At 47.4% G+C, this 141,612-nt stretch overlaps 3 protein-coding genes and 1 long non-coding RNA gene across 12 annotated transcripts; 3 read left to right on the top strand and 1 right to left on the bottom strand.

Moving 5' to 3' along the window:
• The first annotated feature begins 33,381 nt into the window (after positions 1–33,381).
• FHL2 (four and a half LIM domains 2) lies at positions 33,382–64,908 on the top strand. Of its 3 annotated transcripts, none has more exons than XM_057742502.1 (6): positions 33,382–33,513; positions 44,321–44,498; positions 56,215–56,389; positions 60,818–60,987; positions 61,760–61,946; positions 64,260–64,908. In XM_057742502.1, exons 2-6 carry the CDS (start codon positions 44,343–44,345, stop codon positions 64,409–64,411), a joined length of 840 nt encoding a protein of 279 aa, XP_057598485.1. In that variant the 5' UTR covers positions 33,382–33,513; positions 44,321–44,342; the 3' UTR covers positions 64,412–64,908. The 3 variants fall into 3 exon arrangements, with proteins under 3 accessions (XP_057598485.1, XP_057598487.1, XP_057598486.1); XM_057742503.1 differs by lacking the exon at positions 33,382–33,513 and adding an exon at positions 33,600–33,844 and having other exon boundaries at positions 64,260–64,907; XM_057742504.1 differs by lacking the exon at positions 56,215–56,389.
• Positions 64,909–67,571: 2,663 nt separating this feature from the next.
• C7H2orf49 (chromosome 7 C2orf49 homolog) lies at positions 67,572–78,143 on the bottom strand. Of its 3 annotated transcripts, none has more exons than XM_057743094.1 (5): positions 77,999–78,143; positions 75,901–76,067; positions 72,437–72,812; positions 70,395–70,469; positions 67,572–68,246 (listed from the first exon to the last, which is right to left on the bottom strand). In XM_057743094.1, exons 1-4 carry the CDS (start codon positions 78,095–78,097, stop codon positions 70,413–70,415), a joined length of 699 nt encoding a protein of 232 aa, XP_057599077.1. In that variant the 5' UTR covers positions 78,098–78,143; the 3' UTR covers positions 67,572–68,246; positions 70,395–70,412. The 3 variants fall into 3 exon arrangements, with proteins under 3 accessions (XP_057599077.1, XP_057599076.1, XP_057599075.1); XM_057743093.1 differs by having other exon boundaries at positions 67,572–68,210; XM_057743092.1 differs by having other exon boundaries at positions 67,572–70,469.
• Positions 78,144–78,174: 31 nt separating this feature from the next.
• Positions 78,175–79,768, top strand: LOC130857430 (uncharacterized). The gene is made up of 3 exons (XR_009054824.1): positions 78,175–78,467; positions 78,970–79,020; positions 79,418–79,768. It is a non-coding gene; the product is annotated as an uncharacterized LOC130857430 (long non-coding RNA).
• Positions 79,769–82,151: 2,383 nt separating this feature from the next.
• TGFBRAP1 (transforming growth factor beta receptor associated protein 1) lies at positions 82,152–130,750 on the top strand. 5 transcript variants are annotated; one of them, XR_009054790.1, is made up of 13 exons: positions 82,421–82,527; positions 96,223–96,923; positions 105,120–105,314; positions 107,800–107,954; positions 116,274–116,356; positions 117,473–117,814; positions 119,706–119,763; positions 121,443–121,586; positions 123,501–123,644; positions 124,162–124,321; positions 125,402–125,835; positions 128,234–129,927; positions 130,468–130,750. XR_009054790.1 is itself a non-coding variant. In XM_057742761.1 (12 exons), the coding sequence occupies exons 2-12, from the start codon at positions 96,236–96,238 to the stop codon at positions 128,408–128,410; spliced, it is 2,580 nt and encodes an 859-aa protein (XP_057598744.1). In that variant the 5' UTR covers positions 82,152–82,278; positions 96,223–96,235; the 3' UTR covers positions 128,411–130,750. The 5 variants fall into 5 exon arrangements, 4 of the variants coding, with proteins under 4 accessions (XP_057598744.1, XP_057598745.1, XP_057598742.1 ...); XM_057742761.1 differs by lacking the exon at positions 82,421–82,527 and adding an exon at positions 82,152–82,278 and having other exon boundaries at positions 128,234–130,750; XM_057742762.1 differs by lacking the exon at positions 128,234–129,927.
• The last annotated feature ends 10,862 nt before the right edge of the window (positions 130,751–141,612 follow it).

Genomic DNA, 141,612 nt, shown 5'->3' with positions numbered 1-141,612 from the left:
GGCTTTAAGAACTCGGGCTTCAGTAGTTGCAGCACTCAGGTTCGTTAGTTGTGGCTCATGGGTCCTAGAGTGCAGGCTCACTTGTTGTGGCACACGGGCTTAGTTGCTCCGTGGCATGTGGGATCTTCCTGGACCAGGGATTGAACCCGTGTCCCCTGCATTGGCAGGTGGATTCTTAACCACCGCGCCACCGGTGAAGTCCCTGTGGGTAGCATCTTGTGTGCCTTTGGCGTGTGACTTGAAGCAGAGGGATAGGTTGGATCCAGGGGTTCTTAAATGAGGAACGCTTAGCCCAGTCCTGGGCACACATGAACTTTCTTCCTGCGAATGTAGCTACCAGGACCCCAAGACCCAAGTCATTACTGAGTTAGCTCTCTGACTCAGTACCTTGGTTCATTTCAACACCCAAACTAGCTCAGCCTAAGCCAAGTTCGAAAGAAGAGATGTCTGGATTCTCTCACACCAAGAAACGGTGATGCTGTTTTTCAGGCTGAAACTTTCCAGAGCTCTTCGCAGCCGTATTTACACTATTGGACGTTTATGCAGTCGTTCTTGCCTGTTTATTGTTCTGGGAAGTGCGGAAGGAACGTTTACAGAGAGATCTCTGTCATAGCGCATGGAGCAGACAGGGACACGGCAGCAAAGGCCAGGCTTGTCCTCCTGGCTCTGTGGATGGACAGCCAGCAGGAGACGGGCTTTGTCAGCTTCCCCCGAGGGGCCCCGACGCGCAGGCTTTGCATCCAAGGGCTTCCCAGCGCAGGGGAGCAGGGCTCGATGCTGTTCCCTGCCCCTCCCCCATGAAGTTGCTCTCTGCGGCTTCTGGTCTCATCACTAAGCGCTCCTGCTTCTGCCCTCTGCTTGTCCTTCTCTGGCTGCCTGATCAGCTCCTCTTCTGCTGTCATGGAATCTGCTAATCCAACGAGAGAAAATCCGTCCAGGGCAGAAGAGACTAGCTCCCTCCAGCCAGGGGCAGGTGCACTTACCCCGTGCCTTCTCACTCAGGGACGCCAAGAAGGGAAAAGCCGTCCCAATGGCAGTCAGCCAGATGACAGCCCTGGTGACACCCAGCCTCAGCAGCAGGAGGCTGGGAGAGGCGCTCCCCGCCCCCGCCCAACTTACAAAACTCAGCCCTTTCAGGTTCCAGGAGCAGCAGGGCCAGGTCCACAGAAAGATGAAGCCTGCCCACCCCAGAGCAGGGAGCACTGATGATGGCGATCCCACAGAAAGATGACAGTGGTGGCACAGCAGGAAATGGCATCGACAGTGACCAGGAGAGAAAGATGTATCAGGTTCAAGGTGAGAGGCTCCGGCTGTGACAGCAGCACACATGACATTGTAAGCTCCTTGAGGTGATGTTTTTCATTTTGTTCAGCGCTGAGGCTCCCGGATCTATCACAGTGCTTGACACATGGAAAAAGCACAGTGAATATTTACTTAAAAAAAAAAAGAATGAATAGTACAGATGGATGAACAGGGAGATTTTGTGACCCCATGGACAGAGGGCCTGAGAGCCAAGATGCTGGCAGTGCTGGTGGCCAGGGACAGAGTCCCGGAGGTCCTGGGCCGCTGGGCTCCATCATCTCTCTGTCCTTGTGCCTTCTGGTTCTGGTTCCTAGTGGGGGCTCAGTACACAGGTGCTGGATAAATCAGAATGTTTGTCCCAGACCTAGATGTCCTTCAGTTTTAGTCCCTGAGTTTTTAAAAACTGAACCAAGAAATGTGGGTCAGCCTTTCCTCTGTGATATTGTGGAAGAGAGGCAGTGCCCCAACCGCATTCTCCCTGCACCCCCAATCCTGGCCACACCCCAAAATCCTGGGCCCTGTCTGCTCCAGGGGACACACCCCACCCACCTCCAGGACTGTGTCCCCAGAAGGGGAAGTGAGTTAGCTCGGATGGAGGGAGAATGTCACACAGGGCTGCTTCTGGGCTCTGTCCTGGAATTCGGGGAAGGGCCCTTAAACCAGCTCTTCCAGAGGCCACCCATTCCGTGGGCAACCCTGTTCCCGCCTCAGGTCTGCTTCCTCCAAGAGAAGCCCCCACTTCAACCCAACCCTGCACTGACCTTTTCCCTCCTTTGGGAAATTGGCCTGAGGCTGGAGTCATCCCTTATCACCAGGGCCCCCGGCCACAAGTAAGCACTGAAGTCAGAGGCAGGGGTTATGTAGGCTTTACGGGGACCATACAAGAGGAACTTGGGCTCTGAAAGCTCCAAAGAACAGTCTGGAGGGCTGCTCAGCCTCCAGGCTTTGGCCGTGGGGGGGTGGGGGGTGTCTGTTATGGGGTCCCCTCTTGTAACAGTGACTCAACCCAGCGCTTTGAAACTACACATTCAGTGCCTTAGACCAGGTCCTCCTTGTAGAGGGGGCAGCCCCGCTCTGGCCTCTGCGTCTGGAAGAGAGACAGTAAGAGGAGGAGGCCCCTCTGTACCACAACCCCGGGAGCCCAGTGGGAGGGGAGGCCCCTTCCTGTCTTACACATAGCAGTGAAATGTGTTCGACCACACAGGTTTGGAGGTCACTACTACAGTCAAATACAATAAAAGAGGCCATTGTCATCGGAACATACAAACCCTACAAATAGAAGGTACAGATGTGCATTTGTCATGTCCTGGTCAGAGCGTGAGTGGGGACGTCAGGTCAGATGGGGTGATCCGGGGCTAAGGATATCTCTATTGCCCAAAGTGCACACACTCCCTTATTTTCTACGTCCTCTTTCTCTTAGTGTTTTTTGCTATGTTTTCTTTTCTTTTCTTTTCTTTTCTTTTCTTTTTTTCTTTTCTTTTCTCTCTCTCTCCTCTTGACTTGGCTTGGCCCCAGCGGGGGCTCTTGGGGACCCTGTTGGCCTTACTACATCACATTGTTGGTATTAGCATGAAGAAAGGCTTCTGAGTGCTATAGAGGTCTTTCCAAAGACCGGGGAGACCCTAAGGAATTCTGTAATCCTAAAATAAATGTGGCTTCTGATTCTCAGAAACTTAGATTTTAAATGAAATTAAAGGTCTTATTATAAAAGCAATATGAAATCATTGTAAACAATAGAGATCCTGTACGTGTATAAGCCAAAGAAGAAAATAAAATCAGCCATGATTCAGCCATCCAGTTGTAACCATGTTTTCTCACTGGGGGCACGTCCTTTCAGAGAATGTGGCAGTTGGCGGGGGATGAGGGGGGTGGGGAGGGAGGACTGTGTGCAGTCACTTACTACAAATACCCCATCTTCCCTTAAAGAGGCTTCTTTCTTAGTACCAATTATCATCATAGTGTTTCTAGATCATTAAACCCTCTTCAATGGCATTTAAGGTTGCAGGGTGTTTCCTTTATGGACGTACTTTTCCTCGTGTAACCAGGCCTCTGTTGTTAGCCATTCAGGTTGCTTCCAGCTATTCCCAGTTATGAAGAGAGCTGCAGGAAATGTCCCTGTAGCTGCATCTCTGCCCCCATCCACGGTTCTCTCCTTAGAATAAATTCTCAGACCTAGAATCACGGTAGTGACACAGACAGCGGTCCTCGGATGAAATGCCTTTCAGAAGAAATGTAATGAGTGAGAAATTTAGGGATGAATCAGAAACGGTTGCTGCCCCAAATCCGTCTTCTCCTTTCTCTTCCAGCACATGATCTGAAAAGGCTCTAATAAGATTTCATTTTCTTTGGAGAAGATGACTTGAGGCTCCAGAAACCCTCACCATCAGGCTGGGGCGGGGAAGGAGGGGAGCCAGGACTTTCTGTAAATGCGACCACGCCTACCTTCCCGGAGGCCCAGTGTTGATTAGACCGATCCCTGGTCTTCCCAGAATCTTCGCCCAAACAAATGCCCCTGAAGCTGGGGGGGGGGGGGTGGCGGGGGAGGGGGGGGTTGGGCAGGGGGGAGGTCAGCTGAAAGTCCACTGGGCCCACAGAGAGCTGCAGGTCCTGGGGAAGTTTCCTCTCGCCTCTGTGCCTCCAGGCCAGCCTCCTAACCTGAGGTGCTCGCAGGCAGCTTGGGGCCTCAGAGGTTCTTCCACTTGTCACACAAAGCGAGATCCCTTCCCGGTGCCCTGGCTCTTCTCTTCCCTCCCCTCCTGCCGCAGGAACACGTGCCAGGCCTGGGGTGTCCTTGAGGCCGGCAGGCCAGATGGGTTGCTGGCAGCCCCTTCCCATCTGGGGTCTGAGGCTCCTTTAATTTGCGTACCTTAAAAGGCCTGCAGGAGCTAGGGGCTGGGTTCTTATCTCCTGTGCTCTGCACGGGCCTTATTTATAGCCTAGCTAGCCGCCGGCAGCTGCTTGCTCGTTGGGGTGAACCCACAGGGTGTTTGGCCCCCGGCCGCTGTCCCCTCTGGTCGGGCTGGAGGGCAGAAACCAGGCAGGTAAGGCTCCAGTTTCTCTTCTCCTTCCCCTCCCTTGTCATCCTTCCTCCCGTGTCTGCACAGCTTGTGCCCCAGCTGTGCAGAGGGAGTGTCCAGCCCTGGGAGAGAGCTCTTTGGCACTGTGGCCTGAAGATCCCAAGTGGAACCCAGGTGGCAGGGGCAGCTGGCTCCCCCAGCAGCCAAGCTCCCACCATCCCCAAAGCTGCAGCAGGTACCCACGAGAACATTAAGAACATGGAGGAACTCTAGTTTGTCTTACTCTCTCTCAGTGGGAATCAGGAATTGCACTGAGTTTTGACCACTGGAAAGCTTTTTTTTAAAAAAAAAAAAAGGGAAGGAAAAAGAAAAAAAATGATAAAATCAACACTGGAAGGGGAGAAAAACCACAGTGCCCCTGAGTTGTTTCTCTGGGACAGAATTTCCGGATGGCCTGGGGTAAAAAGGCAAGTTACTGATGAGTCTGATTATGCTGGGGAAGTGTGTTTATACAAGATGACTTGTTACAGCTGATGGTTCGAAAGTACAGATCACTGTTATGTACTTTACAAAGGAAATGCATTAATATTTTACTAATTTCTAGAGCAGGATACACGCAAAAGACACAGTACTGAGTAATGTTCCAACACTCTGCCAGCCACATAGTAATGTTAATACTGATAGAATGACATGTATGTGATAATAGGTACTATAGGTATAATCATCCTCTAGCCAGATCTCAAGCAAGGTGTTTTATCAGGTCCAATCTCAAAAGAAAAAATTGTGAGATCATTTTTTTTGTTATTTATTTATTTATTTACTTGGCCGTGTTGGGTCTTGTTTTTTTGCTGTGCGCGGGCTTTCTTTGGTTGTGGTAAGTGGGGGCTCCTCCGCATTGTGGGGCACGGGCTCCTCATTGCCGTCGCTTCTCTTGTTGTGGAGCACAGGCTCTAGGCACGTGGGCTTCAGTAGTTGCAGCACATGGGCTCAATAGTTGTGGCACACAGGCTTAGTTGCTCGCAGCATGTGGGATCTTCCTGGAGCAGGGATTGAACCCGTGTCCCCTGCGTTGGCAGGCGGATTCTTAACCACTGTGCCACCTAGGAAGCCCCATGAGATCAGTTTTTTAAAAATAACTCTGAGGTCAGAAGATAGATTAATACCTGTGTTATAGGCTAATGTTATTTTGTCACGTATTTGCTCTCTTTAGATTTATTGTTTTGCTTCTTGAGGAGTGTTATTTGAATATTGTTTTATTTCTGGGTTTATAGAAACAAAGTGGGCTTTAATAAAGTCTGCTACATTTGGGGATCCATTCTACTGTAAAACCTTTTTGTTTTTAATGGAGCAGCCAACTGAAATGATGACATTTTTGAGGCTTTTTCTGATATTAAGGGAATATTAATGCATTACTTCCATGAAAAGTTGCATATTTTCCAATGAGGTCTAACTTGACCGCCCATCCCCCATCTCACCTGTCCTCGAGAACATTTTGCACCTTTAGAATTCGTCATCCTGTTAGTGTTTCTGTTGATTTGGGGTCCCTGAGCCTGAGGCTGGGCCACACCGTTCTCTCTGCCTCCTTCAGCTTCGGCGCAGGCAGGTACATACCTCCTACTACGAGCCCCTAAAATACTTCCTATTTAAGGACAGATGGCCAAGACGCACTGATTTTAAATTCTCTTCTCCCCACTGTTAAAAAGGATTCAACTTAGTAAATTTTAAAGATCTTGTTGGCTTTATTCTGTGATTCATGAATTGGGTAGCATCCCATCCAGCAGATAGAGAGGAGCTCTGAGAAACTGGACAAAATGAAAGACTTTTCATTGGCAGAAGGGAAGGCAACAAGGAAGTTATACTTGGCGAAATAGCAGGTTGGTTATTGAAAGATTCCTTTCCTTTAGGGGATGGCAGAGGGCTACCAGGCAGGTGACGTCACCAGTCCTGGTCAAGTGATTCCTGATTGACTGGTTTAAGATGCCATTTCTGGAAGAGCTGAAACTATAATTAAGTCTCAGTTTGGTGACATGGGGCTTACAATAAGTGACTGCATTTGGGGGCCTGTTGTTTCAACACCACAAAAGAAAGAGGTGAAATTATATTCATAGCGTTTATATCTTCTTTTGTTTTTTCTTACTGTGTGAAAATATATTCACCGTAAGAAGTACAAATCAGCAGAGAGAAGAAAATAGAAAATGTTGCACAGTCTCACTACTCAAAGATAACAGCTCTTACCATTTCATTGTGTCTCTTAACTCTTTCTTGATTCTAAGGGGTCCTTGGTTGTGACCCGACCGTTAATTTAGTGCTAGCCTTAAAACGGAGGGAAAAATTTCCCCCTATGTTGTACAGATGAAGATAAATTCAAAAATAATAAATTACGGGGAAAGTATAAATTGTAGTTAAGGAAAACTATATCTACATGTATGATCAGGTTATTTGGTAATCTACTTTTTGTCCAATTTATACTCAGTGTTTTTTCACTGTGCATTCTAGCTCTAATTCTTTGAAAATTGGTTTTCAGTTTTTATGTATATTAAATTACGCCATTTTTCATTTAGCCAGAATATTAAAATATCATAGTTGGATAAGTGGGAAGTAAAAGGTCATGAAATGAGATTTAAATACGTAATATTTACCAAAATATAACTTATTTCAAAGTATGACCTGCTGATTTCTACACTATTCATTCCACCTGCAGAATAAGAGAAACAGCTCACCCGTCTATGGCCTGGGTCTGTATCCCCCCAAATTTTGTTTTCTTGCTTTTCTTTGTTATCATTGACTTGTCAGTCTTTCATACTTTGTCTCTAATACCCCAAAATAAGGTCGAAAAATAGAAAGGAACAGTAGTTCTGAGCAATTTGATATTTAACAGATATACTTTGTAAATATCATTAAACGTTTTTCAGTGTGAGCCTATAAAAATGAAATCACTTTTAACTTTGAGGACATTTTTACAATTTGGGGCTTTGTTTAAATTGAAAAGAATAATTTTAGATAAAAGAGAGAAAAAAATTATTTTAGCAGAAGACTTTGTTGCAGTTAAACAGTTCACACTGAAAAGTTAAACTGAAGTAAAACCCTCTTCAGCCAACAGCATATAAAATATGCTCCGGGTGTTTTATTAAGAAGGCTGCATAATTAGGTTTTAAGGGGAAAGAGCAAGAGTTTCCGTTTGGTTTTTAAGAAGTGAGCCTTTTTCTCTGCCTGGGACCTGTCTGCTCAGCATAGAGGGGACCCCCTGGAGGAGCAGGGAGACCAACTGTCTTCACAGAAGTCGAGGCCACCAGAGCACTTCCTGCCTGGGTTCAGGTCTGTGCTGACAAATCCAGGCCAGGAGTTAGCATGAATGCAAAATAGAAAAAGAAAGGGTGTTGATTATTCTTTTTCTCTCTAATTCGTAGCTTTTGTAGGAAGATAAACTGGATAAAGTGAATGCACAAACCACTATATGACAATGTATTATATGTAATAACTAAAATAGTCAACAGTGAGATTGCTCAAAAGTTGAATACGGTTAAATAAATTGCGATATAGCCAAGGTATGGAAGACGTACAAGCATCAAAAATAAAGTTTGCATAGAATTTTTAATTAAAAAAATCAGAATACAAAGCCATATTCTTATAATTAGTGATCTTAACCTCTATAATGTATAAATGCTGAAAAAATACACCAAAATGTACACAATTATTGTTTCTGAAGAATAAGATTAGCAGTAATTTTATATTTTCTCCATGTTTTTATTGCTACATTTTCTATACGGAGACTAATCATGAAAGTTCTTTATGGCAAAATCCCATGCAAATGTAAAGGATTCTAATTATAGACACCAATTATAAAAACTGGAAATCATCTATCAGAATGATTAGCCTCTTAAAACAGTAGGTGACATTTATTGAATGCTCACTCCGTCCAGAAACTATGTATGGGCTCATCTGACACACAACCACCCTACAGGTGGGTATTATTATTATTATTATTCCTATGTTCAGATAAGGAAACAGGCTTAGAAAAGTGTTACTGCGGAAGGTGCACCCAAGGGAAAGACAGAGCCTGGGGTCCAGCTGGTGTTAGAAGCACAAGAGCCTGGTCTGAACGGCCGGCAGGAATGTTACAGGGGTGGCAGCGGGTATGGCTGCAGGATTGTTACTTAGATTAGGAAGGCAGTACTTGTGGTAAAGGCTGCATAGACAGCAGTGGGGAGGCTGAGGAAGTAAGGAATTCTAAAAGGGGGACAGGTTGTCCTGCCAGGTGAAGGGCGGGGCCCACGGGAAGCAGAGATGCTGTGTGTGTGTGTGTGTGTGTGTGTGTGTGTGTGTGTGTGCGCGCGCGCGCGTGGGTGTTGTGTGTGACTGTGTAGTGTGGGGAGGTGTGGTATGTGTATGTGGGGTGTGTGGGGTGTGTGTTTGTGTGTTGGAGGAAGGGAAAGAAGATGGAGATAATAAATTCTAAACTCTATAAGCTTCCTTTAAAAAAAAAACACTCCAGTTTTGTTCAGAATCTCTCAATTTATTAGGAAACAACAACGTTTTGCTCTCTCCAATATAGTTCAAGAAACAAAAGAGCAGGTGAGAGAGAATGGTCCCCTTATTTCATAACCTCAGTTTTAATTACAGTGAATTATAGACGAGCTATTGTGCCCTTCCAATCCTTAAATCAAGACAGAGGTCCACAAGACTTTCACATCAGTTAGGGTCCATGAAAAAATAATAATGCATGTGCAACACAAAGAAAGCTCAGAGATTTTGAAGGTGTATGAGACAAACTCCTTTTAGGCACCTCTCTCTCTACTCCTGCAAACTGAAAATGCAGGAATCCTATGAACAGATGCAAATTTGGTGGCATCAAATTAAGCAGAGTGAGCAACTGCCCAAGTGAGGGAAGACATATCTGCAACCACAAGTCCACCTCTAAAATGCTGTCGGATGGGAAAACTCTCAGAGCAGCAAGGAAGGTGGAGTCAGCATCTTCTAATTAAAATAGAGTTCTCTACAAGTCGGAATTCAGAGCGGCAAGGTCAACGTCATTTAAATAATGCAGTTTGGACAGAAGAATGATAAGCCCTGCAGCCACCGTTTCTGAGCAGCAGCAGCACGAATCGTCCAGCCCGGAAGGGGATGAGCTCTAGCAGGACCCTGGCACCCACCCTGAGCTGTTTCTACTTTTGCAGCCGGCACCTCTCTGTATCCTGGCAAACCTCAGCCAACCTCAGAAAGGAGAAGTCGGGCAGCTCCAGAGGCCCATGCGAGCTCCATTGAACCACATGTCTCTCTTTAAATTTTGATATTATATTCTAACTTACGTTAGACCAGTCTCTCTTCTGCTGAAAACTCGCCAGTGGCTTCCCAAATAAAGTCCAGTGCTACATGGCCTCCAGAGCCCTACGGGATCCAGGCCCCGGATCCTGCCTTCATCTCCCTCCACCCAGGATGCTCCAGTCACACTGTCCTGCCCCAACCGTGCTGTGCACGGCCCTGCCCCAGGGCCTTTGCACCTACTGGTGCACTAGTCGGGCTCTTCCCCAAGGGAACCACATGTCTCCCTCCCACCTTTATTCACACCACACCTGAGAGCCAGCCCCGAGGGGCGCATCTAAAGTCCCACCCTCTGCTGCTCCCTAGCTCCTTGCCCAGATTTACTTTTTTCTTTCTTTGTTAAAAAATTTTTTATCGGTGTATAGTTGCTTTGCAATGTTGTGTTAGTTTCTGCTGTACAGCAAAGTGAATCAGCTATACATATACATATATCCCCTCTTTTTTGGATTTACTTCCCATTTAGGTCACCACAGAGCACACGACTAGAGTTCCCTGTGCTATACAGTAGATTCTCATTAGTTATCTATTTTATACAAAGTATCAATAGTGCATACATGTCAAACCCAATCTCCCATTTCATCTCACCCCCTATCCTTTCCCCCTTGGTATCCATATGTTTATTCTCTATGTCTGTGTCTCTATTTATGCTTTGTAATTAAGATCATCTATACCAATTTTTTTAGTTTCCATATATACATGTTAGCATATGCTATTTGTTTTTCTCTTTCTGACTTACTTCACTCTGTATAACAGTCTCTAGGTCCATCCATGTCTCTACAAATGACCCAATTCCATTCCTTTTTATGGCTAATATTCCATTCTATATATGTACCACATCTTCTTTATCCATTCCTCTGTTGGTGGACATTTAGGTTGTTTCCATGTCTTGGCTACTGTAAACAGCTCTGCAATGAACATTAGGATGCATGTATCTCTCTGAATTATGGTTTTCCCTGGGTATATGCCCAGTAGTGGGATTTCTGCGTCACATGGAAGTTCTATTTTTAGTTTTTTAAGGAACCTCCATACGGTTCTCCATAGTGGCTGTATCACGTTATATTCCCACCAACAGAGCAGGAGGGCTCCCTTCTCTCTACACCCTCCCCAGCATTTAGTTTTGTACTTTTTTTCAAAACACTTATCATCTCACAAGCATGCACACCCACAAAGGGACGTGCAGGTGCTAAATGAGTACCTGTGAGAGACGAAGTCTCCAACCATCCACTTTCATAGATTTCATTTGAACTCTTAGAAGCTTTTCCAGGCTCATTCATATATCATTACTCGTACAAAGTTTTATTACCAGGGTCCAAGCCTCAGGCTCCCCTGTCCACAACTTGAACCTCATTTCAAAAACATCTGCTACACTTGGAGTTTGTTCAGGGAGAAAAGTGGAAGCTGGGGGGCTCAGGCTGCCTGGGCTTGGACCCCAGCTCTGTCACTTACAACAGGGCAAGATCTTAACCTTCCAGAACCTTGTCTTTAAAATGGGGATAATGAGACTTCCCTGGCAGTCCAGTGGTTAAGACTCCACCTCCCAATGCAGAGGGCACAGGTTCGATCTCTGGTCAGGGAGCTAAGATCCCACATGCCTCAAGGCCAAAAAAACCAAAACATAAAACAGAAGCAATATTGTAACAAATTCAATAAAGACTTTAAAAATATATTTTAAAAATAAATAAAATGAGGATAATAATAAAAAATAACCTCTTAAATATTTGGGAGGATTCAACAAGGCAACAACAACAACAGCAATAATAATAATAATAGCTACCAGTAACTGACAGATGAGGAAACAAACTGAAATCCAGAAAAGCATCTTAACTGAGGGACATAGTTGCTATGTTAGTTTCTTATTGTTTTTGTAACAAATTACCCCAAACCTTATTGCCTGAAAGCAACACAAATGTATTGCCTTATACTTCTGGAGGTCAGAAGTCTGCAGTGGGTCTCAGTGGGCCAAAGTCAAGGTGTGGTCAAGGCTGTGTTCCTGCTGGAGGCTCCAGGAAGGAATCTGTTTCCCTGCCTTTTCCAGCTTCCAAAGGCACCTGTGTTCCTTGGCGTGTGGCCCTTTCCTCCACCTGCAAAGCCATCCCTGTCACATCTTCAAATCTCTCTGTGATTCTGACTCTCCTTGTCTCCTTTTCCCATGTAAGGACCCTTGTGATGACTTTGGGCCACCCGGATAATCTAGGATCATCCCCCCCGTATTAAGACCCTTAATCTAATCCCATCTGCAAAGTCCCTGCACAAGGTCTGGATATTAGGACATGAACAGCGCTGGGAAGCCATTATCCTGCCTACTCACTACTGAGAGACAGAACTGGGGTTTGCATCCAGCTGCTCTCTTGACAGCAGCACTACGGCAGGACACGGAAAGCCCTGGGAGGAACAAAGGGAGGATGGAAAACTTGGGTCTCAGATTCCGGTTTTGTCTTTGATGTTACACAAGACGGTTCATCCTCTCTGTCCAGCTCAACTGCCGTGTAGATGCCAGAGAGGCACAGCTGACCCTAAAAGTCACTTTATCTCATCGAGGTCAGTTTTAAATAATCAGTGTCACTTCAGCCTCAAACATAGTATTGACTTTCAAGAAACCACAGACCCGGTAAAAGTAGGTTGCAAAGTGGAAATGAAAGTCCTGCTTGCAGACAGGCCATGCCACATGGCCCGTAGGGGTGGGGGGTGTCCCACCGCAGGGTGCGGAGCAGCTGCCTGCAGACCTGGAGCCAGGACACCCCCTCCCGTAAGAGGGCAACCAGTAAGAGCCATCACATTAACACCTGGACAGCACCTGGCGGGCTGGAGTGGCCCATGTGAGAGGCTAAGGGGGTGCTTTTCCTAAGTTCCCAGGTCAGCAGTGTACACAGGAAGGTCCGGTACTGCTGCTGGGGAGAGGCTGGACTCCGGGTCTCAGACCTCATTCACGTGCACCGTGACCCCGGGTGGAGCTGCCTTGTCTGGGAACATGATCATTCAGAGGGGTTTTCAAGCCCCTTAAGCCTCTTGCAGCCTCGGACATTTTTGTTCCTTTCACAAGCAAGATAAGAAGCCAGAGGTCAAGTTTCGTACAAGGAACATCTGGGATATGACCCTTACGCTGGCCACCGTGTTAAAGGCAGACGTCCTTTCTCCAACAGACAATTGACATTTGAGAGTTCTGAGACTTTCTTCTGTGACGTTTTCCTGGATCAGGTTCTTTTTTCTCTGCTGTCCCTCCACACATCTGTAAGGGAACCACATGTTCACAAGAAGTTCTCCTGACTCTCCCCCAGACGCAAGCTTTTCAAACTGGGGGTCAGCATCTTAGTTCTTGGCGAGCCACGACATCCATCTAGTGGGCGGAGACATGCATGTTTTGTTTGCTTGTGTATTTGAAATGTGTCTATATTGCAAAATCATTACCACAATAAGTTTAGTTAACATACATCAGCTCACAGTTACAAATTTTTTTGTGTATGATGAGAACTTTTAAGATCTACTCTCTTAGCAACTTTCAATATATAATACAGTATTGTTAACTGTGGTCACCAAGCTGTATATTACATCCCCATGTCTCCTTTACAACTGGAAGTTTGTACATTTTGACCACCTTCACCGTTTCACATTTTTAAAAATAAAATGAGGGGCTTCCTAGGTGGCACAGTGGTTAAGAATCTGCCTGACAATGCAGAGGTCACGGGTTCGATCCCAGCTCCAGGAAGATCCCACATGCCACGGAGCAACTAAGCCCGTGTGCCAAAAAAAAAAAAAAAAAAAAAAAAAAAAAAAAATAAAAATAAAATGAAGAAGTCTAACATAGGGAAAAGATAGAATAAAAAAGAACAGAGGGACTTCTCTGGTGGCGCAGTGGTTAAGAATCCACCTACCAATGCAGGGGACACAGGTTCAATCCCTGGTCCAGGAAGATCCCACACGCCTCAGAGCAGCTAAGCCTGTGTGCCACAACTACTGAGCCTGCGCTCTAGAGCCCGAGAGCCACAACTATTGAGCCTACATGCCACAACTACTGAAGCCCGTGTGCCTAGAGCCCAAGCTCCACAACAAGAGAAGCCACCACGACGAGAAGCCCGCGCACCACAACAAGAAGCCCGCGCACCACAACGAGGAATAGCCCCCGCTCTCTGCAACTAGAGAAAGCCCATGTGCAGCAATGAAGACCCAATGCAGCCAAAATTTTGAAAAATTAAATAAATTGAAAAACAAAACAAAACAGGAAGCATCTCATATGGTAAGGGTAAGAATTCTTTCATGACGATGACTTCCAGCACTGCACATGAGGCTGTGGGAAGCAGTCCAGAGGTTAAAATGTGCTTCCTAGTTTGCATTGCTGTCAAGGACTTGGAGACAGCGCTGTAAACATGTGCCGGTTTCCTTTCTCTTGGATCCACACTGACTCCTATGAGCCCCCCACAGATGCTCTTCTCTCTCTGCAGATGGTTTAGTGCCGTCCTTCAGGCAGGAGCCAATGAAATGCTTTCCCCCTTGATTAGCTCTATACATGTGCATCTTCATGGAACAAGGAAAAGGGAAACAAAAACCAAAACACAGCAGCCTGTGCCGTTCACCCAAAAGGGAGACGGCCGTGTGAGCAGAGCACAGGGAGAAGGCTAGACCCCACCCTTCCCCTGCAGCATCTCCCCCACCCAGCACCACTCGCGCCCACGTATGGAGGTGCATGAAGGTGTGTGCTGCTATAATTCATCTCCCTTCTGTGCCCCAAAATAAGGAAAAACACCACAGCCTGAGGGCCCGGCCCCTTTTGCATTGTTTCAGGGTCTCTGCAGCCGTGCTGGGCTTCCATCTTCTTCCTGTAATTAGGCAGAAGGGCTGGGGGGTGCTGACTGGTTACCCCCGCATCAGAAGCTGCCTTTCATGACTACAGGCCAGGGGAAGGGAGAAGCAGGGCGCCGGTGTGGAGCAGAAGGGAGCAGGATGTCTGGAGGGAGAGAGAAAGCAAACTGGAAAGGTATTTTAATAGACATGCTGTTTCCATTCTTGGCCATGTGTTTTTTATTCTGATTTTGGTTACTTTGACTTGAATCACGGAGCTCTGTATCTTGGTTCAGGTAACTTAGATGCAATTGCTTTTCTACCTCAAAAATGAATACTGACTTTTTCAGGGTGGGGCTGGGGATGGTGTTAAGTGGCTGAGACAGAGAACGCATCACCTTTCAGAAGGCAAGGAATTTCTCTTTTCCCTCTTCCATACAAAGACTAGAGAACGTATGTTTCCAAGAGCCCAGGGGACTTTGACAAATGCAGATGGTAATTGGTAATGCACTGCTATGGAAGGGCCCAATGATGGGATGGTGCAGCCCTTCTGCTGAAGAGGAAGCAGCCCCTTTCCCCAGAGGAGCAGGATGTAGGCATAAACAGCCTTCCCGCTGCAGAGACGTGGTGGACTCATCTCAGAGCTCCAGTAAGCACTTCCTTGCTTCTCCTCTAAGATGCAGATAATTATATTTGTCAAGGGTTGTTGTCATGAAATATGCTTTTGAAATCTTCACATGGCTTCTAAATAATTGAAAGCTGCGCTATAGTTTCCAGTCTTCAAACAGCTGCCCCATAGCCTGTATTGGAGCCCTGTTGCCCTCTCGGCCTTTCCTAATATCTGGGTAATAGGAACTACGTAGTTCGGTGGCAAAATACAGAAGCATCCTCCCTCCTCTGGGGGCAGGGATCAGAGAGGGGGAGGGAGGAGGGGCACCAGGGTCACCACTGCCTGAGTCAGGGTCATCCGAGCTGTGGGAAAAGTCAAGAAGTGACAGAGAAAATTAACGTTCTGATACTGAAGTCCCCACCATGGTTCCCTAGTCATCTGAGGGACACAGTATCTACTGAGTGAAAAAGCCAGAATGAAAAACAGGCACGCTGCAAAGATTTTGGTATCTTGATCAAGGCAACCCATAGTATAATTGATCCAGACAATTGTTTTTCAATCAATCAATCATCAAATAAAGAGGACACAAAAATCACCCTAAAGACATAATTTGGTGGCTGTATTAAACTGCAGACCATATTTAATGTCACTGAGATTTCTTTCATCTGGGGCATTTTGTTGTCAGAGAGAAGTCACATTTGTTTGGACAAAAAAAAATTGGCAGAAAATTTATTTTATTTATTTATTTCTTGCTATCTTTATTATTTATTTATTTATTTGGTTGCACCAGGTCTTAATTGCAGCAGGAGGGCTCCTTAGTTGCGGCTCCAGGGCTCCTAGGTGGCATGCAGACTCTTAGTTGCAGCATGTGGGATCTAGTTCCCTGACCAGGGATCAAACCCAGGCCCCCTACATTGGGAGCGCAGAGTCTTATCCACTGTGCCACCAGGGAAGTCCTAGAAAATTTATTTTAATAGTCTTGATGTTTTTAAGTGGCTGTTGGTTCAGTTTGCGGATTCGTGTCTAATCTAGAGCTATAATCTTGTAATGAAAAAGTAGATCAAACTATGGGAAAACTGTAAATCAAAAAAAAAAAGAAAAGCCTGTCCTTGTCCATGACCCATTGTCCCTGTTACAATTTTGTTTCCTCAGTGCCTTTATCTTCTCTGAGAAGCAACAACTATCTGTCTACACTGGCCTGGGCCACCCCTGCACGTGTCCACACGTGACATTCATCTCCATGTCCATCTTGCCACCCACTTGGGAAAGCCAAGAATTAGTTATAGTTTGTTATTCTTACCAATGACACCAGCATTTTAAAATCCCAAACCAAAAAACAAACGAGTTACAAACATGAGCGAAACAACACGTCTTTAAACTCACCAGCTTTTTCTCACTGTGACTTTTCCTTTCTGATCCTCATGGTGGCCTAGATCCCTGCTGGGCAAACCCCAGCCTAGAGGACCCACTCATGTTTGGGGAGGGTGGCCAGCTGCTGTCATTCTTTCCTGGGCAGGTCCTCCAGGCTGACCCTCCCCTCAGCCACAGGGAGGACCCCAAGGGAGGCAAAGAGCTGATGGGGATGAAAAGACACAATATTGAACCTGCTCTAAATCTGAAAATAGTGTGGTGAGGAACTAGAAAGTTGCTCCTGTTAAATCAAAGGAACAAATCTGGAGAAACAGATCTGAGAAGGCTGAGCCCCCAATGGCAGGACTGTGGTTTTCGAGGTCAGCACAGGGCTGAATGCACTGTGGGAGATGCATTGAGCTCACAGCAAACAGCAAGATCAAGGTCAAGCCAAGGTTCGCATGCGTCTTGCTGCTCAGAAAGGTTTGTTTTCTTACCTCAGGCACTGGGCTTTGTGTGGAGCAGTTGTGAACCCTCCAACCCAATGCCGAGCACCCGGTGACCAGTGCTCAGGTAACTGACCTCCTTCCCCTGCACCCTGGTCGTGACGCCGAGCAGAACAGATCCCTGTGGTGGAGCCCCAGGTCACTAGCGTCCAATCAGGACTCTGTCCCGGGTGCTCTACATGGAGGCTGTGACAAGTGGAGACTCCAGGAAACTGAGACCTGCCAGGGTGAGCTTGGTGGCTCCCAACACAAAAGGGCTTTTCTGACAAGATGCATGGTGATACCAATGGATGTGATTTGGAAGAATGTCAGAACCAGTATTTTCTAAATATTACAAAATAACACACAAGTAAAAGATCCACTTGAAATTAGAGACTGACCGAATGGGTTTTACTGGAAAAGAATATGAAAAGTTTATTAATGTGGTTTCAGATTCCACATTGAAACTAATCTTTAAGAAACTACTGGGGATTTCCTAGGTGGCACAGTGTTTAAGAATCTGCTTACCAATGCAGGGGATATGGTTTCGATTCCTGCTCCAGGAAGATTCCCACATGTCGCAGAGCAGTTAAGCTGGTGCACCACAACTACTGAGCCTGTGCTCTAGAGCCCGTGAGCCACAACTACTGAGCCCATGTGCTGCAACTACTGAAGCCCACTTGCCTAGAGCCCATGCTTGGAACAAGAGAAGCCATGGCAATGAGGAGCCCACGCACCACAATGAAGAGTGGCCCCCCTCGCTGGAACTAGAGAAAGCCCATGTGTAGCAACAAAGACCCAATGCAGCCAGTAAATAAATAAACAAATAAATAAATTTATATAAAAAAAAAAGAAGCTACCACCGGTCAAGCTTTGGTGCAGTAGTAAAATTATATACGTTGACAGTTACCTGAAATGGCTATGAAATACCTCTCTTTTCCAACAACATAGCTGTGTGAAGCTGCATTTACATTTCAAATAAAAACACATACCTCAAAAGACGAAGTGCAGAAGCAGATAGGAGACCCCAGCCTCCTAGATGTCTTCAATTAAGACAGACATTAAAGATATTTGCAAAAAGGAAAAAAAAAAAGCCACCCTTCTCACTATTTGTTTCGTTTTTGGAAAGAGTCATTTTTCATGAAAAGAAATATGTTAACATGTAATGAGTTGATTATTGTGATTTTTAAATGAATTAATTTTTTAGTCTCCCCATTTTAATTTTTTAATTAATTTTTATTGCAGGATAGTTGCTTTACAATGTTGTATTAATTTCTTGCCGCTCAGCAAAGTGAATCAGCCATACGTATACATATATCCCCTCTTTTTTGGATTTCCTTGCCATTTAGGTTACCACAGAGCACTGAGTAGAGTTCCCTGTGCTGTACAGTAGGTTTCCATTAGTGGCCTATTTCATACATAATATCAGTAGTGTATATATGTCAATCCAAATTTCTCAATCCATCCCACCCCCCTCTTCCCACCCTGGTATCCATACATTTTTTCTCTATATCTATGACTCTGTTTCTGCTTTGCAAATATGTTCATTTCTACCATTTTTCTAGATTCCATATATAAGCAATATTATACAGTATACTTTTAATTTTCAATGTAGTAAAAAATCTATAGGTATAACTCATAGAAACAAAAGCCCTTTGGGATCCTGATTAATATTAATGTGAGTCAAGGGGTTCTGAGAACAAAAGGGGTGAGAATACCTGGTTTAATTAAGCTTGAGATTGATGATATGATTTCACACACAGAGTTTCAGTTCCCTTAATGTTCCTCACCTACCCCGTCATATGAAACACTGAGTCACAGATAATTTTTTGGCATAAATAACCTAGATGATTTTACTGCCCGTGCTGTAGCCTTCATTTCCATTGACCCTTACTGCTTAATTTGGGGTTAAGGTCACAGAGAAATCCTTCAGAGGTGCCCAAATCTCTTGTGCTCTAAAGGAATTTGCTTCAGCGACTATTTTTTTTGTTGTTGATCTATTTTAAGAACAAATATTCATTGGACTTATTTTCCCAACAGAGGATAATGTGGTTTCCACAGACACAGTTTTTGTTCTTATAAACGGAGTATCCCACTGTCTGTTGTGAAGCCATTCTCCTTCTCTCTTTAAAAGCATTATTGAATTTTATTATTTAAGACATTATTTAAACTGTCTTTGCTCTGATAAGAGATACCACATTTCAATGTATTATTCTATTTTATTTAGTGGATCATCCACATTTCAATTCATAATTCTATTTTAGTTAGTAGATCATCAATGCACAAGGTGCAAAATTCAAAAAGTACAAAAGGAGAAATAATGGAAAGTGGTCCCCCCCCACCTCCATACAGAGGCCGCTGTGATTGCCAACTAGAGATGCTCTAGATGTGCCTGGTGGGCAGGCGTCCTTTCCTTGTGCACACGTGGTGGTGTGCCCTGCACAGTGACGTGCACTGTGTCTCTTCACCTCACTCTCTACTTGGAGATTGTTCTGAGCACATCTGTTGCATATGCAGGGAGTGGGCCTCCCTCCTTACAGCTGTCGGATTCCACAGTCAGGATGAGTGATTTATTTGAAGCTCCCCTACCTATCAGCATGTATCCCATCTTTTGCTACTGTAAACAATGCTTTAACATCTTTGTACATGTGTGTTTGTGTGTAACAAATATGTACAAGCACAACACAGGGTCTGCCATACGACATCCCTAGACCACAGGGTATCACAGAAAGTGATGTCCTAGGTCCTGAGCGATTGGTAAGGAGCTGCCGTCAGCAGCTCTTAGCTTAGTCGCTGTTAGCACAGCTCCAGGGACAGGAGGTGGTCTTCCCTTTAAAAACTCGGTGGAAAGGAGAGGAAAAAAAATAGAATGCAAAGTTTCCTTCTTCTGACTAGGAAAAAAAATCAGGTTTTATGCTTCTCGATCTCGGAAAGTTTCTGTCCATTTTGCCAGGAGGGTGAAGGGAGAGAGGAGCCTGGAGAGAAAAGTGATGGGAGGGGCTTTGCCTTTCTCACGGAGAGTTTATTCCTATGCTTGTTGAGAAGCAGGAGCTGTGAGGAGACAAGCGTCCGGACACTGGTGCCCTCGGCTGAGCTGTCTAGGAGGCAGCGCAACCCGAGGGGAGGACCCACAGGCCGTGGAGTCAGTGGTCCTGGTCCGGGTCCTGTCTACACCGTGACTTCTGACATTGAGCACATCATTGACCCTTGGGCCTTGGGAACCTACCTGGGTGACCACTTCTGCTGCTTCCGTTTATTCCCATTGATACCAGCCAGGGTTCTTGGCCTCTCCAAGCAATAGAAATTGACTAGAGCCCAGACAAGAAATTCAGGCAAGGTTTTACTGGGGCCCCTGCTGCAGCAGGGGGGAGCGAGAACAAACAACAGGTCCCCTTCAAAGGCCTCCAGTCTCCTAGCTGCACCCTCTGGACATTGGCTTCCTTTCCCATCTTAATAGGAATCAGAAGTAGACAAGGGGAGGGGTCCATGTTAAAATCCAACATCCTCTCCTGAAGATCTGTGCTGCACACCAGCTCATTAAAGGCTCTGAAAAATCCTGCAGTAAAGAAACCTATGAATTTGTTTAACCCGGGAATGACCCACCCTCTCTGACCTCAGCCTTGCAGGCTCTCTCACTGGTGTCTTGTGTGAGGCCCTGTTACACACTGCTATCTGCAGACATGCCTGGGAGATGCTAGCCTACAGGATAAAGCTCCCTGACAGGGCACATGAGGTTCTCCATGGCCCGGCTGCACCCCCCACCCTCATCCCTGGCTCTGCTAATGCTTGACGTGCCACGGGGGCCTCGGTGCCCCATTCATGTCAGCCAGCTGGCCACCTCGTGGCTGTCTGGCAAGGCTCTGATCCAATGACATCCTTTCCAGAATCCTTCCCAGCACCCTGTCTCAGTCAGTCAGTCAGTTTTCTCTGGAAATAAATCTCCAGGGATTTATTATAAAAAATTGGCCCGTGTGATTATGGAGACAGAGAAGTCCCAAGCTTGGCAAGCTAGACCCCCAGGAGAGGCCATCTTTCAGTTCTAGTCCAAAAGCAGGAAAAATACTGATGTCCCAGCTTGAAGGTCATCACGCAGAAAGAATTCTCTCTTATGCAGGGCAGGGTCAACCTTTTTGTTCTCTACAGACCTTCAGTGGATTGGATGGGCTCTACCTCCATTAAGGAGGGCCATCTGCTTTACTTTACAGATTCACATGCTAAGCGCACCCAAAAACACCCTCACAAAAGTCCCCAGAACAATGTTTAACCAAACATCTGGGTACCTCGCGGCCCCGCCAACTTGACACACAAAATTGACCATCACAGACCCTCGGGTTGGGCTAAGTGCTTTTCTTGTGGTTCCATCACCTTCTACGCATGTACTTTTCTGTAATTTTTTTAACCATCTTTGTTTATAAACGTACAGTTCAGTGGTGTTATGTATATTCACTGTTGTACAATAGCTCTGCAGAACAGTTTCTTCTTGCAAAACTGAAACTCTATACAGCAACTCCCTGCTCCCTTTTCTTCCCACCCCGTGGCCCTCACCTTTCTACTTTCTGTCTCTATAAATCTGACCTCTCTAGATTCCTCATATAGTTGGAATCATGCATTTTGTGACTGGCTTATTTCACTCAGCATAATATCCTCAAGGTTCATCTGTGTCGGAGCCTGTGATGACCAGGATTCCCTTCCTTTTTAAGACTGAATAGTCTTCCACCATTTGTGTAGACCCTATTTTGTTTATCTGTTCATCTGCTGATGAATACTTGCTCTGCTTCCACCTCTTGGCTGTGGTGAATTACACTGCTATAAACATGCAGATGCAAATGTTTCTCTGAGACTCTGTTTTCAACTCTTTTGAATATATAACCAGGGATGGGATACACTTTCTACATCTTAGCCCTGAGCGGATGGTATTGGGATTTCATCTTTACCAAGCTGGCAACCTCCCTTCCGGTTGCACTGGACTTTAAGCTCTGGGAGCCCTGGCCTGAGATGTATTCATCTTAGTGGCTTGGCGAGGGTGACTCACTCAGCACACAGCAAGTTCCTGCCCGAAAACTTCCTCTTGTCCACCCTCCTTAGTCCAATCGCTCTGAGAAGGATGTCATCTGAGCTTTTAATATCAGAACAGCGCCAAGTTCCAGGATCGTTCACAACTTTTTCATTTCCAAGATTAGAATTCTGCGTGAGCAGGGGGGAAAAGATTCTAACTCAAGCCAGGAAGAAGAGACAAGGGCTATTAAGGTGTGCTCAGGACGAATTATGGAGAAAGAAATGTTGCACGCGATGCTTCGTTTTCTTTAAAAACTTGCTCTAAATGTGACGGCATTGATCTTTGATGATACTCTTTCTAGACTGATAATTTGTGTTTATTTTTAAAAGTTACACTTTTAAAGTTTAACTTACAGGTAACACCAGGAAATTATGCTAACACCCTTTAATTTTGTCTACGGTTTAAGATACATTGGGTGTCGGACTGCCTTCACTTCAGGCTCAGTCTTGTTGACGGAAGCGAATGAATTTAAGAATCTGCAGTGACGATGCTGACGTGCACGCGTGTGCCCCTAGAAGCTCATCTGGAATTCCTTCATGTTGGTTCACATTACTGCTTGTCCCCCCCCCCACCCCGCCTTGCCCTTTATGTTTCATGAGGACTTGATAAACAAGCCATAGGTCCAAGGCCAAAATGGTGAACGTTGTGTAAATGATGAAGTGGAACTTGGACATATTAAAATAAAACCCTTCTACGTACTGGTCACATGACATCTTACCTGAGATTGATTTAACGTGCAGTGTGTCGCTTCCTGAAATAATCAAGCGTGTTTCTATCACCTCCTATGAATGCTTGCCTCCTGCCTTCAGTTTTGTAGCACTGTGAACTTCTATCTGAAAGGATCACTCATTTCACTGCTCCTCACCTGAGCCTCTCAGCATTTCTTTCTAACTATGTGGATGCCAGCGTCACGGAAACACAAGTCGACACAAGAAGATGTGCATCCCACACTCGTGCCTCCGGGTTCCGGTGCCAAGAAAGCCTCCTGGTCTGAGTAAGACCATCCAAAGTGTTGGTTTCAGACACCAGCATGAACTTGCAGAGTAATACATGACATCTCCCAGAGATTAGCAGTTAGAACACACTTCAAAAGGCTTTGCCCTCACACATCTGCTGGCAGGTAGTTTACCGAAGTTGAGAACAGCGTCTGCTGGGGACTGGCCTACCAGAGACGCTCACTTAATGTGCCCGTGGCCCAGCCGTGGACTCATGCAGACGAACATTCGGCTTAACCCTGTCCTCTCCATCTGCTGAGACCGGCCCTGGACCCTCCAGATACTGAGAGGAGAAAATCATTCATTCTGTAGTTATTCGGGGTTATTTTCCTTACTGGGGCAGATGCCCACTTGCCGTAAGTACCCCGTGAAAGGAGGCAGATAGGCTGGGATGCTAGAAGGTGAAGGATTTGCCCTAAAGCTACCCTGGGTCTCCTTCCAGCTGGCAAGTTGCTTCCACAGTGGGGACAAAACTCTCCTGCCGCCCTCCTGCTCTCCTGCCCTCGGTAGTCCGGCCTCCCCCCAAATCACAGACTCTGCTTCCAGCTCCACTGGGGGCAGAGGGTAGTCCGGGATCCCCACCCCAGCCGGGTAACCACTGGGTGTTCCTCCTCACCGTGGAATGTCCCTTCCCCCAGGGTTAACTTGGCCTCAGCCCGAGACAGGAACCCGGCAGGAGTCGGCTTGTCCTCCAGTCAGAGCCTCTGGGGAGGACCCGCGAGCCGCGCTGTGTTACCTGCTCCGGGGAAAAGCACGGCCCGGGCTCTTCCAGGCGGCTCCAGACTCCAGGGGAGGCCAGAACGGAGCTGAGATACTGCAGAGTGAAATTTTTATCCCCTCTCTGCATCCTCTTTCTGGAACAAAGAGCCTTGATAGGCATTTAGACACTAATATCACATGATTTATTAGCATCCTAAACAGGTCTACGAAAGAGCAGACCTAGTGTGATCTAATCTGGTTAGTCTTGCGCACAGCTGCATTCACCACTCCATGCAACAAAGATGTAAAATTCACCAGGACTTGCCCAACCCAAGCTGGCAGGTCGCCTTCCCCTTCCCTTGGCTGCTGTCTTGCTGGGCTTACAGTGCCCTGGTCTCGCTTGGGATGGCTGGAGCTAAGTGTGAAGCTAGGGTGTGGGGAGATTTGGGGGTAACTTCAGCATCGTCTGCAGAAACCAGCCCTACTTCCAGGCATCTCTGGTGAACCTTATTTGGCCGCGTCAATTAAGCAGCCAAAGTAGCCTCCTCCAGCTTCCCCAGCCGAAGCGCCCTCTCACCTGCTCTCACCTGCTCTCACCAACTTCCTTCCTACCTTCCCTCACTTCCATCTGTCTGTCTTTCCTGCCGACAGCGCCCCTTTGTGCATCCTTCCCAGGAGGTCTCTGCGGCCCCTTCACTATGTCCCAAAGCCTTTCCTGCCACCACCTCCAGCTGTTTTCTGGCCCCACCGGAGGGGCCCCACCGTCACGGCATCTGCTGCGGGCTCCCACCCGCGCTCTGCTCCCCCTGCACCACCGTGGATGCAGGGCCTGCCTCACACTGCCTCTCCTCCTGGGGTTCCAAGCAGAAAGGGGAAGACAGGACTCTCCCCAGACCCTAAGTCTAACTCAGCGCCCACCTCACCTTCCTCTGCAAGATATGCCACCACATCAGCAGTCAAAAAAAAGGAAGGAAGGAAGGAAGGAAGGAAGGAAGGAAGGAAGGAAGGAAGGAAAGAAGGAGGGAAGACAAGAAGGAAGGAAGAAAGGAAGGAAGGAAGACAAGAAGGAAGGAAGGAAGGAAAGAAGGAAGGAAGACAAGAAGGAAGGAAGAAAGGAAAGAAGGAAGGAAGAAAAGAAGGAAGAAAGAAAGGAAGGAAGAAAGAGGAAAGAAAGAGAAAGGGAGAAAGGAAGAAAGAAAAGAAAACGTGTCGAACAGTGATGATGGATCAGGGATGTCAAGCTGATGTCCACGGACACTCCGCCCAATTAGTTCTGCTCGAGCAAGGAGACCTGTCCTCTGTCTGTGTATGCCATTTGCCCGTGAGCAAGAGAGACCTGTCCGGAATAAGTCAATTCTCTCTGCGGCCCCAGCTGGCTGTAGAGGGTGTCCGTCTCGTAAACGCAGGCTGTCACTCTGCCAGTGAATGGTGCTGGTCCCAGTCCCAGTCGGGAAAGGCTCTCAGACCGCCTGCTGAGCCCCCGTGGTCGCCTCTGTGGGTGTGGCTGTCCACGGTCAAGGAGAGTCCCAGTTTATCACTCTGGTCCACCTTTGGGAGTGTTTATACATCAACGAGATGAGTGAATGAAGAAAATACAGAGGTTTTCTTTCTGAGTGATTCCGCCTGAAAACAGGCCGCTGGCTGGAAGTGAACTGCATGGTCCTCTCTGGGCCCGAGTCCCCAGCCTGTTCATCAAAGGCGCTCTTCCAGGGTGGGGGCCCTGCTCCAAAGCTCCAGCAGAGGCCTTGTCGCTAAATAGGCCACCCGTTGCAAGATGTTCCCACAGACAGCCTGCAACCCAGGCTTGTACAGTTAGAGGAGGGGACCTGGCTGATTTCTGTGGGAGGGAGAATTTGTTTTGTGTGTTCCCGTTTGTATAAATGGAATTTGCTGAAAGTATTTGATAGGAAATCAAAATGCCCCAAGGATTATTTCAAGAAACAGATAAGGCCAATGGGGGAGAGGGGGCAGGAGCAGGTCAGGAGGGACAGCCCTCCCTCCCCAGGGAAGAGCAGTACCAACCCCAGAGCAGACACACTGACCCCTGTAGCCTCCTTTTCAGTGTCCTCCTGTACCTCCAGATGCTACACCCCTGGGCTTCCTCTAGGTAACTCAGGAAGAGCAATTATGGGTCCCCGCGTGGCCATCTGGAAGGCTGGGCCCTTCTGCTTTGCTTAATTCAAGTTGTCTGCAAGGTGTATCTCACACTAAATCCTGAAAATTGAGCTGCCCAAAGGGACCATGGCCCTGATTTGTTTGCTGCAAAGAGGCCCATAGGAGGCTGTGTGTGGCAGCCCTTTGTTATTTTGGGCATTTTCAGGAAAACTGAAGTGAATTCAGCAAATATTGAAATATAGAAATGAATGTTCCCATCCAGGCCCATAATAAGCTCACAGTCTCTCCTTTGTTGTTATAAATGAAGAAAAGATGAGGCCGTGTGGAATGATGAAAATGAGGCTACCAATGGCACCCCACACATCCTCAGTAGGCCAGATACTTTATCTGGGTTTTAAAGGATACACAGGAGTTTGCCAGACAGAGCAGGGTGAGGAGAAGACTTCCAGGAGTCCTCCCAGGCTGCAGGGGGACCTGTGGGTGGGATCTCAGAGACCTCCTCGCAGAGGGTCTCAGTCCCATGCTCCTGACCTGATAACTTTCCAAACATGTGCTTAGAAAAAGGAAGCCTCTCAAGTGTTTCCTTCAACTGCTTTTAGCAAGCCCTGGGGACTCAAGGGAGCAACATCGATGTAGGGAAATAGACATGCCACGAAAAAGGGGGGAAGGGAGAGCTGAGTCCACAGAAGGTTAACAAGATCAGGGGGCCGGGTTATGGTGACACCACCTGCCAGGTGAAAAGAAAATTGCAAACTGTTGAAAAGAAGGGGAAAGAAAGAAAAGAAGGAAGGAAGAAGGAAAGGAAGGGAGAAAGGGAGGAAGGGAGGGAGGGAGGGAGGGAGGGAGGGAAGGAGGGGAAAGCACCTTGAATCCCAGGACAGAGAGATGAACATTTGGACATCTGACAGTAACTTGCCCCTGTGGGAGGCACGTGAATAATCCATTGTGATTAGAGAGTAATTGCTCAGCATCTAACTGTGCAGAAGTTTCCAAAAATATGTGTGCAGTGAGGACGGCCCAGAATTTTAAAAGAAGTTTTGGGGGACAAAGAGTACTGCCAGGAGAGGCTGAAGATCAGACATTTTAGAGAAGCTCTTCCTGGTTTTTGAACAGTCTGCTGTTGCAATGATGTAGAAAGACGCTTGCCTGTTCCAGGAAGCTCTGCCACGACTCTTGGGTCCAGTGTCAAAGCACTTTCTGAAATAAGTGGAAGACAGTCCTTCACCTGTTTTTTAGAGGAACATAGATCAACTTAAAATACAGTTCTTCATCCCACAGAAATCTGCACCATAGTGAAGAACTACCCCCAGGAGACATTCCAGAGAGCTTTCAATTATTGATTAGCCATAAAAATGAGCTGAAGAAAAACTAGATAATTAGCCCTTGAAGGTCAGAAGTCAGGTGGTACATCCTTTGTCTCACAGGTCAGGTGAGGTTGAGGGTGTCTGTTACCTGTGGCCACACTGCTCCATCAGAGCTCCTGACCTGGAGCCCTGCCCCGTCCCCCTCCTAAGGCCTGGCACCCAGGCTCTTCCTGGCTGGACCACCAGGATTTTTGTTAATGACCCTGATCTAGGCAGACATAGTACAAAAGGACTTTGGTGGCCGGGAAGAGAGATGTTGGCATGTTAAAGTTGCAGCACTGACTCATAAAGTAACTTCACAAAGAGTAACTGCGATTTCAGTGTGGGTTAGAATCAACATTCTGAGAAACAAGTGAGGCATGCAAAACTCCCCTATGGGATGCCAGGAAGGATTGTCAGAGGCTGCAAGTAGAGGTGCTTCAGGTGTTTAAGGGACCCAAAAAAGATTCCTTTAAAACTAGATTTTGCGAGGTTTGCACAGACCTGGGACATTATATGTCCTTTAAATGGATTTTGGGGACTTCCCTGGTGGTCCAGTGGTTAAGAATCCACGCTTCCAATGCATGGGGTGTGGACTCGATCCCTGGTGGGGGAACTAAGATTCCACATGCTGTGCGGTGTGGCCAAAAAATAAAACAGAATAGAATAAAGTAAAATAAAATAAATTAAATAATGGACTTTGGACTAACTCACAGTGGAAAAAAAATTATAAACCAACTACTGGCAAGCGGAGAAGAGAATGGATTGCTACAGAAAAGGACTAGCATCAGACACCAAATGATCCCAAAGAAAAAGCAAGAAGCAGGGTTTTTCTGGGCCCACAGTAGAATTAGTTTCATCTGAAATAGCTCAGCATTTCCTGATCTGAAACAGATCCAAAGGAGCTGCGGTGGGAACAGCTGCCTTTCATTGGACGTTAAGCCGCTGGACAGAACCTTTCCTACTGAGTTAGCAAAGGCACCCTGGAAATTTGTGTCAGATGCTCAGATACGCAGGAACCAACCAACAATGGCAAAGTCCGGGATCCTGGAGCTGCTTGTGGATTTGGCTCCAAGTCAGACGTGTTTGGAGCCTTTACATACTGACTGTTCACACCCAATAAGTCAGTGTATGGAAAAGGGAGCACGAAGAAATGGGATGTGGAAACTCTTCATCTAAAGGAGGAGCGAAGCATCTTCCCCCCCTAACCAGAGCGTGCGGCAGGGGGAGAGGAGGGAAGGGCAGGGGCAGGGCTTGTCTTCTGTGAGGGCTGAGCTTTTCCTGAATGTCTGCAGGCACAGAAACAACATTTGGGTCTTTCATGAGCCAGCGAGCGATCGAGCCTTTGTAACCAAACCAAGTTTTTTCTGTTTGCTCCCCTAAACACCCTGCCTGCGGGCCAGCTCCCATAGAGGGTCTCCTGTGCTTTCAGGAAAAGGGAGCACAGGAATCCTGAGCCCCCTTCCCTCCCCTCCCCTCCTGGGAGCACCGCCAGCCTTTATGATCTGAGACACTCCCTCCCTCTCCAAGCACGAGGCAATTACGGATGATTACCTCTGAATCAGGGGCAAATCATCCACCAGCTTCCTGCCCAGGGTTGGAGTGGGCTGAACTAACTGCCAGTGAGAAATCCTCTCTTCAATGGGAGAAAAGTGTTCTGAAGATCTCCGTTGAGATAGTGGGTTAGGGTAACCAATCCTCTCCTCCTGGTGGTGGTGAGGGGCCCTGGTACCCATGGGGGGGGCCCCCACCCCCACACACAGGCCTGTGTCAGGCTCATACTCCTGGAAGTTGGCCCTCCTCTCAGGGCTGGGAGGAGAGAGTTCAGTTTCAGCATCTGTATCACTGAGATATGTCTGGAACTTCTTGCCCTGTAAGGTTTCGACCCTGTGCCTCCCTCACGAGACGTGCCCGATGGCCTAAGTGACACTTGCAGTGGGATCTGAGTCCCTGGGCCTGATCTGTGATTAGTCTACTCTGTTCCCGCCCCCATAGAAGTTTCTGGTAAATTACAGAGTTCAGAGATGGAGTGTCTGGAGGGTGTTTCACCTCTAAGCACTATCAGTCATCAGCATTACCTGGAGGGCTTGTTCAAACGCAGAGCCGGCCTGAGAACGTTTTCTTCTGCCACATTTCCAGTGATCCTATGCTTCTGATTCCGGGTCACTTGGAGGACCACTGGCCTAGCCCATGAAGCCTTCCCTTTCTTTCCTGTTCCTTGCTGAGCCTCTCCCTGAAACCACCAAGGAGAGGGGAAGGAGGTATTAGGGCGGTGTGGGCTGCTGCAGGAATTTCAGAATTGAAAGAAACCAGAGAAGAACTTGGATAACCTATCAGCATTGCCATTGGATCCCTCTCCCAGGAAATACCATGTCTTAATTTTTTTCCTTTGATGAACTAGACTTTTATCTATAGCAGAGAATTTTTCTCTCAAAAAGACAATCTTTCATCTTTAGAGTAGGATCTAAACCATAATCCTTCCTTCTCGTGAGAATTGTCTGTTTCCTGCTTTTTCTTTGTTGAGGTATGACATATAACATTATGTGACTTTCAGGTATGCAGCATGATTTGAGATATGTATATATTGTGAAGTGATGACCACAACAAGTTTAGTTAACATCCATCACTCACATTTTTTCTTGTAAATGGAACTTTTTTTTTAAAGATTTTTTTTGATGTGGACCATATTGAAAGTCTACTGAGATTGTTACAATATTGCTTCTGTTTTATGTTTTGGGTTTTTGGCCTCGAGGCATGTGGGATCTTGGCTCCCCAACCAGGGATCAAACCCGTCCCCTACACTGGAAGGTGAAGTCCTAACCACTGGACTCTTAGGGAAGTCCCTAAACAGAACTTTTAAGATCTCTTTTAGCAACTTTCAAGTATATCATACAGTACTGTTAACTATTGTCACCATGCTGTATATTACAGTTCCAGGACTTATTTATCTTATAATTAAAAACAAGTTTTTACCATTTAAACATCTTCACATTTCCTTCTTATGCTGGATTACTCTCTCCTTTACCCACGGAATAAAAGCTAATATTTACTGAGGGCCTCCTAGGTGCCAAGTGTGTACTAGTGGTAAAGTGGTTTATATGCATCATGTCAAAGGATCTTCCCAACAATTTTGCAAATGATATGTCATCAGCCTGTTTTACGTATGAGCAAACTGAGGGTTGGGGAGGTTTTGTGGTTGCCCCAGGGCCACGGAGCTAGTCACAGTTAGGACAGGGATTCAAATCCAGACCTGCTTCCAGAGATCAGCTATATTGCTGCAGATAGAGTTCCATTTTCTGTACTATTCCATTTCCTATACTATGAAATAATCAATTATGAAATGAGAGTCGTCACATATTAAGCAATTCTTATGTGATTTATCCATTCATTTCAGTTCTATATTTAATAAGCACATACTATGTGCCACGCACTATAGTTAGGTCCTGAGAATATAGTTGACTCTCTATATCAGCAGGTTTAGCATCTGAAAATTCAACCAACCTCGCATGGAAAATATTAAAAAAAAAAAAAATTCTAGAAAGTTCCCCAAAGCGAAACTTGAATTTGCCAGGCTGGCAACTATTTACATAGTATTTAAAACTATTTACGTAGTTTATGTATTATAAGTAATCTAGAGATAATTTAAAATATACAGAAAAGTTATATACAAATACTACACCCTTTTATGTAAGGCACTTTATTTAGCATCCTTGGATTTTGGTATACTCAGGGGTCCCAGAACCAATCCCCCTCGCATACAAAGAGACAACTATACAATGATGTACAAGATAGAACTTTACAAAATGTATTTTCCCAGAATGCCTAGTGAAAATTTTTCTTAGTAGTTTGTTCTTTGGTTAAAATTGTTCAGAAAAGTACAAATGTTATTAAGTTCAGAATGCATCTCTCCTTCTATTTGTTTTCTAGCAAACCACCTTGACTTTCTAAAAACTCAGTTTAACAAATTTTTTCCCATTTTTCTTAAAGAAGGAACAGGTGTGGTTTTAACTTTTAAAACTTTTATTTTTGAAGGAACTATATGTATAGCACAAAATTTCAAAAAAACCCAAAGGATTTATAGTAAAAATCAGTCTCCCTTCTACTCCTGACCCCCAGCCACCCAGATCTCCCCAGAGGCAACCACTATTATCTGTATATATCGTCTTCCCCCTTCCTTTCCTTATTAACACGAATGGTTGGTTACTATTTACGAAGTGCCAAATCAATAACTATAGTTCCCTGTTCTTTCTAACAGCTTCATATAGAAATAATTCTAAAATGTACCATGTGATGTTTAATTAGGCCCTGTGGATGAACACAGAACATGGTCCAATATTTTGCTATTACAAACAATTCTACAATGACTACTCTTGTATGTATATGAATTTACACATGAGCAAGTCCACCTGTAAGATAATTTCCTTTAAGGGGAAATGCTGGGTTAAGGGCAAATGATATGTGCATCTATAATTAAAATTTTCGTCATTACTGAATATTTCAAGCATTCAGTAAAGAGACCAGTATAATGAACTTCTACACACACACACCCCCCCACCACCTTTCAACGGTTGCTATTAATCTATGGTTGATACTACTTCATATATATATTCCCTTCAGCCCAAATTATTTTGAAACAACCCCAGACATAATGTTTTTCCATTGGTAAATTTTTGGTATTATTTCTGAAAAGTGTTTTAAAAATATGTGTATGTGTGTGTAATTTCATACTTAAAATAAACGTTAATTTATTTACATTTACAAATTATAATTAATTTATAACATCATCATTTGTTAGTGTCACCTTTCCCAAGATTGTCTCATGAAAACTTATTTTTCCAATAGTTTGTTCTTTGATCAGAATCTAAGTAAGGTCCATCCATTCATGGCAGTTGGTTAAGTCTTTTTTAATCTACTGATTTCTTCCACCATCTCTCCTTTCTTTCTTTCTTCTTCTCTTTTTCTTTTTCCTGAGTGATATTACTGTAGAAACTGAGTGAATTTGCTTCTAGAGCCTGGATTTTGCTGATTGCATCTCCATAGGGTCATTTAATATGTTCCTCTATCCTTTAGGTCAAAGGAAATATACACAATTAAATTGCAGAATTTCTTAAAATAATAATCAAGAAACTACAACATATCAGAATCTGTGTGGCATAACTAAAGTAGTTATTAGAAGAAAATTTATAGAACTAAATACCTATATCAATTAAAAAGGACATTTAAAAAAATTAATTAAACATCCAACGGAGAGAGCTAAAAAATAAAATAAAAAAAAATCAAGTAAGCCATGAGAAAGCGGAAAAAAGATAAATGCAGAAATTGTTTCAAAAAAAAAGAGAAATTAATGTTTCATTATTTTTTCAACTTGCTTTTACAAACCAAAGCTTTAGGCTCATCATTTGAGACCTAGGAGATCATTTTGCAATTTGCAATTAAAAAGACAACATACCTAGGTAACTGTCAGAAGGAAAGGATTTTCTATACAGTTTGCTCTGGATGTCAAGATAGGGCCTGCTTTGACTGTCAGTGGGAAATCAGTAGGTCCAGAGCCCACTTCCGTTCTTGGTGAGAAGCTGGGAGGTTCAGGGAGGAAGCAGGGGGAGGGAGAGTTCTGGGGGCTCAGGTCTGGGGCGAGTCTCAGTCCCCCGGTGGCCCTGGAGTGACTGATGGGACGACAGGGCATCTCCTCTGCTGTGAGATACAGGGCTTTGCCTTGATAGACTCCAAGTCAGATCGCAGCTGCCATAATTATTGCTCAGGAGGCCTTGAGCAAACCTCTTTCAGCTGAAATTTCTTCACCATGAAACGGGGTATTAACCCTTACCTTAAGGGGGCAAGGATCAAATGAGGTGCCCTGTAGAACTACATCTCAGTATGTGGTAGCTAATAGGATGGCACTCAGGTCCTGTGATTCCGTGATGGAGGCCCTGGGGAGCCGCTAACACATCACGAGACACAGAGCATCAAACAAGGGAAAGCCATCTCCCTTCTCCGAGGCCCACTGATGCTAAACGCAACACGCCTGCCCACGGTCCCTCTGCTTTGCCTTTGCCTCCATCTGCCCACCTTGCGCCCCGACTGCACGCGGAGAACGTTTCCATCCCAACGCGCCCTGTCCCCGGCTGGGCCGCCGCGCCCTCTCCGCGGCGGGCGGTGCCTCTGTCCCCCTGGGCCGGGCTCGGGGCCCTGGGCTCTGGTGTGGGAGGTGCTTTCTCCACCTTAACTGGGTCCTCCTGGCTCGGAGGGGACCTCGGAAGGTCCAAGGAGCCCTCCGGCCTGGAGTGTGGGGGACTGGTCCTTCCCCTCCCCTCCCCAGCGGGACAAAGACCCGGCCTTCCCCATTCTTCCTACCACCGGCCGGCTCACTTGGTGGCAGAGGGGCCGCAGGGGCCGCGGAGAGAAGCCCCCCCACCCCGGTCCCCGGCGCGCCTCCCGCTCCTCCGGACCCGGTAAGTGGCCGCCCCTCCGCCGCGCGCCCCCCCCCCCTCCCCCGCCAGGCCGCCGCGCGCCCGGGACCCGGCGAGAGCCGCGGGACCCGCACCCGCGACGCCGGAGGACGGAAGAAACGCCCGCGGCAGACAAAGGGCCGGGGTCCCCAGCGCCGCCCCGCAGTCCAGGGGCGCCCGCCCGCGCGGCCGCGCCGCCCGCGCCTCCCAGCGAGCGTCTCCTTATTTGGTCAAATGACACGCGGGGTTCTCCGGGCGGGGCGCGCCTCGCCCCGGGCCCAGCCGCCCGGACCTCCGCTGCCATCCGCGTCCGCCGCCCGCGAGCCGCCGCGCGGTGAGTGCGCTCCAGCCCGGCCAGGGACAAGGGGCCGGCGGTGGGGGACGGGGGACAGGGGGGCCGGGGGCGGAGGAAGACCTGGGGACAAGGGGGCCGGGGGCGGAGGAAGACCTGAGGACAGGGGAGCCTGGGTGGAGGGCTACCTGGGGACAAGGGGGCTGGGGATGGAGGAAGGGGACAAGGGGGCCGGGGGCAGTGGGGGACCCGGGGACAGGGAAGCTGGGCGGGGGGAGACTCGGGGACAGGGGAACCGGGGGGCCGTGGGGAGGGGGGCGGGCAGTGGGGGGACATGGGAACAGGGGAGCTGGGCCACGGGGACATCCCGGTGGTACCCTAGGTGCGAGGGACCCCGCCCCCGCCTCATCCCGGAGGGAGGAGGGTCACCAAGCCGGTGGTCCCGGTGCGCTGGACGCCCAGGCTTTTTCCTGCAGTAGGAAGGAGTGGAGCTTGCCCGTGGCCTCGGGCATGGACCTGTGGGGAAATTAAACTGAACCACCAGGGTTAAAAAAAAATGGGCTTGTTTTAAAGGAAAACAGTAGTAATCTTAAACTGCACTGGTGTGATACCTTAGCATACCTGAAACTGAAGGAAGAGAGTGTTAAATGTTTCGATTTATTGATAAATGAAGAATCAGTTGTCTTAACTTTCAGATCTCCGTTTGGGTTTCTGTTGGGACTAGTCTAACGGGGTTAAATGAGCTGCACTAGGGCACTTAAATCACAATAAAACATAGCTGGGGCTCATAACCGGGAAAACTGTGTTCAGAACCAAGTCAAATACTTCCCACCCCTTTGGCACTAACCCCGCTTGTGTGTGTTTTGTAAAAATACATTAGAGGGAGGAGGCTTTGGTATCCTGAAGGTGATCTCCACTAAAAAACATTTGAGGTGAGTCTGAGAAGTACAGGAATTCCTAGGCTGTTAAACTCCTATAAAAGCAAACAATGAAGAACATTTCATTGTGCGTCTATATGAATTTTCTCACAGTATTTTTCGCCCTGAGTCTTTAAGGGTTATCAGTTCACGTATAGAATGGGGTTTCCACAGTGTTTATTATCCTGGTGTGCTTCAGTGCCTCTGCACAGCTTCATGTTCAGAGGGCTGTGTTGGCTTCCCACCCACCAGGCCGTGCCAGGCATGGCGGGGTAGGCTCAGGTACAAATGTGCCACGAGGCAGGTGTGGCAGGTAGCCCATGTGCTTGGACTGGAGCTAGGCTGCCTGAGCTCACATTCCTGTCCATCAGCCCTGAGCTCTGCAGCCTTGGCCAGGTCACCTAATCTCTGGGTGCCTCAGTTTCTACGGCTGGAAAACACAGATAGGATGGTGGCTTATTTTCAGGGCTGTCATAAAGCCTGCACGTCAGAAGCAGTGTATACAAATTGGATATTACCCTCGTTTTTACAGATACACTGAAGCACAGAGATCGAGGTAACTTTTCTCAAGGTTTCCCAGCTTAGAAAATGGTGGCCCTGAGAACTGACCCCAGACAGCTTAACTTGAAAGCCTGAGTTCTAACCACTAAGCTATGGGGCATGGGGGGGTGGGGTGGGGGCGTGGGGGTGATGTTGCCACCTGAACATTTCAGTGAGGCCTTAGGCTACATACTTTCACCCAAGGTTGTTGTTAAACCACTTCCAGTGCTGAAAAGAATCTAAATTGCAGACAAAAGGGCCCAGCAGGATATTGAAAAAAATCAGACTGGGCTCAGGAGGCCTGGGTTCTCTTCCTGTCCGGTCCCCAGGGCCGGTTCCCCAGCCTCTTATCAGCAGGGGCTGGAGCAGGCAGGTAGCTTGCCTACGCTGCTCTGACTCAGCGCCAGGAGATAACTCGGTTCTCTGAGCTCCCCTGAGCAGAAAGAGACATTGGATACTTCCTGGGTGGTTTTTTTATGCCAGTTTTATCAGAGGCACATTGGTCATGTGGCCTTATACTGAGCGGTCACTTCCTGAAGATGACCACCTTGAACTAAAAGCACGGCCCTTCTCTAGTAACCGAGAGCCCGGTCTTCCAGGGACTGAGCTGGCATCGTGACTTTGGGGTGAGTTAAGTGAACAGCCTCTCTTGTCCTGACTGGTGGATTTCAGTGTTAGCTCTTGTTACTTTTGTGTCAACCTCACTGGGCTACCGGGTGCCCATAAATGTAATTTCTGGGTGTGTCCGTGAGGCTGTTTTTCAGTGCAATTAACATTTTAATCAGTAGCCTGAGTGCCCTTCCCAGCCTGGGGCCTCATCCAGTAACCTGGAGACCTGAATAGAATAAAAGCCTAAGCAGGAGGGGGCCCCCACCTGCCCAACCGTGGAGTTGGGACGCAGTCCTTTCCAGGCTCTGGTCTCAGACGGAACCATCTGCTCATTGTGGGTCTTGAGCCTGCTGGCTTTTGAACTAGAACTTACACCTGTGGCCCCCTGCTTCTCAGGCCTTCAGACTCAGACTAGAACTGCCCAGTAGCTCTGCTTGGTCTCCAGCTCTCTGGCCGCTTGGGACTTCCAGCCTCCATAATAATGTAAGCCAGTTCCTAATATCAGTAATAAACCTCTTCATAGACTATATCTATATCCTTTCGGTTCTGTCTCTTTGGAGAACCCTGACAACTACCGTTCCCCTGTAACTTTGCTTCGCGATTCTCCACATAAACTCTCAGTCTTGTCTTCTTTTTTAAGATTCCATCACCCCTTTGCTGCTGGTGGTCCTCACTTTCTTTTGTCTGTAAAATGTGCTTGCCCTCCCTCTTGGGTCTCTGATGAGAGGTTCAGGGCAGCCTCTGGCCTGTCCATCTTTAGTTCACTTCTCATGGGTGACTCTCACGCCCCACCTGAGCTTGGACATCACATGTCACCCTACTCGTCCGTGGCCTTTGTAAGCCACACCTTTCCTGCACTGACTTAGTCTGTGACTTAAAGATCTCCTTTAGGTGTTTCTAAGTGTCTGAGCTCACAGGAGAAGCAGCTACCCTGTTTTTGTGGGTAAATAAAACCAGCGTCAAAGGGCATCCTTGAAGCTTGTAAACATTTAGGTTTCAGGAAAATAGGTCTGTCTATATTTGGTGGTACAACTTTTGGAACAAATAAGAATTAGCCAATTTAGGCAGTGAAGGGAGCGGCAGGAGGTGTACATGCCTGTCGTGACAGGGTTCTGATGGTTGTGCTAGAGAAACACTAGGGGAGCAGGGTTTCGGGGACAGTGAGGGGCCGGCCTTTCATGGAAGTTGGGGTCATTGCGGATGGAAGCCCAGGCAGAGGAGAATAAACTGCGAGCTGCCTTTTGGAGATGGGAGGAGACACATGAAGGGCAGTGAGGGTTTTTCCTTTTGTTCTCGTGGATAACTGGACCACATGTTCCCAGGAAGCAGAAGGAGAGAGGGTGGGTTCCCCTGCCCCCTGTCCCCCCCCCCCCCACACACACACATTGGTGCCAGTTACGGCCCTGAGGCTGCCCACGGTCCTGGCCTGCCTAAAGATGCTTGTGCTGCATATACAGAACTGACACATTTCGAGATTAAATTACCAGATAGTATCTTAAAGGTGATTTAAACTCTTTGGAGCTAGAGCTAAACTCTTCCGCAGACTGTATGTTTTATCTCAGTCTCCCAGGGCCTAAGACAAGTACCTAGAAGATAAAGGTTACTTAATACATCCTTGTTGACGTTGACTTGATTTTAAGAGTCAGCAGGACATCAAAACAAGTGTCACTATGCTTATTTTATGGTCTTAAGGTCAGACATCTGACATTTATTATTTTCCGTTTCTTTTCATTATTCAGTATCCAAAAGGTAATGCCGAAGACAGCCATTCACCTTATTCAAGCCTTGTCTCTCACACAAAACAATTTCTTAACACAATCGTAGACAAGTCAAGCTTTTTAAATGTTTTTGAAAGTTGCCAATTTATATACCAAGTTATAATACCTCCCTGACCCCTGCCTGTATACTCAGAAAAGGCTCAGTAAATTAACCCATAAATATACAGCAATAGACATAGTCATTCTCACCAAGAAACCAAAATGGATTTCAAGTGAATTTTAAATACATTATAATGTTTTTTAAAGTAGCAACATCCCTTGAGCTGGTGTCCCTCTCCCTTTCACCAGGATTTGTATTTAAGAGAAACAGTTCATCAGAACTAATGGAAAGCGCTTCGGGGTAGCAGAGCTGGTTTGTGTGTCGAATCCGTGAGCCTTCTGTCAGAAAAATAAACTAGTGCAGAGTGTTCTCTGGCTTCCCTTCCAGTGTGAGAGCCCCTGCCTTTGGACAGAGGGTCTCTGATTTATAGGCTGCTACCTCCGCATAGGACACCAGGGCCCCCTGGTACCTGGAGCCTGGGTCAGGGGAGCTGGCAGTCTGCACAGGGATCTCGGGAGCATCTTGTGCTTCTTGGCCTGACCAGGCCTCATCCGGGGCTGTGCAGCTGTATGTTCACATGGGTTTGGATCCAAACACAATAAGAACAATTCCACCCGCTGTGGAAGCAGCAGTTTATCTGGAAGGGGAAAGAGGCCAGAGGCGGAGAAGAAAGAATGCAGCTCAGGATCTGTTGCATTAGAAATTATACGGGCATCGGATGCCGAACCCTATCACGTCTGGGGTTTGCTGTACAAAAGGGGTTGTTCACATAAAACGTTCCTCATTTCCACTCAGGACGTTGCGTACATGTTTGTGCTCTGGGATATTTGTGTTCACCCGCGGCCCATCTGTGTGTCCGTTCATTCATTCTCCAGGTGTTTTATGAAGCGCCTGACCCGTGTTTGTCACCTGGCGTGGCCGCAGCGATCCTAGGGCCCACCTCTGCAGGGCTTATGGTTGGTGGTGTGGGGTACACAGGTAGTCATGAAAACATTGCATTTTCAAATACATTTTTTTAAAAGAGCCCACGTGCAACAGGCCAATTTTCTTAATTCGCTCTGAAAAGCCGTGGGTGTTGGTAAGCGGTGGCGTTTCCCACCTGGGACTCGGGTGGCACTGAAAGCTGGGCGTGGCTTGGTGGGGACTGACTGATGGAGGCTGCTTCCCAGGTTGTGGGAACGCTTTGGCAATGTTCACAGATTTCTCTGGAAGAACTGAGGATGTGAGAGCAGTCTCACATGGAGCAGCGTGGATAGAGAAAGACGTGCGGGTTTCGAGGGGCAGGAGGCAAATGGCATCTTTGGGCTCAGATTAAAGTACGTGGTTGAGAAAAGGGAGCATTGAAGACGGTGCTCCACAGACGCTCGTGTGGCTCCAAGGGCCTCCTGTTCAGGAAACACCTGAAACTCTGCCCCTCCCCTGATTCCCAAGAAATGTTTCTGGTTAAAAAAAACTGCATGTGCTTCCTGCCTCTAAAAGCCCTCCTCCCGGGCTACCTCCTCCTTCCTTTCCCCACCTCGCCACTTCCTCTCCTCCTCCCTTTTCTTCTTGTTTGTTTGCTCCCCTCCCTGCAACTCCAGACACTGACAGCTCTTAAACCTGAGAAAATACAAATCGCCCACGTGTATAAACCCATGGACCTTGCAAAGAGTCACTCTTTTCCGTGGTGGAGCCCTGTGCATTGCTGCCCACCGTGCTCCAAACTTGTATCCTTGCATCTGACTCAAAGCAGGCGGAAGCAGGTGGAGAGACTTGGAGATCTCGGCTCTCCCTCCCGCCACCCCCCACCCTGGACTTTCCTCTCCCAGCACCATCAGGCAGGTGGCCACACCTGTAAACCTGCCCCCTAATATCCGGCTTGTTCAGAGCCAAAGGGGGATGACATCAGAGGATGACTTAGCCCCAGGGGAGGGGTAAGAACTCCCAGACGCTGGGATTTGGGTTTGGCTCGTGAATAAGTCAGCAGTCACTCCTGCGGTCCAGGTGTCTCCTCACCTGCTGCTGCTGCATGCTCTCATCACCTGTGCACCAGGTGATGGGCAGGAGTGACAGGTAACCTGAGGGAGGGACACAGCGCTTCAGAGAGGGTAAGCAGATGGTGCACAATTAGGCTAAAAAAACCAAAACAGCCAAGGTGTTCTGTTTTTATTTGAAGACATGGTTCAGAATTGGTCTTGGACACTGAAAACATTTTGAAAGAGTCATTGCCTCTGGGTTTTGCCTCTCCCAACCCCACAGATCGGAAGTCAGGCTTCCATGCAGTAAATCTTCATGGCAGGCTTCATCACGTGCTACAACTCACTGCCTGCTGGACTAATCCGCATTCAGGGTCACAGCCACAGGCATTCCTTCCCTTGGCCTCTATCTTTCAGCTTCATCTTCACTGCTCTTTCTTTTGGGGGGTGTGGGGGGGTTGGGGTGCGGCCGCACCGCACGGCATATGATAGGATCTTAGTTCCCCAACCACAGATCGAACCTTTGCCCCCTGCATAGGAAGCGCAGATTCTCAACCATTGGACTGCCAGGGAAGTCCCTTTACTACTCTTTTTTTATAAAATAAATAAATAAATAAATAAACTTATTTATTTATTTATTTATTTATTTATATATTGGCTGCATTGGATCTTCGTTGCCGCACATGGGCTTTCTCTAGTTGCGGGGAGCAGGGACTACTCTTCATTGTGGTGCACAGGCTCCTCATCGCAGTGGCCTCTCTTGTTGCAGACCATGGGCTCTAGGGTGGGCTTCAATAGTTGCAGCACATGGGCTCAATAGTTGTGGCTCACGGGCTTAGTTGCTCCGAGGTATGTGGGATCTACCTGAAGCAGGGATCGAACCCGTGTTGGCAGGCAGATTCTTAACCACTGTGCCCCCTTAGGAAGTCCCCACCCTTTACTACTCTTGAAATGACCTGAGTCACTCCCATCTTCCTGGGGTGTGTGCTTTCCCCACCCTGTTTCCTGTCTCTGCTCTCTGCCTACAGTATCACCTGCATAACTCTTTGCCAGCACAGATAACATCTCCCCAGGAAGCTGCTCCTCGGGGTCCCCTGGTACCCTGCGGGTCTCTCCGTCACTGTGGTGAGCGTGGAAATGAGAGTCTGATATATAGTGTGCATCAGTTTTCTCACTAGATGACAAGTTCCTTCCGGGAAGACCTGCATCTTATTCATCTTTGTATCTCCAGCATTTTGCATAACATCCAACACAGTTCCAGCTCAGCTGATGCCTCTGGAATGAATGACTAATCAGGCATTTTATAAGGTTAAAAAAAAATGGAGTTGTAGGGGCATCTAATGCAAGGCTGTAGCTAAATATTTCCCATTAAACAGAGGCTTAATATTGGTACTGTAACTTTAAATACACAATTTTGTAAAAGAATTTTCTATGTGGTAGCATTTGATTGAAGAATTGCTTTTAAAACCCCTTGTGGTAGAATGGAAGCTCTTAGGTTTCTCAGTACCTCTTGGGCTATTTATTCTAATGCTCGGGGTATGTGCTTCTTGTATTTCACTGGAAGTGCATTCAGATTTGTGTCCATGTGCTCTGCTCCTAATTATTGATGGTCTCACTTTATTCCCCAACCTGTTGATTTAAGCAGAAGTGCTGTCCTAATCAATGAAACTGTAGTAACTTCTTAGAAAAGATAAGGAACAAGGTGGGAAAGAGATCCACCAGCGTCAGAAACAAGTCTGCAGAAATGGGAGTCGTTGGACCCCCCGGGCAGGTGGCAGCCACACTGATCCTGCTTGGAGTTGGTTTCAGTGATGGGGATGTTGTCTCGGTCCTCTTCGGCCAGTGTGGAGCCCTGCGTATTCTCACAGTTTATTCTCTTAAATGTTTTCTGTCCTGGTCCAGTGGAGTCGGAGGAGGTAGAAAGCACATCCAGGTCTATGAGCATCACCAGGGCATTACCTTGGAGGGAAACAATCCCCCCTCTTTCATGGCTCCAGAGCACAGGAATGGTGCTCGGTGGGGTTGGTGCAGCCTGTGTTCTGTCTCCTTTGCCCCGCAGGGCCTGTGCTCATCCAAACCCATGTGGAACCACCTTTCCATTTTTAGAAAAAATTTTAATTAATTAATTTATTTATTGGCTGTGTTGGGTCTTTGTTGCTGCACCCGGGCTTTCTCTAATTGCTGTGAGTGGGGGCTACTCATCACTGTGGTGTGCAGTCTCCTCATTATGGTGGCTTCTCTTGTTGTGGAGCACTGGCTCTAGGCATGTGGGCTTCAGTAGTTGTGGCACATGGGCTCAATAGTTGTGGCTCACGGGCTCCAGAGCTCAGGCTCAATAGTTGTGGCGCATGGGCTTAATTGCTCCGTGGCATGTGGGATCTTCCTGGGTCAGGGCTCGAACCCATGTCCCCTGCATTGGCAGGCGGATTCTTAACCGCTGTGCCACCTAGGAAGTCCCACCTTTCCATTTAGATCAGGGGTTTCTTTTGTCTAAGTGAGTGGGCTATTTGGGAACAAACCATCATATGAATCTTCTGTTTCCATTAATATTCTTGGCCTCCAGTTTCTCTGTCCATAAAAAGAGGTAGCCATAGATAATCTCACGAGTTGTTTCCAGATTTAAAATTTTTATGATTTATAGCCCTATCTCCTTTCCTTTTTCTTATTTCAAATCCTCAAGTTATTATTCTTAAATTTGTGTGACCAGAATAGGCAAGAAGATTCCACAAGTAAGTGGCAACCTTTGTTGGAAAAATCTATATGTTGGAAGGACAGTGCCTAATTGCGACTTACTAAACAGTAGCCACTTTCAAGGCCAGTGACTGAGGAATTACAGGAAAGCATTGCATCTTCTGCCAACACAGCCGCTGCAACCTGAGATGGCCTGAGGACAAAGGATATTTATATGTTGGGTTTCAGAACAAAAATTCAAATGCTTAAGAGCCTCATCTTGTGATGTTATCACAAGAATGTCCAGACAGTGTTTTCTTTAACTCCAGGAAGAGCGATTCAGAGGGCTGGATCTCACCACATGTGTCCAGCTGCATGTTTCATACTTTCGGGAAAAAATTGTCCTATAAACACAGACGTAACCAAGTATGAATGCTAGCAAATTCTCCATGTCTTTGCTTACAGTTGTCAGGACCTTGCATACCCAAGAGCACAAAGTTAATAAACACTGTCAAATCTGCTATTATCATAAACCAGGCAGCAATATTTTTTTATTTGCATCCTAGGGTATTATTTTGAAATTTCACTCTCAAGTGGGTGGAAATGACTGAGAATGGAATCAGGTTTAATCAGAGTTTGTGAAACAATGCTCAGCTACACAGTCAGCCTGTCTCCATATTTAATAATTTATGGAGCTTTTCACTTTTAACAAATTAGGTATCACCACTTGAGAAGATATTTCTGAAGAGGTTGGACTGTGTTTCTAACCATGCAGAGGCATTTCTCCACACCTGGTCTTCCTGGGGTAGATGGGCTCTTTCTGGGGTAATTCTGACATGTTTGTGCAGGAGCCACACAGGAGGAGGCGGAGGGAACCTCCTGCCTCCCTCTATACCCCGCCCCGCGCCCCCATCCCACACTCATGCTGGAAAAATGCAGCTCGAGGTGTCACTTGGAGAGACCGCTGACTTCAGTCACTGTGTTTCCCACCAGGATAATCCCCGTCTTTGGAAGCCAGCCTTTCCCTTTCTCCTGCTCCCTGGATGCCTGGGCTGCAGGAAGATAGCCTTGTCATCTGGGAGGAATGAGGCCCCAGGGGCAGCTCCTCCTGGGCAGGGGCGGGGTGTGCTTCCCAGTGAAGCCAGGTTGAAGAGGTGCTCCCCTGGCCTCAAGTGTGATACCCTTCCCTTGGCTTCTGTGGTTTCTTCTTATTCAAATTCATAAAGGGGAGCTCATGGAAAGTCTTTTTTATAGCTGTGAGCATACTGTTTCTATCCCTGCCGTGCTATTTTGGGGACAGGGAGAGCGGGAAGATGGGAGGTTGCATCCCATGTTTGAAGCAGGCACTCCTTCCAGGGGATGAGGGCTCTGATGCCAGCTCTTTCTTGTGTCCAAAACTGAGATCACTTTTTCTGACATGGCCACCAAGAATTGAGACTTTTTCTCTTTTTTTTAAATGGTATTTTGGTTATGTTTTTTATTTAATTTAATTAAATTAATTAATTGGCTGCATTGAGCCTTGGTTGCTGTGCACGGGCTTTTCTCTAGTTGCCGCAAGTAGGGGCTGCTCTTCGTTGTGGTGCTCGGGCTTCTCTTGTTGCGGAGCACAGGCTCTAGGTGCTCAGGCACGTGGGCTCAGTAGTTGTGGCTCACGGGCTTAGTTGCTCCGCGGCATGTGGGATCTTCCTGGACCAGGGATTGAACCCGTGTCCCCTGCGTTGGCAGGCGGATTCTTAACCACTGCACCACCAGGGAAGTCCAAGAATTGGGACTTTTAAAGAAGTGGAAAGCAATCGAATGCAGAACTGCCCCCAACTCAGTTTTAAAAAGTATCGTTTGAAAATTATGACCTTTTTAAGGGTGAATGTCGATTGCTCGTGCAGAGGGTGCAGCCACCGATGGGAAAGGTGATGGGAAAGGGGACCCTAAAGGAGCAGGACGGTCACTGCCGTGTGCACGTGGCATGGAGCACGCTCACTGGAACCTGTCCTTTCTCTCTTCCCTGGTAGGTGGCAGAAATCTGGTGCCAAGATGACCGAGCGCTTCGACTGCCACCACTGCGAGGACTCCCTCTTCGGCAGGAAGTACGTCCTGCGGGAGGAGCAGCCCTACTGCGTGGCCTGCTTCGAGGCCCTCTTCGCCAGCACGTGCGAGGAGTGCGGGAAGCTGATTGGCTGCGACTGCAAGGTATCCTGGCCGCTCGGCCCCCCCCCACTGTGCTCCCTAGACCCCCCACCGCCTCCCTCGGGTCTCCCAATGCCCCCCCCCCACCCGCCAATCTCCCCAAGAACCACATGCATCTCAGCATGGTTTGTGCTCAAGTCCCAGTCCTCATCACCCTGGACACTCTTGAGCCCCCTCTGCTGGGCTTGGATCCTCCACAGGCCCTCCCCAGCCTCCTCCCTGAGAGCTTGGGCTCTGCCTGTCCCAGTCCCGCTGCACCTGGTCAGTCTTTTCTAGGACGTGTGCCTAGCGTCCCCAGTACACTTCTGATGGCGCCATGGTCAGCATCCTTATCTAACCAGATACCTGCCGCCCAATCGTGCACTCCCCTGAGGGCAGCACTGTCCCTCCTGGGCTGACTCACCGGGCAGGTGTGCGCCATCAATATTTGCAGAGTGAGTGTGCGTGCAGGTGGCCCGGCACCCACCCAGGGTGGAGGGCTCAGAGGCTCTGGCTGCACTGGGGCGTCAGGGGAGCTCCTCTTCTTCGTGGGGAGGGTCAGGATGTGAGGCTGCCGGCTGAGCGGTTGGGGCTGTGTTTGGCGGGGGCGATCCGGACTGGTCCAGTGTGTGTCCACCCTATTTCTGTCTTGCATCTATCCTTCTGAGGACAGGCAGTAAGCAGCCGGCCGCACCACGAGCTTCTGTTGCTAGGTGTTCAGTGACACTCAAGGGATCATTTCTATCTTGTGGGGAAGAAGCCTTTGCCCTGAGCAGAGACAAGGGGTATGGGATGCCCCACTTGAGTGCGAGCTGCAGCCACGTGTCACAGCTCCAAAACCGGTGGATACCGCGAGGAAGGGAACTGGGGCTCAGCACTTGTCCCGTAGAAGCCTTTAAACATCCAGAGCTTTGGCTAGAATAGTAGCTGGTCTTGCTGGTTTGAAAGCTGCCTGCCCTCTGACCTCCAGCTCTGTGTGACGTGTGTCTGAGTCCGTCTGCTTTCATCTCCAGGCCAAGCAAAGCGCTCAGACACCAAGCTGCCCCATTGCATCCTGGCTCTGGGTCTTACTGGCTGTGTGATCTTGGGCCGATGGCTTGACCCCTCTGTGGCCATCTGCACATTTATAAAATGGAGCTGCAACAAGGAAGCCTGCGTCATGGGTTCTCGTGGTGTGTAGCTAGCATGCACTCAGTGGTCTAGAGAGCAGCTGATGGTGTGGAAAACTCCAACCCCCTCTTCTCTTCCAACTGCTTCCCTGTTCTTTCTGCAGCTCCCTCCCTCCCCATGCCTCTCAAAGCTTCGCCCTCTCTCCTTATTAGTTTTCTTTTTTTAAAATTTATTTTATGGAAGTATAGTAGATTTACGTGTTCATTTCTGCTGTACAGCATTGTGATTCAGTTATACATCTATATGCGTTCTTTTTCATATTCTTTCCTATTATGGTTTATCCCAGGATAGTGAATGTAGTTCCCTGTGCTCTACAGTAGGACCTTGTTGTTTATCCATCCTATATATAATAGTTTGCATCTGCTAACCCCAAACTCCCAGTCCATCCCTCCCCCACCTCCCTCCCTTTTGGCAACCACAAGTCTGTTCTCTATGTCTGTGAGTCTGTCTTCTTATCAGTTTTCATTAGAAAAACATCAATAAAAATGTCTGCTTTGAGGAAGAAGTAGGAGGCCAAGAAAACAATTATTATTTTATAAAGGCTTTAGCTGGAAAAGATTTAAGTAGGTGAGAGGTTCAGATATCATTCTGACAAAGAACAACTCTGGTTTAAATGAGTTGTTTGGAGATGTGGGGTTAGTCATCCATGCCTGGGGGCTAAAGTAAAAACAAAAGTAAGTCACTGATTATTTCTTCAGCATGATTTAGTGGACGGACCCCTGAAACTAGTTATCCTTCAGGACATGCTTTATGAGCAAGTAAACAAGAATCCCCCAAATGGGGCCAAAATCAACAAGACTGCTGCAAAGTCAGGCGTCAATCACGCTGAACTTTTCAACCCAGATAACGGTTCACTGTCTGTGGAATTATGTCATGTGATATTGTGCATTTGGGAAGGAAAAAAAGACATGAACTTGCAGTTAGACCTCGCCATTTGGGGCTTTTGGACATTTGGAACGGTTTCCTTGGCTTTCAGAAGTAATCATGCAGTCGGTTTTGTGGAAGAAGCAATGGCAGGAAAAATGTGCCTGCATTTCACAAAGTGAACCCCAAGCCTGGCAGGCAGGGCACTAGGCAGAGCAGCTGAGCCGGAGGGTCTGGTGGCTGTTCTCTTGTCTGAAAATAGCAAGGGCACCACAAGCCCCCCTTGGGTCTCCCTCTGAAGGACGTGTGTACAATTTAAAATACTGGCAAATCTCTGGGGATTAGGCTGATTTTTATGGGTATTGACTGGCTTTCAGATGAGGTGGGCAGGACTTCAGGACCACTTGCTTCCATAGGTAACTTACCTGTATTTGAGCATCATTTTTACTCAGACTCTCTTTCCATTCTTTCTTTCTGTTTAGTTAACTCTGAGGAAATGCTGTGATCTCCAGGGGTAAAAATCATTCATTTTTATGGCCAGTGGAATAGTTGACAACAGGTAAAATTTCATGATCCTCTGACCTTATGGTGTTCTGGAAATTTTTCTTAGGCACCTGTGGATACTAGCAAACTATATATTTTTTTTTCCTTAAGCTCTTTATTGTAATATAATTGCTTTACACTTTTGTACCAGCTTTTGAGGTACACCAAAGTGAATCAGCTGTATTTATACATATATCCCCATATCCCCTTCCTCCCGCAGCTCCCTCCCACCCTCCCTGTCCTGGCCCTTCAAGGCATCACCCATCATCAAGTTGATCTCCCTTTGCTATACAGCAACTTCCCACTAGCTATCTATTTTACAGTTGGTAGTGTATATATGTCTATGCTACTCTCTCACTTCGTCCCAGCTTCGCCTTCACCCCCGACCCCCCAAACCCGTGTCCTCAAGTCCATTCTCTGCATCTGCATCCTTATTCTTGCCCTGTCACTGGGTTCATCAGTACCATTTTTTTTTCTTTAGATTCCGTATATATGAGTTAGCATACAGTATTTGTTTTCCTCTTTGTGGCTTACTTCACTCTGTATGACAGTCTCTAGGTCTATCCACCTCATTACATATAGCTCCATTTCATTCCTTTTTATGGCTGAGTAATATTCCATTGTATACATGTGCCACATCTTCTTTATCCATTCATCTGTTGATGGACATTTAGGTTGCTTCCATGCCCTGGCTATTGTAAATAGTGGTGCAGTGAACATTATGGTACATGTTTCTTTTTGGATTATGGTTTTCTTTGGGTATATGCCCAGGAGTGGGATTACTGGATCATATGATAGCTCTATTTTTAGTTTTTTAAGGAACCTCCAAACTGTTTTCCATAGTGGCTGTACCAACTTACATTCCCACCAACAGTGCAGGAGAGTTCCCTTTTCTCCACACCCTCTCCAACATTTATTGTTTCTAGATGTTTTGATGATGGCCATTCTGAGTGGTGTGAGGTGATACCTCATTGTGGCTTTGACTTGCATTTCTCTAATGATTAGTGATGTTGAGCATCTTCTCATGTGTTTGTTGGCCATCTGTATGTCTTCTTTGGAGAAATGTCTATTTAGGTCTTCCACCCATTTGTGGGTTCGATTATTTGCTTTTTTGGTATTAAGCTGCATGAACTGCTTGTATATTTTGGAGATTAATCCTTTGTCCATTGCTTCGTTCGCTAGTATTTTCTCCCATTCTGAGTGTTGTCTTCTTGTCTTGTTTATGGTTTCTTTCGCTGTGCAAAAGCTTTTAAGTTTCATGAGGTCCCATTTGTTTATTCTTGATTTTATTTCTTTTATTCTAGGAGGTGGGTCAAAAAAGGATCTTGCTTTGATGCACATCATAGAGTGTTCTGCCTGTGTTTTCCTCTAGGAGTTTTATAGTGTCTGGCCTTACATTTAGGTCTTTAATCCATTTTGGGTTTATTTTTGTGTATGGTGTTAGGAAGTGTTCTAATTTCATTCTTTTACATATTGCTGTCCAATTTTCCCAGCACCAGTTATTGAAGAGACTGTCTTTTTTCCATTGTATATTCTTGCCTCTTTTGTCAAAGATAAGGTGCCCATATGTGCTTGGGTTTACCTCTGGGTTCTCTTTTCTGTTCCATTGATCTTCCTTTCTGTTTTTGTGCCAGTACCATACTGTCTTGATCACTGTGGCCTTGAAGTATAGTTTGAAGTCAGGAAGCCTAATTCCACCAACTCCATCTTTCCTTCTCAAGATTGCTTTGGCTATTTGGGGTCTTTTGCGTTTCCATACAAATCGTAAGATTTCTTGTTCTAGCTCTATGAAAAATGCCATTGGTAATTTGATAGGGATTGCATTGAATCTGTAAATTGTTTTAGATAGTATAGTCATTTTTACAATGTTAATTCTTCCAATCCAAGAGCATGGTATGTCTCTCCATCTGTTTGTATCATCTTTGATTTCTTTCATCAGTGTCTTATAGTTTTCTGCATACAGATCTTTTGCCTCCTTAGGCAGGTGTATTCTTAGGTATTTTATTCTTTTTGTTGCAGTGGTAAATGGGAGAGTTTCCTTAATTTCTCTTTCTGCTTTTTTGTTGTTAGTATATAGGAATGCAAGAGATTTCTGCACATTAATTTTGTATCCTGCTACTTTACTAAATTCATTGATTAGTGCTAGCAGTTTTCTGGTAGAATCTTCAGGGTTTTCTATATATAATATCATGTCATCTGCAAAGAGTGACAATTTTACTTCTTTTCCAATTTGGATTCCTTTTATTTCACTTTCTTCTCTGATTGCTGTGGCTAAAACTTCCAAAACTATGTTGAATAATAATGGTGAGAGTGGACACCCTTGTCTTGTTCCTGTTCTTAGAAGGAATTCTTTCAGTTTTTCACCATTTAGAATAATGTTGGCTTCTGGTTTCTTATATATGGCTTTTATTATGTTGAGGTAATTTCCTTCCATGCCCATTTTCTGGAGAGTTTTTATCATAAATGGATGTTGAATTTTGTCAAAAGCTTTTTCTGTATCTATTGAGATTATCATATGGTTTTGATCCTTCATTTGTTGATATGATGTATCACGTTGATTTGTGTATATTGAAGAATCCTTGCATTCCAGGGATAAACCCCACTTGATCATGGTGTATGATCTTTTTAATATGCTGTTGGATTCTGTTAGCTAGTACTTTGTTGAGGATTTTTGCATCTATATTCATCAGTGATATTGGCCTGTAATTTTCTTTTTTTGTAACATCTTTGTCTGGTTTTGGTATCAGGGTGATGGTGGCCACGTAGAAAGAGTTTGGGAGTGTTCCTCCTTCTGCTATATTTTGAAAGAGTTTGAGAATTATAGGTGTTCGCTCTTCTCTAAATGTTTAATAGAATTTGCCTGTGAAGCCATCTGACCCTGGGCTTTTGTTTGTTGGGAGGTTTTTAATCACAGTCTCAATTTCCATACTTGTGATTGGTCTGTTCATATTTTCTATTTCTTCCTGGTTCAGTCTTGGAAGATTGTACTTTTCTAAGAATTTATCCATTTCTTCCAGGTTATCCAAGCAAAATGTATTTTTTTGAGCCTGATTATAGATGTTTTTGGGGGGATGGGTCTACCTAAGTCCTGGGCTTCAAAAAGTCAAGAAACCAAAGAAAAGATAAGCTGGGCCAGTACTCAGAGACGGCTGCTGGTCCCTTGCGTCAGCAAATCATTGCCTTTAGCAAACCCTGGGCCAAGTACCTGGCTCAGACTTTAGGTTTTCCGTGTCTCTGCTAGCAGTGCCGTAAAGTCAGGTGGGCTGCCAGACCCACCCACCTGAGTGCCTGGAGTGGGCTGCGAAGAGGAAGACATGGTAATGGTTGAAGGACCATCTGCAGGTCTAAAACCAGCACTGGGGCTTGGCTTCCTCTAGTAGCCACAAAAGCTGCCACACACCAGCAATTGCTACTGTGTTCCAGGGCCTGTGAAAGTGCCTCGATGGCATGACCTGACTTCCTTGTGACACCCTATGGAGAGGAGCTTTCTTCATCCCATTTTACAGAGCAGCCCCTGATCTTCCTGGGGTTACAGGGTCAGGAGGCGGGAGATCCGGGGGTTCCTAACCGCCCCCCACGCCGAAGCCTGGGGCAGACACCAGCCAGGGCTGTCAGGGCAGACGTGGATCCGAGTAGTGGTTGGTCCGGGGAGTAAGAGGCATCTGTCTTCTGCTTCTCTCAGGCCCCTGAGGATGGTGAGACTGTGCCCAGAAAAGCCACTCCCTTTGTTTCTTAACACTCTTTCCAGTGGGAACATCGAATCCACGATCAGTTTGGCACAAGTCCATCCATCAAACTATGACAGCTTCTCAGCCAACGCTTGAAAAGTTCTCATAGGACAGAAAAGTGCTGGAGCCTTGAGGCAGAAAGCAGCTGGGGGACTCTGAACTACACAACCAGGCAAGGCTGTGTTGCCCTACGACACTTTCAGAGGCTCCCGGCAAGGCTGGTCTAGGAGACATGAGGTCAGGTGGGAAAACCCGTTCTTCCTGCCTTTAAGCAGGACACAGGCCTCTGCTGCTACCCTTTCTGGGCCCTTCGGGGAAGAGCTGCTGTTCCAGACACTTTCTCACAGGCCAGCTCACCAACCTGGCACTTTTATTATTAGTTCAGGAGATTTTTAAGTGTTTAATGAGTGAATCACCTTTTTAGAGTCTCCATGTAATTTGTCCACAGAGTTTGTCATGGGCACTGAAAATACATGTATTTACTTAGACATCTTCCTAATAGCAGAAAATCTGTTTCTGAAGGGAATTGAATAAAGCAAGGTTCTTAGGACTGAGAACGAAGCTGACCAGAAGGAAAAACCTCAGTGCACAAGACCATGGAGTCACCTGCAGGCAGGTGTGCCCCAAAGGCACACAGCGTCCAGCAGTGACACTGCACCTGCCCAGGAGGGGCTCAGCGGGGTGGCCTGCGTCCACCTTCCACCAGCCGTGTGACGCGGCCAAGTTATGCCCCCTGCCAGGCTTGGTTCCCACGTCTGAATTCAGGGCTGCCACCCCACAGGACTGTGGTGGGAATTAAACGGGCCCTCTTGAGGGGACACCTGGGACAGGGCTGCACAGAATAAGTATGAGCATTTCTGCCAGCATCATTCTTCAAGGATTTGAAAGAATGTGCAGTTGGGGACAGGGTAGCCTGACAATCGCAAAGCACAGGACATCTTTTCAAAGAGCTGAGCGTGAATGACACGGCAGAACCACTGATAAGGTGAAATCCTGTGGATCTGAGGACTGGCTGGTTTGGGACTCAGCAGCTGAGCTTCTCCCAGCCTGGGAGGAATGGACCAGGTGGAGGATGGACCCAGGAGGGTAAGGGGCCCCACTGGTGGAGATGCCCTCATTAACTGGGGGGCCAGGGGTCCCTCCAGGCTGCTGACTCCCCGCCGTGGCTCAGCTGGGGTCTCAACAAGGGCACATTCGGAGCAAAGCCACAAGCACTTCCCCTATTAGAAATATTTCTGAAATGGAAAAATATAAAATCTGAAAGGAAGTGTTTGGACCTAATCTTACATTGTTTATCAAACATTTTACTGCAATTTATGACATTTTGTGTGCACAAGATTAGCCTTGGTATTTTTTCTGGAACTTGTCAAAGAGTTTTTTTCTTCCTTTCTTTCTTTTTTCTCCACTTCACTCTCGAGAGAGAGCCTTAAAACCGGGGTATTTCTAGGACATTTCCAAGTTCTTGAAAGTCAGTCAATGCATCCATACTTCTTAGCCTTGAACCTCCAGCATCTAAATGGTACTTTGGGGATCACATAGTGTGCTCAATACATAACACAATTAAGCGAGACGAGACTAACTGAGTACCAAAAAAACCCAAACTAAAACTCTGTTTGGAGCCATGAGCACCAGAGGTGGAGAGAGCCGCTAGGAACCCGGTTTTAGACAAGCGTTCAGAGCAGCCGTGCAGCTCAGTTCAGGCACTGGCACCTGAATCAGCCTAACCTGGTGCCTTGGCCTTTTTGTGCCGTTTTCCAGTCCATCCCCACGAGCCCCGAGCCCCCAGAGCCAGAGGTGTTTCCCACCTCCGCACCCATGGAACGTGGACTTTCCGCAGAAGTGCGTCCAGGAGTAGGTGGTGGTGTGAATTATCAGCCTGACTCAGCCTTCTTAGGAGCCCACCAGAGAAAGAGGATCACCAGGAGACCCGACAGCACAGCGTCACATAAGGCTTTCCACGTGTGGTCATGAATGAGCTGCATGATGTGGGCTTCTCTGGGGGTGCCCGCGGGGTGGCACACGGTCCTGCAGGGCCAGCATCACTCACGGCCGCACAGGTGTCACCGAGCGGCTGGTGTCCAAGCCAGGCCTCACAGCTGAGGTGGGAGGACCCTCCCGAGGCCAGGACGGGGTGGGGAGGGCAAGGGCACGGGGTGAGAGAGGAGACGGGGGCAGAGGGTGCGGCTGGGCGAGCATGCTGGACCCGCTTGTAGAGATGCTGCTGGGCCAGGTAAAGATCTGAGCCCTGCCGGATGCTTGCGGGCTGCAGGCCAGCAAGAGGGATGCAGGGAACGGGGTTCATGGCATCTCAGCATTGTTTTATTTTTTCGATATAAAAAAATCAGTTGTATTTCCATACAACTAATATGGAAATACATATTCCACATACCAGTAATGAATACTTAAAAATTAAGATAAGAAAACAACTCCATTTATAATAGCATCAAAAAGAATAAAATTATCAGTAAGAAATGTTGAAAAGGAAGTACAAGACTTATACACTGTCGGCATTGTTATGTTAAACTTGCTCACCTATAACATAGGAATAAACCTTATTCCGTGGGGTTACTGTGTGGCTCAAAACAAGTAAGAGGGGGCTGAGAGAGTTTTAGAACCAGAAGGGCTGCGGAGGCTGAAAGCGCTGGACAGAGTAGAGAGACTGAGTTGGGAACTCTTAGGTGAGCGAGTGGAATCTGTCCCCACCTCCACCAGTAAATGTGACCTCAGCAGGTGACCCTTCGGGGCACTGCTGTCACCACGAGCTGGAGAGCTGGCGTCTGAGACCGACGTTAATTGAGCCGTGACAGTGTACCAGGATCTGTGTCAGTGTTCTCCGTCAGCCCTGTTTCCCCGGGCGGGTCTGAGGCTGGGAGAGGTCAGGTGACTCAGCCCCAGCCCCTCAGCAGGTACAGGTACGCGGCACAGCCAGGCTTTGAGTCTGGAGCCCTCGAAGTTAACTGCTGGGTGAAGTCCGTCGGGCCTTTTAGACGCGTGCTCCCAGGTCCCCAGCGGCACTGGTGGCACAGCGGGTGTGCAGGGTGGTGACCCAGGGGCAGTCCCCGCCGGCTGCAGCTGGAACAGGGGTGGGTCAGCTCTAAGCCCCTGGCGGCCCCACCACCGATGGTGATGCTAGCTTGTTCAGAGACTGTCTGAGTCACGGTGGCTTCTGAGAGCATGGGCGTGGATTGGTGTTTACTTTAGGAAAAACATTTCGTCCGACGGTTTGAGAATTATCAAGCGTCCTTGAATGAACAGGGCTGTTTCATGTTAATGCAGAAACGTGTGTGTATGTGTGTGCGTGTGCAAGAGGGGGCTGACGGAGGGAGCCGCTGCGTGGGGGTCACGATGCCCCCGGGCAGGGACGGCCGGTGACGCAGCTGAACTGGCATCCGGGAACGTCGGGGACCAGTTCCCCCGGGTGAGGCTGGGATGGGGGGGGCTGTCCAGGCAGCTGCTGTCACTAGCCTGGAGGGCCAGGCAGAAGCCACGCTGTGACCAGTCCTTCCCTCGAATATGGGACGTGGAACATGGGACAGCGAGAGACCGCGTAACCAGCAGCCTCGGGAGGGTGGAGGCCGGGAAGTGGGCCTCCAGAGGGTCTAGAAGTCCTGCCTGGTTGCTTCTGGTCTAGTCAGGACAGGGCAGTGGTACCCAGATTTAGGGGGAGCTTTCTAGCGTCAAATGTCTGTCAACAAAACAGCTGTTGTCAACTTAGCTATTATGTTTTCATGCCAGAAATGTTAACCATCGAAAAGTGGATTTCTGCAGTGCTCTTGACCCACAGGATCATTTGAAGTGAGCTTTCCCATGACCGTGCAGTCTCCCAGTGCAGAAGGCTCCGCCCTCCACTGGGACTCACTAACCCAGGGTGCTGGTGACAGCTGGTGCCTTCGCTCTCGCGGTCTCATCTGTGGAGGGTCTCCCCTCGGTTGTGTTGAAGGTCAGGCCCCAAAGGCAGATGTCCTTGGACTCAGCTTCCTTCCTGCCCGGTTCACACGCAGCTGCAGCCCCCACGTGTGCGGTCCTGACCCTCCTGCGGGAAGCAGGCCTTGACGTCCCCTCCCCGGGCTCGCAGCTCAGCCAGGGGGGCTCACAGAGGGGATCCACCTAACTTCTGCAATAGTGTTTTTCACCTGCCACGTGGTCATCAAAACTTTTTTTTCAAGTGTGATGAAACACACATAGCATAAAATGTGCCGTCTTAACCATTTTTAAGTGTACAGTTCAGTGGCACTAAGTACGTACGCTCTGTCGTGCGACCATCCACGTCCAGACCATTTCATCGTGTGAAACTGAAGCTCTGTCCCCACTGAACACTCACTCCCCACCCCCTCCCCAGCCCAGGGCACCTACCCTTCTACTTCCTGTCTCTGTGAATCTGTCTCCTCCTGTAAGTGGAATAATTCAGTGCTTGTTGTCTCTTTGTGGCTGACATTTCACTCAGCATGTCCTCAGAATTCATCCATGTTGTACCGTGTGTCAGAATTTCTTCCCTCTTTGAGGTTAAATAATAGTTCATGTTTATCCATCATCTGTGGACGGACACTCAGGTGGTTTCCACCTTTTGCTACTGTGAATGCAGTTCTGCAGGTTACTGCTTTGGGTTCTTTGGGGAGTACACCTGGGAGTGGAATTGCTGGATCATATGGTAATTGTTTTTTTAATTTCTGGAGGCATTGCCATACTGCTTTCCATACAAAAACTTGTTAAATGCATTTATTCCATAATAAGCCTTATAACAGTGATCACTCGATCAAAAACACCAGCTCTTCTTAAATTAGGCTGATTACCGTTCTCGGTGGACAGGACTTTAAATGGTTTGTTTGACTTTATTCAGAGTCTTACAACGACAACTGAATTGCATTCACTTGGCTACATTCATTTGGCCTCCTGGACCAGCCTGGCGGGTACTCTCCCAGCCGGCGCCCTGGAGCCTGGGCACAGTTCTGCCCGGCGCCGCTCTGACTCGCCCTCCTGGTCTGTGGTCTTCTCTGCCCAGCTCATCGCATCCTTGGGTCTTCAACGCTCAGCTGGGGGCACCTACCAGAAGTCTGTCCTGACCTGCTTTCCACCAGGTTGCCCAGGGCCCTGTCCTCAGGCTCCTTCTCTGAGCTTCCCCGCAGCTCAGCCTCCCTCAAGCTGGGATCACAGCCCCCGCGGGCGCGGTTGGGTTTGCCCCTAGTCCAGAGGACTCCCGGGCTCTGTGCGTCCCACAGAAGCGCTGATGAGTTTCATGTGCTGTTTCTCTTTCTTATAGACAGTCCTCTAGGGAAAACTACTCATTTTTTCAGACGCATCTCTCACACACCCCTGTCTAAACAGTGGCCCCAAGAGCAGCATCCCACCCTGACGTGTTCCAGCCCCGTGCTGCCCGTATGCCCCCCGTACTGTGGGTCCCCGGCCCCTCTCACGTCTCGTGTGCTCTGGGCCTGCAGGACTTGTCCTATAAGGACCGGCACTGGCACGAGGCCTGTTTCCACTGCTCCCGGTGCAGGGGCTCCCTCGTGGACAAGCCGTTCGCTGCCAAGGAAGAGCAGCTGCTCTGCACCGACTGCTACTCACAGGAGTACTCATCCCGCTGCCAGGAGTGCAAGAAGAGCATCATGCCAGGTGGGCCCCGTGCCGCTGCCCCCCCCACAGAGCATGCTTCACCCCTCCCCCCCCACCCCTCTGCCGTTACTACGCCCCTCGCCCCTCGGTTACTACAGCAAATAGGCACTGGGCCTGGAGCTGGTGCTGCGCCCTCGTGCAGGTTGTAGTCCAGGCAGACTTGGCCACAGGTGGGTCCAGAGCCTGTCTGCTGATGGGGGAGGATGGGACTGTGTCCCTTGCTTTTTGGGGGGACTTTGATTTATGGGATAGAGAAATATTTTAAAGAACAGAGTGGACAAAAACACTCTGGAATTTTTCAATACAGAATTTTAAAAAATGAATCTTCTTAGACACATACAGAGTGAGGGCGAGAAGAGCGTAAGATCTGGACCCTGGGTGGTTCATCGGCACTTAGGGCCAGTGACATCCTCTGTGTGACCAGTAAGCTGTGGCTGGACGGTATAGCCTTGCGAGGTTTAGCAAATAAAATACAGGACTCCCAGGCAAATCGACATTTCAGCTAATTTTTTTAGTGTCTGTCCCACCTGGGACCTCCTTAATCTGGCATCCCTACCAGAGAGCCACCTAAAACCAGGAGAGGACTTCGTCCACTGACCCTCTTTGGGAGTGTGGCCCCCAGGGGGCGCAGGCCAGGCCCCCCAGCTCTTAGGAAGCTCAATGCGGCTGCGCAGGGAGCCCCCAGATGGCTGGGAGGGTGTCTGTCCTCAAGTTGGCTTCTTTGGTAGATTTGCTTCTTTTAGTCCTGGGAATGTTTAGAATTAAGGACACACATATTGAGAGTCCAACCCAGAGCAATAATATTGTGCTAAGTAATCTGATAAAGCATGGGTGAAATTTAGAAAAAATTTGGTCTAAATTGTAAATTAACTTTATGATTCTGACCGAAAGTGGCAGTTGAGTAAGTGATTTAGGCTTGTGGTTTTACATTGGAATTTTCTTAATTTGTAGATGGTTTTGACACTTAAGATATCTTAGGATTCATCATATTTATAAATTTAATTCACTTCGAAAACAATTACTTAAGAATTTGAGGTCCAGTTTGTTAGTTGATGTTCTTAAAAGGCATGTCAAATACATTAAATTTTCAAGGGTCCTTTTAAAGGAGATCAGTTCACTACATTGGTGAATGGAACTGAACACAAAGAAATGCCCTTTAAAAGTGATTTTTAAATTTGCTGTATTCATGAATGCATTGATAAGATGTGCAGGATGAACTTCAGTTGAGGGTTTTGAATTTTCAACTTCAATAGAGTGAATGTCAGTTTGTAGAACTCAAGGTACCTGCTGAGTCCTCCTAGTCCACACAGCGGCTGGGGTCATGCTGAAACATGGAGAGTCTCAAGGCTACAGCGATCATTCAGAGTCAGACTTCTGACTCCACGGGGAGACTGACCCGCGCCCACGAGGATGCCCAGTTGCCCAGACCCGAGGGCCATGTGTGTGGGGAAAGGCACAGCTTCCCAGGGCAACAGCCTGCAAATTCCAGATTGGGAAGAAAAACGTTAACTGCCGTTTTGACAAAGAGGACTATATCTGAGAGTAGGATGTGGATTTTTTCTAAAATTCTTGAGACCACCAAGACGATTCCTCGATTCTGGCAGGCTGGTCTCTGAAGATCCCCTCCTCCTCCCCAGAGATGTGCATCTCACCGTCTCTGCTGTTGAGGTTTTTAGATAGAAATGGAGAAGCTTGGCTGGTCCCTGCTGTGATGGAGGCACAGGGCAGCCAGGAAAGGGACCCTCGGGGATGTCACCTGTGAGCAGTCTGGAAGGGCGAGCTGATTTCAAGAGATGGAGAAGTCAGGAGAGGAAATGGACTGGCCACCAGAGGCAGGGTGTTCAGAAAAGGCCTGGTATGTGGGGGAAAAAAATGCAAGCACTAGATACTTCTTTAAAAACAAAAACCAACCAACCAACCAGCCAACCTAGACCAGAGTGGTTTGATTTTCGCAAATGTTACTGTTGCAGAAATCAATCCCAGGAGAAGCCAAGCACCACCCTGGGAGGGCTGGAGAACTGAGGTTTATTGAGCCGGCGGACCCAGACGAGCTAATGCTCCAAAATTCTGGGCCCCGTTCCAGGTGAATTCTCTCCTTATATAGGTTAAGACACATAGCTACAGTTGGCATTAATTGTTTGTTTACTCAGTTTCCATAGATTACAGGTGAGTACAGAGCGGGGTAGTTGCTAGGGGTTACATGCAAAGGGTTTTCAAACAAAGGCGAGCAGAGGCAGGAACAGAACATTCTTTTAGGTTCCAGCTGATTGTTCTCACTCTGGTGCAGCATGCAGGTTTCACAGACCCAGAGCAGGCATAAAGCTATGAACACCAAAGTCTCCTCATTACAACCAAATCGAGATGAAAGCCATGCAGACCTCAGTGCGGCTTTTGCAGTGAATTCAGATAAAGAGGACAGGAGGCTGCGGTCAGCTCAAGGCACATCCACTGCCCACACCTGCGAGTCACCAAGCACAGCTCGCCCACGGCCTCACAGGAACTGCGCCCCCCTCCCCCCCCCCCCCCCCCCCCTCTGTCCCCAGGCCTTCACCGGGTTTCCAGTTCCTCGCTTGCTCTTTTGAATCAGAAAAAGGCATCCCTCCCTCCAGGCGTTGGATTCCCTGTCAGGGCCGGGTCTTCATTAGCAGGCCATTAGAAGAAGGAGCTTTGCTGCCCCCTGCTGGCGATGCTGCACAATGCCCACACAGTCTGCACCAGGTCTGGGGGTGCCAGCGGGCGCCCTCCCTAGCATGGGACAGTTTCCTGAGGCTGGGGTGGACAGAAGACTGTCATTCAGAACATGCTGACTGCAGGCGTGGTCTGGCCTGGGGCCTTTAGTGAGGATCACGATCGTCCTGTATTTGTTGACCAATCCTTTGGTGTCTGGGCTGCATGATCAGAGGGAAGGTCAGAGGTTAAAAGAACAAGTAACAGAGGTGTACATGAGGAAATAACTGCCCCGGAGACCAAAGAAAATCATTCTAGAATTTCCATCAAAATCCTTCAACCATTTTTACCTGAAACTTAATCGCTTAATGTAATTTTTCTCATGTTCAGGATTCATCGCCCCATGATTTAATTCCATAGATTTGAAGATCACTATGTACCCCTGACCCCTGAACACACACCCTGAGTGTCCTATACACTCTCTGGGAGGTAGTGCCCAGTGTCTGGAAGGTCAGGAAGCTGAGAAAGTGACCTCCAAAATGATACCTGCTGAAACACTCATGTCATGATTCTGGAGCAATGGGCATCGCCTCACCAACCTTCCAACCAGCTGAAACTCAGCCCATAGCCTGTATTATTTCAGTCTTAGCACCAAAGACTGGTTGACAGACACCTGCATCCCAGCACGTGGCCACCCCAGCTCCCGAGCCTCATCCCTCCCAGTCCCTCACCCGAGTTCAGTCTGACTTGTGTGCCCATTGCTCTGTAGGCCCCATACTTCATGTGAGCCCAGGGGTGGCCAAAGAAGGAAGAGCCATAAAGAAGCAGCTGTGGGCGAGGATGAGGAAGCCAGCGGGGGGTGCAGCTGTGTCCTGGGAAGACCTTGGTGATAACCCTCAGAGGTCGGGTCTGCCTGGGAGCTGGCCTGAGTATCGGGAACCCGCTTCTGTTTCTTCACACAGGAAGCTCCTTCTCCCCAAATCGTTCTTTAATACTTCACAAAGGGAGCTCGCATACATGTCTGTCTTAAACCACCTCTTTCTGTAAATATACACACTTTTTTTTGGCAAAGTATGGGGAAAACATCAAAACAAATATCACTTGCTATGAATCAGGCTTGGTGGGGGGGGCGGGGATGAACCAAAAGTGTTTTCTTGAGGCTTCTTATCTGCTTGAGAAATCATAAAATTATCAACTGACAGTAGTTTTTCAGAAGGAAATGGGACGTCATGAGATAAGATCAGAAAATTACTAAATGGAAGTACAAGTGATGCAGGTGGGTTTTAACCACCAAGATTCATCGCAGCTCGGTCTACACAGCCGGCTGTGTGAAGTGAGTGATGCAGTGAGTCCTCCCTGCAGCAGGTGTGAGATTGGGTGCCCTTACACTCTCCTGTTTCCATCCCACTGAGAACTGGACAGGGATTCATCAGCTGGTCCCTGAGCTCCACATTTGCGTTGTGATTAGTCTGAGCTGTGCCAGGGGTCTCCAGAGACAGACAAGCGTTTTCCCCATTTAACGTTCATAATCACTCTGCACAACACATAAATACCCAGTACGTACAGGCACTGTTCCAGGAGCCAGGTGTGTGACCGTGAACCAACTAAATAGGAAAGATGCCCATTTAGAGTAGCCCCTTCAGGAGCTGAAGCAACACACACGGGTCCCAGGACTGGACAGCGGCAGGTCCTCACCTCGGGGTGCTGGGCCTCCCGGCTGATCAGTAACCACTCTGCTTCTTTCTCCCTGACCCCTGACAGGCACCCGCAAGATGGAGTACAAGGGCAGCAGCTGGCACGAGACCTGCTTCATCTGTCATCGCTGCCAGCAGCCCATCGGGACCAAGAGCTTCATCCCGAAGGACGGTCAGAACTTCTGCGTGCCCTGCTATGAGAGGCAGTACGCCTTGCAGTGCATTCAGTGCAAAAAGGTATCTTATCCCCGCTGGCCCTTGCACGTCTGTAGTCCTTTCCGAAAGAGCGTCCACCTATCCCCAAGGTGTCTTTGTTCACCACCCTCCTGGAATAAACAAGAAACCAGCCCCAGACCTAGCTGGGGGCAGGGCAGGGAAGAGAAAAGGAGATTGGAAAGGCCTGTCCTGGGGGTGGGTGCAGACCCCTCATCACTCTATCCAGGGGCACCTCCGGTTAAAGAAAGAAAAGCGTCCTAACACCACAGATAGGGTGGGAAGGCAGGCTCTGGGTCATTTTCCCACACCTTCCAAGAAGCCGGTCCCACGGTGGTGCCAGCTCCATGATGTCTGTTAAGCCTCTTCCTTCTGACACCGGAGCAGCTGAGTAGGCTGTTGGAGCAGGTCCACCCAGAGGTAGAGAGATGCTCACAGGGACCTGCCTGCGGGTGGGGCTGGGGAGGGGCGGGGTGACCTCAGATCCCAGCCTCTGAGCTGCAGTCTCCCCGCTTTGCCCTCCTGCTGGCAGTCTTCCCGCTTTGCCCTCCCGCTATATCCCAGCAGACACCCTGGTACCCACATCACAAACGGGGATCCGGGGTCTGCAGCGGGGGCCTGGCAGCTTGGGGAAGGGGCGGCGGGGGCGACCTTGCTGTCTGGAGGACAGCATCTCGGGGACTTGGATGCCAGCGGGGAGTATCCTGGGTGAGGACCTTACGTCCTCCGGAGGCAAGGGCCCGGACGAGGGTGCCGGGAGCAGGCCCCGGGGAGCTGACTGTCCCTCTGCCTGCAGCCCATCACCAGCGGGGGCGTCACGTACCGGGAGCAGCCCTGGCACCGCGAGTGCTTCGTGTGTACTGCCTGCAAGAAGCCGCTGTCGGGCCAGCGCTTCACATCCCGTGATGAGTTCGCCTACTGCTTGGGCTGCTTCTGCGACTTGTACGCCAAGACGTGTGCCGGCTGTGCCAACCCCATCAGCGGTGAGTGTGTAGGTCCTGGCCCTGCACCCCTCCCCTGCCCCTCCGAGTGGTGTCAGGTTTTGGCTTGTGAACCTGTTCATGTGTGTAAGACTCCAGTCCAGCTGCGCTGCCCCCACCCCGGTACACTGGGTGAGCTTCCCAGAGGACCACTTCCCTCACTCACCTGCTCCCCGCAAACCCCACGGCCTCTTCTCCAGGGAGTTATTTCTGCTTTCGGCTGGATTCCCTCCAAACTGCAGGCTGTGGGTCTCTGACACCCGCACATGCGTGGGGACGTGGCCGGACTGTGCTGTGCAGATGCTCCCTGGCCTCTCCGGTTAGGGGCGGGGGTGGGAAACGCTCCGAGTCGTCCCTTTGCATCCCCCCAAGGGTTGTGGAGCAAAAGCCCAAACCTGGGTGAACTAGGGAACATGCCCCAAATTCAGTGTGGAGAGCAGATGGCTGGTGGGACTCCAGTCCTGGAAGTGCTCATGTTTTAAACACCTGGTGAGCTTTACACACATCTGCTGCCTGGTCATGATCTAATTGCTCTGGGGGGTGACCTGGAGTTAGAATTTTTATTTATTTATTTATTTATTTTATTATTTTTTTGGGGGGTACACCAGGTTCAATCATCTGTTTTTATACACATATCCCCGTATTGGAGTTAGAATTTTTAAAAAGCTTCTCACGGGGCTTCCCTGGTAGCGCAGTGGTTAAGAATCCGCCTGCCAAGGCAGGGGACACGGGTTCTATCCCTGGTTTGGGAAGATCCCAGATGCCGCAGAGCAACTAAGCCTGTGTGCCACAACTACTGAGCCTGCACTCTAGAGCCCGTGAGCCACAGCTACTGAAGCCCTTGAGCCCATGCTCCACAAGACGCACGCGCACCACAACGAATAGCCCCCGCTCGCCGCAACTAGAGAAAGCCCGCACGCAGCAACGAAGGTTTGGTTCTGCCTCCGGGCCTGGGCTCTGTCGTCTGCGGGTCTCTCATTGTCACTATGGGTCCAGGATGGGTAAAGGCAATTTAAGATGTTTACGGCAAGAGGTGAAAGGCTTTGCTGGTGCAGCTCCATTAGTAGCAGAGGGACTGTGGTATCAGAAAGAGAACTGGCTCAGTTATACACATATAGAGATTCTTTTTTCATATTCTTTTCAGTTATGGTTTATCCCACGACATTGAATACAGTTCTCTGTGCTCTACAGTAGGACCTTGTTGTTTATCCATCCTACATATAATAGTTTACATCTGCTAATCCCACACTTCAATAAAAAAATTTTTTTAAAAAAAGACCCTATATAGGTTTCAGATCATTAGAAAAAAAAAGAAGAGACCCGACCTTCAAGACCTGGATTCCACGCCCAGTCCTTTCACTCACTAGCCCAGGGGATTAACATTGAGGCTGCCCCTGTGTGAACAGATTTAATGCCAGACATCAGCCCAGGCAGTTAGGTTACAAAAGGAGCTAACTGTTGGGTGAATTACAGACTTCTCTGCTACTCAGAGACCTCCAGCTATTATCAATAGAGTAGCCAGTGTGGCCACTTTGTTCTTAATGTGGCAGATTGAACCACTATTTCTGCAAAGAATTTGTAATCAGAATGCATGATCCAGATTTCACCAAAGATAACCCTGTGTATTTGATTCCATTTTGTTTCGGGGGCTTGGTGGCCGGACAGACCACCTGTACTGTAACAGGTGGCCAACGTACCCTGAACATTTGACAAGAGTCAGTCACCCAAATTGAAATGAGCTCCTGCTTTCCTTGTTTCAATAAAGGATGGTTTTCTCTACTATCCACACATCTTCATAATCTGCTCTCACGTTCCACCAGCTTCATTAAACCTCGAAGTCTTGTCCACGTCTGTAGCTCATCTCACGATACTTCCTCTGCCCACATAGACCTTCTTTTGAGAGGTGGTTCCTGGTCGTTCCAGAGACAATTCACATTTTCCTCCTCTGTGCTCTGTTTAGCCCCTCATTCATTAACTCGTGAAATTTCTGAGCACCAGACCTGAGGTACCCAGGGAAGGAGTACGTGAAATGGGATCCCTGACTGATGGAGCTTCATTCCTGTGGGAGGAACACGAACACACACACACACACAGCTTCTTACAATTACAGCGGTTGTCACGTGGTTCTGGAGCTGTCTGATTCTCCTGAGGTTCAGGAGCTCCCCAAGCTGAGCACAGGATGGGATTTAAACGTGCAGCCCAGCACTGATCATATCACTCAAGCCAGGCCTTGAAACGGGTCCACCCGGGACTCCCTTGCCCGCCCCGGCCACCTGGCTTCCCGGTCCTCATCCTGTCCTTTTCCTCCATCCACAGGACTAGGCGGCACCAAGTACATCTCCTTCGAGGAGCGGCAGTGGCATAACGACTGCTTTAACTGCAAGAAGTGCTCTCTGTCGCTGGTGGGGCGAGGCTTCCTCACCGAGAGGGACGACATCCTGTGCCCTGACTGCGGGAAGGACATCTGAGACGCCCACCCCCACCCCTCCTCCCCGGGGTCCCTGCACGTGCTGCACGCAGACGGCTGTTTGCTTTCTCCACCTCCAGTTTGCTTCCTCCACCTCCACCTGGTTCCACCAGCCACCTTGGGACTTTCCTCTGCGCTTTTCAGTGATGCTCACCGTCTGCTTAAACCCTTTAATCAACCTTTGTGCTCCTTCAATCCTAGGGGAAGGAGAAAACCCATGGAAACCTTAGGCAGGAAGAGGGTTTTGAATTTTTGTAATCAAGTGAGGCCAATCCAAGTATAAAAATCCTTGAGTGATAGCTTTATACAAACGTTTCTTTCTTTCACTGCATATTTAATTTTTAAGTGCAATTAATGTGTCACAAACTCGAATGTTTCCAAGCTACATAAGGTAATGAAGAGTTGGCACTTCCTGTCCTGTGGGGTCGAAAACAAGATTATGGCTTACAATAAAGTTATCCACACTAAAATCTTTTGCCAGGCGCAGTGTGTGAACTGGTGATGCACCATTCAGGTTCTGGGTATGAACAGTACTTTACTGTGGGTCTCACTGATGAATGTCCACTGAAATGACATCACACCTTTTATTTAAGAGAAAGCCTCAGTGGGAATTTCTCTTTCACTTGGAATTCAATGCTCTGCCTTTGATGCAGTGACAAAGACCCCAGCACAGGGGCTAATGGCCACGCAGGCAGCATGGGGTCACTTTTTTGGACAGAGCTCGGCACTCTCCCGTCGTCACAGGTCCGGATCTCAGTGGCCTGCCTTCCCCTCCATAAGTGGAGGGGTGCAGAGGGACAAAGGCACCTCAAAATGTTGAAAGTCAAAGATAAAAGGAAAAATCTTGAAAGTGAACCAAGGTTTGAGCTGTCACACCCACCTCGGGTCCCACCACACACAGAACTTGCCTCTGTCTCTACCCCGTACCTGTCCGCCCCTCTATCAGTGGAATCATTAAACGCACAATATTTCTGACCAGCTGTAAAATAATACAGTTCTATGATGATCCTTTTCATTAGGCAAGACATTAAGTTGTGAAATAAAACACACAAAAAGTGCATAAGGTGAATGTTAGCCAGTAAAACTAAACTATGGAGACAGAAGTCAGAGACATTCCGTATATGGTTGGCCCACGGACTAAATCCTGCCTACCACCTGTTTTCTTAAAAAATAATTATATTGGAACACAGTGATTTACATATTGCGTGGCCCACAAGGCCTAAAATTTTTACTATCTGGCCCTTTACAGACAGTTTGCCAACCTTGCTCTATATCTTCATCTGGACAGTGGTCATATATATATATATATATGGTATCCTGAGACAGAAAAAGGCCATTAGGTAAAAACTAAGGACATCTGAATAAAGCTATGGACTTTAGCCTATAACGTATCGATATGACTGATTTTAACACATATACCAAACTAACGTATAGCAGTAACAGGGGAAACTTGGTGTGTAGTATATGGAAACTCCCTGTACTATTTTGGTGATTTTTCCATAAATCTCAAACTTACCTAAAATAAAAGGTTTATTTTTTAAAGTTTATTTTTAAAAAATTATATAGCAAAGCAGAATAGACACAACAGAAGGCTTAGCTAGATAATGGTGTTTTTACATTTATGAAAAATATCTTTTACCTTAACTGGTATTTTACAGTCTCTTAAGGCTTAATTATTAACCCATTTTTTAAAATAAATATTTTAGTTTAAACATGCTAAAAAAAACCAAAAACTTAGATAATTTTACTAGATATGAAAATGTTTAGGGCTATTATATACTTATCAAACTAGTCATTTCTGTCTTCTGAGGACATTGAACACTTGGTTAAGTCTGAACACAGTTAACAAAGAGCTTCCAACTGCTCTTGGAATCAAACCCTAATTCTTTACCTGGTCCAGGTAAGTCCTATGTAATCTGGCTTCTGCCCCCCGGCTTTGGGGTCACTTTGTACTAGCCTCCCCACGCTCTCACTGATCCTAGACATACCAGTCTTTCTGCCAGGAAATTCTGTCCGGCCTCAGGGCTCCACTGTGCCCCTAGCTGGCATCTGAGTTACTCAGGGCTGGAAGCAAGGCACCCCAACACCTAGTGACTTCGTACACCCCTCACTCTGCTCCTAGTGATTCTGAGTCAGATGCCTGGGCTGGTCTCACCTGGCAGTGAGTGGAGAAGGGTGACCAACAGTCCCAGGTCTGGGGGCTAGGGCTGGCTGCTGGCTGGGACACATTTCTCCCATAGCTGTGGCAAGGGGTCCGCTGGTTTGATCAAAGCAAACCACCAGACGAGGCCAGTCCACACGCAGCAGTGGGATGTGGACGCCGCCTTTGATGGGAGGTGCAACAAAGACCACGCAGCCCTTTAACCCACCACAAACAGGATGCTCTTCCTGAAAGCTTTCCATGACCGCCTCCCCTTAAAGCATCATCTCCTTCCAGGGCCTTCCCTAACCACCCCCCACGCTCCCCCACCCCTCACTGTTTCATGACTTGGTCTAATTTTCTTCCTCTCGTTACAATTATCCATCCTTCACTGACGAGGAACTTACTAACCCACGTCTTTATCTTTTCTGCCACAGTAGGGAAGACAACCAGGTTCAGCACTGACAAGCCAGTCAGCAAAGGGCACTTTAGTAAAAACGATCTAAATGGAAGTAAGACTTTTTCATCTCTTCTGTCCAAACAAAAAATAAAAGACTACTTTTAAGTTCAAGGTAGAAAGTTACCTGAGGCTTTTCCAAGTTAATCAGTTAGTTAATTTAGAGCTTCAGTTTCCAACAGTAAGACACCAATAAAGAAATTAGCTTTTTCAAGATCACTCCAAACACAATCTCCAGTCAGTGCCCGTTGGGTAGGAAAGCTTACACAGGACAAGTTTGGGGGACTTGCATCTCCACCCGGAGAAACACAATGGCCGCCAGCAAGTCAGCCCCGCAGTGTCAGGGCTCCCACACAGCAGGCGGCCCTGGCCACCTAGCACCTCCCGCGGGGGCCCAAGAGGTGGCTGGACTATTGGCACCAGGCCCAAGACCAACTGATCCAGGTACGGAAGGTTATACTATAAAGAGTAAATAACACTTTTCAACATAGTTTAGTCACATAAAAAGAGAGCAAATCACTAAAGTGTTTTTCCCTTTTATTTTTTTTATGAATGACAGACCTACTCAATTTAATTCCTTTTATTTAAATAAGGATAAGGCTACTTAAAAGACTTTTTACATACAAAAATGTACATTACAAGGTTAAACTTTCTGTAATGAATTACAAAACCTACACAAGCATTTAATAAAAGAGCACACTTAAAAACATTTTGACCATTTGGGAGCCTCTAAAAATTACTGAAGTTCCACAGTAGTAAACAGAGGAAGAAAGCTCTTACATACATATGATTAAATCTACTGGCAGTTTCACTTAATGTAAGTTTTTAAAAGGTCGTTGCTATTGAATGAGTTTCTAGATCAGTTTTAGAATCATCTCTCAAAACTTAAGTCAACCAAAACACTATTTCAAATAATAATTACAATTCTGAAGAATTTTAATACTAGCAGAAATATTACTGCCTCATAGTACTAGTTGAACCAGCCTTGCAAAGTGCCTGGCCGCTGCCCAGGTTAGTGAAGCGATCCTGGTCAACCGCCCCGCCTCCACAGCCACTGTGGCAATTCTGCGCCCGGTGCTACAGGGTCTTGAACTCGCAGACCCCCACAGCAGTGTCTGTGGTCCTCAAGGAGGCGGGGCTCACCAGGCTCCAGCCCCAGTGGCTGAGCAATACGACTTGCAAACCTAAGCCTGGTGCTCAGATCTATAGGGTGAAGGAGAAGGAGCAGAGAAAGTGAAACTGTGGGAGAGGAGAGTAAGAAAAAGGAAAACAGGAACAAGAAGGGTAGGAAGAAAAGAATGAGACCGCCTGCCAAGGGCAGGAAGTAGACACATGCCTACACCCTGAACCACCTGACTCAACTGACAGCCCTTTGCTGACCCCAGGAAGGAATCCAAGCAACCAGATGAGCCCACGTCAGGGATTGAGGGGTAGTCCAGGTGTATGCCGTTCAGATCGAGGCTTGGAAGCTCTAAAGCCCACAAAGCAACACTCGGATCCCTACCATCGCCCGTGGAGCTGTGTCCGAGCACCGCAAGGCGGCCCAGCACTCGGATGTCAGCATACGAGAGACACAGCACAGGGTTGAGGCTTCTCCACTTGTCAAACTCAAAATAGCTCAATAATATGCTGCTACATGAGCACCGAATCTGAATGTTCATAATATAAACTTCAATTTGAAGCAACGTTACACAGTTTAGCTGTTATTACCAACCTACTCTGTAAGTTAAATATACAAATTAAAAATTAATTTTATTGAGTAACTAAAAATAAGTTTCCACTGACTTAAAACTGTCAAATGGCTAAATCTCTCTTAACTAAGAGAGAAATGCAGATGGAAGCAGAAGAGACAACAAAATATAAAATGTAACTTTATCTACCCTAAAATCTACACTTTGAAAATCTCCCTTAGTACACAGTCACGTATTGGATTATGCTTATCCTTCAGCAATATTCCAAATATCAGCCCTGCAGATAACCAAACATTTAACAATTTACCAAAACATTAACAATTTATGCCACACAATTTCATCTTACGTGTACGGATTTATAGTCTGGATAAAGGCAGAAAGGCTAAAAACCGTAGGGTTAAAGTTTTAGTAGAGTACTTACCTGCAAGGCTGAATTAATTTTTTGTAAGGCTATTCAGTACCTGAACTAAAATGCTTGTTTTAACAAATCAAAAAAAGAATGAATTGCTCTAAAAAGTATTGAAAGGCAAATCCCAATCTGAAGATCAGTCATACAAGAAAAGAGTATAAAGTACCCTTGGCCTTGGTTAGAAATACAGAGCAGGAAGTGGACACCAGAACTCGTGAACATGAGGGCTACCCTGTCTCCCCACTGACTTCCATTACACACTGGAGTGATACCACTAACACCAGTGAAACCTCAGTGGTGCCTCCACGTGTGCTGGCCCCCGGGGAGGAAGTCTGTCTGGCCATCCACTGCTCCCTGCTGCTCTCCAGTGACCTGACTCAGGAACCCCTCTTCTGCCGACCGCACCTCCCACTAAGTACCCCTCCCTGCCAGGCTTTCCAGATTCTCAAGTTCTAGAATTCTACCCCCTCTTCCTATTGTGCAAACTTTCTGCCGTCAGGTACCACCTCTAACATGATTACTTCCCCTGAAGAGTTTAGTCAGCCTCATTTGGGAATGATTCAGCTCCCAGGAGGGAGTGATACCAGAGCTGAGAGGAGGTCAGAGCCACATGAGAGGAGGAGCAGGGCTGCCACGTGACAGGAGCTTCTAAGATGTGGGCCGATCTACTCACAAGAAATCAACTCACAATAAGAGTGAAGGAGCAATAGCGAACACTGCTTTCCCTTTTGATTTTTACGGAAAGAGGCAATGTGAGTACTTAAAGAACAGCAATTTTATCTGTATATTCTGAACAGTTTATTGGCAGCACTACACATATGCTTTCCACGGGGAACCTTGAGGATGAGTTTGGCAGTATTTACCAGAATACTGTGATGAACTGTTATATCCTTTTGCTTGGGAAAAGAAATTAAAATTGTGAACTTCTAAAATATGTGAGTTTAAAAAAACCTCAAATTTCCCCAAAGACCAAAACAGACTAATGCAAATAATTCCTAAAATTCATCAAGTGCTTTATACCAGACTTGCAGCTAATTATTTGAGTAGGGCCAATATAAATGACTTATACTAAACCATTTGTTTAAAAAAAATTCTTTCCTAATCAGAGAATGAAAGGCAAGATATTTTCCCCATAAAGGAAGGAAAAGAGAAAAGGAAAGGAAAGGACTTTATTTTTTTGAGCCTAATTTAAACCTCTTAAGAAAATTCCACAATAATCAGGATCTCTGTAAATACTGTCAATAAATGTGAACTTGTTTGAAAAACTACAGTTATAGTTATATTTACATTTTTGGAAACTTTCCTTCATGGCCATGTAACATGCTGTATCTTCCTCTTTGCTTCTGGGGGCTTCAGGTTATTCTGAAAAGACAGGAGCAGAAGTCAGCTTACACTTGCAGAAGTGTTAGAGAATACCTGAAGGGCACATTTTAAACCACTGAGGTTGACCACTGATGCAGGAACGGTGGGGCACTGCTGCCACCTAGTGGGGAAGGCAGGGAAAGAAGGCGAGCCCTGGGCTCCTGTTTTTTCCGGCTGCGGTTCTCAGATGTTTGCCCTGTAGACTCACCCAGGGCACTGACCAACATGCCCAGGCCTGGGCCTTATCCCAGAACCGACTCAGTCAGCACCCACAGGAGGTGGCTGGACGAAGCTCTGACTCTGGTCAGATTTTCTGGAAGCCCCTTAAGGTGACCTCAGGCATATTCAGGGTTGAGAACCACCAACTGCTCCAGACCTGCTTCCTCCCTGCCGAGCCCACCTCCTCCCCAACCTCACAATCTAAGACCTTAAGACAAGATTTAAAAGAAAAAAAAAATCACACTTATGAGACAGTAAAAGATCTCTGAGTAGAAAATTGCTTTCCAAGAGACTGGGAAAAAAAAAAATCCTTGAAACTCACCCTTCCCACAATATTCAAGGTCTGGACTATTCTTCCCGCTTGTTCCCGACACCCCTCCTCATTCCCACGACAGCTACGGAATGAGGGTGGGGGCAGCACGGCAACAGCAGAAGGGTGTGCACTGGGGTCACGCAGACCTGGATTCAAACTGCAGACCGGCCACTCACTGACTCTGGAACCCTGACGAGGTTGTTTAAATTATCTAAGCTTCTTTCCCATCATCTGTGAAATGGGAACAGCTATTGTACCTACTTCACAGGATTGATGACAGGAGTCAATGAACAGATGAACTAACACAAGAACTCTGGGCTCGTCAGAAACACAGAAGCTTTCTTTTTCCAGGGTCTGCTATTTTAGAAGGTTTGAACTACTCAGAGTTTTAATCCCTTTGACACAACCTGAAGATGATAATAAAGCCAAAGTATACTTACAGGAATGCTATGGACTGAATGTCTGTGTCCCCTCAAAATTCCTGTGTTGAAACCTAATCCCCAATGTGATGGTACTTGGAGGTGGGGCCGCTGGGAGGCAATGAGGTCATGACCCCCTTAGAAGGGGATCAGTGCCCTCATAAGAGACCCTACAGAACCTCCTGCCCCTTCTGCCACGTGAGGACCCAGTGAAAAGCAGCTGACTCTGAACCAAGAAAGTGGGCCCTCACCAGACACTGAATCTGCCAGCACCTTGATTTTGGACTTCCAGCCCCCAGAGCTGCAGGAGATAAATATTTATTGTTTGAGCCACCTAGTCAATGGTATTTTTGTTATACCAGCCTGAATGAACTAAGGCAAGGAATAAAAGTTATACAACTGCTGGATGTTTAAAAGTGAAATCACTTTTCTGAGAAGACTATGGAAAGATCTAACATATATATGTAAAATCTCATAATCAAACTCAAAATAAATCGTGTTAACTATATAAATCTGCCATATGAAATCCAAGCATCCAAATGGTAAGTCTAGTAGAGCACAACAGAGCAGCCTCTCACACTACCTCCATGCTTCTAAAGACAGGCACATGTGAGGAGTAGGGGAGGCAAGGAGTAAATTCTAAAGATGCTGGTGTGATTTTAAGGTAAGTGCAAAACAGACTTAAGGTCAAGCTCTAAAATGCTACTTAATAAGTGTGTTACCCTGGACAACTGAGTTAACTTTCTGAGCTTTGCTATAAAGTACTATTTCTCTCTTTTAGTTGCAAGATACTTAAAGGATCTAAATGAGGAAAATCAAGGAAAAGTGCCTAAAGAGACACTCTCTTTACATATTTTAAGCAGAAATAAACTGAGTGCACTTTAAAAACATTAGCTTATCATGGATTCCAGGGCTCAAACACACGAGAAATGAGATGCACAAACGAGGCGGGTCACCGATGGGCTGGAGAAGAGCTCATGGCCTCCGCCACAATGACATGCCCTGCCGACACTCACCGCGGCCTCGGCCTCCTCCTTGGGAGCGGCGCGCTTTAACTTCACCGGAGTAGTTCCTACAGGCGACAAAGGTGGCGACTTCACAGGGCCGGAAGGGCTTTTCCTATGCATTAAGTCATGGTTCTGTTTAGTGTCATCATTACTGTGCTCCATTTTATTGTTCGTAGGCAACTCAGAAGACAAAATCAGGGGTGAGATACTTGAAGAGGAATCTGACAATTTTCGAAAGGCATTACTGGCAGCACTCGCCGGAGGCGGGGGCTTGAGTCGGTCATTGTCTCCGTTCTCTGTCTTCTTCACTTTAATGCTTGTACTTGTTGAACTTCCGTCAAACACAATGAGGGGTCTTTTCCGGAACCCGTCTGCCGTGACACTCCTGAAATCGGAGAGACGTGTTTGTGAAAAACACCCTCTGGATAGCAAACCAGTTCCCTGGGACTCAAAGTAAAACAATGACCGAAAAAGATGTACTGGTAAGACTAATCTATTCTAAGCAGGACTACCAGAAACGAAGTTTTCTATGTTTACCTTACATGAAATGATAAATTTCCCAGTGCTTTTAAGTTTAAAATATTTATTGACAAAAATTTAATCTTACCATTCATGTATACACAAGAAACAGTTATTTTTAAAGCATCAATCCACCAACTAATCCCAAAACAGGAATTCTTAGTAACTAAAAAATGATTTTTTAGTTTTTAAAAATCACCATCCTGGGACTTCCTAGGTGACGCTAAGAATCCACCTGCCAATGCAGGGGACACGGGTTCGATCCCTGTTCCAGGAAGATCCCACATGCTGCGAAGCAACTAAGCCCATGTGCCACAACTACTGAAGCCCACGTGCCTAGAGCCTGTGCTCCACAACAAGAGAAGCCACAGCAATGAGGAGTCCGCGCACCACAATGAAGAGTAGCCCCTGCTCGCTGCAACTAGACAAAGCCCAGCCTGTGTGCAGCAACAAAGACCCAACACAGTCAATAAATAAATAAATAAACAGATAAATAAATAATAAATTCATTAAAAAAAAATTCACCATCCTACTGATAGGGTTATCTTGCCCACGTATCAATGATTACTTAGAAAGGAAACAGAATATAAAACTATACTAAACTACCATAATGACAGTCTACAAACAATGGGACAGGATGTCCTACTCCATTCATTAAAGGTCTTTAAAGCCAAGGCATTTTCTAAACTAACTGTAACATTTGTATAATTTTAAGTTTAGCAAGTGCTTCACATTTAGCTTCTGAAAACCTAACTTCCACTCTTAATCATAAAGATAAATAATAAAAGCATTCATTTGTTCATTATTAATTACACCTCAAGTGAACACAGATTTATTTATGGAAAGAAAACAAAACAAAAATCTTCCAAGTAAACACGTTAAAAGAACTTGAGCAGCCTGTCATTAGGAAGAACACTTCAGCTTTGCTACTCAGGGACCAGCAGCATGAGCGCCATCTCGGGAGCTTAGAAGTGCAGCATCTGGGGCTTTGATCTGTACTGACTCAGAATCTGCATTTCAGCCAGATCCTAGGTGACTGGCCAAACTCACCAATTCTTAGGTCACCAGTGAACATCCTTTGGCAGATGAAAAACAAGCTCACTGTCCACCCACTGCCACCTCAGGAGGGAAACAGCAGGAGGGAGGGCAGGACTCCCCAGCTCGGGAGAGGTCAGCCGAAGACTCAGGAGCACACTAAAGTCTGGGAAGCAGTGCACCAGAGAGCTGGGCCTGGTGCAGCGCGTCCTGGGGGACATCACAGCACCTCTGGAGCTCAGCTCCTCCAGGGAAAATCATAAGCAATTCAGCAAGGCCTGATGATCTCTTAGATCCTTCCAGCTTTAATGCTCTGATTCGAGAGTCAACCTGCGATGTTTACAGAGTCAAAGATCCTTTTCAAAATGATACAGAGGGAACTAAAAGGGATTGTCATAAGAAGTAAAAGACAGCAGTATTGAAAGCTTTGCTTAGGACAATGTGCCTGAATGTACAGCTTGAGAAGAAAATACTTTCTTAATAAGAGTCACCAAAGATAAATTAAAGGTATACCTGGCATAATCCACAGACTTACAACAGTTAACACTAACACACAGCCTGCAGCAATACGTAACCAGAGCTAAAATGATGCTCGCCCTGAACTGAATGTGTTCCTCATCAACAGTGAGACTGTACACATATCTCTTCTCCAAAAGACTATACACACAGATGAGCACACGTTACGTTCTTCAGCTGTTCTCAGACTTGGGGAACAATCTCCCTGTCAGTCAAGAATTCTTCTGCATAATGAGATATTAAAGCCACTCAAAGAGCGTTCTCCCCACCCAGCCCTCTCACCCCATCTTCTCCCACTCTCTCTAGTGCATTGCCTAAGACAGTAAGGCTCTAAAAAGAAATCTAGCAATGAATCAATAGCACCCACTTGTGATAAAACAGACACAGGAAGAATTAGCCTACTTAGGGAATCTTAGGATATTTGCTCCTCACTAACCAACCACATTGATTAGTTAAATGTAATTTTACAAAAGGAAATTCATTTGCTTGTGGTTTTATGAAAACTTTTCTGGAATTTAAAACTTTAAAATAGTGTACCTGAAGCTATACGACCATCTTTTCATTTCTATTTTATTCAAAGACCTCAGAGCCTAATCTGACTCCATTTTTTCCCAACAATTCAGTAAATCCTGTTGGCCCTGCCTCCAAAACACACCCAGACCCCAACCGCTTCTTACCGAGTCCACTACCTCAAAGTCACCACCATCTACTGCCAGAATTACAGCACAAACCCCTAACTGGTTTCCCCATTCCCCTCCCCCAACCTTATATCACTTCTCAGCACAGCAGCCAGATGAACCTTTTAAAGTGTACATCAGATGATGCCATCACTCTGCCCAAAATTCTCTGATGGCAATGGCATCTCATCCCCAAGCAAAGCCAAGCTTCTTAAAACCACTCACAACCTCCGGCACTCGCCCCCAGGCACCTCCTTCCCTGCTCTGCCCTTGGTTCCCCCCGCCCAGCCTGACAACCTGGCCTCTGGGTGGTTCCTGGTGCGTCCTATGGACACACTCCTGACCTGCCTCTTGAGTTTGGCCTGGGACTGGGGCTTGCCCTCTACTTTCTCCAGGTTTCTCTACTGAAATGTCGCTTCTCAGTGAGGTTGTTCCCGGACACTTTACCTAAAATTGTCATCCCTTTCCCTGTTTCACTTTTCTCCTTAGCATTTACCACCATGTAGAGTACCCTGTATTTTACTCGACTTTTTTATTGTGTTTCTCCCAATTAAAATACAAGCAAGGAATTCTGTCAGTTTTATTCATGCTTTAGCACAGTGCCTAGTGCTCAATAAACAGTAGCTGAGTAATTATTTTTTACCTAGGTTTACCTGGGGAAAAAAAGAAAAGCAAAATTGTTTAGTCATATAAGATAATATGATAACCAGAACCACGGAAAAGTACCTTTTCGTCTCATTTTTTATCTCATGTTGTTCTCTTTTCTTTTCCATCATTTTCCCCCATCTGTTCTTTGGCAAATCTCTCTGTGGCAGTGGTATTGCATGCTGCACATAAAGATCAGTAAGACTGTCTTTGTTTACTTTCATGTCATTTTCAACAGTTATGTTCTTCTGCAGAAAAGGAAACAAAAGTAATTTCAAAACAACATCCCTCATTTTAATAACTAACCTACTACCTACCTAACAGGGTAAAACATGACTGCACCTGACAAGTATAAAACCATTTTCACGTTTAGATGCATGCTTAACATCTCATATGGCACTGCAAGAAGCAGTATTGTAAAGAGACTACGCTCTTCAAATTTTTGGTTCAGCTTCGTCTTAAAGACAATGGTCATATGTCCTAAGTGGGACAAGGACAACTGTCCACACTGCTCAGCCCACACAGGAGGCATAAAGACCATTTCCAGTAGCAGCATCTTAATCTATGAATGAAACTGAAAATGGGGGACTGTCTGGAGAGAAAAAGAAAGCAAACAATGATGGCAGTGACTACCTCCTGTCAATAAGTTACCTAGAGTGTTACTATCATGGTCAGATCAGCGGGCTGGAGGTCTCACCCTGTACACTATTTCCCACGTTTCCCTAATAGTGCTTCTTAAACTGAAGTTCACCATCCAGACTTCAAATGGCCCTATGGGTGGAAACTGCAGTGCCGTTAGTGTCCTTACTGACGATGGTCCTGATAACAGTACACAAGCCGCCTCTTATGTCTGTACCAGTCCTTTCAATGCCTCCCAGTCATCGTCCCACCATCCCTCTCTGCATCACCTCATTTTCCAATTTGTTCTCAACATAACAGAAAACATATAGCATAAGGCACAGAAGTAGTTACAGAGTTGGATTTAGGAAGGAAAATGAGAATGGAAAGGAGACTGTGGGCCCAACAATGGAGGGAGACTTGTAAACGTGTGTTTAGTAGAACTGACAAAGCAAATCCAATCTGCCTTCTGATAAACTGACCCCCATTCCTTTTGTTTTTCAAAATTTAAAAGTACAAACTTTACTTCTTCATTACCAACTCTCAGCCCATATTCACTGAGAAGAATGGGAAACCCTTGGGATTCTCTTGGACAACATTCCTAGAGAAACCATAGGCACCTTAGTTAGGGAAGGACTGCTCCAATGGTTCTCAAACTGTGGTCTCTGACCCAGCAGCAAGAACTTGTTAAAAATGGCAATTTCCAGGCCACACCCAAAACTACTGAATCAGAAACGCTGGGTATGGAGCCCAGCAGTCTGTGTTTTCACAAGCCCTGGGATAACTGTGACCTACCTAAAAAATTTGAGAACCACAGGGAAAAAGGGTAACTGACATCTCGAAAATAATCTACTTAGCAGGGCAGCTTGAGGAAACCAGAGAAAGAAGAGTACTGAGGGGGAAAAAAACACAAGGAAAACAACAAAACATGCTACCTAAAATACTCCAAATGCTTTCAGTAATTCTTTACCACTTTAAACAAAACTCATCACTTTTTTGGTCTTATTTTTCGTCTATCAGAGGCCTTCTCAGCTGAAAAAGAACAACCGCTGCAATGAGAGCTAGGAGCCCTGAGTTCTCCTGGCTGCACCATCTACCTGTGGTGTGGCCTCACAGAAATCACTCCACCTCTCTGGGACTCAGTTTCCCCATCTTTGGACGCGGTGAGAGTGGAGAACAGGCGATTTCTACGATTCCCTCCAGCCCTGGCAGTCGGGGACCGCCACCCTTCATTTCTGTTCTTCTACGACCTTCCCAAGCCCCTCTCTTCGGAGGCCCTTGCTTACATCCAGGCCGCGGGGGTCGCTGGACTCCCCTTTCCGAGCCATCAGGACACCAAAAAGTAAGTCCTAACTCCCAGGAGTTCCTGATATTCTGAGGACGTCTCTCTCCGGGACAGCGGAGTGAGGAGACTCGGCCGGTCCGCGTGGGGCGGAGAGCGCTCTACACGGCGGCAGGGGCGCCGGCGGCGGGTGTGTCCGGCGCCGCCGAAGACTACACTGGGCGAGCTCAAGTCCCAGCTCCTCCCGCAAGCAGGCCTGCCCGCCCCGGCGCGCCGCACCTGCTCCAGGGTGAGGAGAAGGAACTCCTGGGACAGCAGCTCCGGGTGCAGCAGCAGCTCCGAATCCGTGCAGCTGCGACCGCCCACATCCCCCGCCATCGTCGTCGCCAGGAGACCCCGGCCAGCTACCCACAAGGCCCCGCGAGGAAGCATACCGGAAGTGACGTCCAGCAGGCGCGGGGCCTCGGGTGTAACGTCACTCTGGGTGCGCCGGCCGTCCAGTTCCGCCTCTCAGGGTCGGTTGGGGTGCCAGGCTGGCTTTCGCCAGGGAATACCCCCGGGCGCTAAAGAATTGATAGGGCTGTGTGCCGAGGAAACGATTGGCGTTTCCAGTCTGGCGGGAAGAGAGGGAAAGGCGAAGTTCCTGGAGCGGGTCACGATTGGTCTCGCCTGGTCGCCCCTCCTGTGACGTCGGGGGCAGAGACCAATGGGAGCCTCAGGGAGGCCTCCCGGGAAGACGGCGCGGGAGGTAGGCTTTACCCCGAAACATGGCGTGGGTCGTCTCTGAAATCGTCTTGGTTTTCTCTTTTTAACCATCGTATTGTTTCTTAATTCTCCTTCACTATGATGTAAGGCCAGAGGCTTTAATTCCCCGAAACCGCCTCGCCTTGAGTGCTACTAGGCACTCTAGTATTTGTTCCCTGAAATAATACTCCTAATGAACCTGCCCGCACGTGAAAATAACGGCCAACTGAGAAGCGCTGGGGACAAGGCTGCACGTTTGCTTAGCTTCCGCAGCTGTGAAATGGGAATGACAACGCCGCCTCACGGTGTTGTGAGGTGGGAGACAAAGTAGGGAAAGTCCCTTCCCTGTCCCCTCTGTCTACCTGGACACTTGCTGTAGCCTGTTGACTGTCGTCAGGGGAGAGAGGTGGCAGGACGGTGGTGTAGGTGGGGGAAAAAAGAGTTCGTGGGCGTCTGAAAATGTGGTTACCGTTTTTTGCTGTGTTCTTTCTCCCTGTGGTTTTCAGGACCTAACCTGAAGCCTCAGGCTCTTTATCAGCAAAAATGTTTTATGGCAGGTAAGATCTGTGTTGTTTTGTTTCTTTTCCCTCCCGGTATTTTTCAGTTTAGAAGAACTTCCCTGCGTAAAACTGAATCTATTAAGATAACCCTTAGTGCCTCTGAAGCAAACATCTCAGGATAGAGGGCGTGTCCCCTGGGCAGAAAAAAAAAAATCAAGAGCCAGAGAGGAGAAAGTAGAATACGATTCTAACACCCCTCGCCGCTCCAGGGGAAGGAGAGACTATGTCCTTGGTAACGCCTGCCCCTGCTCCATCCTGGGCAGAGCCTTGGAGACTGGAGCTTGGGAGAATATGCGGTCTGCTGTGTTTTAATCGGAATTTCTAATGTAGGAAGTAGGGCAGGGAGAATTTGCGTTTCTAACAAGTTCTAAGGTGATGTTTCGAATGTGTCCAGGCAGAAGGGCCACCTCACAGAGATTCCTGCCACGTGGAAGCAAGGAAGCTACAGGCATCCTGACCTTGAAACCCTGCAGTCTCCATGATTGGACGGGGCAGGCCTGTCAGCATCGAAACCAAAAGACTGAAAACCAAACCCCAGAGTGGACAAAGAGCATCTCAGAATCCGTGTGGGGACCAGGGATGCGAGGACCTGACATCCCCCACTTCTCCTTCTCCTGGCACTTCAGAAATCTCCTACCAGGCACAGCCCTGAGGAAGGGGACCCGGACTCCCCTGATGAGATTATTGTCATTGCAGTCGAGTGGGGGCTTAAAGTAGAAATAAAGCTCATTTACAGAAAAAATTCCATTTGTTACACATTTGAGTTTGTAGACTGAAGTTTATTCCTGCTACAGTATTACCTGTATTATAAAGTAATCATAAATGCTTAAGTTTTATTATGGGAATTTTCCCTTCACTCAAAGATCATGAGGTTTTCATTAACATTTTTATTTGGTGCCTGTAGTTGACAAGAACAAAGCTGAGGGAAAGCAACAAACACTGCCCTGCCTGGCATCATTACTTCACTGGATTATAAGTTCTCCGAGACAGGGTGCATATGTTTCCTTTGAATCCCCCCTCCCCCCCCCAGCTGTCCCTAGCACGCACAGTGCTTGCACTTAGTAGATAATCATTAAGTGTCTGCTGAATGAATGAATCATGAATAGGATATATACTGAGAACCTGGGGTGTTGATTCCTCTTGTTGGCAGTGTAATATTTAAGAAGTTAGAAGCCTTTTATGAGATATATTATCAACTATATCTGAGCATAAATAAAATGCTTCGAAGTGAATATAACAAAAACAGTTCACATTTTGGACTCGTTTTTAGCTATTTAGAACCACAGTTCTGCTATGTGTAAGTAAGGATGCTTAGTTTGGGGAGTAGATGGCAACTATTAAAGTATTCAGCTGTATCTATTAAACACTTTATTAATCTATTAAACCATCTTTTTCACACTCTATAAAATATTCTAACATGTTTAGTATGGGACCAAGGGATATTTAATAAATATAATAAATGAAGTTAATAATTCATTTGAAAACATGACCTTGATAATTCTTAAATGTGACCACTCGAAACAACGTGAGGAATATAGAATTAGCCTGATGCAGATCTTTGCACGTTTATGGAATAGTTACTTACATATAGCTGCCAGACATATTGTGAAATAGATTTCTAAGAAAGTTCAGGAAGAACAAATGTTTCTAGATGGAATAATGTGCACATGTGGAGTTTGCCATTTTAAGAATCTTAGGGCAAACCCTCTCAAAAAGAAAATAATTATTTCTGAATTATTTCCTTTTACTCTTTTAACACATTTTCACTCAGATTGTTTAAAGCAGAACACAAATATTCCATAAACTATTCAACCAACAATTTTATGTATAAAAAATTTTACAGTGTCGTTGAGTTCTTATTATCCTTGCTCTGTTCTTATTCCTATGGAATTTGGAAGAAGCCTTTCACTTCTCTTTGTGTCTTTGAATGTGCATGTATAATGGAGAAATCAGGAGTGCCTACTTCGTAAGGATATGGCAAGGCTTAAATGAGATCACTGCAGTAAGCCCCTTAGCCCAGTGTCTGGCTGGCAGTCAGTAGGTGTCACCTCTGCACCTAATCTCATGCCAGGCCGCGGTAGAGTGCTGAAATGATAAAGCACAGAGTGGACTCTAGGCCCCACTGGGCCAGTGACGAGCTCATAATCAGTCATATTCTCCACGGGCCTGGGCAAAATGAGATGGCTGAATTTACTCTGGTGCCCTCCGGCTCCCTGGCTCCACTAGACCCAAGAGTCCATTCATTGTCTCTTGCCCTTGAAGCACACATAGCTGTACACTCTGGGAAACCCCTTCCCAATCTGAATGCTTGGCCAGTGAGGCTGGATCCACTGGGTCAGGTCTGTAGTGCTGTCTGGGGACTGGGTCTTGTGTGTGGCCATGAACTCAAGAGGGAAGGGGATAAAAGGCCACAGAAGATTAATTCCCGATGATTCTTATTTCCTTCATTTAGCTTTTTTGGGGGGGTGGGGGTGGGTGGTCATTTGTTTTTCTCCCTTTGAAACAGAAGACCACAGAGTAGAATCTAGTATCTGCCTTCTGGTTCGGGATGACATCTTTGTTTTGTAATCCCCAGGGGCTGGAAGAAAACAGAGGTCACAGGGCTCTAAAGTCAGGGAAAATGAGGAAACTGGGCTCTTTATAATATATGCTGATAATTGAACACTGACAGCTCTGGAGGGAGTTTTCTAACCTTTTCATCGTGGAACTGGATTTTGACTATATATTGACGAGAGGCTTATGGATGCAACATAACCTAGGAGTCTTCTCTGTAGCTTTATCCAAAGGAATAGCTGTTGATGGACTTTCCTTAAGGAGAGGGTAAAACAGTCTCAAGACTCCCTGCTTCAGTAAGACACCATGCGAATACACTGCTAGCGGTGGGCCTGGGGCAGGGGGCGGGCGGCTCGTGGCCAGCAGTACATTTCAGCTCCACGGGGGCCACCAGCAGCGGCCAACTCCTCCAGCCTGACTTCGTCAGGTGGCAGCGCGGTCCAGCCTTTCCCAGAATTGATGGATGGATGGATGGATGGATGGATGGATTCATTCATTCATTCGTTCGTTCACCAGGTACACTCCCCAGCGCTGTCGCGGTGCTGGAAACAGCGGCGAGCGAGTCGGGCCGGCGGTGGGGAGGAGAAAGGGCGGCCCCGGCAGCGGCAGCCTCGTCGCGTTACGGACCCCGCCCTGCGCCCGGCAGGCTCCGCTCCAGCGCCGGCGGGGATCGGCGCGTTTCCCCCAGGACCCCCGAGGCAGGTGCGCCGGGACCCCTGCAGACCCGGGACACCTGAGGCGGGGGGCGGGGAGCCGCCCCGCCCCGCCTCTCCCGGCCCGGCCTGGGGCGGGGTCTGCAGCCGACCAGAGGCCGCAGGCCGGACGGGGCCCGGCGCTCCCGCCCCCTGCCGCCCACGTGACGGGAAGCGGCGGGGCCGGGCCGGGCCAAAGCCGGGGCCCAGGAGCGCGCGGCCCGGGGCGCGGGGCCCGGAGCGGCCGGAGCGCGGGTCGGTGAGCGCGGGGCCCGTGAGCGCAGGGCGGGCGGGGAGCGCGGCGCGGGTGGGGCTGAGGTCAGGGTCAGGATCGGGGCCGGGGCGCGGACGGGGGCTGGAGGGCGGCGGCCTGCGGGCAGGCGCGCGGACAGGTGCGCGCAGGGAGGTGCGCGGGCGACGAGGTGGGGGGACAGCGGCCGAGCCGGAGGGCGGGGGGGGGGGGGGGCGCGGGCAGGGGGTGGGTGTGCGGCTGCGAGCGTTCGGGGCGGGGAAGACCCCAGACCTGGTCCGGGTTTGGGTGGGCTTTCGCTGTTCTGGAGGGAGGAGCCCAGCAAGACGACACCGCGCGCCCCTCGTCCCTCCACCCGTGCATGCGATGGTTTTTGTCGCTGTGGTTGACATTTTCTGGAGCTCGTGGGATTTGAGAGCGCAAATTCCGGTCACATTCGGGCCTGACTGTTTGGCCTGAACTGGGAGACGAGGCAGGGGTGATGGGAGGAGTGGAGACCTCGCCCCTGTTCTCCGCTGGGACGGAGGTGCAGGTGGAAGTTGGGGTCTCCTCTCGCCTCCTGTGTTTTAGGGGGTGGCTTTCAAGACAGAAGCTCCTGCCTGCAGTTGCCCGCACCTGCCATTGCTTCCTCCAAGGGCTGTTGGGTGACCATCGCAAAGCCCCCCAGGCCCTACCTGGTTGCTGGATATGGGCGTTCGCACAGCGCTTCTTAATGCAAACGGACCGTATTGGGTGCTAGGGTCCCAATCTGTCGGATCAGGGTTCCATCCTTGAGGAAGCACTTGGGGAGGGCAGGCAGCCTCGGGGACAGTAGTGGCAGGTGAAGACCCGGGGAGAATGTGTGTGGAGGGCCCGCTGTGGTGTGAGCTGGCAGACCCAGGCCCAGAGCTCAGGGCCCTAAGGGGCCCGCTGAGCCCACTACCCCTCCTCTGGCCATGCTTCTCTGTTGCTCAGCCAGAAACTCTAGCCCGATGGTTAGATAGGAAGGAGCATCGGGCCAGCTGTTTCCTTTTCTTTTTCCTTCCACTTCTGCCAGCCCCACAGCCTCAGCAGTCACTGGAGTGGCCTCTTTGGTGTGTGGCCCTAGAGACCTTGTACCACTAACCTTCCCAGGCCCAGTTCCTCTGTGGAAAGGCCACTGCTACCCCATGGCGGTGGTGGTGAGTGTGGAGCTGCAGGTTCAAATCCTGCCCCTGCCCCTTCCTTACTGGGCGCCCAGGGCATTCACTGGACACTCTGAGTCTCAATTTCCTCAATCAGAATAGGAGGAATATAAGAAGAGATACATGCATTCCAGGAAGAAAATGTGCATTTGGCACAGAGCCCCGCACTTAGTAGGTGCTGGATAAATTATTGTTGGTAAGTAGAAATGAGGATGTGGGGCTGTAACTGTCTCAGCTCTGAAGTAGGTGGTCTCGGCTCTGAGTAATTGTTAACCCAGTGAGGGTTTTCCTCTGGAGTTAGACTCCTCAGGGGCTCTGAACTCCAGTTTGCTGTGCACATTTTACAAAGACATGGGGGTCAGGTGCGGTGGTAGTCCTTGCCTTCAGGTACGTCCTCTGCCTTTTTTCTTTCACTCGACAGTGAGCCTCAGTCCTCTGGTCCTAGAGGTGGAGGCAGCTTGACCTCCACTGCGGGCTCCTAGGATGCTCCAGCCTCTGCTCAACCCTCCAGTGACAGGGATTTGTCAGGGGCCCATTCTTCCCTCAGGCAGCTCCAGTTGACAAGTTTTAAAAGCACAGAGCTCAGTGTTTAAAAAAAAATGCTAAATTTCCAGGCCTGATTTGCTGCTAGCATTTCTGTTCATTAAAAAAAAAAAAAAAAGCAATTATTATGGCTTACTTCGTCATGCCAATACTAAAATTTTGTGATCATTTAAGAAAACTTGAGGAAATTTTACTTAATGAGTTAAGCATCTCCATCTTGGTCTGAGTCCAGTTCTCATTAGAAATACATTGAAGTAATCATTTGTGGCAGCCAGGTGTTTGGATACTGCCCAACAATTTGGCCCTTACTTTACAACTCATCTCCTCTGTGGCAAACCTGACCCATTTTTCTTTTTGAAAAAATACTGTACTACTAAATGAATGTAGAAGTCACAAGTTCATTTGGGGCTACCCTGAGTAAGCTGGAGTGCTTTGTGCTGAAGGACAGGAATAGTCATTGAGTGTGTTGTGAAACCTTGCAGATGATTTGAGATCAAGATCTTTTCTTGATACTCATGTAGCTGTGGTTGGGTAAATTAAAGATTTAGGAAAAATGACACGTAAAAGAGGACAATTGCCTACCATCCAGTAGGCCCTCAATAATTCTTATGGCGGTTAGAAGGTCCAGTATTGAGAAAGATGTTATGAAGGAAATGCCCTGGAGATCCGAACTCCCCCTCTGCTCCTTGTCTGCCTCTCCTGTGCTTCCCAAATCCCTGCTTCAGTTATAACTGCTGATGCTACTTTTATAGGACGCATGTGATATATGCATATTTGTGGTATGTATATATATATGTGATGTGTATAAATGGTGTATGTATGTATACGTATACATAAACTTGTGTGTATATTTACACATATATGCATTTATATATGTATTCATAGTTGGGGCCCAGGAAGAGGGTCCCAACTATGAATAGTGACATTTAGGTATGCACAGGGATAAGATCAAGATGACAAGTTAGTTGTTCGACCTTAGCACTATTTCTTTTCTTCTGTTTTAAAATACTCTTTCAGGTCATTGAAACAGGTTTGTTGTGATGTAACTAATCTTAGGATATCTGTCACATGAGTGCAAAAGAGAACATTAAATGGTCGTCCGGTGGTGTCCTGATTTTCTTTTTTTTAATATTTATTTATTTATGTATTTATTTTTGGCTGCATCAGGTCTTAGTTGCGGCACAGAGGATCTTTGTTGGAATGTTGCGGCATGCAGGATTATCCGCTGTGGTGCGCGGGCTCCTCGTTTCGACATGTGGGCTTCTGTCTAGTTGTGGCGCGCAGGCTCAGTAGTTGCAGCATGCAGACTTAGTTGCCACGCAGCATGTGGAATCTTAATTCCCCGACCAGGGATCAAACCCACGTCCTCAGCACTGGAAGGTGGATTCTTAACCACTGGACCACCAGGGAAGTTCCCTGTCCTAATTTTCAAAAGGGGGAAAAGCTGTCTTTATTAAGTCAGTAAATATGTTGTTGATACCCGGCAAATCTCAGGACTGGCTCACCGAGCAGCCGGCTGTGAGAGCTGAGAGAAGCACAGGGGCCAGGGGCAGCATGGGCTGTAGTCCCTCGGAACAGTTGATGCTGCGGAAACGTGTCTCCTGTTTAGATAAGATTACTGGGCTAGCGGAGAAACGTGTCAACGTGTCCCTCTGTATCTGAAGTTGCGTGAGGCAGTGCTGGCTGCACTCCATTCAGGAAGAGGCGTTTATTTGTGGCAAGTTATTCAGGGGACGTGGGGAGGGGCTGAGGCGTTTGGCAGCAGAGAAACATAGGAGGGAGGACAAGGTGGTCCTGGGGGTCCTCTTCTAGCCTCGAAATGGAAAGCGAGGGCCTGCTGCCGAAGGTCCCCCGGGAGGAGCCGCAGGAGGAGGACCCCACCCGTGGGTCTCATACCACGGTACCCCTGCGTTTGGGGTTGTCTGAATTCTCATCCGGGATTTGAAGTCACACTTGCCCCCTTCAGTCAATGCAGTGGAAAGAATACAGCCTGGGAGTTGGAAACAGAAATGGGGGTGAAGTCCCTGTTTCCTCACCTGTGGCTGTGTAACCTCTGTGTCCACAGTGATACCGGCCTCTCAGAGCGAAGCATCCACCCAAACCCTGGGGCCCAGGGCTGCAGTCAGCTGGTGCCCATCCTTCGTCCAGACCTGGAGTGGCCTTGACCCTGGGGCAGGCAGCATGGTTCGGTGGTTAGGGCCCTGCTCTCCATGGTCGTTCAGCCTGCGAGAGCTCCGTCTCCCCCTGCAGAACACAGTGATGGGAGTGCTGGCCTGGTTGGCCATGGTGAGCTGGAAGAGTGCACTTGATCCAGAGCCTGGCACATAAGGAGCATCCCGGGGGTCCTGGCTTCCCTCGGGTAGTGTTACCACCACCCTGTCCTCCTCCTCCAGAGGAGCCAGAGAGTAGCCCAGAGGGAGCATGTCATCCACCCAGATTCCTGTTTACAAGGAGGGGACAAGCCCAGAGGCTCTAAGTGACTTGCCAGGCCACACCCTCTGTCCACCTGAGTCCATCCTAGACTTTCCCAGCTCCCCTGTCCAGCATCTGCTCAGCCTTCCTCCGGGGTCCATGACAAATTGGCCCCGTTCTTGCTTCTCAGTTTCCAGTGGAGTGAGGTCAGGTGACCTGCGGTGTTGTGAGCCCTCCTTTCCAGCCCATCCACTCAGCTCAGTCTTCTGGGCCCCAGCTCTCTCTCTTGATCTTATGGGACCAATGTGATAACCTGTTGACATGGAGTTGAAAGCAGCCGATGAAACTCAGGAGGCTCTGCCTCTCCCCTGGCCCTTTCCAGGAACGTGATGGTGTGTGACAACTTTGTAATTCCCTTGTAAGTGTGGTTTTTAGAACTGATAGTTTCAGTTTTCCCAATACCCACATTGAGTATTGGTATCTCAGGCCTTTATAAATGCACTTACCCAGATTAATTGAGAAACTTCTTACAAAACTTTTCATTTTCTATGAAAGACTGTTGTTAAAATGGCAAAATATAAATTTTTAAAAAGTTGCATTTATAGAAATACTGTAAATGATAGGAAGATTCAAGGAATGCAAGCTCTCTTACACCTAACACCTGAACTCCTGTGACCAGTGGTGGGCTCTCACAGGGTCTCTGCTGCCTTCTCTGTGCCCACTTCCAAGACTCTGACCCCCAGTAGTTAGTAATATCTATTTTCTTTCTTTCCTTCCTTCCTTCCTTCCGCCCTTCCTTCCTTCCTTCCGCCCTTCCGCCCTCCCTCCCTTCCTTCCTTCCTTTTCTTGGCTGCAACCTGTGGTATGCAGGATCTTACTTCCCCAACCATGGATTGAATCTGCACCCCCCCTGCAATGGAAGTTCAGGGTCTTAACCACTGGACCACCAGTGATATCTATTTTCTGATTAATGGTTTCAGTCCCTTGAAACCGTACCCAGGGAGTGGTTCCTGCTCCCAACCCCTTTTGACGACTGGTGGGTTTGTAGAGCATCTCAGATGCTTGCAGATGTAGACGGCTGGCTTTCCAACTCAAGTGCTTGGCAAATTCAAGGTTTCAGAACTGAATGTAGCTAATAAAACAAGTGACTGATGTGGAATAATATGAATAGGTTAATGGCTGTAACTTCCCTCTATAAGAGAGGAAAAGTTGACAGAGGTTAGATTTTTAAGGGCTTCACATCTTGTGCTGAGTTTGAAGTTTATCTTTTAGACAGTGGCACACTTTTGGAAGCACTTTAAGGGGGGTGATAGTGTGATGTTTAGGGTGGGAGGTCCACGTGCCTGCCCATTTTCATGTGTTGGCTTAGAATCGACGTGGCTCTGGTCCACACGTTAGACTGACCGTTTGATTTCTATTCACTTATAAAGGACTATCAGAAACTTTAAAAAAATGTAGAATGGGACAATAGCAAATCTGACTTTAGGTAGAGTGTCCTTTTTAAAAAGTAGATAAGAATTAATCTTTAGCGGGTCTGTAGGGAAACACCTCCTGTTATAGGGCTGTGATACCCATTGGTGGGTTTTTACCTCTGAAGTGGTGACTCTCTGATGCACACACGGCTGGGTAGGGATCGATAGAGTTTGTTTCATTTTAAAGTGTCAGTGTAATTCTCAAACATGTGATTCTTTGCAGGCACACTGGATGCCATGCCCATCTCAAGGCTGTTCACATATTATGTGCATTTTCTGTGACAGGAGGTAACAGTGTCCATTGGTTCAAGAAAAATAATTATTGGCAAGGATCCTGTCTTAATAAACAGCACTTTGTCATAGCACTCTTTTAGCAGGATATATTTATTTCTGGCTCAGATCAGGAGTCTGTATATATATGTGTGTATATATATATTTTTTCTTTCTTTAATTTTGTAAACTTGGGTCTTCAGGTCTTTCTGCGTCTAGATAATCTTTCTATGTCAGACATTGGTTTTATCCCACGTTTATTTTTTCTGCTGTGACTTTTAACAGCAGCGTGGAGTGTTTCCATTGCTCCGTGTTCTTGCAAACCCCTAATGTCACCAGACTTCGGAGGTGTTGTCCATTGGATGGGTGTGCAGGGAAGTCTCCTTGTAGCTGCAACTTGCAACTCCAGCTGGTTCTGTGGGTTGATCTCCCCTCCATGGCTGCTGGCCATTCGCATCTCCTCTTCTGTGAGAAGCCTGGTCGCATTTTGCCTTTTCTTCTGTGAGATTTGTGTTATTTTCTTCCTGTGCCAGTTCCCTGGACCATCTAGGCATCTTTTTGTCAGTCTCCTTTCCCACCGTCATATATTTCTTCATCTTAACTTTTCACTTTCTTAATGGTATCTCTTGAAGAACATAGGTTTTACATTTTAAAGTGAATAAATTTATCTTTTCCCCTAGGGTTTGTGCTTTTTTATGTCTTATTTTAGAAGTTCTTCCCTACCTTAAGGTCATTAACATATTTTCCCTTATTTTCTTCTCAGAGTTTTAAAGTTATGCCTTCCATACTGAAGAATCTTCATCCGTCTGGAATAATTCCGATGCATGGTCTAATGTAGGACTCTAGTTTATCTTTTTCTTCTGTGTGGATATCCAGTTGCTCAGCACTGTTTATTGAGCATGTGCGTGCTCTTTATATACCCCATGATATGTAGCACCACCTCTGTCATATTCCTAGGTTCCGTATATGCACGGTCTGTTTCTGAGCCCTCGAGTATGTTCTCTTGGGTTTGTCCTGTACCAGCACCACATTATGCTAATAGCCATCACTTTATATCTTATCTGTTGAGTCAAGTCCCCTTACCTTAGCTTTTTCAGAAGCATCTTGCTTTTTTTGTCCTTCTCTGCATGTGAAGTTTATACTCTCTTGTTGAGTTATACACACACACACACAAACAGGTACACACATATATACAACTTTATTGTTACTGTTACAACTTTATGGGAATTGTATTTTTTCCTCTGGGTCTTCTAGGGGCAAGTTTACTTTTTGTGGAAGCAGAATTTGCATACAGTAAAATACACCAAACCTGAGTGCGCAGTTCAGTGAATTTTGACAAACCCATACATCTGTACAACCAATGCCTCAAACAAGATACAGGATATTTGTGTCACCCCAGAAGTTTCCTGTGTGTCACCCCTTTCTCTCCAAAGTAAATACTGTTCTGACTGCTGTCACTAGAAACGAGTGGTGCCTGCTTTTGAACTTCATATATGTGTAAACACACACGTGTGTTTGGTTTCTTTCATTCATTGTTTTTGAGATTCATCCATCCTATTGCCTTTAGCAGTAGTTTATCCTTTTTATTTCCAAGTTGTATTCCACTACGTGAATATGCCACGTATAAATGGGTACAAATGGGTAAAACTGAACTGTTTCCTGTTTTGGGCTATTATGAATAAGGCTGCTATGCACATTCTTGTACAAGTCTTATTGTGGATGTTGGCATGTACTCTGGAGAAATGGAAACATTAAGAGCAGAACTGTGGGGTGACAGCATAAATGCATGTTTTAACTTTGTAGAAGACCACCAGGTTTCCAAGGCGATGGTACCATTTCATCCTCCTTCCAACAAAGTATGAGGTTTCTAGTTGTCCTGAATCCTCATTAATGTTGTGTTGTCAATCTTCTTAATTGTTACCATTCTAATAGTTGTGAAAAAGTATCCCGTGGCTTAAAATAAATTTCTCCGATGACTAATGATGGTGAACATCTTTTCATGTTCTTATTGGTCATTCACATACCTTCTCTTTTGAATCTTTTTTCCATTTAAAAATTAAGGTTGTCTTATTATTGGTTAGTAGTTCTCATATATTCTCAAAATGAGCCCTTTGCCCGATAATGTATATCACAGATTTTTCTCCCAGTCTGGGGCTTTCGTGTTCATTTCCCTAATGGTGTCTTTCGGTGGATACACATTTTAAATTTTTGTCAAATCCAGTTTATCACCTTTTTTCTTTTCTGGTTAGTGCTTTTTGTATCCTAAGAAATCTTTATATACCCCAAGGTCCCAAAGATATTCTTCTGTCTTTTCTTCTAGAAGATTTATAGTTTTAGCTTTTGCTTTTAAAATAATTAGATGCATCTCAAATTAATTTCTGTATATGGTATGAGGTAGGGATAACTGAGGTTAAATTTTAACCCCATTTAAGGTTATCCACATGTTCCAGCCCCATTGATTGATATGACTTTCCTTTCCCCACCGAGTTTCCTTGGTGCCTTTGTCAAGAACCAATTGAACACATATGTGTGGGTCTAATTTTGGGCTTTCTCTCCTGTTCCTTTGATCTATTTGTCTATCTAGATATCTTAATTACTGCAATTTTATAGCAATTTCTGAAATCAGTGTAGGTCCTTCAACTTTGTTCTTTGTTTTCAAGATTGTTTTGACTATTCTAGGTGCTTTGATTACTGCTTAAATTTTAAAACCAGCTTGTCAATATCTGCAGAAATGTCTGCTGAGATTAAAAATTAGGTATTCCTTAATATCTAACAATAAGATTTTATATGATTTTCTCCTTAAAGTTCTTATACATCTTTGCTAGACAGTTTCTTCATACCTTAATTTTTTTATACTATTGTAAATGTCTTTTTTTGAGGATTAAAATTTCTCATTGTTGTTTGTGTGTAGAAATGCAGATTACTTTGGTATACTGATTTTTTTGATTAAAACAATATTTCTAAACTTTTATTAATTCTAATAGATTATTTGTGTTTCCATGCAAACAGTAATATCATCTGGAAACAATTATAGTTTTATGTCTTTGTCTTCAATTTTTTATAACTGTACTTTTTCAACTGGCGAAGACTTCCCTTACAGTGTTGACTACAGATGGTGTATTAGTTTGCTAGGGCTGCCATAACAAAGTACCCTAAACTGGATGGCTTAAACCACATAAATTTGTTGTCTCATAGTCTGGAGTGTAGAAGTCTGAGATCAGGGTGTCAGCGGGGTTGGTTCCTCCTTAGGGCTCTGAGGGAGAGTCTAGTCTAGGCCTCTCCCTGAGCTTCTCATAGCCTCGAATGTTTCCTGGCTTGTAGATGGCCATGTTCTCCCTGTGTCTCCACATGTCTTTCCTCTACCTGTGTCTGTCTTGAGTCCAGATTTCCCCTCTTTATAAGGACACCAGTCATATTGGATTAGAGTCCACCCTAATGACCTCATCTTAATTTGATCATCTGTAGGGACACTTTCCATATCAGGTCATATTCACTGGTAGTGGGAGTTAGGACTTGTAACATATTTGGGGGGGATATAATTCAACCCACAAGAGATGGTGGTGGTCTTGTTCCTTCTTTTATGTGTTTTGTCTTTTAATTTTGTAAATGTGCTAAGTTAAACCGATAGATTTTATTACCATAAACCAGTATTGCATGCCAACTTATTCATATTGTATTCATATACATATACACATATATATACACACATACATATATATGTATTGGTTGATTCAGTGTGCTAATATTTCATACTTTTGCATATTTATTTATAAGAATGATCTATGATTTTTCTTTTTTCTATATCCTTTTCTGGTTTGGATATCAAAGTTATACTTTATATTGGCTTTATAGAATGAAGTAAGATAAGTTCCTTCTTTTTTATTCTCAGGAAAATTTATTGTGTAAAATTGGAATTATGCGATTCCCAAAGGTCTGGTAGAACTGCTAGGAGATCCATCTGGATCTGGTGCTTATTTTATGGGACAGTGTTCATGAAATCAAAATATAGCCCGAGCTCTTGCATTGCGTAAACTCATCCACATCCGCTTTCCTGGGCTCGACCAAGTGCTGTGAAGAGAAGTAGGACCTCTAGAAGCCTATACAGCTGTTGTAACAGGTCTTCAAGCAAAGAACACGGAAAAACTTTTTTTTTAATTAATTAATTAATTAATTAATTAATTTGGCTGCGCTGGGTCTTAGTTGTGGCATGCAGGATCTAGTTCCCCGACCAGGGATCAGACCCGGGCCCCCTGCACTGGGAGCATGGTGTCTTAACCACTGGACTGCCAGGGAAATCCCAGGAAAACGTTTTTGAGGCTTATGGGTAGTATCAAAATCTGCTGCCCAGCTCTCTGTGTACCAGAAAGAAGGGACTTGTTGAGCTAAGGTTTAGGAAACCTAAATGAACCTACGAAGCCATAAGATGCCAAAGCAATAAGTTCTTTTAACAGTGGCTTCAGGTGTAACTAAAAGATACTGTTTCTGTGTACATCTGTAGAAGAAAAGTGGTATTTTCACATTAACATTTTCAAAGACACTCAGATTCTAATTATCACTAGGTGGTATGTATATTCTTAATTTGGTGGAAAGTAATTACTAATGTTTAAATTTTGGCCCTTAGCACATATTGCTTTATACTGTTACTTGCTTAGTTTTCTACTCTTATGTCCTTAATGGGAGACTTGGGAAATGGCGTAGTCTTATAACTTTTTTTGCACACATACAGGTGCTTGTTGCATTTGTAATATTATTTTTTTATTGTCCATGAATGTATTAATATTTTTCATTTTTTTCCTCTAGGCATATATTTTGCAATTTTGAGAAAACTATTAAAATATTGGTCTTTTAAATTATAACCATGCTTTTAAAGTACAGTTCTAAGAAAAAGTTAGTTTAAATATCAGGTCAGTTTGCAATCACACGATAAAGTACGAACTGTACACTTTAGAGAAATTTTTGATCTTATTATTATGTTAAAACCTCCCTGAATTCAGACCCCAATAAGTTGGATTTAATATAGGGAGGTACAGCCTAAAGTTTATCTTTCTATGGTTCGTATTTTATCCGAGTAAATTTATCATGTGACTAGATTATGGAGAAAGTTTTTCTGCTGCTTAAAGGAATAAACCATTTTTAAGTATTAGAATGTTACTGTGTCAGCTTTCATTTACCGCCATGTAATTCTGTTTTTTGCCACTTTGGAGTTTATAATGCAGTATTGTTGATAATCCCTGTTTAGTGCATTAGCTCTCCAGGACTTATCTAGTACTAGCTACACATTTGCACCCTTAAACAACTCTCCCCATCATGCCCCCAGCACCTGGGCATCACCATTCTACTCTCTGTTTTCAGGAGTTCAGCTTTTTTAAACTCCACATATAAGTGAGATCATTCAGTATTTGTCTTTCTCTATCTGACTTAGCTCACTTAGTATAATGCCTTCAAGTTCCATCCATGCTGTTGTAAATGTCAGTATCTCCTTTCTCGTGGCTGAATAATATTCCATTGTGTAGATGCATATGTATGTATGTGGTGTGCATGTGTGTACATATATCTCACGTCTTCTTTATCCATTTACTTATTGACAGACACTTAGGTTGTTTCCATATCTTGGGTATTGTGAATAATGCTGCAATGAACATGGAAGAGTAGAGATCTCTTCGAACTTCTGTTTTCATTTCCTTTGCATATATAGAACTGCTGGATCATGTGGCATTTCTATTGTTAATTTTTTGAGGAGCCTCCACACTGTTTTCCATAGGGGCTGCAACAATTTTCCACCGACAGTGTACAAGGTTTCTCTTATCTTCATATCCTCCAACACTTTTCTTGATCATGGCCACTCTAACACATATGAGGTATGTCTCATTGTGGGTTTAGTTTGTATTTTTCTGATGATTAGTGATGTTGAGCACCTTTTCATGTACCTCTTGGCCATTTGGATGTCTTCTTTGAAAAAATGTCTATTTAGTTCCTCTGCACATTTTTTATTAGATTGGTTGTTATTATTATTGATTTGTGTGCGTTCTTTATATATTTTAGGTATTAGTCCTTTATCTGATATATGGTTTGCAAATATTTTCTCTCATTCTGTTGGTTGCCTTTTCATTTTGTTGATTATTTCTTTTGCTGTGCAGAAGCTTTTTAGTTTGAGGTAGTCCCACTTGTTGATTTTGCTTTTGTTGCTTGTGCCTTTGGTGTCAAATTCAAAAAATTATTGCCTGTCCAAAGTCAAGGAGTTCCTTCTCTATGTTTTGTTTCAGTTTTATGGTATCAGCTCTTATGTTTAAGTCTTTGATCCATTTTGATTTAATTTTTGTGAGTGATGTGAGGTAGGGATCCAATTTCATTTTGCTCCACGTGGTTATCCAGTTTTTCCAGCACCATTTGTTGAAGAAACTGTCCTTTCCCCACTGAGTTTTCTTTGCTTCTGTGTCAGATATTAGGTGATTGTATAAGCAAGGTGTTATTTCTGGGCTCTCCATTCTGTTCCATTGATCTGTGTGTCTATTTTTATGCCATTACCATGTTGTTTTAATTACTGTAGCTTTGTAGTGTAGTTTGAAACCAGGAAGTTTGATGCCTCTGGTTTTGTTCTTCTTTTTCATGATTACTTTGCCTATTCAGAGTCTTTTGTGATTCCATACAAATTTTAGGATTATTTTTTCTTTTTCTATAAAAAATGCCACTGGAATCTTGATTTGCATTGAATCTATAGATGGTTTGGGGTAGTTTGTACCTTTTAACAATGTTAGTTCTTTCAATCTGTGAAAACAGATATCTTTTGATTTGTGTCCCCTTCACTTTGTTTCATCAACATCTTATAGTTTTCATTGTACAGGTCTTTCACTTCCAGGCTTTGCTGGAATGCCTCAAGGGATTAAGGGATTTGGTCTCTCATGAGGCAAACCTTTTGGATACTTGAAGTGAGAAGAAGTCCAGCCAGCCTCCCTCTAACTTGCATCAGGCCCTGCAGTTCTCTTTAGAGCTGCATAATCCCCTCTCTCCTGCTTGAGGCTGTCAGTGACTATCAGGCACGAGTCTGCTTTCTGGCTGACTGAGAGGTCAGGGAAAGGCCATCTTGCCAGTTTCTGCTGCTTCTAACTTTGTGGAGTGTGAAACCAGAGTCCTTTCTGGAGGAACAAGTAGGAAGCCCAGGGTTAGAGTGTGGGGCAGTCTGTCTTCTGGAGAGAGTAATCCATTAACTCACCTGTCAGTGAGCTTCTCTCAAATCCAGTGAGTACCTCAACTCGCCACCTGCAAGACTTGCAGATTTGAGGCACATCTTTACTGCCCCACGTGAACAAATATGGTGTTGAGGCAACGTGCACACCTCATTGGGAAGAGTGCAAGGGAATTTGGGGTGTGGTCTCTGCCTCTGCCTCCTATGAGATCTGAGGAGCAGGAATTAAGCACATGATGCGGTTGTGCCCCACCAAGTGGCCAGTGAGGCTCAGGGGGAGATCAGGGAGGATCATTTTTGCCTTTTCCAAAATGTTTTTGTTGAGTTATCTATGGGTGAATAGGTGTGCTTATCTTCTACCAACAGGTGCGTTTCCCAGGAACAATGTAGGGAGACTCCCTATAAATCTCAGCTCTGTTGAGGATGAGCAGGGTAGCACTTAATGAGAAGCACACGTGTGCTCTCCCACTGGGGTCTCTGTTTGCCTGGTGGGAAGAGGCTAAGTGGGAAATCTTTTCTTTCCTTCACTATTTTTCAACAGTGTCAAGTGATTTCCTTTCACTGAAATTATAACTGGGAATCCACGCATATTTATTGTGACCAGAAATGGTTCTACTTATTCCTCATTCCTCTAACTTACCTTCCTTTTCCTGTCCCGCAGATCAGCCACAGACATGATGAGCACCAAGGCCTTCACCCTGGTCCCCGCCGTCGAGCGGGAGCAGCTGATGGGCGACAGGGAGCGGGTGTCGCTGGAGTGCGTGGAGTGCTGTGGCCGGAACCTGTACGTGGGCACCAGCGACTGCTTCGTGTACCACTTCCTGCTGGAGGAGAAGACCGTGCCCGGCGGGTCCTCCACGTTCATGGCCACCAGGCAGCTGCATAGACACCTGGGTTTCAAGAAGCCGGTGAATGACCTGCGGGCGGCGTCGGCCCTGAACCGGCTGCTGGTGCTGTGCGACGGCTCCATCACCCTGGTCCACATGCTGAGCCTGGAGCCCGTGCCCTCAGGCGCCCGCATCAAGGGGGCCACGGCCTTTGCCTTGAACGAGAACCCAGTGAGCGGGGACCCCTTCTGCGTGGAGGTCTGCATCATCTCCATCAAGCGCAGAACCATCCAGGTGTTCCTGGTGTACGAGGACCGCGTGCAGATCGTCAGGGAGGTGTCCACGCCGGAGCAGCCCCTGGCGGTGGCGGTGGACGGCCACTTCCTGTGCCTGGCCCTGACCACCCAGTACATCATCCTCAACTACAGCACGGGCGTCGCCCAGGACTTGTTTCCGTTCTGCAGCGAGGAGAAGCGGCCCATCGTCAAGAGGATCGGGAGACAGGAGTTCCTCCTTGCGGGCCCCGGCGGACTGGGTGAGCAGGACGCCTGGCTCCTCAACTAACCTCTCCGCCCTCAGCCCAGTCGCCCTGCATTCTATCCTTGAATTCGTGCTGAGATCAGAGAGGGAGATTGTGGTTCTGAAAACTAGACGCTTATGGAGTGTATTTGCCAACATTGAGGCAAGAGGCAAACAGAACCACACACCCAGTGTTTGCTCAGTTTTCATTAGATTGTTTTGTGAGTGTGGGTTTAATGGGACAAAAATAGACCAATCATAGAATCACTTTTATTTTGTGCTACAGTAGAGCCTGAGGATGGCTCTTGGGAGAGAATTCCTCTAACGGGATAAGTACGAAAATAAGAATCCGTAAGACTTCTCTATAAGCTTTTCTCCTGTGGGTGGTTTCCCAGCAGATTGTTTTTATTCTCCATTCTAAAAGGAGTTGAGGGAGCTCACTTACAGATGGTTTCAAATGTGGAGTCTCCAAGGGTATGTCCCTAATGTTCTCTTACTGACTGCAGTTTCATCCCACCAAAAAGCGTCTAGTAGCTAGCTCCTGGATAGGGCTTTAGCTGTTTGGTGTGGCCTTCCTAATTCTCTGCATTGCCTCCTAAGAGTCAGAGCTGGCAACATCACGGGGTGTGGTCATGGGTGGTTCATAGTGTGTGTGTCCGGGCTGTGCAGGCACTGATGAGAGTGAGGCCCCCTTACCACCGTAGTCTTTAACCTGTCTTCCTGTCCTCTTATAACCTTGTGACATTCGTGGCTATGGAAGAGTAGTGCCTGGATCCTTTAAGTCACGAGGGGCTGCCCCTTCTGTGCTGCCTGGAACCTTCTGGAAGAGAAGCTTCTCATTAAGTATTTGGTTGCTCCCAGGATCATTGTATAAGAAAGGCAGGAGGAGCAGGTTTTTGGTAAGGTGACCCTCTGTCTTCCCTAAGTGAAGTGTCACCATGAATCATGGATGTAAACATATGTGGTGTTTCGGTCCATCTACCCTTGGTGGGGGTGGGGTTATTCAGGTTGACTACAAACCCCTTCCCCACGCCCCTGGAACTTCGGTAGCTTCCTTGCCTTCTGCTGTGACAAGGTGTCCAGGGTCCCTCTGTATTTTTCCTGCCCTAGATCTGGTTTCTGCCATTTCTCTGAGGAACCCTGATGTTTAGAGACCACAGTCTGGGAGCTAGAGGTGCTTGGGGTCTGTTGTTTCTAGGCCTCTTCCGTGGACAGAGCTGGGAAGTGTGCATTATTTAAAGATAAAACCCATCATGAGAGCATATCCACAGAATCAGTTCGGGGCTACCGGGCCCTGACGCCGTCTGTCTGCATGCCTATGACTCCTCCCACGCACCTCCAAATCCTAATAAATGCGCACTGAGCGTTTACCAGGATTGATTGTCTGTAGTTTTTTTTGTCCTCAGGATGTGTACCCCACTAGGAATGTGCAGTCACATTTCTGTGTTTAAATTCACTTGAAATAGTTCCCCTCTGTGTGGCTATGCCACCAACAGGATATAGCTAGACTGATGTGTTTCATTTCACTTTCCATTTCTGGAAATTGCTTTATCTTATTATTTTCTTCTGTAAGTATGTACAAGGTTCCACATCAGATGGATACAGCAAGGTACATTCACCTGTTTGCTCCTTCCCCCAGAGGTAACCTTGCCCCAGTTTAACCTTTCATTTTTCAAAGTAAAAAATATAAAAGAATATGTAGATATGTGTAGCTCTCTCCTTGGCTTTTTGCACTTCCCCCATGAAGATCACATGTGCCCACTCCCCTGTCATGAGAAATTCCTCTTAACTTTTTGCCTTATTTTTGTTTTTTTTGGCCACACCATATGGCTTGCAGGATCTCAGTTCCCCAACCAGGGATTGAACCCTAGCCCCAGCAGTGAAAGCCCACAATCCTAACCACTGGACCACCAGGGAACTCCCCGCCTTAGCTAATTTTTATTTATTTATTTTTTTTTTGGCACACGGGCTTAGTTGCTCCGCGGCATGTGGGATCTTCCTGGAGCTGGGATCGAACCCGTGACAGGCAGGCAGATTCTTAACCACTGCGCCACCTAGGAAGCCCCTTAGCTAATTTTTAAAATAAATTTATTTATTTTTATTGATTGATTTGTTGACTGCGTTGGGTCTTCACTGCTGCTTGTGAGCTTTCTCTAGTTGCAGTGAGCGGGGGCTACTCTTTGTTGTGGTGCATGGGCTTCTCACTGCAGTGGCTTCTCTTGTTGTGGAGCATGGGCTCTAGGCGCGTGGGCTCAGTAGTTGCGGCACATGGGCTCAGTAGTTGTGGCTCGAGGGCTCTAGAGCGCAGGCTCAGTAGTTGTGGCTCACGGGCTTAGTTGCTGTGCGGCATGTGGGATCTTCCTGGAGCAGGGATTGAACGCGTGTCCCCTGCATTGGCAGGCAGATTCTTTTTTTTTTTTTTTAAGAACTTTTATTGAGATATAGTTAACAGACCATAAACTGCATATATTTAGAGTGTACAATTTGGTATCCCAATCTCCCAATTCATTCCCCCCCCAACCCTCCGCGCTTTCCCCACTTGGTGTCCGTATGTTTGTTCTCTACATCTGTGTCTCTATTTCTGGCAGGCAGATTCTTAACCACTGCACCACCAGGGAAGTCTCCCTGCCTTAGTTTAAATCGTACTATTTTAAGCAGTACTTTGTGGAAAATTTCATAATACAATTGATTATTGTGACTTTAAACTCTATGCTTGGATTATGCTTCTTGAAAAATGCAAATAATTCAGCTACTCCTCACCTCTCATGGCCCCCTTCCCCTTCCCAGCTCAGATAAAGGGGTCTACTAATATTTAGAGGGTACACAGTGGAAAATACTGATTTTTAAAGCCGTATCATTTACAAACTTAGTACATTTGCAGGTTCACAACACTTATGTGCCTTTGACAATATAGAAACAATAGCGTGTGGCACCTGCTTTCAAGCATCCGATCAGTGGGTGGGTGTTAATACCACTGCCTGTCTTCCTAAGTGGGCCTGTGGCACCTTACCCTACCTGACCTGGAGCCCTGCTTGCCAGTTACTGCTCTGCTCTTTTATTCCAGTGAAAGCCCCTGCTTTTCTGTTTATGTAGAAGCCTCTGTTCTTGACCTCCGGTTCTGCCCTTTTCATTGCAAGAACATTCATGTTTGGACCTCTGTGCTGCTCTGTCCCCAGGGCAGGGGACCCCCAGCCTTAGCGGGTGAGTGCGGCGATCCTGATTTAATCCCAGGGCAAGGCTGGCCAGCATTTCGGTGCCTGTGCTCCCATGAGAGCTGTGCTATCCAGAACACAGTTATTTGACCCCAAATTCACAGGCTCCTCGGGGTTACTGTATGCTTGTCCCGTCACCAGGTTACATTTTGCCCAGTGTCTGGGTGAAGTTGGTGTGTTTTTCTCTTCCTTCAGGCTCTTTAGCTGGCTGGTTCTAAACTCTCGGAAAATCCTAGATAGTGTGAACCTCGTTTCCTCCTTCAAAGCTGGAGCTTTGCCTGAGTTCTCTCCCTCAGCATGTTTCACGCTCTTTGAATACTTTGGTGATGCAGTTGTGGGTGATTTAGACCTCAGCTGCATCTTCTCTGTGACTGTACAACATCAGACATACAAAGCCTGTGCCTCCACTCCCGCACCCTGTCAGCCCTGGCACAGAACCCAGTGCGCTGACGGCCCCTCTTGCTTCTGGAGCTGAGTCGACCACAGAACTCCTTGACTCCTGGTCTGCTCTGGAGGGAAGTGGAGAGGGGCCCTCGCCCGCCTTGGAGGAACCTGCTCTCCCTGCAGCCTGGCCTCCCCTGGCTCTCCTGCTGCAGGAAGGGTGCCCTCACCCCTGAGGATGCACTGGAACCCCAGGCTCCCCTCTCAGAGGTCCTTGCCCCTCCCACCCTCCGAGCCTTGCATCTTGACCCTGGCTTGCTTTCAGACTTGCCTGGTCCTGTTGATCCTGATTCTGACGGCGCACGGCAGCCTTGACTCTCACTCCCTCTAAGTCAGGTGCCCGGTTCCCTGATTCACCCCAGAAATCACACCACCTCTGTCAGAACCCCCAGCTGGCCTGACTCAGGCCTCCTCCCTGGTGGCTGTCTGGCCCCCCCCAGGTCTGGGTCTGTCCCTCCTTCCAGGCTCCCACCAGGGTGGCCTTCCTAAGGCCCCTGTGACTCTGTAACAAGTTCAGCCTGACTTTCAGTTCAGAACTTTCTGCTCTGCCCTGAACTTGAACTTGACTTTCTGACCCTCAGCATCCCAGGCAGGGTTTGCCATGTTTTGGGGCCACATACCTACTTCCCTGCGTCCCAGGAACCCTCCTGCTTCTTGGTGTGGGGGTCCCACTGGCCTCCTGTCATCCTCCTGTGCCTGGTTTTTGTCTGGGGGGGTAGTTACCGATGTATTTCCCTGAACCCTTCACCGCTGGGGAGCTCCTAGGTGCTTCTCAGGTTGGCTGTCTCTTGGTACCTACTGCTCAGTGCAGAAAAAGCCTCCAGCACACATCTGTTGAACTTATTTTTATTTTATTTTTTTAAAGATTTTTTTTTTTGATGTGGACCATTTTTAAAGTCTTTATTGAATTTGTTACATTATTGCTTCTGTTTTATGTACTGGTTTTTTGGCCCCCTGAGACATGTGGGATCTTAGTTCCCCGACCAGGGATCAAACGCACACCCCCTACATTGGAAGGTAAGGTCTTAACCACTGGACCACCAGGGAAGTTTAAGTTTGAGTTTAAGTTGACACTCAACAGGCTGACTTAGAGCTCTTCTTCTTGTCTGTTCTCACCTAATAAATGAGTTTTCTTTTCTGTTCGTGGTGGGTTCACCCCAAGTCAAGTACTCTTTGGCTGCATTATACTCAATTTTACACTATTATTAAAAGTACCCCTGTGACCATCGTGCTTATCAATTGGCCATAGATTTAAAAGTAGAATCACTGGATTAATATGCCAGTGTATATTCAGTTTTGTTTTTTTTTTAAGAACTTTTATTGAGATACAGTTAACAGACAATAAACAGCATATATTTAGAGTGTACGATTTGGTATCCCAATCTCCCAATTCATCCCCCACAACCCTCCCCGCTTTCCCCACTTGGTGTCCATGTGTTTGTTCTCTACACCTGTGTCTCTATTTCTGCCTTGCATTTCCTCTTTCATAGTTGTTAGCATTTGCCTTATGTATTGAGGTGCTCCTATATTGGGTGCATATATGTTTATAATTGTTATCTCCTCTTCTTGGATGGATCCCTTGATCTTTATGTAATGTCCTTTCTTGTCTCTTGTAACATTTTTTATTTCAAAGTCTGTATTATCTGATATGAGTATCGCAACTCCAGCTTTCTTCTGATTTTCATTTGCATGGAATATCTTTTTCCATCCCCTCACTTTCCATCTGTATGTGTCCCTAGGTCTGAAGTGGGTCTCTTGTAGACAGCATATATATGGGTCTTGTTTTTGTATCCATTCAGCCAGTCCATGTCTTTTGGTTGGTGTATTTAGTCCATTTACATTCAAGGTAATTATCATTATGTATGTTCCTATTACCATGTTCTTAATTGTTTTGTTTTTGTTTTTGCAGGTCCTTTTTTCTCTTATGTTTCCCGCTTAGAGAAGTTCCTTTAGCATCTGTTGTAGGGCTGGTTTGGTGGTGCTGAATCCCCTTAGCTGTTGCTTGTCTGTAAAGCTTTTGATTTCTCCATTGAATCTGAATGAGATCCTTGCTGGGTAGGGTATTCTTGGTTGTAGGTTCTTCCCTTTCATCACTTTAAATATATGCTGCCACTCCCTTCTGGCTTGCAGAATTTCTGCTGAGAAATCAATTGTTAACCTCATGGGAGTTCCCTTGTATGTTATTTGTCGTTTTTCCCTTGTTGCTTTTACTAACTTTTCTGTGTCTTTAATTTTTGTCAGTTTGACTACTATATGTCTTGGCGTGTTTCTCCTTGGGTTTATCCTGCCTGGGACTCTTTGTGCTTCCTGGACTTGGGTAGCTATTTCCTTTCCCATGTTGGGGAAGTTTTCAACTATAATCTCTTCCAATATTTTCTCGGGTCCTTTCTCTCTCTCTTCTCCTTCTGGGACCCCTATAATGCGAATGTTGGTGTGTTTAACATTGTCCCAGAGGTCTCTTAGGCTGTCTTCAGTTCTTTTCATTCTTTCTTCCCTATTCTTTTCCACATCAGTGATTTTCACCATTCTGTCTTTCAGGTCACTTATTTGCCCTTCTGCCTCAGTTAATCTGCTATTGGTTCCTTTTAGTGTATTTTTCATTTCAGTTATTGTGTTGCATATCTCTGTTTGTTTGCTCTTTAATTCTTCTAGGTCTTTAGTAAACTTTTCAATCTTTGCATCCAGTCTTTTTTCAAAGTTCTGGATCATCTTCACCACCATTATTCTGAATTCTTTTTCTGGAAGGGTGCCTATCTCCTCTTCATTTAGTTGTTTTTCTGGGCTTTTATCCTGTCCCTTCATCTGGTACAAAGTCCTCTGCTTTTTCATTTTCTCTATCTTTCTGTGCCTGTGGTTTTCAGTTCCACAAGACAAAACATGGCTGATACTGCTTGATCCTGCTGTCTGCCCTCTTGTGGAGGAAGCTCGTATATTCAGTTTTGATAAAGAATTACTCTCCAAAAAGTCTTCCTCATACCAAACCAATACTTGGTGCTGTCAGTCTGTAACCTTTGGCCAATCTGATGGATATAAGTTGGTTTTTCCCTTTTTTTTTTCTTTGAATTTCTGTTCCCCTGGTTACTAAGGAATATGGGAATCTCTTCAGGAATTTATTAGCTATTTGCATGTTGTTTTCTGTGAATTACTGATGCATATCCTTTGTTTTTCTCTTGAGTTGGTCTTTTTCAAAATGATTTTTAGAGACTTAAGGGTGGAAGGGAAATACTGAAGGGGAAAGAATGTGTGTGTCTCCTTAGTGGGAGATGCACACACACACACTCTCTCTCTCCCCCACCTTCCCCCACCCCCAAGGCTCACTGCTCTGTCATCTTGACAGGATTTCAGTTGGTGCTGTTTATGTGCTGAGAGCCAATATTTTAAGTGTGGAAGCGGAACCAAACAAGTGTTGTATATACAAGTGGCCCCTGCCCAGGGTGTGTCAGCTAAGAGCATGGCGTGGACACCCACATGTGATCCCACCTGATACCCATTTTCAAGAACAGCCTACTTTGGAGGAAAAGAGCTATGTTTGTACTTAAGTGCAACACATTTCACTCTTTGTAACCACGGAAAATGTAGAAGCATCAGTGATTTCACAGGCCTAGGAATTCCGCTCCTGTCGTATATTTGAGATACTTTCTGTACCTCAAGGTACTGTCTGTACCTCTGTCTCTGTCCCTCTCCCCACTTCTCTGTTGTGTAATAGAAACCATTTATCTATTGCAGAAGCATCTAATCCTTTACAGGCAATAACATGCTGTTTTTTGTTTTTACTGAAGTACAGTTGATTACATACCACGCTGTTTTTAGAGGTGTTTTATGTCAAGCACTTTGAAAGCTGAGTTAAAATGCATTGATTTTACTGGGTGAAGTACTAATTTTGACAAACCACAGTATCCGTGGACTCTATCCAGCTCATTTGGAAATGTCTCGTTTAGTGCTTTATGTACAAAAGGAATGAACCGTCGTTGACTATGGAAGTTATCATTGACACTTAACAGCTGTTTTTAATTGCAAAATTGGTTGTATCCCTGTATCAGAGAGAATGCGTATCCAGAATTAGACCTCAACTCTGAACAGGGACGGTTCTGGATAGGACAACTTGTAGAGTGCCCAGCACACAGTAGGTGCTCAATAAATATCTGAATGAATGTGTTCCTGGTTGGGTGACTCTTTAGGGAAGAGCTGGCACTTAGAGATGCAAACCCGTTGGAGGACCAGATATGGAAGAAAGCTTGTAAAGCTTCTTAAATTGTGTGAAAGTCATTTTTCCTCACATGTGAGGACATGGGCTGTATCCACCTTCATGTGGGTACATGTACACATTTTTTAATCTCATGTTTAATTGGAAGGAAGTACTGATGTAGACATTCTGGGGAAGGCGGTTCTCTTCACGAGAATAATCACAGAGGGTCCTTTGCACATGCAGCTGTTAAATTATCTTTCCCATCTTGAAATGTAATGAAGGGGCAGGTATTCTGTGTCCAGACACTTCTACAGAAAACAAACAAGCAAACCCCAGCTCTTTGAAGTCCGCCTGACCCATCCTGTTTTCCCAGGTATGTTTGCTACGGTGGCCGGGATATCTCAGCGCGCACCCGTGCACTGGTCGGAGAATGTGGTCGGGGCGGCCGTCTGTTTCCCGTATGTCATCGCCCTCGACGACCAGTTCATCACCGTTCACAGCATGCTGGACCAACAGCAAAAGCAGACCCTGCCCTTTAAGGAAGGCCACATCCTCCAGGATTTTGAAGGTACTGGCTTCCACGGAATCTTAATTGACATTTAGCTGTCAATCTTTTATGCTTGTATTTCTTCACTAAGTGCTATTAAGGGCCCACTGGGAACTTGGCCTCTAACTGAGCACAGCAGGTCCACAGGTGATGGTAATACAGTCTCTGCACTTCAGGGGCACCAAGGTTAAGTGCAGATAGACATTGAAACAAATGGTTGTAACAGTGTGAGAGCTTGGTAGCAACAAAATAAGGCCAATTGGGAAAGCAGAGGAGAAAGTATTTCCTAGACATATCAGGGAGGGCTTCCTGTAGGAGGTGATATTTGAGCCAAACCTTTGAGGACGAGTAAGAATCAGCCAAGCAGATGTGGCATGAAAGAACCTTCAGGTAGAGAGAAAAGTGTTTGCAAATCTGTGCAAGAGGGAACCTGGGCTCCAGGCCAGGCAAGCGATTCAACAGGACTGTGGTGACCAGTGTATGAGGAGGGCTTATCATGGGGTGAGGCCGCAGCGGACCAGGGCAGCCAGGGAGGGAGCCATGTGAGGGATTGATTTTACTTTTCCTAAATTTTATTACAAACATCTTCCAACATACTGAAATGTTGAAAGAAAAACAAAATGAACACCCGCCCCACCATTCATCTAGACTTGACACTTGTTCACGTTCTGTTGAGCTGTTTGGAAGTAAGTGGAGGAGATCATGGCACTTCATCCAGAATCCTTCAGCAGGCATTTTCATACATAACCGCAGAGCCCTTTGCACACCCAGAAATGTGCTCTCAGCCCCTGCCTGTGGCCAGATTCCCCAGCTTCCTAAGAACGCCCTTGATGATATTTTCCCCAACCAGGAGTTAATCTAGATCTGTGCAGTGCCCTTGCCATGTCGGGATCGGGGCTCCCCAGACATTGCCCTTCCTGTCTTAGGTGCTGGGGACGCAGACCTGCTGAGACTCGCGGTCCCATGTGAAGTGTGTCAGCGCTGGGCTGCGGCCCTGACGTGTGTGATGGGAGAGCTTATTCATGATGGTGTTACATGGTGTGCACGCTGAGGGGTGGAGGTGTGCACAGAGGTCAGTCTCGGGCACGTAGAGGCTGGTGACATAACTCACCCCAGGCGGGAAGAATGGGAAGCTTCCTGGAAGAAAGGACACCAGTGCAGAGCAGGGGCAGAATCTCATCTGAGTGTGAGGACAGTGACACTGGTTGCCATGGAGGACAGATGATGCAGACGGAGAGCCAGGCAGGGAGCACAGGAAGAGGGCTCCAGGTGGGGAGAGACCGGGCAGTGGGACAGGGATGGACACAATGGGTCCCTAGGAGGGAGGAGCAGAGAGAGCAGGAAAGGCTTCACTGACCCTGAACGACCTTCAGACAGAAAGAAACGACCTTCATTCCACTGCTTCCTGGGATTAGGTATTAGTTTAGCTTAAAACATGTCTCCAGAGGGAGCAGAACTCACTCTTAAAGCTTGGCAGGAGGAGCTGTCTTGGGTGGCAGGTCCGACTCCCCAGTGGACCGTGCCGGGCATCACGGTGCCACAGGTCAGGGTCATGCCTGGGGTGGTTGGGGAAGGGAAGAGGTGATGCTGGAACTAGAGAAAAGAAAAAAAAAGAGAAGAGACTGACATTCCGTGTTCTTGGGGCTGAGGATGGGTAAACAGGAGGTGGAGTTAAGGAATGGGGCCTCTTCCCTAGTCTCCCGGGAGGCTCAGCACCAGAGCAGATCATGGCCAGCCCTCAGTTGAGTAGAGCCTAGAGACCCCCTACTTCCTGCAAGTGTCTTCCCTGGCACTCATGAGGGAAAACTCTTAGTGCTTTGTGTGCATGTTTTGAGGACAGGGTTTGTTTTATTCAATTTTATATCCTTAGTAAATGTTCAGCAAATGTTTTTTTTTGTTTTTTATTTTCCAAATGAATGCTTGACAACTAAAAGACAAACATCTGGAAATTAATCATCCACTAATTTCTAGTCACAGTATAACTGCTGATGTCCAAATCTCTTCTGTTTTACTGTGTGTGGGGGATGGGGGGGACTTGAGTGATTGTGGATGACAGGCAAGTGTGAAATGTTATCTTACAGTTCAGAATGTTGCATTATCCTCTTAGTTGCCTGCAAATTGACTAACCTGGAGAGAGAAGAATTTTTTAAAAGCTTTCTAGGAGGGCTGGCATAATTCTCGCTGCTGATTTTCCGTGATTGAACTTTACAGCCTCATTGTGGATCAACTTAACTGCTTTTAAATTTATCAGCACTTTAGAATAAAAAAAGGCAAAACATTTTAATGTCTCATACTTCAGAAGTGTAGTATTAAGCGTTCGCCCTTCTCTGCTGGTGGGAAGAAGAAAAGAGAAGGTTTCATTTCTGATTGCTGTGGGGATTCTGTGCTGGGAGCACTGGGGTGACATTGGTCAGACATCCACTCCTGCTCCCGTCTGGAGGAAGTGGCGTGTTTTCTCACTGGCAGTGTGTTCTTCCCCCTCCAACCGTGTCCCGTCTCTTCCCAGGAAGAGTGATCGTCGCCACAGGTAAAGGAGTTTACATCTTGGTTCCGTTACCTCTGGAGAAACAAATACAGGATCTTCTAGCAAGCCACAGAGTGGAGGAGGCCCTGGTTCTAGCGAAAGGCGCCCGCAGGAACATCCCAAAGGAAAAATTCCAGGTTTGTAATCAGCCAGCCACAAGGAGGCATGCCTCCAGACCGCCAGTTAGAAAATGTTCACTGTAGCACTATTTACAATAGCCAGGACATGGAAACGAGCTAAATGTCCATCAACAGAGGAATGGATAAAGAAGATGTGGTACATATATACAGTGGAATATTATTCAGCCATAAAAAGGAATGAAATCGGGTCATTTGTGGAGATGTGGATGGACCTAGAGTCTGTCATACAGAGTGAAGTAAGTCAGAAAGAGAAAAACAAATATTGTATGTTAATACATGTATGTGGAATCTAGAAAAATGGTACAGATGAACATATTTGCAAGGCAGGAATAGAAATACAGATGTGGACATGGACGAGGGCAGAGGGGAGGGTGGGATGAATTGGGAGATTAGGATTGACATATATACATTACCATGTGTAAAATAGATAGCTAATGAGAACCTGCTGTATAGCACAGGGAGCTCAGCTCAGTGCTCTGTGATGACCTGGATGGGTGGGATGGAGGAGAGGTCCAAGAGGCAGGAGATGTATGTATACATATAGCTGATTCACTTCACTATACAGCAGAAACTAACACAACATTGTAAAGCAATTATACTCCAACTAAAAAAGAAAGAAAGAAAATGCTAAGATCTAAGTGCACCAGGCCCTGCAGACTGCTTCCTGTCCATCATTCAGGTTTCTCTGCACATCCTTGTTGTGCAGATAAGGAAGCAGTTTGCAGAGTAGCTGGACCAACAGCTGGACGAGGTCACGCTGCTGGTAGGTGAAGTCGGGATTTGAGCCTCTGACATAATTCCCTTGCTTAATTCACCAAGTTGTATTTCTAACTAGCGTTCTTCTTCCAGAGAAGACTCAGGGCACAGTTGTTTACAAACCAAAAGAGGAACCTCAGGTTAATTTGTCTCCCAATTTAGAATTTATATTTGTTGGGATGGGGTTGAATTTTTAAAGTTTAGGTTTATATTATCTGCAGGAAAAATTTTGTGAACTGTACCGATAAACCATCTAATATTGCCAGAACCCATCTAATTAAATTCCTTTGGAGAAAACTTTTAATGCATTTAAGAAATACTAACTTTAATATCGTTCGTATGATCAATATAATTGATGAAACAAACACAAATTAGTCTCATGTCTGACAACAATGAGGTTTCCTATAAAGTGCACCCTGATCAGTTGCAAGGTGAGTTGGGGTCACCCTATGTATTTGAGAATAATAAAGCGTAATATTGGTGTGTGCACGCTTCCTGTGGACCTCCAAGTCGATCATTGAAGGTTCTCATGAATGCATAGCAATCCTCTTCCTGTTCCTGTTGGCCAGGTTTTCAGGATGGTGTGGTTTGTAGGATGAAGCCGTGCTTTTTGGTCTCAGTGGCTTTATGCTGCAGAGGGTAGATTGTAAAGGTGGAGGAAGTCAGGACGTGTCATTGATGGTCACAGGATAAATATTTATAAACTTTTCATCTTTATTCCTCATTGTAAAGAAAATTTTATTGAAGTACAGTTGATTTACAGTGCTGTGCTAGTTCCTGCCATACAGCAGTGACTCAGTTATACATATATATACATATTCTTTTTCACATTCTTTGCCATTATGGTTTATCCCAGGATATTGAATATAGTTCCCTGAGCTATGCAGTAGGACCTTGCTGTTTATCCGTCCTGTATATACTAGTTTGCATCTGCTAACCCCACAGTGCCCATCCTTCCCTCCCCCACCCTATTCCTCATTTTTCAGAGTGAGATGATCTGTGAGCCTTCAGCAGGGGGCAGCAAAGGCACAAAGAAGAAACCTGTCAGTTCAGGACGTGTTTCTGTGCCTAGAGCACCTATTTCCTCCGCATTCTCCACACACATCCCGTTGGGGAGGCCTTGGCCTCTGCTCTGCCGCTCTCAGCTCCTCGCTCCCCCTCCGGGGAGTGGTCCCAGGAGCTCGTGGATGTCTGGACAGGCATGTGTCAGGTGCCCCCTCCTCACACACACTGACGGGCACACCTCAAGTGTGTCGCATTTTCTTAAAGAGGCTGCCTGCGTTCTCGGATTTTTGCTTTTCTCCTCCTGCTGCCCCAAGAGCAGCTGCGCAGCGGTTAGTGGTGGTGTTTGTGCTCGTCTGCTCTGCTCTCTGACAGCCCAGCTGGGGTTTGTCCATCTGGCGCACTCCCCACCTTCCCCCTGTTGTGCGGGCCCCGGACGGACGTGCACCCCAGTGACCTTGAACTTGGCCCTCGTTCTCGTGCCCACATGGCTGCCGAGGACCCTTCTGTTTTGCCCGAGTTGTTTTCACAGCCCCTTCCTACCTGTCTGCAGTCTGTCCTCCACGCCACCACAGAAGGAGCTTTCCGATGCATCCACCAAACCCTTTGCTGGGAATCCTTCATGGTTGCCTCCCTGCCTGCGGTCCGCACGTGCAGCCTTTGTGGCTGGGCCCTGCCTGCTCCCCCGGCTGCCCCCACCGCCTCCGTCCCCCTGTGACTGGGCCTGAGCTACCTGCCTCCTGACCCCTGTGCTGTGCAGGCACTCAGGAGCCATCCTAAAACACTTTTAATCCTAAAACAAGTCAAAAATAGCCAGGGCCACCATCTAAAGACAGGGAGACCCACAGCCACAGCAGAGATGGCTGGCCTCCGGGCATCCCTGGGTAAAGCCCAGCCAGCCTCGCCGCCCCATCAGTGCCCTGTGCTTTTACCCACCTCACCACCCTCCCTGTTTACTTTCTGTTTTTTCTTTTTAATATTTATTTATTTATCTGGTTGCACAAGGTCTTAGTTGCAGCATGTGGGGTCTACTTCCCTGACCAGGGATTGAACCTGGGCCCCCAGCATTGGGAGCTTGGGGTCTTACACACTGGACCACCAGGGAAGTCCCCCTCCATGTTGTCTTTTTTCTTTTTTTTGAATAAATTTATTTATTTAATTTATTTATTGGCTGCATTGGATCTTCATTGCTGCACACGGGCTTTCTCTAGTTGCTGCGAGCGGGGGCTACTCTTCATGGCGGTGCGCAGGCTCCTCATTGTAGTGGCTTCTCTTGTTGTGGAGCACGGGCCCTAGGCGTGTGGGCTTCAATAGTTGTGGCACACGGGCTCAGAAGTTGTGGCTCACGAGCTCTAGAGCACAGGCTCAATAGTTGTGGCACACGGGCTTAGTTGCTCCGTGGCATGTGGAATCTTCCCAGGGCAGGCTACAAACCCGCGTCCCCTGCATTGGCAGGCAGATTCTTTACCACTGCGCCACCTAGGAAGTCCCCTCCATGTTTTGTTAACTTGCTATTTGCAAGTTTATGAACTTCTTTTTTCTATCAGTGGAATGAACTTCTATACTCCACCAAATACAGGTTTTTATACCTTCCTTAAATACACCCTCTTCTCTGAATCCTCCCCGTCCCTCCAGGCAGAACTGACTGCTCTGTGCTCCCACAGTTATACCTGCTAACCTGTAACACACGGCCCTTTACTCCTCAGCTCCAGCTCTTCCCTCCCCAAGGTCCCGGGCAGACGCGTCCCTCTGTTTTCCCTCGCACTCTGCTCGTGCCTTGGGCTGGACCACAAGGAACAACCAGTGGATGATTCAGAGCTTTGAACTGGTCCTCAAACGGCTGGGCTCTCTGAGTCGGGGAGCAGAAGGTTTTTTGTTTAAAATAGAACCGTGAGAGGGAAAAAAAGACAATATTGACAAAAAAGTTTCAGAGAGAACTTTTTATGCATATATGTATGTGTTTTTAAGGATTGGATGTGACTCTTACAATGATTAAATACGTTACTTATTTTAATTTTAGGAGGTTTGCAACCAAATGCTAGACCCTGGACTCAGAAAAACCAGAAGGGGGGAGAGAAAGGGACCAGAAGTTCAGGAGACTGGCTTTTCACTAATTCACCTTTCTCTCCATTAAAGCGAGTATCGGTTTAGCTTCACTGAGTTCTGAACCAGGGAGGGATTTATCGAGAAGTTTAACTGTGGGACTTGGATTAAAGGAATATTCCTTCCAGAGATCCAAAGCGTGAGAGAGCTTAGATCTTTAAGGAAGCCGAGCTTAAATTATATTAAGGTTTAGGATGCTGTAAAGAAAGAGGCAGTGAGGAGACATTTACAGACACAGGTTTGTGTCAAACAAAAAGTCTGCTTGATTTGTATTGTGTGGTGTGGATAGTATCATGTTTATGCTTGAGCTCTTATACCTGTTTTTTTTTTCTACTTCATCTACAAGTATTTCACTATGTATGTTCAGAAGACAAGAAAGCTGCCTTTGAAATGTAACCATCACATCAGTCTCCAAAATCGACACTAATTCCTTCCTAGGTTGGGGTGTCCCATCAGTATCCACATTTCCCCAGTCATCCTGTGAATGTCTGTGTCTTGCATCCCTTTTATCCTTGGGGGACATCACGCTAGGGCTGTATGGTAAGATTTCTGTTTCCAAGTCACCTGGGCCAGTTCTCTGAGCCATTCTGCCACTGACTCTTTCCCATAGTTACTTGGGTTCATTCATTTCATTTGACTTTTGTTTTCCTCTGACCTTTGTTTTATAGTGATTGCTTTTTTAAATTTAATTTTATTTTATAAACATATTAAATAGGTACATAATTCAGAAGTCAAATCAACAAGACAAAGTATATTCAAAGAAGTCTAAATTTTCTTGGCCTTCACTCAGCATCTTAATCCTCCCAACTGTCTTTCCTCCTCCCCATCTGTCTGTCTGTCTGTATTGTTTTAGTGTGAGGGTTGGTGTTTTGCTCTAATAGTTACCCTAACAGTATTAACTTCACAAAAGCCCTTTGGTCTTTTCTCTCTCTCTCTTTTTTTTTTTTTTTTTTTTGCAGGGGATGGGGTAGGGCTCCTATTGTCTGTTGTTTCCCCATTTTGAGCCACATTTGAAATTCTCTAGGAGCCTCTTCCTCATCTTCCCCCCGACATCAGTGTTGCTGTAATATCCCTCTATCCTGGTTGATACCTGGCAGGCAGTGGCAAGCGTAGTGTACTTTCTGTGCCATCTCCCCAACCTTCCCCTATGTTTGGAGGCTCCGCTGTCGCACCCCCCCCCCAAACATGTGGACCCCAACACTGCTGTCTCCCTTATACGTATCAGATTCAGTTCTATAGGCACACGTGCATTGAATGCTCACCAGCACCTCTCCTGCTGACGGCTCTGCAGTTGCTGGTTTCTGAAGCAGCCTAGGCTTCAGGGCAGGCACCTGGGGATGCCCTGCCTGTGTGTTTGCATGTTGATCACAGCTTCCCTGCAGCCTTTGTACTTGAAGGATAGTTTGGCTGGATATAAAATCTCAGACTCACACTATCTTTCAATGAGAAACTTGAATAAGTTCCACATTGTCTTTTGGCTTAAAGCATCTACAGTCAAAAATCTGATGACAACCTGAATTTCTGTCCCTTTTGGTGACTGGGTCTTTTGATTGAATCCAAGGATCTTTTCTTTGTCTTTAGAGTCCAGTTCCTCAGTGCTGGCCCCTCCTGGCAGATGGGCCTGTGCACTCCCTTCTAATCCCTGTGTCTCAAGTGGCCCCCAGCTCCCTAGTGTCTCCTGGTGGGGACCTGGGGACCCACAGCCTCTTTATTTTCCTTCCACTCCCTCCCACAGTTTCTGACCCCATGCAGGTCCTGTAGCTGTTGGTGGCTTGTCGAAGTGGCTCGTACTGTGGGTTTGTGAGCAGGGCATGTCACAGTGTTGTTGTAAATGATGTCAGTGACTTTTTGCTATCTCAGTTGTTGTTTTTTTATTTTTTTTTTTACTTGTGATAAAATACACATAGCATAAAATTTGCCATCTTAACCCTGTTTAAGTCTATGGTTCATTAAGTACAAATTATAGCAGATGCTAGAATATCCTGATGATTCCATCGTGAGTTAGCCCCGATGTTGGGGATCTAAACAGACTTTCTGCTTCTCTGTCCCCCTCTGTCTCCTCCTTTTCCTGCTGGCCTACCTGGCCCCAGGTCTTGTGCTTCAGCATCACCCAAGGAGGAGCAGGAGGAGGTGTCAGTCACAGGGGACATTCTGGGAAGGAGACCGTCTCTATCAGAGACCCAGCAGTTGGCCATGCTCGGTAAAGGTTCTGATTCAGTGGTGTTCTTGCCACATAGCTTCAACATCCAGGATGAAGGAATCTCTTTTCAGGCTTCTTCCAAGTCTACATAGCATCCCCAGACTAGAATATAGAAAACGACCCCCATATTCTTGGAAGTCAGGAGTGTTAGCAGAAGCAGTTTTTGTTTCCCTTTAGGAAGAGGAAGAGTAGGTGACATTTGAATCCTGCAGCCAATGAGGAAATAATTGTCATTCATTGGATTTCTCATCAGCAAGCCTGGGTGTGAATGAGAATTGTTCCGCTGCAGCTGAGGGGTCCTTTATATCCTTCTTGCTAAGTGGTTAGCCTTTGTTGCTTCTCCTTTCAGAAGCGGAACTGGCATTCCCCCACAACAGAGCCTGGCTCCACTCCTGTCTGCTGACTGCTGGCGGCATAAAGAGGCCAGTTTTTAGGTCAGACGTAGCTGGTGATGGGGAAGAGTCATGAAAAAGCAGCTGGCTTTCCTGCTGTCGCTGCAGGAATTTCTCTGCAGGAGCGGGAGGAGCTGCTGCTGTGTGCTTTGGAGAACTAGCCCCTGCCCCCATTTTTATCTTAAATGGTAATTTTATTTTAAAAGATAGTACAGAAAATTGAAGAAAAAAAATAAAGAGGACAAACAAGAAACAGTGAGGACTTCCTAGGTGGCGCAGTGGTAAAGAATCCGCCTGCCAATGCAGGGGACACGGGTTCGAGCCCTGCCCTGGGAAGATTCCACATGCCATGGAGCAACTAAGCCCATGTGCCACAACTATAAAAAAAAAAAAAAAAAAAAAAAAATGTAAAAAAAAAAAAAAAAAAAAAGAAACAGTGAAACTATGCATGGTTTATAAGAATTAAAGGAAGCTGTAAAGAAAAATAAAAGGATGCATGATACTTTGAATTTAGAGAAGTATCAGTTTCAAGCAGTAGTCTTAATGATATAGAACTACATTTTCCAGCCAAAGATAAAGATGAGACTAAGCCTCTTTGAAAAATGATTGGAGGGAACAGCCTTTAGGTGCTGACTGTGTCCACTTCCCTTGTTTCTTCAGGGGTAACAGCGTTAGCTGCCTGCTGTGTACCTGGATGAGCCAGTGACTAGGAAGAACTGGGCTCTGGAAACAGAAAGATCTGGGTTTGTTTTGAACCCTGGTTCAGCCACTTACCTGTTAGTAACTTTGGGCTAAAAACTTAGCATCTCTGAGCAGGATGTTCCTATCTGTAAAATGGGCTCAGCGAGTAACAAAGTGGAGTTTCATGAAAACTGATCAGGGCAATAGGTGATCACTAAACGGCAGATACTCTGCTAGGGTGTGGGGAGACTGAGATGAATAACGTATGTGCGTTCAAGAAATTTACGTCGCCTCAAACAGCGGGATGGATTGGGAAGGGGAGAAATTGAAGTCACAGAGTCTTAAACATGGTTAGTGTCTTTGGTTGTGATCTGAGGTGATGGAGCCAGTGAGGACAGAGAATAGATGGGTCCACGAGACCTTTCAGACAAAGGTGGACAAAGCTCAAAGCTGACCAGCTGAATGGTGATGGGAAGGGGTGGTATTAAAGACACGACAGGGCATCTTCCTTAAGTGTGTTGCCATTTCTGGAAGTTACCAGAACAAAGGGCTCTGTGGTCCAGGAAGTTTGGGTAAGGCTGGATTAGACAAAGATAAACGGCACTTTTACTGCAGGAATCCTTCTCGGACTGTGGTGTGTGGTGTGGCTGTGCGTCACCGGTGGGGGGAGGGCACAGAATGCACAGTGTCTCCCCAGCTTCAGCAGGAAAGCTTGGGTGTTTATTTATCATTAAATGGGGTGGGACTTGTGCTCTGAGGGATGCTCAGAAAAGGTACTATGAAGAGTCAGTTCCACAAGCGTGAAGAAGGATGGGCAGCTTCTAGGCTGCCTGGAACACTGTCCTTGTTAAAATCCATCTGAGCGTTGGAGGAAGAAGCGATCAAGAGAGCCAGGGAGTTTGGGAGGAGGAATACAATCGGGATGGATGGGAAATCCATGAAGAAGAAGGAATGATGGTTAGAGAGCAACCTGATCTCAGGAATGAGGGGTTGATTGACATGTCGAATATATGTGTATATATTGAAAATGATTTTGTATAAGCCTTGTTTTTCCTTACCTTGTAACTTCAGGTCTCCATGCAATAATTAACATTTAGCCTGGATTGTGACCAGAAACTTAGTTTGTCCTCCTGTGGTGGTTCCAGGGCAGGTGTGAGTGATGAAACCTGTCTTTCCCTGCAGGCCATGTACCGGCGCATCCTGCAGCAGGCGGGCTTCATACAGTTTGCACAGCTTCAGTTCCCGGAGGCTAAAGAACTCTTCAGGTAACTTGAGGTGTCAGTAGCAAGCCTTTCAAGTGTCCCTCTGCGATCAGACCTCCATGGTGACCACAATGCTGTGATGGGAAAGGCCGCCATGGGGGCTGTGCTCGAGGAGAAGTGGTGAGGCTGGTGTGAGGCCGTTGTGACGGAAGACACCCTCCCCTCCGGCCATGCTCACTCCTCGGCCCCCCACCCCCACCCCCCTTAGCCCAAGGGTAACTGTCCTGTGTCTTGAGGGTGGGGCGGATGAGGGGCATACAGAGTGGTCCTCTCAGAGAGGAGAAGGCAATTCTAAAGAATGAATTTGATAACCTGTGAAGGATTCCTAGGAGAATACAATGGCTCACTTTCCCTTTTCTCCAGAGATTTTACCAGAAGCTATGAGTTCAGAGAAAAAGCAGGTGCTACTGGGAAGACTTATAAAACTGTTCTCCTGAAGACGTTGTAAACGGCGTGCTCCTGGCTCACTGTCTTAGGAAGCTGAGGGCCCTTCCGCATCACATGAATCCTGCATGCGTGTGCCGCCTCCCTCCCCCCACTGCCGAGTCCCTCGCTGGCCCAGGCCCGTCTCAGCCCCCACCCCCTCCAGCAGCCCTTCCTCGGGGGGTGGGGGCGTCCGACGCGCTCTGGCAGGCAGCGGCTGTTCATGCCGCTCAGCGCTAGTGTAGATCAAGTTAAACCTACTTGATCGTAGCCCTTAATTGTCCCACAAAGGCATTGCCTATAGAACAAGTTCTCCAAATGTCCAAGTAGAGCAGACTTTGCGCAGTTCAGAGCCGTAAAGGAGGAGGCGTCCACGGAGCCTCCACGTCTGCCTTTGATCAGAGCTACTGTGTCTTCTGCTGTTGCTTCCTGCCTGGGTTTTCAGGGACCCATGTCCCGTCTCAGCACTGGTCGTGTGATGTCTCTGGCCGCCGAGCCCTCCGTTCTGTCGTGGGGTCCAGGGATTGGCAGCACCGAGTTCGTGGTGCTTTGCAGCCCGTACGGCTGCGGATGGTACCCTGCGGTGCCCACTCCCCAGGCAGCGTGCAGACAGTGCGCCCATCCAGTGTCATCTTGTGTGCCTACGTGCACTCTCTCTCTCTTTTTGCTTCATTTAGTTTGACACTGTAATTGCAGAAGCGGCCAGCTCGACGTGCGGGAGCTGATCTCCCTGTATCCCTTCCTGCTGCCCACGTCCTCCTCGTTCACCCGGTCCCACCCTCCTCTGCACGAGTTCGCAGACCTCAACCAGCTGACCCAGGGCGACCAGGAGAAGGTGGCCAAGTGCAAGCGCTTCCTCATGAGCTACCTGAACGAAGTCCGCAGCACGGAGGTGGCCAACGGCTACAAGGAGGACATCGACACGGCCCTTCTCAAGCTGTATGCGGAGGCCGACCATGACAGCCTGCTAGACCTCCTCGTCACTGAGAACTTCTGTCTGCTCACCGACAGCGCCGCCTGGCTGGAGAAGCACAAAAAGTGAGTGTTTCTACCCTTCACCCAGGCCCCCTGCCCCAGACTCCCTGCCTGGCCCTTCTCCACCCCCACCCACGGGAAGCTGCCGTGCAGCTGATGCACCAGCGTGACTGCTGAGTCCCAGGCATTCATCAAGGGACCACTTGGCACCCTGGGGTTCATCAGCCTCGTCCTGTCTGCACACCTACCAAAGGGGTCTGGAGGGCACCAACTCTCGTACCGTCTTCTTAATGATCGAATGTGCAGTCACAGGCCTTGTTAGTCACTGGAGCCGTCGTCCAGTTTACTCCGTATTCCATCTGGGTGGGACTCACCTGTGCAAGACGCCACACGCGTGTCTGTAAAATCATAGCACACTTTAGCCGCTGAGGACCAGATTGAGTGGACAGTTGGACATCTGGATAAACAGATAGAAAGGGAGCCTTCTTAATCTTGTGGTTAAAAGGCTACGGGATCAAACTCTACCTTCATTACAGGCGTGAGCTGGTCGGCACCCACCCCCTTGCCAACCCACCACTGAGTACAATGGGAGTCCGTCAGCAGTGATGACATGATTAGAGCCAGCAGCTTCTTCATCCTTATAATCCTGGTGGCAGGCAGTAATCTAACCCTTCTAGGCCTCGGTTGGGTGCTCCCTGTAAGATTCTTTGTTATGCGTTTGACGTGGTGGAGGTGCTGGTGAAATCCGGTGGAGACCAGGACTCATCATCTAGACCCCGTTCAGATGCGGGACATCACTGGCTGATGACTGGTCTCCACATGGGAAGTGGCTGGTTCAGCCATTTCCCTCCATTTCCCAAAGGCACTGTGGAATGGAGTGATTTATTTAGGAATCAGAAAATACACTGACGGCTCATGTAAAGGACTTGGGGTGGGATGGCGGGGTCTGGCGGAGTCAGCATAACTTTCTGAAAACTTTTGGGAGAAGAGAAGGGTTCCAGGGAATAGGTCAATATCTTGAGAGTTTGCTCTTCGGGGGGAGAAATCCGAGACCCTCCTGCACACCTGCCAGCCTGGGAGGGTGGGAATGGCTGACGGCCCAGGCAGTGCCTGTGTTATCACTGATCTTATCCACTGATAAATGAGGAAACGAGGACCAGGAAAGTGATGTACTTGCTCAGTCATACAGTCCCTAAATGAACCCTGGATTGAAAGTCAGAGCCTAAGGTCTAGGTGCTCCCTGCCCCCGCCCACCCCACCCCGCCGGGTCTCCCTGACCTTCTGTTCTCTGTGATGCCTGCACGCTGTTGGCCTTTATTGCCGTTCAGACTCCTTACCCAAGTGGCTCAGACAGCATCCCTTCCAAATAGTCTTTTTTTTGTTTGGCTGTATCGGGTCTTACTTGTGGCACATGGGGTTTTTGTTACAGCACGTGGGCTTTTCTCTAGTTGTGGCACGTGGGCTCTAGAGCACTCAGGCTTAGTTGTCCTGCAGCATGTGGGGTCTTAGTTCCCCGACCAGGGCTCGAACCTGCGTCCCCTGCATTGGAAGACGGATTCTTAACCACTGGACCACCAGGGAAGTCCCCCAAATAGTCTTAATACCTTGTGATAGGTTAATAATGGTTAACTTTAGAGATGGGAAATCATACTAGTATTTGAAGCAAATTGTAAAGCAATTCCAAATGTGATTTTCCATAGTGTAATTATAGTTTTATTTTTCAGCTTATCTTAGATTTGAATATGGTCCTTTCTGGAAGTTGATAGAGAATACATATTCATATTATACGTAAATAAACAGAGATGACGATCTTTCTGTTGCTTGAAATTTGTCATTGAATTGAGTTGAATAGAACATGCGGGGCTGGGGGTGCAGAGCTGGGGCCATCACTGTGGGGGTGCCATCCACGGTGAGTGGTTGAGAGAGGGTGCACTTACCCTGTGTTTTCTTCCAGGTACTTTGCACTGGGACTGCTCTATCATTACAACCACCAAGACGCCGCTGCCATTCAGGTGAGTTCAAAGGCATCTCAGCATTAGTTAAAAATCACTGCCATTTCACTCAGTGTTGCTTGAAAAAAAAATCACAAATTGATGGAGACCAGTCTTGTCTGATCTATAGCCTTTTTTACAGAACAAAAATAATGCTGTTTTAGAAAGTGAATTCCTCGAGGAAGGTTGGCCAAGGATTTTCTTTTCTTCCTCTTTCCATCTCTTTAAAGAACATTGTCAAGACTGAGTTGCTTAAAATGTAAGAAAAGTAGGATTTACTGAGCCACAAGGCCTGGACTTCATTGCCTTATCAAAAATTAAGGCTGTGAGTAACAGGTTGTAATTTCCACTGTTAATGACAGTAAGTTTTGCCAGAGAGCTGGGTTGGCATGTCGTCTGTGACAAAACTAAAGCTGATCAAGGCCAGTCACTTGCCCGGGTGACACCTTTGGTCAGGGGAGAGCTGGGGTCCAAGCCAGTGCTCGGGACCCTGGCAGTGTTTCTGCACCCAAATTTTTCATCTTGTCTCTTCTCTTGCATCTTTTGTGAGCGGCCAGAAACGTCAGCTGTACTCAACAAACTCACCAAGCATATCTCGTTGTCTTGAGAAACTACCATGGTAACGTGATTGTGGAATAGGTTTAAAAAAAAAAACAGTTCCCATCAACATGCACTGCATGGCTCAGAAGAGATTTGCGTATCAAAGATAAGAATTTTATTTTTTAAAACATCATGTTCTAAGAATTACAGTTTGCTATAAGTATATTAATAACATTAGCAGAGTTATATAGGGAGGAGTTTGCAGAATTGAAATAATATGGAATAAATCTCCATATATGGCAGAATTTGTTTTTTAATGATACAGTTCATTAGTTGTGTGAATAGTTTGTTTGATTTGGGGAATTCAGGGCTGAAGAAACTAGTAACATAAAAAACGTTCATGCGCTGATATCAGAATTGCAGCATTTACACTGCCTGCCTGTTTCCTGGCCTTCTCGCTGGTGGTGTGGTTCAGAAGTCAGTGTGGACAGGTGGGTGAGGTCCACAGCACAGGCGATGATACAGGGGGTGCTCTTGGGCAGCCCCCATCTCTTCTACCCCTTGTGATGTGCTTCCTTCTGAGGCTCTGAAAGTAAGATTCATTTTACACAGCAGGGAAGTGTCTGGATGAAATAGCAAACGAATTTCTTATTAGAATCTACCCCGAGCCCCATGCAAAAGACAGTGGGAACATGAGAGCACAGTGTCCCAAAAGGTTTTGAAAGCGCATCAGACTATCACAATCCCAAAAGGTCTTCAAAATCAGGCATTCCTGTGATGGAGAAGGCGGAAACTGCCCAGCTGATGGATGCAGGTGAATTTCTTCTGTGTCCAGACGTTGTCAGTGGTTATTTTATTTCAGGAAGAGACATGTTGTTAATGTCTCCACATCACCCCATGCATTATATTTACTATTTGTATTTCTGTAATCTCATTAAAAAGGAAAGAAAAAGAACTTGGTGTTTGATGTTCCTGACGTCCTCAACCGTGTTCTCTCATTTTTTTTTTTTTGTCTGAAAAAATTAAAATAGATTTAAGCCTTTAAAGTTTGTCCTACCGCTTGGAAATATTAAAAGGGCGAATACGCAAACACATGCCCTTTCTAAGCTAATTTCAAGGGGTGCGTAACCATCCCTACTTTCTTCTTTACCCCTCTCCAGCTGTGGGTGAGCATCGTGAATGGGGATATTCACGACTCCACGCGCTCAGACCTGTACGAGTACATTGTGGACTTCCTCACCTACAGCCTCGACCCGGACCTCGTGTGGCAGTACGCGGACTGGGTCTTGCAGAAAAGTCAGGAGGTTTGTGCTTCATAAACACATTCGTTCAGGGGCGGCAGCGCGGCTGGTGAAAATGGACAGAAAACTCGATTCTCGGTGGGAAAACAAGCTACACTCTAACCCCTCCCTCTGCATTTTTTTTGGTCACCCCACCCCCACGCCTTTTCATACATACCTTGAGCCGTCCGAATACCAGCTCTCGGGGAAGTTCTGCATTTCACTGCACCCTGTGTGTGGGGCAGGCCACTGTGCAGGAAAGCAGAAAGCACTGCGGATCACTTTCTTAGCATCTTCTTAAACACCTGTGTGTGTTGTTCCCCCACCCCTAACGGCATCTGGTTCCTTGTTCTCTGTGGGCTGGAGCAGGACCAGACTGTTGCCCTGCAGGGCATGGAGCCGGGCCTGGGCCACACCAGGCAAACCACCGCCCTTGCCACTGTACCCCCACCCTGCGTGTGAAGCTGTGGGCCTGGAGGAAGCAGGGCGTGAGCAGCACTCAGCCCGTCTTGGGGGCTCACAGGATGGCTGTGAGAAAGCACCACTGCCTGTGGCCCTGGGGGAGCAGGGCGCCCAGGACAGAGGGACAGAGTCCTGGGGAAAGCCCCAGGGATGCTTGGGAAAGAGAGAGCATCTTGGTTCTCACTGTGAAAAGCATCTCCATTTCCTGGGCTCCCCTGCAGAGACAAAATTGGCTTCCTGGTCTGGCTTTAAACATAAATGTAGAGGCTCTCTGAGTGTTGCTTCTGCCTTTGTGAGACCTGAGCTGGGATGTGTTCCCCGAGGTGCTGTCTCACCTGGACGTCAGAGCCCACGTGCTTCGGGTACTTTTTACTCCATCTTGACTCTGCCTCTGTGCCTGAGCACGTAAACACACCCTGATACGGTCACACACACCCACCACACGGATCCATGCCAGGGAGGGGTCCGGGCTCTTCCCAAAGCTCACAGGTAGTCACAGGATTCTCTGTGCCCGACCGTGTGACAGGCCCTGGATGTGTGACATCACTTCTCAACATCACGGCAGCCCCACCACGTGGACTTTGTGTTCAGATGCAGGAACCAAGGGTCCAGGAGCTTGGGAAGGTCTCCCAGGGCCGTGTACTGGGTAGGGCTGGGACACAGCTCCCGGCTTATAGGACTCAGAGTTCATCCTCATCAGAGCTGGCTGTGTTTCGGGTTTGTGGGGTGGGGTGTGTGTGTGTGTGTGTGAAAGTCCCGGGGACATGCTCCCCCCTTGGAAGATGGGGTTGCACCCTGAGCTCCGGTTGACAGCAGGGAGGCAGCCTGGAGACCCCAGGGGCTGGGCTTGGGTCCCACGTGGGTAATGCACACAGTGGGTATCGGCGTTTGGAGAACTGAGTTCACTGAATCTTCAGTCCCTTGTATCTTCTTTCACTTACAGTCCAGCAAATGACCGCCCTTGTTTTGGATGATGTGAATGTTACAAAGCTGTTGCTTCACGCATTGTCAAAACCTGCCACCAATAAATGGTTCCTTAGTTTCCGAGCCTTTTAGAAGGAATCCCAACTGAAGCTCTGGGGCATTTCCCGTCTCTGTCAGTGCTTCGTGCTGTGCTGTTTTTCCAAACCATCATGGATTTTTTGTTGTTTTCTGTTGTTGTTGCCGTCCATTTGTTTTTGTTTCTTTGATGTGGACCATTTTTAAAGTCTTTATTGAATTTGTTACAATATTGCTTCTATTTTATGTTTTGGTTTTTTTTGGCCCTGAGGCATGTGGAATCTTAGCTTCCCTACCAGGGATTGAACCTGCACCCCCTGCACTGGAAGGTGAAGTCTTAGCCACTGGACCTCCAGGGAAGTCCCGTGAATCATCATGTTTTTGACAGTGATTTTACCCAAAGCATACAGTGCACAGAATAAAGATAAGATGGGGTCTTTGAAGAGCACGATGACTGAATCGCTACTTTTCTTGCAGGTCGGAGTTCAGGTTTTCACCAAGAGACCTCTGGATGAACAGCAGAGTAGATTTAACCCAGATGATATCATCAGTTGCCTTAAGAAATACCCTCAAGCCCTAGTTAAGTACCTGGAACACCTCGTCACGGACAGGAGACTGCAGGTGAGGCCCCAGAGCGCAGGTTGAGCTGCGTGGGCTGTGGTGGCACCAGTGGCACCTGAACTTCGCCGACGGGTCTAACGTAATGTCTCATGTTCCCGGCACTCGGTCTGTACTCCTGGGAGGACAGGGAGGGAGCCGGATGTTTGTGAAAGAGACCGGAGGCTTTTTTTCTCTCCTTCTATCTCTCGTCTCCTCTGCTTATATTTTTCTTCTCTTTTCCTTCCTTGTTGTTATTCTTAAAGGAAATGAAGAAAGCTGTCCCTTTTTGGAGAATATCTAAATCCTGTGGCCCTTACTTCTCAAAATGAGATATTTTCCAATAGATACGGCTATTGGATTTAGATACGGCTTCTCTGTGGCATGGCTTCTGAAGGCATCCGCCTCGGTATGAGTGTTCTGTGGTTGTCCAGGAGCCCCCAGCTCACCTCGCAAGTCCAGGCACCTGCTGGCTGGTTGGGGGGGGTCTCTGGGCTCCCCTTGCAAACGCTGTCTGTCTGCTTGTCCCCCTGTCCTGCAGAAGGAGGAGTACCACACGCACTTAGCCGTCCTCTACCTGGACGAGGTGCTGCAGCAGAGGCCCGGCGCCAGCGGCAAGGATGCAGAAGTGACTGAGACACAGGCAAAGCTACGACGCCTGCTCCAGAAGTCTGATTTATACCGAGTACACTTTCTGCTGGGTGAGCGGATCTCTCTGGATATACATCACCAGCAAGGGAAGAGGAGGGGAATGGAGGCCTTAGCATCTCCTCGTCTTGATTAGGGGGAGGGGGCGGTCCATGAGCCTCTGTGGCACAAAGTCAGCATCCTAGAGGATGGGTGAGGCTCCTTGTCCGTCCTCCACCCTCTGGAAAAGGACAGGGCCCCTTAGCCGATGACATGAAGGCTGCCCTGGGCATTGGGAGGTCTGCGTGTCTGCTGAGCAAAGCTGCTTTGAACTTGCTTATTCAGCTTTGAAGCCCTCAGATCATTTCCTTCTGAGGCTCCAGCTGTGACCACGGCTTTGCCTCCAGCAGCCTGCTTGGCTGCTCCAGGCTCTGAGGAAGGCAGGGGTCCTGGAGGGGCGCTGGTTTTCATCTCCTCCAGGGCAGAGACCACAATGTCCTTGTTGTGTACGAGCCTCAGAGCAGCGCCTGGCAAACTGAACTTGTCTCTTGCTCTGCTGGGCACCGTGGAATTTCCAGGTTGTCCTGGCTGGATTCATGTATTTCTCTCTAGCAGCATCTAACACCACTTTCTAACCATTAACTACATCCATGCTCATTGTTCGTGGTAGGTCTGTCCTGTAAAGTCTCTGCAAATGAATTCTTGGACACTGAGCCATTGCACCTGGAGAAATGCAGGGTCAGGCTCCTGAGAACATCTGGTCACAACATCTCCACCAACCGATCAATACATAATCTTGTTTATGTGTGTTTCTGTTTAAAGACACCTTACTTAATGTATATTGTTGATTTCCTGACACTGAGCTTGTGGCCAGCAGCACGTGACTCAGGCCTGAATGACACTCATGTGACGTGTACTTTCTCCTAAAGCACATGACAGCCCTCCTGGGTGGCTACCTAGACACCTCTAAACTCTGCCACCCAGGCCGAGGTGTCCAGGCAGCCCAAGAGGCAGAGTTTAGGGGTGTCCAGGTAGTCAGGCGTGCTCTGCCCATCCTTAAGCTCACATCCCCAGCCAGCAGGCAGTTACGGGGTTGGATGAGCACCGCCTGGTGCGGACCCTGCCGTTTCTGACCAGCGGATCCCGCCTCACAGATAGGATCCGGGGCGCCGGGCTCCCCATGGAGAGTGCCATCCTGCACGGGAAGCTGGAGCAGCACGAGGAAGCCCTGCGCATCCTGGTCCACGAGCTGGCAGACTTCCCGGCGGCAGAGGACTACTGCCTGTGGCGCTCGGAGGGCCGGGACCCGCCGTACCGCCAGCGGCTCTTCCACCTGCTGCTGGCCGTCTACCTGGGCCCCGGCCCCTCCGCGCCCGAGCTGGCCGTGGCTGCCGTGGACCTCCTGAACCACCACGCCGCTGAGTTCGATGCGGCCCAGGTCCTGCAGCTGCTGCCGGGCTCGTGGTCGGTGCAGCTGCTCTGCCCGTTCCTGACGGGGGCCATGAGGGACAGCATCCACGCCCGGAGGACCACTCAGGTGGCCGTGGGCCTGGCCAAGTCCGAAAACTTGATCTACAAATATGACAAGGTGAGAGCCCGGCCCTCCCGGGTGAGACGTTTGATTTCAGGTCGGTTTTCCCCGTGGAATAATAGTCTGTGTCCATTTTTTCTCTATAACTTCAACACGTCACACACGTGATTTCCTCACACAGACACAGGTGTAGAAGCCGAGGCGGGAGCCAGGCTGGCAGGTGTGCGGTTGGGGCAGCTTCCGCCCCATGTAGACACTGTTGGTCAGGAGAGCATGATGGCCGGGCGGCGCGCCAGGCCCTGTTCCACACTGCATGTCACGGTGTCACTGCCTCCGCACAGCACTTCCCTGCAGAATCTGCTGTAATTGTGTCCCTTTCACAGAAGGGGGTGCAGGGCACCGGGAGGTCACACAGCACCTGGAAGAGCCCAGTTGTGACCTGTAGGCCAATTCAGAGCTAGGTTCTGGGTCCCCATCTCCGTCCTCTGGGGCTGCTGTGACAAATAGTGACAAATCCCACAGGCCAGGGGCTCAGACAACACACATCCAGTTCTCACCGCCTGGAGGTTGGAAGCTCAAGATCAAGGTGCCGACACATTCGGTGCCTGATGAGGCCCCCTTTTCACTGAGCTCACATGGCCAGGAATGAGCGCTGGGCTCTTCCTCCTCTATGAGGGCCCTGAGGCCATCCTGGGGGCCCCACCTCCAAATGCCATCCCACTGGGGGTCAGGGCCTCCACGTTTGGGGAGAGATACAGGCATTCGGTCCATAACATCCCCAAGCGCATCTGGAGGAGGCTCCTCACTGGTAAGGCCATCTGCCCCGCAGCCAGCAGGCCGTCCCTCCAGAGCAGCCATCCATGCGTTCCTCCTGCTGGGAAGCCCTCGTTGATCCCCAGTGGAGGAGCCGAGGCCAGGAAGATTCAGCCTTCCTCCTCTGGCCCGTCCCCGCCCGTCTCACTGCTTCCAGGATGCGTGAGACCTCCCAGTGGACTTGCCCCTGTGTGTGTACGGCCTTTGTACTCACTGTTTCCTCTGCCTGAGACGTCGCACCTCTGCCTTCTGTGCCTGGTGAAGGCCTGCTCGAGACCTAGACTAACTCTCTGTGGAACCTTCCCATCCCTTTAGGCAGACCGTCATCGCCTGTGCCCGGCCCCGTGCTGCGTCCGCAGTTGTCCCCTTCCTTGTTAGGCTTTGGGTTCTCTGAGGGCAGGAACTTCCTTTACTTATCTCGGTATTCCTGAGCCAGGCCTGGCGTCTTTTTTTCTTTTTTTTCTTTTTTGGCCACACCACGCAGCTTGTGGGATCTTAGTTCCCCGACCAGGGATCGAACCTGTGCCCCCTGCAGTGGAAGCGCAGAGTCCTAACCACTGGACCGCCAGGGAATTCCCAAGCATGGCATCTTGAAGGCATCAAATGTTTGTTTTTGTTCTTTTTAAGAATTTATTTATTATTTATTAATTTATTTATTGGCTGCATTGGGTCTTGGTTGCTGTGCACAGGCTTTCTCTAGTTGCAGTGAGAGGGGGCTACTCTTCATTGTGGTGTGCGGGCTTCTCACTGCAGTGACTTCTCTTGTGGAGCATGGGCTCTAGGTGTGCGGTCTTCAGTAGTTGTGGCATGTGGCTCAGTAGTTGTGGCTCACGGTCTGTAGAACACTGGCTCAGTAGTTGTGGCACACGGACTTAGCTGCTCCGCAGCATGTGGGATCTTCCCAGACCAGGGCTTGAACCCGTGTCCCCTGCATTGGCAGGAGGATTCTTAACCACTGCGCCAGCACGGAAGTCCCCGAATGCTTGTTGAATGACTAAAGAAACTAATGAATAAGGCGAATGCACCAAGCTGTCACTGCCTCCTGCCGATAGGCTGACTTGCTGAGTTGACTCACGTGAATTGTGCAGAAAGGCTTTTAGCTTGCAGAACTCGTCCTATTTATCAGACAAGAAATGATAAAGTTTTCTTAGTTTTGTTAGTTACCTTTAAAGAAAGGAAATGACGTTTCCTGGGGCTGGTCAGGAACGTGGGACGGATCTACCCCGTGGCTTTCACCAAGTCTCTTATTTGGGCCTTACTTTTCTTGTTTGCAAACGAGGGAGCAGGGAATTAGATGGCTTTCACGGTCTTGTCAGCTCTAACACCCTGTGACTGTATAATAGACCTGGCCTGACGAGATCAGAGCTCAGGGAATGTTCGAGAGAAGATCTTGGTGAGAAATGCCTCCACCAGACAAGCGGCAATTACTTTTGTAAAATGAGAAGGCAGTTTTGTAGCTATTTGAGTTTTCCAGTTCCTGAGGATGTTTTTGTTTATTTTCACTGCTGCTATTCTGTTTCAAGAAATTGATATCAAAGCTGCCCTCGCCAGTGATAATAACAGCCCACGGGTGATGCGTGTCAGCTCTGCAAACCGGTGGAGCTTATGTCACAGGCATCTCCATCTTTGTTTCTTTTCGCAGATGAAGCTGAAAGGAAGCTCAGTTCGGCTGTCAGACAAAAAGCTTTGCCAGATGTGCCAAAACCCCTTTTGCGAGCCCGTGTTTGTTAGGTACCCCAACGGCGGGCTCGTCCACACTCACTGTGCGGCCAGCAGACACATGCACCCCAACTCCCCCAGCCCCGGGGCTCGGACTTGAAGAGGCCGGGCCAGGGGCCTTACCAAGCCAGCCGGGGGCACAGAGCGGGAGGCTGCTGTGCTCATGTCAGCCGTCATCTGGTGCTGGGGCACCCAGTCCACGGGAAACGGGAGGCAGCCGACCCCTACATCGGATGGAAAGGGGCAGTCCCCAAAATAGAGACGCCAGGTTCACCCGTCCAGGGACATCGCCACCCAAAACAGACGTCTGCTCTGAAAGGAAAGGAGACTTCCTGTGCCACCCGGACAAACTGGACCTCCCACCCAAGCCCCAATCTGTAGACACGTATTTGCACTGGAAACATCTGCTCTGGTGGCACAGGGGGTACCGCATCCCGGCGGACGAGCGGTCAGGGTGCAGAGCTCTTCATCCTCAGCGTCCCGGCCACTGGGTCACCTCGGGGGCTCTGCCTTTGCCCTTAGGGACAGCTGATCTTAGGGAGGTAGTTTTGTTCCTTCCCACTTCCTGTCTGGCTCCCAACCCCTAAAAGATCCTCCTGGGTACCCAGGCACTCCTTTGGGGTAAATTCATTCACTTCTGGCTGCCTCGCGAGTGAAGGCCCCGAGGAGCTGCTTGCAGGTCTGGAGTCGACAGCGGGGGCAGGAACCCACAGTGTGTCACCCACCGGTTTGAAACTCCACGATTAACATGTTTGATTAGAACTTTTTATTTGATGTTATATCCTCTTTTGTGATTTTCCTCTCTTTTGGAAATTCACCTCTGTCACGTTCATTAAGAACGTTTTTCCTTGTTAAAATGTACCCCCCATTGATTCCTCGGGAAATGAAAAGGGAAAGGTCGTGAGCACAAGCCAGGGTGGCTGGTGGTCACCTCCATGCTGGCCGGGGCAGGCCGTGGGTGACAGCTGCCCCGCGAGATAGGGACGTCACCCTTCCTGAGGGACTGCCCCCACCACAGGGAAGTCCGGCAGGCTGCCTTACCTCCAGCACTTTACATGCCTGCTCTGCGGCTTCCTGGCCACACCGGACAGACGCCTCCCTGCATCTCAGACCCCGCATCCCTTCTACATCTCTGTCCAGCATCGCGGAGAAGCTGATGCTGTTGTTACTTCACTGCCCTCTTCTGAATTTCTTCCTGGTGATTAATGACCTGATCGGAGACTAAGAAGAAAGATGCCGCACCCCCTGCCGTGACGCTTGGCAAACGCACATCAGCTTGTGTGTGAGGAGTGGACCCTGAGATCTGGCCCCTCTCCTTCAGCCCAGGCCTTACAGATGGGGTGGAGAGTTCGTCCTCCCTCCTGTAAAAACACTTTCTGTACTGATCATGGTCGGTGTTCTCTTTCCTCTTGTGATTCCAAGGGGGGCCAGAAAGCAAAGGCATCCATGCACTTTTCCCTACTGTGTCTCGATTTCTAAAGAATAAACGATGAAGAAATTCTTGCAGCTCGGCCGTGTGCTGTGTAAGCTGGTGTGAATCCAAGCTCCGTCGTAAGTCACCTTGCAGATGGCTGTGAAGGAACGGCCGTGTTACTGGGGATGTTACCGTTACGACTTGTGAGTTATCCCTCAGAGAACAGGTGACTGGGACATGGAATACTGCACTTTTAGAAGCACTGTTTCTCTCCACGAGATGGCTACAATCCTGGAAAAACCTTCTGATTGTTCCTTCCTAACTCGGGGGCACTGGTCTCTCTTTACTCTGAACGTTGATCAGTATTTCGAAGTGTTTGTTATCCTTTAGAATAATAGGAACTAAAGTTGAGCAGTTTTCTATCTCTACTGAATCCTCTAATGCAGCAGAATTCTGTGACCCTGTGCAGAATTGTTAAAAACCTTGCCTTTCTCTAACTCCCACAAGTCCCTTTTCTCAAACCATATTTTTAAAAGAAATACATGGTTCTTTCTAAAGGCCTCCTCTTTTGTGATTGTGCCGTTGGTTAGAGGAATTAGAACCATCACTCGGCCCTTTTCTCCCTCAGTCCGGCCCATGTCACCATCCTAGTTAAAACAGCATGAACTGGACTCAGCTGATGTGAGTATTCTCTGGCGAGACTTTTTAATTTCATGAGCTGTTTATCTGCTGTCACTTATCAGGTATCCACGTGGGACGTCGCGTGGGCTGTGGCACCTTGGGCCTGCACTTGGAGCCAGAAGGCCCAGGCCTGAGCCCCGGATGTGCTTGCAGGAAGGCTCCAGGGGCCAGGGGTCCCACCCTCGAGTCACTACCTGTCACACAACTGGAGTACCCCGGGCTCCCCCACTCACTTTCCTGTGGAAACCTGATCCTTTCATCTTTACCCTTTGCCCCTGGTTGGGTCCCAAATACACAAGATGTACAAATGTAAACTTGTTGATTTTATTAAAATTCTTTTAATTCTTTGTTCGTCCTGTCATTGTTTTTTGAATAAAAATTATCTTGGTGAGGTGATGCTTTCTGCTCGTGAGCGGAACTTAGTCATAGAACTTGATCATCAGCCCTGGTGGTGCCTCCGAGCTGCTGCAAGAACCTACACTGACCGCCCCTCAAATCCTTTGCTGTTACTTCGCTAATTTTAAACAATGCACTTCTGACTATCTCCTGCATGGTCCCAGGTCTCCTCCTCCTGTGGCCTTCAGATTAATCCTGCCCTGTGGAGTTTAACAGAGGAGATCTCTGGTTACTTCTCCCATATTTCACCTTTTAGCCAAGTGCTCCCAAGGATGGTCTGCGGGCCTTGGATTCCTAGTCCTGAGTATATCCAGGGAATATAACTTTGTTTAAGTCTCACCTTTTAAATTTTACTTCATCCCTTAGCATCCTGTTCACAGGAGGCCTTTGAGAAATCCTGTCAGGTGAGTTTCACGGCTCTTTTTTATGTCCTTTCTTTCCTCTGGGTACTGCACTAGCCCAAGGAGAGGGTGTGTGCACAGCCGAGCACCCCTGATTATCCTAACCCTACCCGCATGCCGCGCGGTCCGGCTGGTCAACTCCAAGTGTGTGTGGCTGATGGCAGCGGTGAGCTGTCACGCGTCCTCCGTATTCCAGGTTGAAGAAACTGGGGTGCAGGTGGTTGGGGTGGTTTTCTTGGAGTTTGAGTCCCACCAAGTCAGAGCTGTGATCCCCGCCTGTGCTTCATTTGACCACGAAGAAAAGAGAAAACCAGAACCCAGCCCAGGGTGACTGTTCAAACAGGAAGTCCCAAAGCAGCAACTTTACTCCTTTTCTCCCTCCTGCACCGTTGCTGTTTGTGGCCATTAGCATATTAGGGATTCAGAGGGCGCATTTAGGCCAGCAAACCTGATGGAAAGGAAGAGGCTGTGGGTTCACTGCCTGGGAGAATACGATGGGGCCAGGTAGCTGAGAGAACAGGAGCTTGGCTTGATATCATGATCTGTGGTCAGTGGAGGTGAAGCCAGGCACTGACTCTGATAAATGGGCTGTGACTCACATTGGGAGTGATTAGATATTAACTAATACCCTGTTTGCTCCAAGCGGGTCTGTCACTCTTAGCGTGTGAATGAGGATGTACAGGAATCTAGACCATGTGGACAGAAGGCCCTCTCCCCTCCGAGAAGCTAACTTGCTGGAGCACCATCTAAAAACCTGTTTGTACCTTATTCAGAGACAAGCGCTGGGACCAGTGAAGCCTGCTCTCTGCAGCTTGCAGCCAGGGAAGGGGAACAGTTATAATTCAGCCTGCAGCCCAGAGTCATAAAGTAGTTCAACAAAGCAACACACACAACTCAACAGGCCACGTGTGACTTGGGGAGTAAAACGCTGTCACCAGATGTGGGGGACCCCAAGTGTCACTGGGCTCTGGCACCCTCCACTGTGACCCTGGCAGGCCACCTCCCCTTGGCCATAGCCTGGAAGTGGACCCGGGTGGTGGCTAAGGACCCTTTGGGTGTTAGGCCTGGGTTTCAAGCCAGGAAATCCAGACAAAGCTGTGGGAGGGTCCAGCCTCTGATACCAAATGCCACGCTGTGTGATCTTGGGTGTCAGGGAAGCACAGGAACTCCTCTGCAGCGTCCCCACAGATGTGTCTGAGCACCCCGGGGTATCAGCTCCCAGAATCTGATTGCATTGTTGCAGTCAGCAGGAAGGTCCCTCTGCAGCTGTGGGAGGAGCTGGTCTACAGCTGCCCTTTTTTCTTTTTAATAATTAATTTTTATTGGAGTATAGTTGCTTTACAATGTCTTAGGTTCTGTTGTACAACAAAGTAAATCAGCTATACGTATACATAGATCCCCTCTTTTTTGGATTTCCTTCCCATTTAGGTCACCACAGAGCACTGAGTAGAGTTCCCTGTGCTATACAGTAGGTTCTCATTAGTTATCTGTTTTATACATAGTAGCATATATATGTCAATGCCCATCTCCCAATTCATTCCTCGCACCCCAAGCCTGCCCTTTCCAATAGCTGGGTTTCAGGCTCCCGCTTTCTCCAGAATCCCGTTGCCTTTTTCCTGGTGAGCTCCCTTCCCCAGCCCTTCCCCATGACTGTCGTCCGGTGTGCAGGACGTTTTCCATTTGTCTTACTTAAAACACCAGTTGTTGCTTTTCAGGTTCCATCTGCCTCTGACTCAGCTGGGAGGCAGGTTCCCGGCTGGATCTCAACAGGACCCTGAACAAGCACAGAGCACAGTGGGGGTCATTGCTGCCGCCTGGCTGACTCACCCGGGGGCTCTCTCTATCCTGTCGCCCATGTGGTTACCATTTGCCCAGAGCAGCTGGTGCGCACGTGGACCAAGGTATCCGGTGGGCCTACCTCCCCCCATCCCCCCACCTCTGCAGTCAGCACATCACAGTGAAACCCCCAAATCAATTTCTAAATTCTTTTTCAATACATTGCTGACTTACGGACAACTCGTGACTTAAGCTCATCAATAAATACAAGTGAAATACTAAACTTGGGCTTTTCTGAGAATTAGGGCATATCCTCAGTTGTTTACACTGCTAAAGGCATTTGATTTCTTTGATTTCAGTTAATTTACAAGAATGTTTTCACTTTATATGAGTAAAGAGAAATTCAATACTCTGTCAAAAAAAAAAAAAAAAAAAGGCAGGTCACCATACTACTACTATGGTAATATTTAAGTATATCTTCCATGTTTGATAGTCTTCTTGCCATTTTCATGGATTTTTTTTTATTGTGGCAAAATACATAGCACATAAAATGTACCATTATCACCATTTTTCAGTGTAAAGTTCAGTGGCATTCAGTACATTCACATCGTTGTGCAGCGATCCCCACCATCATCTCCAGAACTTTTTCATCTTCCCAACCTGAAACTCTGATCCTCATTAAATACTAATTCCCCTCCCCTCCCCCGGCCCCTGCCCCAGCATCTGCTTTCTGTCTCTATGGATTTGACTCCTCCAGGGACCTCATGCAAGTGAAATTACACAGGATTCATCCTTTTGTGACTGGCTCATTTCGCTAGCATAAAGTCCTCAAAATTCATCCATCTTGTAGCAGGGGTCAGAATTTTCTTCCTTTTTAGGACTGAATAATATTCCATTTTATGGTTTTTAAATAGTATATTTAGTTACCCCCAAGGATGTGTACTTAGACTCTTTGCTTCTGTGTATTTGAAATAAAATTCATATTGCTGTTCTGTCTATTCCTATCCACATGTAAACTGTAACCCTATGTCAGCCCCCTAGAAGTCATCCATATGTTATCCTAATCCCATCTGGTTAAAACAGACCAACGAACTCACAAGTGGTCTAACACGGGCCCTTGAAAATGGGTCCAAAATCAGCACGAGGGACTTCCCTGGTGGCACAGTGGTTAAGACTCTGCACTCCCAATGCAGGGGGCCTGGTGTCCATCCCTAGTCAGGGAACTAGATCCTGCATGCTGCAACTAAGATTTCGCATGCCACAACAAAGGAGCCCACAAGCCGCAACTAAGACCCACTGCAAACAAACAAACAATAAATAAATTAAAAACAAGAACAAAATCAGCACGAGTCCTCATCAACAAGGAGGCACTAAGCTTTCCCCGTCATGATGTGACACTTGGATGACTGCGAGGGTCTGCAGGAAGCTGATTCAGTGTCAAGGGCCAGGCTGACTTACGGTGGAAAACTGGCCGGAGCCCGGGAGCTGCCTGCAGCCGGAGCCTGCGGCTCAGCGGTCAGTGCCTGGGCCTCCTGGTGGCCTCCTAACGGGGGTGTGCATGTACCCCGTGGTTTTCCAAACTCTCTTTACACAAAGCTCTAACATCTTTCAGGGAGGGAAGGAGGTACGCCTGTCCCCAGAGCCCCGTTCCTGCCCCTTCTCGGGTGGTTGGTCCTGCTATTATGGCTCAGTTCCTGCCTTCAGGTAGGTCACATAGCTCTGTGTGTGTCTGGGTGTTCATGTGCATGTGTGTGTGTCTGGGATGGTGCAGGCTGCTGTTCACCACTTCTTCCAACACGCAATCAGGGAAGCAGGGAGTTAGACCAGCCCCTGTTTCCTCTGGTCCAGCTTCTTCGTCTGCTGCTGGGAGGAGTCTGGTGCTGTTCCCGCACCTGCACTCAGACCTGTGTGGTGGATCATCCGCAGCGAGGGTCCCCCAGTTGCAGGTTGGCGGCTGGCTGTCCCAGCATGTGGCACGCGTGAGCCCCCGTAACCCAGCATCACCTCTGCCCCGTGACTGTAATTTCACACAAGTGCGTGTTGGAAACGTGCAGGGGCTGTGCTACTCTCCTGCTTGTGCTCGGCCTGCACCTACTGGTGTAATTTTCAGGTATCTGGTGTTTATACAAATAGTAGAAAATAAGCTGCTTCATAGCAGCTGACAGAGAATGTCAGCCATTCCCAGCCCGCCATGGCCATGCCAGGATGCGCACCCACCAGGCCAGGGGCTGCGGGACGAAAAGACCCACCAAGAGCTGTACACAAGCTGCTGAGGGGGCAGTTTTCCTTTTTCAGTCCATGCATTCATTTATTCACACATTCACTCACTCATTCATTCCACAAGTATATGTTGGGAGATGCTCTGTGCCAGGCACCATGCTCCGTTCTGCAGGTAAAGTGGCGAGAGACACCTCTGGTCTCAGCCCTGCTGCAGCCCACGTGGAGGTAATGATGGCCCCGGGAGACAAATGCTGGAGGAGGCAGTGCCAGGAACCAGAGGCACAGAGGCGCCTGAGCTGGAGGGAAAGTGCTGCAGGCGGTGGGGGGGCCACACCTGGAGGTGAGTGGATTATGGTCCAGTGGGAATAGACACAAAGAGGTTCCAGGGACTCTGCAGACCAGGGAGGCAGCAAGGGATGGTGACGGATGAGGTTGGAGGCCGAGGCTTCATCCCAGTTCTGGGTGGAAAAGAAACACACACACTCTTTGTGTTGTAGAGAGACCAGGGGTGCCCCCACCAGCGGCTCCCACCCTTCCAAATAGAATACAAAACGCTGTGGCCAGTTTATTTAGAGAATCCTTTGTTTTAAAATACAGTAAAATTGGAGGTATAGTAAGGCCAACAGATCAGGAGATAATCGCCATTGCAAAGATAGTTTTTATACTCACAGATCCCGGAGACTCTCCTCACATAGGAGGGGGCATGCCAGCTACGTGGGGAAACACTAGGGCCAGTCAGGAGGCAGAGGGGTTCGGGGACCATGGGCAGGAGCCCTTTATTGGGGTTTCCAAGGGAAGGAAGGGGTGAGGCGGGTAGGCAGGCTGGGACTGTCTAGTTGGAATGATTTCCACGGGCTCTGGGCACAGGGGCTGTTCCTGGCTGTCTGGTCCTGGCCCTGGGGGATTAGAACAGGGGGATAGTAGCTTGGAGTGTGAGTGTCCATACAGGAGGCGGGTGGGTGGTGCGTGGGCACTGGAGGGGTTGGTTTGTATTTGAAGGGGCGCTCAAAGGTGAAGTTTTATACTGTCTCCGGAAACTAGCCAGTCCTGGGAGCAGCAGTCTCTCCAGTGTCAGCCAGGCTCCAGATGTCGAAGCATCAGAATACAGAAAATCAAAGATGTGGTTAATACAGGCTTCCGATTAAACCACTGGGGCGGCCACATTGTACTCTATTCTGTTTCCCAAGACAGAAAATTGAACTTGAAAAGTTTAATGCACTTCTAATGGCAAGATACAAAAGGCTGCTCAGAGTAGCATAGGGTGAGGAACAGAAAATAGGATGCTCTGGAAACCCCTCCCAGGCCCGGCCTGCTGGACGTGTGCTGCAGTCAAAGGGATTCTTGAACCTGAGTGGCTCAAGTGGGCTTATACATGTTGCAAATAAACCTTTCAGAACAAACTGGTTTCTGAAGAGGTGTTTGATGTCTTTAATAGTTGTTTCTCTGTATAGCTACTGTATAGCACAGGGAACTATACTCAATACTTTGTAATAACCTATATACACACACACACACATATATATACACTGAATATAACTGAATTGCACTGTATACCTGAAACTAACATGATATCGATATTGTAAATCAACTATACTTCAATTAAAAAAAAAAGAAAAAAAAGAAAAACATTTAAAAACAGTTGTTTCTCGGGACTTCCCTGGTGGTTAAGAATCCCCCTGCCAATGCAGGGGACACAGATTCGATTCCTGGGCCAGGAAGATCCCACATGCCATGGAGCAACTAAGCCCATGTGCCACAATTACTGAAGCCCGAGCGCCTAGAGTCGGTGCTCTGCAACAAGAGAAGCCACTGCAACAAGAAGACCACACACCACAACAAAGAGCAGCAGCCCCCACTCTCTGCAACTAGAGAAAGCCCACACGCAGCAACCAAGACCTAACGCAGTCAATAAATAAATAAAGTAAATTTTTAAAAATAATAAAAAAAATAGTTGTTTCTCATGCTTTTCTGTGTATGTATAATTAGTGAATATATATTAATTGGCCGAAGCCTTTGCGAAACTGCAAAGTTCTTGCATAATTAACACCTCCTCCATCAAACGGCTGTGTGCTTTCTCTCCTGCACCTTCATGCCCCAGTCAGAATCCAACCTTGGCCCAGCCAAGGCAGAGGACCCACGGATGGCAACTGGAAAGTGATTCATGACCTGCCTTAAGAGTTTCCCAAGTTTTTGGTAATTCTCAAGCACAGCTGGTTAGAGAATAAATTGCCATGAACTTTCCAAAAAACAATTTTATTATGGCATCAAAAGCCACCAATTCCATTTTCAGAAGTTTATTTTAGGAAAATAATCAGCAGCTAGGTAGGAAGATTTATGTCAAGAATACTCGTGTAGGATTTTTTTAATAGTGGAAAATAGAAAAAACAAAACAGAACAGGGAGTACTTAAGTAACTTAGCTGCTGGTGCAGCCACATAACAGATGACTTCCAGCCACCAGAAAACACTTCAAAATATGAAAAAAACTACCAAAACACCAAGCTAAGTTGTGGAATAGTATGATCTAAGTTTTGTAAAAGAAATATACATTTTTATGTGTAAGTTTAAAAGACTAGAATATCTTTATGCATTTGGGTAAAAAAAGTTTTCATTTCTACAAGGAGCAAATTACCTCTATAATAAAAATAATCAGTAGATATGATTTTTAAAACTTGTCTTAAGACCAGGGAACATTTATTCATAAGGGCAGAAAATACACCATTCTCTTACAGGATCTAAATCTTAACTTTAAGGTGTAGCATCACCTCATGTCTAGTTAAGAACTTACCCATTTCCACGTATTGCATCATTTGAGAAGGAAAGATTCGAGGAAAACAGAGCAGGGGGCCGGGGAGTGCAGAGGATCTGGGGGCAGAAGAAGATCTGTAGGTTCACAGGAAGGTATAATTTAGATACTGGAGGACCAAAACCTGGTGGAATATCACCCCTTGGAGAGCGTCTGAGCAGATGCATCTCAGCAGCCCCAGGGGTCCCCGCCAGGGAAAGTAGTTCCTAGCAGCCTGGACTGCCTGCTTCCCGAGAGGCCCAGAAAATCCCGTGACAATGGAAGCCTGGGGGAGATGGAGCCTCCTGCTCCCCACAATGTTTCTCCCTTACCTCTCTGAACACTTTGAGAGCCAATTATGCTTTGCACTTTTCCACGTGCATTTCTAAAATGATTCAGTCCTGTTTGTCTTTTATGGTGAGGTGAGTGACCCTCTCTTCATGGTTTAATAAAACATCCGAAGTCTTCATGACACACAGCAAAGCACCGCGAGGAGGGGAGACGGCAGCAGCATTTCAATGAGGGAGGAAATAAGAAATGAGTCCCCACAGGACACTTAATAAGGAGCAGCAAACCTGTCTTTTCAAAAATGCTTCTGAAAATGAGCTTGGCTGTTTTTTCTCGGCTGGAACGGTTGGCACCGGGACAGAAGCTGCCCGAGGCAGCAGGAGAGAGTGCGAGGGGGCTGGACGCGAAGACCCAGGCAAGGAATCGCCCTTATTACCCAGCCTTGGCGACCATTAGGCATTTACCAGGACACGTCCAGGCTGAGCTGGTGTACCGGTGCCCTCGGATTCCTGGTGCAGAGGGTAACGTTCTGGTCACATATGAGTGTTTCTCCTGCAGATGAGTTCTTTCTGTGCCTATCAGGCGAATTAGGAAAAAAACCCCTTCCCCTTGCTGCAGCCCCTTCCCCTGAGCCAGGCACTTTGGCACCTCTCCTATTCCTAGAACGCCTCATCCCTGGCTCTTCCAGGAGGAAAGGGCAGAGAGCAGAAGGTAAACTAGGACTGTCTGGTACAGTGCCCTCGGATGCCCACCCCAAATAATGTGCACGCGCACACACGCACACACCATGCTGTTGTGTTCCAACATCCTTTTATTCGTATACAATCCAGATGTAACTCCCCTAGAGTCCCTGGCCCTCCCTTTCCCTGAGCAGTTCAATCGCCATGGCCTGGGCCCAGCCCCCGCCCTCTGGGGGGTCCACCTTGCCATCAGCAAACTGGTCTGTACCTTCCAATAGATGCAACTTTGAAATTACACTCTTTCCTTTAACATAATCAAGCTCTTAGGCAGAGTCGGTCTCAATCGCTATTGATTGTTGTTTTAAACTGTAATTTTTCTTACCTTGGCAAAAGTTATCTCGTACGACTGCAAATTTTCAAACATCTTTTGTGTCTAAAAGGTTAAATGTGGCCACTCTCTCCTCAGCACAGGCATCAATGCATGCGATTCCTGTGTCTAGAGGCACGTCCTCAGGCACTGGGAGCTAGAGGTAAAGAGAGGGACACCATCTTGGGTTGATTGTGTTTATTTTACACTGAGAAAAGGCTCATTTATGAAATTTGTACTTAGGATTTAAGAATTTCTATTTGTGCTAAAATTGCTCATCTTTCAAAATTGTGCAAAGTTTTGGCAAAGGCCACTGGGAGTCTCCCAGCTCTTCCCCTCCTTCCTGGCTGAGAGAACACTGACTGGGCACATGGGTGCCCAACTAGGGACTCAGTCTCCCAACCTCCTTTGCAGCTGGTGTGGTCATGTGACTCCTCTCCCAGCCTCTTTTGCAGCTGGTGTGATCATGTGACTGGACTCTGGATTGCAGAAGACCAGGGAAATGTGGATATGCCTTATCCAAGCCTCCTCCACATGTTTGTCTCCTGAGAAGCCGGAACACAGACCTGGCTACAGCCTGGACTGACCACGAATATGAAGATGATGCCCCAGGGATGGTGCAGAATGATGTGGGAGGAACCTGGGTCCTAAACAACCGCATGGGCCAGGACTTGCTGCTGGGACTTTCATGAGAGGGAGTGGGGTTATTTTTTAAAGTTGGCATTCGGAGGTGTGTTACAGCTGTCCTGCCGAATTTCCCTAATCCACCGCCTCCCTGCACCCCCTGTGATGTCTGCTCCACCCAGCTGTCTGTGGACCTCAGAACCACTGAGAACAGCAGGGTGTGACCTCAGGCTATTTCTCTGGCCTGGGAGTGGGGTGGCACCACCCAACCATCCCATCCTCTAGCAGCCCAGGGAGGCCGACTCACAGCCCTGGGAGCGTTTTGAGCAGAATGAAGTGGTCATTTCAGGCCATCAAGTCCATGCTCCTGGCTTCAGGGGACATTGCATTCTTATCAACTGATCCTGAAATCTTACAACCACACGAGGACGAGGAAAGGACAGGACAGCCAGTTTCTGAAACACGTTTCTCCCCTTGCCCCAAACCAACAACGCTGGGCTGTAAACAGGTTGACAGCACGACTCTAGCCATACAGCCCTTATATCCAGCCCAGGCGTGGGACTAGATCCTCATATGCATCATGTCATATGTTCCTCTCGGGGGCCTCTGGCTGGGAGAGCCGCCCTCATTTAGGAGACAAGGAAGCTGGACACAGAATCACTCACCGGAGGCTGGGCTGCTGACTGCGTAAGCAAGGGGAGCACGGCAGCATCGGAAATTCTCAGCGTGGTGGGGTTTTAGTCCAAAAAAACATGTGCTGTAAATCACGTCAGGGGAAAGTACACCGGGGCTCAGAGTAGCCAAGTAGGAATTGATCTAGATCTTGTTTTTCACCTTGGTGGTCAGAATGTCCTAGAGAACCTTTGCCTTTATTTCACCCAATAGCAGAGACCAAGCTCCATGATGACAAAGTAGTGGATTTTCTGGGGAGGTGAGAATTAGGATGACACTTCTGAGATTTACTGTGTCTCATTTTCTGTTCTTTTTTCCTTTTAAAAGGAGTTTTATTGAGATGTAATCAACATACAATAAACTGCATATATTTGAAGTATACAATCTGTTATTTTTTTCTTATTAGTCATCTATGTGTCTCATTTTCTGAGGTGGGGCTCCTCCACGGGGCACGGGCACCGGCCTCCAGGGCCGTCACCACCACAGTCACTGCTCAGAGCCCCACAGAAACAACCCAGTGCCTAGGGTTTAGGTGAAGCCCAGGGCCAGAGAGAAGATGAAAACATAATACAAAGAAGCAGTGGTCACCCAGCAGGCGTCAGGGAAGGAGAAGAACTTGCTATTTATACAGTATTTTAAGAGACCGAAGTTCATTGAAGGCCCAGTGAGGCTGGAGAGAATCATGAAGGTGGCAAAGCGAAAGGGAGAGGTGAAACTAACTGGCTGGAATTAGCTAGCAGGGTGGGGAGTTTTCTCAAACGTGGGTGCCCTGTTGTGACCCCCCCACTGCTCAATCTCCCGTTGTCATCTTGTCAGTAATGTCCTTCAGTCACTGCAGCTCGGTTAGTGGCTTCAGTTTCTAGACTAGACTTCCCGAAGTGGTTGTGTCTTAGGAGGTGTCGGACCCCAGATTCTTGGTTTACGAGTCATGGCTCTGGCACTAATTCTGGCAAGAAAACACTCTTATACACCGAAAGAGCAATAATACTTTATTTAAAAT

The sequence above is a fragment of the Hippopotamus amphibius genome, chromosome 7 (genome assembly GCF_030028045.1).
Source record: "Hippopotamus amphibius kiboko isolate mHipAmp2 chromosome 7, mHipAmp2.hap2, whole genome shotgun sequence".
In the NCBI taxonomy this organism is placed as follows: Eukaryota; Metazoa; Chordata; class Mammalia; order Artiodactyla; family Hippopotamidae; genus Hippopotamus; species Hippopotamus amphibius.
This window is presented reverse-complemented; position numbering and strand designations above follow the sequence as displayed.

Excerpts from the sequence above, each read along its gene's own strand:
- C7H2orf49 (XM_057743092.1), bottom strand. The coding sequence starts at position 78,097 with ATGGCGGGGGATGTGGGCGGTCGCAGCTGCACGGATTCGGAGCTGCTG. Across the intron at positions 76,068-77,998 it reads TTCTCCTCACCCTGGAGCAG|AAGAACATAACTGTTGAAAA; the intron begins GTGCGGCGCGCC and ends CCTTTTCTGCAG. Across the intron at positions 70,470-72,436 it reads AGGAGGAGGCCGAGGCCGCG|AATAACCTGAAGCCCCCAGA; the intron begins GTGAGTGTCGGC and ends CTGTCTTTTCAG.
- FHL2 (XM_057742502.1), top strand. The coding sequence starts at position 44,343 with ATGACCGAGCGCTTCGACTGCCACCACTGCGAGGACTCCCTCTTCGGC. Across the intron at positions 44,499-56,214 it reads TGATTGGCTGCGACTGCAAG|GACTTGTCCTATAAGGACCG; the intron begins GTATCCTGGCCG and ends CTGGGCCTGCAG. Across the intron at positions 60,988-61,759 it reads AGTGCATTCAGTGCAAAAAG|CCCATCACCAGCGGGGGCGT; the intron begins GTATCTTATCCC and ends CTCTGCCTGCAG.
- TGFBRAP1 (XM_057742761.1), top strand. The coding sequence starts at position 96,236 with ATGATGAGCACCAAGGCCTTCACCCTGGTCCCCGCCGTCGAGCGGGAG. Across the intron at positions 117,815-119,705 it reads TGGCTGGAGAAGCACAAAAA|GTACTTTGCACTGGGACTGC; the intron begins GTGAGTGTTTCT and ends GTTTTCTTCCAG. Across the intron at positions 124,322-125,401 it reads CCGAGTACACTTTCTGCTGG|ATAGGATCCGGGGCGCCGGG; the intron begins GTGAGCGGATCT and ends CCCGCCTCACAG.